We start from the raw sequence: 144,179 nt of genomic DNA on the forward strand, positions 1-144,179 counted from the left end.
TTCTACATTTCCTGCCATACAAAGCTTCATATGGAGGCATCCCAATGCTTGATTGGTAGCTATTGTTGTAAGCAAACTAAATCAAAGGCAAGTGTGTATCCCAACTACCCTCAAACTCAATCACACAAGCCCGTAGCATGTCCTCCAAGATCTGAATTACCCTCTCAGACTGGCCATCTGTCTGTGGGTGGAATGCAGTACTGAAGTTCAATCTAGTTCCTAGGGCTCTCTGAAGACTACCCCAAAATCTAGAAGTGAACCTAGGATCTCTGTCTGATACAATAGATACTGGCACTCCATGAAGTCTCACAATCTCATCAATGTACAACTTGGCCAATCTGTCCAAACTGTAGTCCATTCGGACTGGCAGAAAATGAGCAGACTTAGTCAGTCTATCGACAATGACCCATACTGCATCATGACTCTTCTGTGTCCGCGGAAGTCCCATTACAAAATCCATTGTTATTCTTTCCCATTTCCATTCTGGCACTGGTAGTGGATGTAACAACCCAGTTGGTACTTGATGCTCTGCCTTTACTTGCTGACAAGTCAGGCATTTGGATACAAACTCTGCCACATCTCTTTTTAAACCCATCCACCAGTAATGCTCCTTTAGCCCTCTATACATTTTTGTACCACCAGGGTGCATAGCAAAAGGAGACTCATGTGCTTCTTTCAAAATGACCTGCCTCAAATCAACATCATTAGGAACACATATTCTACCCTGGTGTAGCAGTAAACCATCATCTCTGATTGAGAACTCTGGTTTCTTGCCCTGTCTGACTTCTTCCAACAGCTTCTGATACCTTTCATCATTCTGAGCAGCCATTCTGATCTGATCAATCAAGACTGGCTGTACATGCCATGCAACTGCTGCCTGCCCATCATCATTAATCTCTAAACTGGCATGTAATGATCTCAACTCATGTACCAAAGACAAAGGAGTAACTTGTAGACTTGCCATAGTCTTGCGACTTAGGTTGTCAGCCACAACATTAGCTTTCCCTGGCTGATAGTCTATCAGACAATCATAGTCTTTTATCAACTCTAACCATCTCCTCTGTCTCAAATTCAACTCTTTCTGGGTGCCCAAATACTTCAAACTCTTATGATCTGTGTAGATGTAACATTTCTCCCCATACAAATAATGTCTCCAGATCTTAAGAGCAAACACAATGGCTGCAAGCTCCAAATCATGTGTTGGATAATTTCTCTCATGCGGTTTCAGCTGGCGTGATGCATAGGCAATGACATTTCGATCTTGCATCAACACACAACCTAACCCATTATGAGAAGTATCGCTGTAAACTGTATATTCTTTACCCGGTGTAGGTAAAGTCAGGACTGGAGCCTCAGTCAAACATCTCTTCAATTCATCAAAACTTTGCTGGCATTTGTCTGTCCACTGAAATTTCACATCCTTTCTATGCAGCTTGGTCAATGGAGATGCCAACATGGAGAATCCCTTCACAAATCGACGGTAATATCCAGCTAACCCCAGAAAACTGCGAATCTCTGTGACATTTCTGGGTGGCTTCCAATTAAGGATAGCTTCAATCTTGCTAGGATCTACCTTAATACCCTCTTATGATACTACGTGCCCCAAAAAGGATATCTACTTCAGCCAAAATTCACATTTCGACAATTTGGCGTATACCTGTTTCTCCCTCAAAGTCTGCAGTACAATCCGCAGATGTCTATCATGCTCTTCTGCATTCCTCGAATAAACCAATATATCATCGATAAATACCACAACAAACTGATCGAGGTATGGTCTGAAGATAGTGTTCATCAGATCCATAAAAGCAGCCGGAGCATTAGTTAACCCGAATGGCATGACCAAGAACTCATAATGGCCATAGCGGGTTTTGAAGGCAGTTTTAGAAATACTCTGCTCTTGTACTTTCAATGATAATAACTCGATCTCGTGTCAATTTTGGAGAACATACCGCACCTCAACTGATCAAACAAGTCGTCAATACGGGGTAATGGGTATCTGTTCTTTATTGTCACCTTATTCAACTGTCGATAGTCAATGCATAACCGGAGAGTGCCATCCTTCTTCTTTACAAATAATACTGGCGCTCCCCAAGGTGACACACTAGGGCGGATGATGTAACATCCTCCCGGTAGCAACTCCGTACATTCTACTGTTCCAGTGACCAGTGTCGGTCCGGACAGCTAGAACGTCCGGAAAAATATTTAAACTAAAGTGAAGAACCATAATTAACTCAAATACTAATAAGAAAAATTTAGTAAAAAAATTTTAGAAATGAAATACAACTAAGTCAAATGAGCCGGTGCCCAAGCGATGGGTAACCCAGAGGGAAGTTGCGGTTCTCGCAACGAGGAGCTATAGACTCGGGGGAAAAATTATAAAATAATTTTTGGGACTCCAGAGAAGGGTCATTGAGGTTCCTATGGCATTAGAATGCCAAGAAAATATTTAGAAAAATTTTTCAATCGGTACAGACAATTTTGACCCGTTAAGCCAAACGGAGGGCATTTTGGTCATTTCGCCTTCAGAGACAATTTTTGACCGACTTGTCCAGTTAAGTAAATAATTATTATGATCTAAAATATGAATAAATATTACTAAAAATTAAAGTGAAAATGAGTAGAGAAAAGAAGAAAAGAAAATGAAAGAAAAACCTAAATATGACATCACATGATGTCATTTGGAAGGCTTCCACCAATCACAACCCAACAAGCCAAATTAAAAGAGATAAAAACTAATTAAAAAGAGACAAAATGAAAGACCAAATCTGCACTCCCATCTTCATCCTTGGGCAGCCAAAATGTAGAGAAAGAGAGGAGAGGGTTTCCACCATAGTTCAAACTTCCAAGCTTGGAAACCTTGCTTATCTTGCACCAAAAACCCTAGATCCCTTCAATAAAAATTACCCCCACACCTTGTAGGAGTGTTTGGCAGCCAAGAAAAGCCAAGAAAGTGAAGGAATTGCTTGGGAAAACTCTGCTAAAAAAAAAAAGTTAGTGCTAACTCTTACATTTTTCTTTTTATTCCATGTTAGGAAGTTCAAGTGAATAAGAAATTGTTAAGAAATTGAATAAAACACTTATGTAGGAGTATGTATGAATGGTGGCAGCCAAGAGAGGGTTAGGGTATTGATGGTTTAATTGCAATTAAGTTGGTATATTAATGTCAATTAATGCATATATATGAATTGGAGTTTAATGGAGTTGAATTTTTTGAGTTTGTATGAGAATGAGATTTGATCAATTAGGGTTAGTATGAAAATTGGAGATATTGTGTTTAAATGATTAATGGACATTCTAGTGGTCAATTGGTGACCATTTAAGGCAAGTTAATCATAATTTGAAGTGAGTTAATGCATGGCAAAACTGAAATGGAAGGCTGCCCAATGAGTGCAGCAGGGTGACTGAAATTTCAGTCCACTTGGACTGCCATATCATTGGCTGTGTTGGTCCAATTGGTGTTTGGCCAATTGGACATGAAACTAGGCTTATAATGGCACATTTTTGCTGAAGAAACCATGCCCAAAAGACCAAAGCAAGAGGACCAAAAGTTGGCCCCAATCCGGACACCTTGCAACAGCACCTGCAGAAATGACCAAATGAACAGTAACTGTTCATTTGGCCATCACTCACTGTAGATATGGTCAATTGACCTGAAATTTTTACAGCAACAAGTTAAGACATAGACAAACAACTTTCATGAAAAAACCTACCCCAAATTATGACCAGAACCAAATCAAATCATTGAGCAAAGTGAAGTTTACTGTACTGAGATTTCCAGAATTTTCATTTGAGCAGTAATGTTTGGATGGCTATAACTCTCTCTAGAAAACTCGGATTTAGGCGATTCTTGAACCGATGGAAACCTAAGGCATAGTAGAACATTTCATATGAAGAAAGTTAGACCAAATTATGAACTTAACTTGGTCAAATTACTGACCAAAGTGGGACCAAAATCTGCCAAAACCCAAAATTTCAGCGAGAGCGATTGCGTGAGCAGAAACTTATTTTGGCCATAACTTGAGCTACAAAACTCCAAATGGAGTGATTCAAAAAAAGAAATTCAACTAGATAAGGAACATTTTCTATGAAGGAAGTTTTGTCAAATTCCAACAGTAAATCGACCAATGAAACAGTGCAACTTCGGAGCACCAAAACCGAAAATTGGCAATTTTGCCAAAATGACCTAAGCTTTGAGAAAGTGACCAAAACCAACAAGTTTTAAATGAAAAATGATAGTATGTTGGAAGTGCCAAAGTCAATGTACATATTTTCTATGCAAAAGTCAACATTTTAGTTGACTAATGAAGTGAATAGTGACATGAAAACTTGAAATAAGCTTGGAAATGGATTTGGTAATTGATTCCAACAAGTTTTAAATGCAAAATGTGGTACATCGGAAGTGTTAAAACCAATGCAACTATTTTCTATACAAAAGTCAACTTTTTGTTGATCAATGAAGTGAATAGTGACACCAAAACTTGAAATTCAAAAATTGTGAAACTTAAAAGTGCAAAATGCCCTAGTAGACCTAATGTGATTGGTTTGGATAGGTTGGCATGCCAATAGGGTATTGTTTTAGCAGTACTGCGAAAGGCTTTATGCCTGTATTCATGGCTTTATGCCCGTATTCATGGCTTTATACCCGTATTCATGGCTTTTATGCCCGATCATGTGATATCATGGCTTTTTAGCCATATTGACTGCATACGTGGTTGACGTTCTGCGTCCCATGGTATGACGGCCCGAGGCACCGCGGTGTCCAGTGCCAACGACCCGTTATCCAGTCCGGTCAATTTGTATAGGTTACTTGGGCATGGAAAAGTATAACTGTAATTGAACTGATTGTTAAAGAAAATACGAAAATTAAATATCAGGAATGATTATGATAGAATACAAAGAAACTCAAGATCATGAAGAAAATAATTAACAAAATGCATGAAGAAGTTAATATCATAAAATGTAATTAGCCCTCGACTAAACATTAAGTTGGTAATTATTCAGTTCTTATGAACACAATGGCTAAGAAATTATGATTTTTATTTGCATATTATATTTCTTGTATTATTGGCACCACTAAGCTTTATGCTTAGCGCGTCGCTTTTGCAACGCGTAGGTACTGAAGATTTGGACAGAGGGCCCAGTAGACCACAGATTCGGTAAGGCAGTTCACAGTTCTGCATAGTGTCCGTGTCACCTCAACTTCTGCAGTGCATTGGTAGGACACTAGGTGTCATTTTGGCATTTTGTAACTAAATTTTTATTTTCTCATATGTAATTGGATCTATGTAATGTATTTTGATGTTCATGTAAATAATGAAAGTTATGGTCATGATTGCAAATTTGAGCATTTATTTATTGTTTGTATATGAGTATTATGAGAAATGGATGGTTGAGAAATGAAAAGGTTGTTAAGAACTGAAATTGAAAAATGTTGAGATCTTGATAAATGGAGTTGAGATGATTGAATATGATCATAGGAAGTGTTTTTCACAGGTTCCGAAGAACGGTTTCCTCCATTTTTAGCCGGTATTCTGCCGGATTTTCTATAAAATTCTCGGAACCTCAAATAAATTATAATTTCGATAAATGGCTTAAATAAATTATATTTCACAAGTTATATTCAAAAGGAAGAATAAAAATGAATTAAGATAAAATAGAGTGCTCGGCACACTGAGTGGCATAACTTGCTCGGCTACACTGTAATCGGGTAAGGGGTGTCACATTTAGTGGTATCAGAGCACGGTTTAGGCGTTTCTGGACCTAGATAGATTGCATATCATGCATTGCATTCATAAGAGTCGTGGTGACACTATTGCAGATCTGTATTTCCTGTTTATTTTAGGTTAAGGTATGGAATAAGAGAGTGAAGAGACAATGAGATAGCGAATGGAGATGAGAAGGAGACTATATTTAAGATGAAAAATGATGAGTACATAACTGTTTGAGGATGAGATTGAGACTAAGGAGAAAGTGAAGTAGGATAACACGGAAAGGTGAAGAAATAAAGAGGTAGTAGCTCCTTGGCTATTTACACTGGGTAAATTTCGAGGACGAAATTTAAATTATAGGGGAAGAGTTGTAATATCCTCCCGGTAGCAACTCCGTACATTCTACTGTTCCAGTGACCAGTGTCGGTCCGAACAGCTAGAACGTCCGGAAAAATATTTAAACTAAAGTGAAGAACCATAATTAACTCAAATACTAATAAGAAAAATTTAGTAAAAAAATTTTAGAAATGAAATACAACTAAGTCAAATGAGCCGGTGCCCAAGCGATGGGTAACCCAGAGGGAAGTTGCGGTTCTCGCAACGAGGAGCCCTAGACTCAGGGGAAAAATTATAAAATAATTTTTGGGACTCCAGAGAAGGGTCATTGAGGTTCCTATGGCATTAGAATGCCAAGAAAATATTTAGAAAAATTTTTCAATCGGTACAGACAATTTTGACCCGTTAAGCCAAACGGAGGGCATTTTGGTCATTTCGCCTTCAGAGACAATTTTTGACCGACTTGCCCAGTTAAGTAAATAATTATTATGATCTAAAATATGAATAAATATTACTAAAAATTAAAGTGAAAATGAGTAGATAAAAGAAGAAAAGAAAATGAAAGAAAAACCTAAATATGACATCACATGATGTCATTTGGAAGGCTTTCACCAATCACAACCCAACAAGCCAAATTAAAAGAGATAAAAACTAATTAAAAAGAGACAAAATGAAAGACCAAATCTGCACTCCCATCTTCATCCTTGGGCAGCCAAAACGTAGAGAAAGAGAGGAGAGGGTTTCCACCATAGTTCAAACTTCCAAGCTTGGAAACCTTGCTTATCTTGCACCAAAAACCCTAGATCCCTTCAATAAAAATTACCCCCACACCTTGTAGGAGTGTTTGGCAGCCAAGAAAAGCCAAGAAAGTGAAGGAATTGCTTGGGAAAATTCTGCTAAAAAAAAAAGGTTAGTGCTAACTCTTACATTTTTCTTTTTATTCCATGTTAGGAAGTTCAAGTGAATAAGAAATTATTAAGAAATTGAATAAAACACTTATGTAGGAGTATGTATGAATGGTGGCAGCCAAGAGAGGGTTAGGGTATTGATGGTTTAATTGCAATTAAGTTGGTATATTAATGTCAATTAATGCATATATATGAATTGAAGTTTAATGGAGTTGAATTTTTTGAGTTTGTATGAGAATGAGATTTGATCAATTAGGGTTAGTATGAAAATTGGAGATATTGTGTTTAAATGATTAATGGACATTCTAGTGGTCAATTGGTGACCATTTAAGGCAAGTTAATCATAATTTGAAGTGAGTTAATGAATGGCAAAACTGAAATGGAAGGCTGCCCAATGAGTGCAGCAGGGTGACTGAAATTTCAGTCCACTTGGACTGCCATATCTTTGGCTGTGTTGGTCCAATTGGTGTTTGGCTAATTGGACATGAAACTAGGCTTATAATGGCACATTTTTGCTGAAGAAACCAAGCCCAAAAGACCAAAGCAAGAGGACCAAAAGTTGGCCCCAATCCGGACACCCTACAACAGCACCTGCAGAAATGACCAAATGAACAATAACTGTTCATTTGGCCATAACTCACTGTAGATATGGTCAATTGACCTGAAATTTTTACAGCAACAAGTTAAGACATAGACAAACAACTTTCATGAGAAACCTACCCCAAATTATGACCAGAACCAAATCAAATCATTGAGCAAAGTGAAGTTTACTGTACTGAGATTTCCAGAATTTTCATTTGAGCAGTAATGTTTGGATGGCTATAACTCTCTCTAGAAAACTCGGATTTAGGCGATTCTTGAACCGATGGAAACCTAAGGCATAGTAGAACATTTCATATGAAGAAAGTTAGACCAAATTATGAACTTAACTTGGTCAAATTACTGACCAAAGTTGGACCAAAATCTGCCAAAACCCAAAATTTCAGTAGGAACAGTGCACGTGAACAGTAAACTTATTTTGGCCATAACTTGAGCTACAAAACTCCAAATGGAGTGATTCAAAAAAAGAAATTCAACTAGATAAGGAACATTTTCTATGAAGGAAGTTTTGTCACATTCCAACAGTAAATCGACCAATGAAACAGTGCAACTTCGGAGCACCAAAACCGAAAATTGGCAATTTTGCCAAAATGACCTAAGCTTTGAGAAAGTGACCAAAACCAATAAGTTTTAAATGAAAAATGATAGTATGTTGGAAGTGCCAAAGTCAATGTACATATTTTCTATGCAAAAGTCAACATTTTAGTTGACTAATGAAGTGAATAGTGACATGAAAACTTGAAATAAGCTTGGAAATGGATTTGGTAATTGATTCCAACAAGTTTTAAATGCAAAATGTGGTATATCGGAAGTGTTAAAACCAATGCAACTATTTTCTATACAAAAGTCAACTTTTTGTTGATCAATGAAGTGAATAGTGACACCAAAACTTGAAATTCAAAAATTGTGAAACTTAAAAGTGCAAAATGCCCTAGTAGGCCTAATGTGATTGGTTTGGATAGGTTGGTATGCCAATAGGGTATTGTTTTAGCAGTACTGCGAAAGGCTTTATGCTTGTATTCATGGCTTTATGCCTGTATTCATGGCTTTATGCCTGTATTCATGGCTTTATGCCCGTATTCATGGCTTTTATGCCCGATCATGTGATATCATGGCTTTTTAGCCATACTGACTGCATACGTGGTTGACGTTTTGCGTCCCATGGTATGACGGCCCGAGACACCGCGGTGTCCAGTGCCAACGACCCGTTATCCAGTCCGGTCAATTTGTATAGGTTACTTGGGCATGGAAAAGTATAACTGTAATTGAACTGATTGTTAAAGAAAATACGAAAATTAAATATCAGAAATGATTATGATAGAATACAAAGAAACTCAAGATCATGAAGAAAATAATTAACAAAATGCATGAAGAAGTTAATATCATAAAACGTAATTAGCCCTCGACTAAACATTAAGTTGGTAATTATTCAGTTCTTATGAACACAATGGCTAAGAAATTATGATTTTTATTTGCATATTATATTTCTTGTATTATTGGCACCACTAAGCTTTATGCTTAGCGCGTCGCTTTTGCAACGCATAGGTACTGAAGATTTGGACAGAGGGCCCAGTAGACCACAGATTCGGTAAGGCAGTTCACAGTTCTGCATAGTGTCCGTGTCACCTCAACTTCTGCAGTGCATTGGTAGGATACTAGGTGTCATTTTGGCATTTTGTAACTAAATTTTTATTTTCTCATATGTAATTGGATCTATGTAATGTATTTTGATGTTCATGTAAATAATGAAAGTTATGGTCATGATTGCAAATTTGAGCATTTATTTATTGTTTGTATATGAGTATTATGAGAAATGGATGGTTGAGAAATGAAAAGTGTCGACACCATATTTTGGCCGATCCCCAAAATCAATAAAACTTTGAAACCGATCCCCGGTACTAAGTCTCCTTCGGATGGCTAATCACATTTCCGATCCCTCTTTGATAGGCTGTCACAATTCCGATCTCTCCCCGCGAAGAATTAAATCAAATTGTTAAGTTCTCGCATCAGTCAAAGCTCTACCAGTCTATCGCTCACCGATCTCTCAAACCCATTGTCGAAACTCAGGACCCGTCAAGTATATTCCTAATAAACGAAATGAACTGGCACTAGATCTTTTCTTACCAGTTTTATTGCCGATCTCCTTTTCGAAAGATTAAGAGCTAAGGTTTTGGTTCGGTTTAATGAGGATTCCGATCTTAAGTGTTCAAGTTAAATTTTCAATTTTAATCACGTCCCATTCAGCATTTCTTCCCCATCGATCTCATGCTTATTGTGCTTTCCGATCTCTTATACTTAGATTAATAATTGCATTTAGTTCTTGTTTCGCTATGCTCATACAATCAAATACTTAGGCAATTTAGAGATTTTCCAATCACATCCATTCATTGAACAAAAGAGACATCCCATTTCATTTCATTTTTTTGTACAAGCTATTCAGCTGGAGGGTCACCCCCAGCCTGATTTACATTTTGCTCACTCTCTCTCTCACCCTCGTCTTCCTCCTCACTGTCCTCATCATCACCTCTAGGAGCCAGGTCGGCCATCCAAGAGAAGTCCTCCTCTAGGTAACGCTTATGGAGTTCGGCCAAGAGGTCCTTGTGAGCATTCACATAGGCCCCGGCTATTCCCGTCACCATCTCTTCATCTTTCTCCTTAAGCTCCCCATCTTTCTCTTTAAGCTCCTCGATGAGTTGGGCGACCTGAGCAGCTTCGTTGGCCTGTAGTGCCTGGACTTCTCCGAGAACCCGATTCCTTTCAGCCAGAACAAGATTCAGTTCGGCCAGCCTGTCTTCATAAAACTTCGCCCGTCCCTCAACTTGAGATATATAATCCCAAGCGGATGAGAGTTGGGATCGGAGGGAAGCCACTTCCTGATTTTTCTTCCCGATCTCCTTACCCAGACGTTGAACCTTTTCCCAAACCATGGTCTGATTCACCAGGCACTCCACGTTCAGGCTCATGGATTGAGTCAAGATATCATCAAGGCTGTTCGAGGATAGCCTGTCCCGATCCTCCCGGAGGAAGATGGAAGACCCCAAGACTTGGGCAAAACCGGGGTTCTCCCGAACAGTCCGGTTATTCTTCAGGGACTCGATTAGCTTTTGAGCGCCACGAGAAGAGGTCCTCCCAGAAGATTGAGAAGGACCCCTTTCCGTGCTTGGAACAACTGGAAGAGCCGGAGGCTGCTCTTCCAATCTAGGAGGAGATCAGATAGCTTCAGCGGTCGGCAGATCCTAAGGTTGAGGCGGGTCCCCTTGTACTTCCCCAGGTTCATGACCAGGCGTTCGAAGCATTTCCGAACGCTTCATCTCCTTTATTTTCCGGGAGATCTCTTTGTCCTTCTTCCGCTTCCTAGAACCCTCACCACCCGCCATACCTGCACAAAGAAATGGTCAGTGAGATCGCTAAGGTCCTGAGAGCTGAGATATAGAAAATACCAATGCCGAGGTCAGAGAGCGGAAGTTCGCGGTCTTGGCCGGTGGCGATTGAATAGTCCAATGGTGCAACTCGCAATCACCGCATCCAAACAAGAATACTTTTGAGTGGCGGCCAGACTCTTCAGATCCATCACTATTAAGCTTTCCTCCTGGTTCAGGGTAATATGCTTCGGAAGCAAAGGCCCCTGGTACCACCAGCTACGGGGGAAGTCCTCAAAGCAGCTCGGATCTTTGCTCCTCAGAATGAAGAAACGGTTCTTCCAATTCTTAAGGGATGAGGCGGTCGGAAAAGAGCCGCAATGAGGCTTCGCCTGAAAGAACCAGTGTTCGTCATCCTTTCGGCGAGTTAGTCTGTGCAGCTCGGCGAACACCTTAGCCGTAGGTCTGATTCCCTTAGCTCGGCATAGACCTCGGAAGGCTACCAAGATCCGCCACGAGTTAGGGTGAATTTGAGCAATGCACGCTCGGTGAAGTTTTAGGACCTCCTTATAGAAGTCATCTAGAGGAACCAAGACCGGCCTTTAAGCGTTCTCGTACACCATAACCATGTCATTCTCTTCAAAGGAGTGATCGACACGAAGATCGCCGTGGCACTTGATTAGCTCGTACGAATCAGGCCGAATGTTGTATTCTTGGCTAAACGATTGCAGATCGGATTCTCGAAGAACCGACGGTAGCTCGTCTATAGGGAGAGTCTCCCTCCCTGAAACAGGTGCACGCCTTGATGGTATGATCCGCCCCCGAGCTGGAACGGAGACCCTAGGGGGTTCAGGTTGCGTGCTTGGCCCGACTACCTCTTCTTCATCGGACGACCATGAGAACTGAATGGAAGGAGGGCTCGCCGCTCTCTGACCTTTGACACCGCTCATTTTCAAAGGAAATAAAGAACTTAAACTAAAAAGAAGATCAAAGCCCTTACCGAAGTCTGATCGGCGTCGGAAGAACTTGGGAAAAATGAGAGAACTTCGAAGTTATGAGCAAGAGACTGAAAATGGAATGAGAGAGCAAATGGCTAACCCCCCCATCCCTATTTATACTAGTCCGAGCATTTAATGCTCACGAGGTTCCATGCAGTGCATCGGTTAACGGGATTCGCCAGCTGTTCTGACACGTCTTTCGAACATTCCGAGATCGGTTAATTAGAGATCGGCATGATAAGTTGAATATTTTGAACAAAGGATTAGTTAAGAGTCGTTCTGTTAGGACCCAGATCGGACAAATATATCAGAGGTCGAAAAATAATCAATAAGATAATAATTGGAGAAACAAGACTTTTATTTCCAAAAGATCGGATTACATCATTAGGGCGATCTCTAGGGATCGGATTACAATAAAGGTCTAACTACATCATTTGGGCGATCTCTAGAGATCTGATTACATTAACAGATTACATCATCTGGGCGATCTCTAAGGATCGGAATACATTGGAGATCTGATTATATCAAAAGGCTGATCTAAGGATTAGTTTGTAACTGATCCCAAGGATATTGCCGACCGGATGCTTCATCCGCTGTCGGAACACCCAATGTGGGAGGAAACCGCTGTCGGAACACTCAATGTGATGAGAAGCCGAATGAACTCAGTTGAGCGACTCCAGAGCGGTACAACCGAGGTCCGCAATACAGATCGGTCAAATCCAGTTCTCTCACCATCGTCAGTTAGGGTTATGCGATCACCGGGATCGTAAATTTTCAGTTGGTGGTTAAAGAAGCTCATCGGAAAGGGATCAAAAACCACAATCATGGCCGGAACTTCCACCGGAGCAGCTAGAACAGGGAAAATAAGAAAGGAAGAGAGGAAAATCAGATGAAGGAAATGTCTCTGTCAACTGGGGTATATATAGGGGAAAATGAGCATTTATTCTTTGAAGCGAGAAAAGCGGCGGCAACGCGGGAATCGAGGGGCAATTAATGCTTTGACCAGACCGGACCTAAGGAAGGGAAAGATCGGAATAATAGATCGGAAGATGGGAGACCAGCATGAAAGATCGGAAAGAACATGTGAAAGAGATCAGAAAGAGGAGGGATCGGAAGGCAAAAAGAATAAGACAAATCCCAAATAACCGTCGTCAGAATCAGAGCCGAGGTAGTTAAAGCGTTGCAGACGAGATCTCCACCACACGCCTAAGAATCGCCCGCAATCTTTGGACAGTGCGTGGTATGTCATGACAGTCCTGTACATCCCAATCTCCACCATTGATCCCACTTGTAAGGACAAACCCGGAACCCTTGGATCAAGAGAGAAGACGACAATACCAGCATCTTTCGCTCTTAGCCCTTAGATCGTTCCGGACAAGAAGATGCAGGACCGTCAGTTGAAAGAAGAAAAGGACAAGCGTTACGAAGAGTGATCTCAGCCATTCATTTTGATTCTCTTTAATTCCTGGACATCCGATCATGTCCTTCGAAATCTTGACCCTCCATCTCCCTCAAAATAAATCCTGACCCTCCACGGGGAGCGCCCGATTCCTATAAATACCTGCATGAAAAACTGTTCAAGGGACGGACGAACAAAAAAGAGAGGCTGTTATTATAGCGGAAGAACTCTGAAAACTTCATTCAGTTTGTTATTCCGCTACTTTGAAGTGTTGATTGGAAAAACTTTTGAAACTAGTTTTCTGAAGTGTTTCTTGAAAAGGATTCTGAATACTGGAACTCTACATTTCCAGTTTGTTCATTATCTGGTCACACCCTCACTTTCAGCCCTTTATCATCTCTGTTTTCATTCCCACTGTCTAAGCTAAACTTCATTCCACTCGGCTTTTATCTTAGTCTGATTATATTTTAGCTAAGCTCCCTTCACTTCCCGACGAACATCAGCTCTCAGGCTAATCAGTCCACTGTCTTATCTCTATTTGCCACCCCGTAGCTATTTCAGTAGATTTGGCTCCTCACAGGTAAGAGCTCATATTGCTGTTTTACTAAGTGTTTACATTTATTTTTCGCACTTTCTTTGTTCTCCTTACGTATGTGATTTTCTCCAAGTCCATTTTGTGCAAAAGGACCCAAAATAATGTTACTCTCGAGTTATCTCTTTAGTGATTAGTCCGTCATTTTATTAATCTTCGTCATTTCTGAATGCAAGTTTTTCTGGTTCCTAGTAGCATGTAAATGGTCAGGCAAGACGTAGGTAACTGCAACTTAGGGGTCTCTTTTAAAAGAGAGAACCTGAATAACGCGTCAGGAAGATAGCCAAACTATTAGGCTGACGTAAACAGCAATTCGACAAAGAGGTCATAAAGTGGAATAAAACCAAAATAAACAAAACAGAATATATCGGTCATTAATAGATATTGGTAAAATGAATACATGGAAGGTCGGTAAATCAAGTCTAGTTTTCCCCATCTAGCCAAAAGGTATCGAGAAGCCTTATCCCCAGCATCTTTGAATGCCAGAATCCTTAGCTTTAGGCTCTTATGTCATGTAGCTGAAATTAAAATCCGGGAGATCGGAAAAGTCCCTTTCAGGCTCCTGTTAATCTAAAAGAGATCGGAGGAGAGTTCTTATCCGGTCTCAACTCAAAATTTTAATAACTATTAAATAGAGATCGGAGGAGGGTTCTTATCCGGTCTCAACTCAAAATTTTAATAACTATTAAATAGAGATCGGAGGAGGGTTCTTATCCGGTCTCCACTCAAAGTTTTAATAAATAACCATTAAATAGAGATCGGAGGAGAGTTCTTATCCGGTCTCAACTCAAAATTTTAATAACTATTAAATAGAGATCGGAGGAGGGTTCTTATCCGGTCTCTACTCAAGGTTTTAATAAATAACCATTAAATAGAGATCGGAGGAGGGTTTTTATCCGATTCTCACACCAAATCTTAACCCGTACGCAAAATAATCTCAAAACTAAAAAAATTCGTAACGTCAATTCACTAAGGTTGTCTCATTTACTTGTGTATCTGGGTGATCCAAATTCAGTGAGAAATCAAATGTTCCTTTAGCCAAAAGGATTAACATTCCCATTCAAGCCCTCCTAACTAATTTATAAAGAACGCAAAATTAAATCTACTTACCCTTATTAAGGGACGAGGTGGGGTGCCTAACACCTTCCCCACCCGTTTACGGACCCCGAACCTAGAATCTCTGTTTTGAAGTGGTTTCATTTTTAATTTATCTTCCCAAATGGTTTTCTTTAGTTTCCCTCAAAACTAAGGTGGCGACTCCTCACTTTTCCCACTTCGGTGAGTGATCGTCCAGGCGACCGCAAAATCCCCTTGCGACAGCTTGGCGACTCCACTGGGGACTTAATCTTAACCCCGGTCTAGTGGTCCAAAAGTAGATTTAATTTTGTTAGATCAAATTATAGTTAGATGGGCTCATTCGGCGATGTTTTATACATTAATTATTATTGCTGCTAACTATTTTGTTTTGCCTGTTCTATTTCTCACAGTGCTCTTCATTTCAAAAAAGGGGAAAAAGGGAAAAATGGAAAAATAAAATCCCCCTGAATTGGGAAGAGGTAAAGGTGTCCCTTCACACACTGAGCACTCACACATTGTCCTCACACACTTTGGTCCTAACCCGGGCTTTCTTACCCTTTTAGGAAAATAGGAGGGGTCCATGTAGCGGTACCCGTGGGTTTTACCCCGTTAGTATCCGTGAAGGCTTCTGCTCAAATTGAAACTCGTTCTATTTACCGTGATACCCGTGGAATTTTCCCGACAATATCATGGGGGTAGAATGGGGCTCTACTATTTCTGATGAGGGCAATTTGGGAACCTGTGGCTTTTAGAAAATTAGATCCTGAGCTAAACTCTCACAATAGTTGAAAGCCATAGTAAACTACCTTATAAGATAGAACTATCCAGATAGGTAGCACTCACCCGGTATTAGGAGTCTCCCTACTATAGGACAAAAGGGGCATACTCACTCTTACCCTATTCTGCTTTAATTTCCTTTTGTTCATTTTTTTTTAGGGTAATCTTGAATCCTACTAGAACACCTACACATTTTCCTACTTTGATAAATGTGTACGTGTCACCCTGTCAACAGTAGGATTCAAAATTACCCTAATTTATCTTGCTAACGAATTTTCCCGCAGGCATTACCAAACCAAGAGTCTGTAAAAGGATAGGCATCATTTTTATCATGGCATCCTCGAGTCAGTCGGCAGAAAAGGTTCAGAATGCTAAACTTTGGTCCAAATCAGCTCATAGTCCGGTACCCTCGCAAAATGATGTTTCCAAGGCACATGCTAGCTTACTACCTTCATTAGATCTGAATAAAATAGAGGTCAGAATGAACGACCTCGAGGGTCTGTCTAATGGATGGAGGTCGCTTCCCGATCAGGTCAAGGCACGATTTGAAGAGAAGTACGGGAGGATTGCAACCTTAATGCGAGTCAAGGTCCAAATCCCGGCATTAAAAGCCATGTTGTCAGTTTGGAATTCTAAGTACGGGGTATTCTCTTTCAATGACATTGATACGGTTCCCACTATGGAAGAATATCAGGCATTGCTAGGGATTCCTTACTCATTGCAGAACCGGATCTACCTACACCTCGAACATAGGCAGACCTGGAAACGACTGGCACATATGTTGGGTACTCCCCCAGAAGAATTGAAGTCAAAAGAAACCGCCAAAGGAGACACGCATGGTTGGTATTGGACATATCTCCAGAAATGGTTAGATCAATGCCTCCGAGAGAAACAGTGGGATCAAGCTTCGGTAGCACTCGCCTTGGGAATCTATGGTCTGATTTTGTTCCCGAGACCATTGGGAATCATAACTTGCAACGCGGTGGAAGTGTTCTGGACAGTAGAAAGGCAGCAGATCAATCCAATACCGGCGATCCTTGCGGAGACTTTATTAACCCTTACCTACTGCAGACAACAGGGCAAAGGGTCCCTTAAGTGTTGTTCTCAACTGTTATACCTCTGGATTATCAGTCACATGTGTCCCGTGGAGACGAAGGGATTGACTTGGTACCTTGACCAGCCTCCCATCGAGAGAATGACCCGGTTAGTAATCAGTCTGAAAAATGAACAGCAGTGGTGGGAACGGATTTTGAGTTTCAATAGCCATGATTACTGTTGGAGGAAACCGTGGACGTCAGGCTAACCCGTTCTGATCGGTACAGGGGGTAATCAGTCGGTATCCCTAATTGGAGTAACCGGATACACAAGTTACACTCCGGCATTGGTAATGAGGTAGTTTGGCTCAACACAGTCCGTGATCAACATTGAAGAATACCACCAAGGTCACTTCTACCATGAGCTCAAGGAAGAGGAAGGGTTGAGAATGGCTCGCAAGTCTTGGGAAAACATTACTCTGATGGAGAGATCGCCAAAAGGCCCGAGTGCCTCGGGTGATTATCTCAAATGGAGAGCTAACAGGGACCGAGAACACTCTACTGTAGAATTCAAGGACAGCAACCCTCGCCAAAACGCCCTATTAGAGGAAGCTGATAATCGCCTGGTTGACTCGCTACAAAAGGCAAATACCGAGAACTCACAGCTGCAAGAACAAATGAAACAATTGGAGGACCAACAGCAGAAACTTAAGAGAAGGGTGAGAAGACTCAAGGAAGAGGCAAGAGCCGAAAGGATGGAGTTCGAAAAGCAAGAGGTGCAGTGGGAAAAGGAAAAAGACTCTCTTCAAGCTGAGGCCAAAGAAATAAAAGTGCAGAATAGTAAGCTTCAGGAAAAGATGAAATACCAAGAAATACTCATTGAAGAGTATAAGCAAGAAAACAAAAAGAAGAAGCTTGAGTTAAAAGAACAAGCACTACTCATCAACGATATCTTGAAAGAGTGTGCTAAAGAAAGGAAAGAGAAAGAAAAACAAGCTGCTCTCTATCAAGGACTGAAAGAGAACGTTGACCAGCTGGAAAAAACGATAGCACAGGGAAAACAAGAACTATTACCTGAATCCGAGTACGCTCTGAAAGCATTCGATCCTGCCAAGCAAGAAGAAAGGTTATATGAGTATCTCAGAAAATGTCATCTCATTATAAAGAACCTCCCAGAGCCTAGGCCGATGTAAAGAATATGGTGTACAAATTATTCAGTTAATGAAATGATTTTTGGACCATTGTTTAGTAAATTTGTGAATGAATAATATGACTCCCGTAGGAACTCCCTCGCTAGGGTTATGTGAAAAATTGAATGCGCTATATGGACAGGTATCATAAATGCGCATTCAATCCCGTCATTCACAGTCAGACTATCGGACGATGCCATGATAAAGTTGATGCGATTGTCCTTTTACAGATTTCAACCTGGCTCTCAATTGCCACTGTATCCTTCGTCCAGACCAGGACTTTTAGTTTCTTTGCAAAATTCAAAGTTCATTAAAAATTTTCTTTTTTTTACCCCTCACAGGAAATCAATATTGCTTCAAACAAGGCAAGTCTGACCAAGCACACGGTTCAACCTAAGCGAGTGTACTTAACAAGATCTCGAACAAGGAAGATAATGGAAAATCAGGAACAAGTACAGAACCTACAGGGGCAAGTCTCCGAGTTGAAAGATCAGCTTTCTGAAATTATGAGACTAATGAAGGAAATGTCTCAGAATAAACCTACTTCAGAGCCTAGCCCATCATTACCTCCTCCGCCTCCTACGACAAATGATCCTCATCAAGCTTCAACTTCTTTTACCTTTCAGTCTCCCATCCCGGACCCGACAATCACTGTCAATCCGGTTACCACAAATAATGACCTACCTTACTCTCATTACCCAACCATTCCAAACACCGACCCTTACCCTTCAAATTCAATCCCTCCAATTCACTTCACCCCTCATCTCCCAACTGGGGGAATATCCCAGGCAGTGGGAGGGGAAAATAAGTCAAAAGAAAGCGAGAAACTGTCTGCTCTAGAGGAAAGATTGAGAGCAATTGAAGGGCTAAATATGTATGGCTCTATGGATGTGGCATCACTTAGATTGGTTCCCGATGTGGTGGTACCTCCTAAATTCAAGGTCCCCGATTTTGACAAGTATACTGGGAATTCGGACCCTCGAATTCATTTGGCCACCTATATTGCCAAGATGTCCTCTATGACAGATGATGACAGATTGTTAATCCACTTCTTCCACGAGAGCCTCTCTGGAGCAGCCCTGAGGTGGTGCGTTCAGTTAGATAGGAGCAGACTACGCTCCTGGAAGGATTTAGCCGAGGCCTTTTTGAAGCAGTACAAATTTAACTGTGATGTGGCCCCCACAAGGAGGGATCTTCAGAATCTGGTGCAGAAAGACCGGGAAAGCTTCAAGGAGTATGCCCAAAGATGGAGAGAAAAGGCGGCAGAAGTCCACCCTCCGGTGACTGACAATGAGCTGTGCTCTTTATTTATTGAGACTTTGAAAGCTCCCTACTTCAACTTGATGATTGGGAACACTTCCAACAGTTTCTCTGACATCATCCAGACGGGTGAGAGAATTGAAGCCAACTTAAGAATGGGACGATCGCAGAGTCACCGAGAACCTCAGAAAGAAAGCGCCAATTTTGGCAAGAAAAAGGAGAGTGACGTGCATTCCATCACTCGTAATAATTACTCCCGATTTCCCCAAAATAACTACCGCCATATCCTCCTCTCATGGCCAAACCATCGCAAACATTCCACCTCCTCTCCCAAATTATCCACAACCGCGCCCACAATATGCCCCGCCTACAAATTTCCAACCAAGACCACCTCCTCCTCCCGTTCAACCAAGACCACCACAAAACAATCCAAGGCCCCCAAGAAACCCTGATCCACCTCTTCCCCTCCCACTCAGTGAAATATACCGATACCTTGTCGGTATAAACCAAATTGTACCAGTCCCCTTGGACCCAATCCAGCCGCCATATCCCAGGTGGTATGATGCCACTGCCCGTTGTGAGTATCATGGAGGAGCACAAGGGCACTCAACCGACAACTGCGGGGCACTCAGAGGGAGAGTGCACGCTTTAATCCGAAACAGGTGGTTGAAGATCAAGGGAAATGGTTCCCTCCCCAATGTTACCTCAAACCCACTGCCTAACCATAATACGGGCAGTGGTGTAAATATAATAGAGTCTAAGGGAGAAGAATCAACACCAGAAGTGGATAAGCTGGTTCCTTACTTTAAGGAGATTTTTGCTGTAGCAATGAGGGAAGGCTACCTTTGCCCTCAGGTAGCGGGATTCGAAGAGAGTACGGGGTGCCCTTACCATGGAGGGGCAGCTGACCATGAGCTGCAAGATTGTGAGGGGTTCAAACGGGAGGTCCAGAACTTACTATCCCTCAAAGTTCTGAGATATCAGACAAGGTCGAAGACGGAGGAGGAAGTGAACACCACCAGATTCAGCCAAACGGCTTCTACCTCCAAACCCAGAATCACCTTCTCACCTCCGGTAGCCTCACCGCCAGTAACGGTTATCCGAACTCCGCCTCAGCTCCCCGTCACCAATACTCACGCTGTCCCATGGAATTATAATTTCCAAGTTTTCACTCAGGGAGCGTCAAGCAGTACATCCACTCCTAATCCTGCCTCACCTCTGGCACCACCAAAACCATGTTTCGCTCCTCACGAGCATTTCAGAATGACTTATGCTGGACCTACCAGCGACATTACTCCCCAAACTAGTCCTCAGCCCGTTATCACAACAAAGCCCTCTCCACCTGAGCAAGAAGTCGAGTTTATAACTCGAAGTGGGAGGTGTTACGGGAACGAAGAAAGAGAGAGGAGGAAAGGGAAAGTAAAAATGGGAGAGTCATCAAGAAATACAGAAGAGGAGGTTGAGAAAGCAGGGGAAGTAGAGCCTGTTGAGCACAAAGAAGAAGAGGAACTGCTGCTCCAAATCATGAAACAGAGCGAGTATGATGTGGTGGAGCAGTTGAGAAAAACATCCGCCCGGATTTCACTGTTATCACTGATCCTGAGCTCGGAAGTCCACCGACAAGCCTTACAAAGAATCCTGGATCAAGCCTTTGTAAACCCCGACATTACTCCGGGGCAGTTTGAGAAGATAGTAGAACAAATCCAGGCATCCAGCTTTGTAGCCTTTTCTGAAGAGGAGGTAGACCCCGCAGGCTTAGGGCACAATAAAGCTCTACATGTAACTGTGAAGTGTAAGGGTTGTATAGTGGCCAAGGTCCTCATCGATAACGGATCAGCCCTCAATGTACTGCCTAGCGCTACCTTAGCCAGGCTGCCGGTCGACCAATCATATATACGTCAGAGTGCTATGGTGGTAAGAGCCTTTGACGGTACCAGGAGAGAGGTGCTGGGAGACATTGACTTGCCAATCCAAGTCGGTGCATGTACTTTCAACGTCACATTCCAGGTGATGAACATTGAGCCAGCTTACACTATGCTGTTGGGAAGGCCATGGATCCATTCTGCGAATGCTGTTCCTTCGACTTTGCACCAGAAGATCAAATACATTAAGGACGGCAAAATCATCACTGTAAGGGGCGAAGAAGCCATACTGGTCACCAAGCCGCAATCACTTCCTTATGTGGAAGCGGCCGAGGAATCGTTGGAGAGTTCTTTCCAGGCCCTTGAACTGCAAGATACCGGGAAGGAGGGGGCTATGGCTATGGTGGCCAAAGTGATGTCGAGGAACGGGTATCAAGAGGGGAAAGGCTTGGGTACCGCCTTGCAAGGAATCGTGGAACCCATACCGGCTATTCAGAAGGTAGGCCGTTGTGGTTTGGGATATGAGGAGGATGCCCTCGTGGATGGGCGGTTCTGGATGAGGAAAATACTTCGGGATCAGAGGTTTGACCAGGAGATGGGAAAGATGAAAATAGTCCCGAGAATTACAGAGATCTTCACTAAACCGGTTATTCAACATCCGGCAAATACAGAAGAATCACCCGATGATCCATCCATAGATGTCATCCAACTGGACTCCTTGTATGAGGCCCTAGTCTCGCCAGTGGCTGAGGGGCAGGAGCTGGACAACTGGACAACAGAGGATATCCCTGTACTCAATCTCGAGTAAAGTACCTTTGGTTATCAACACTTGATCATTTTGTCCATGGTGACAAGTGTAATACTGTAAATGGACCTTTCTTATGGCATTAATATTAATGAATTGATAGCGCATTTTAAATCCAATACTCTCTTTCTTTCCTTTTTAATTCCATCCTTATAACACGTTCTATTCTTTATTTATTCAGGACCATTCATCAATTAACACCTAATAATCCAATAGACTCAGAAATCCCTCTGGTTAATTTTGAAATCCCCATAACTGCCATTACTTCAAGTGATTCTGAGGAAGAACTTACACAAGAAGACAGTGAAAAGGATGAGCCCTCCCTCGTGCCTTGTGGAGACGAGACGCACACAATAAACTTGGGCACGGAAGAAGTAAAAAGGGAACTTAAGGTAGTGGAGAGTGAAGAATTGGGAGATATGATCAGTCTGCTTAAAGAATTCCTCGATGTATTTTCCTGGAGCTAGGATGATATGGTGGGTTTGGACCCTTAGATAGTAACGCACAAAATTCCCTTAATTCCAGGAACGATTCCGGTGAAGCAGAAACTAAGGAGAATGAATCCCGGCACACTGCTCAAGGTTCGGGATGAAGTCAAGAAACAGTATGACGCCGGGTTCTTGGAAGTGGTCAAATATCCCCAATGGGTGGCTAACGTCGTCCCGGTAATGAAGAAGGACGGGAGAGTCAGGGTGTGCGTTGACTACAGGGATCTTAATAAAGCTAGCTTGAAAGACGATTTCCCTCTCCCCCACATTGATGTGTTAGTTGACAATGCTGCGGGATTGGGCAGGTGTTCGTGTATTGATGGGGCATCAGGGTACAATCAGATCCCAATGGACGAAGAAGACAAGGATAAAACTGCTTTCATCACTCAATGGGGAGTATTCTGCTATCGGGTCATGCCCTTCGGGTTGAAGAATGCCGGGGCTACTTACCAGCGCGCAATGGTCACATTATTCCACGATATGATGCATAAAGAAGTAGAGGTATACGTGGATGATATGATCATCAAATCCAGGGGAGAAGAGAGCCACGTTCAGGTGATGAGGAGGGTATTCGAAAGGCTCAGGAAATACCACTTGAAGCTGAACCCTGCTAAATGCATATTCGGAGCTAGATCGGGGAAGTTGTTGGGATTCATAGTAAGCGAGAAAGGGATAGAAGTAGATCCAGACAAAGTCCGAGCTATTCAAGAAATGCCGTCCCCAAAAACAGAAAGGGAGGTGCGCAGTTTTCTGGGAAAGCTGAACTACATTTCGAGGTTTATTTCTAATCTCACTGCCAAAGCTGAGCCTATTTTCAGATTACTCCGGAAGAACAACTCTACTCAATGGGATTCAGTTTGTCAAGAGGCTTTTGAGAAAATCAAGCAGTATCTGTCAAATCCACCAGTATTGGTTCCACCTGTGGCGGGCAGGCCTTTGATCCTGTATATGGCAGTTCAGCAGAACTCGATGGGATGTGTTTTGGGACAACATGATGATACCGGCCGAAAAGAGAGGGCCATTTATTACCTGAGCAAGAAGTTCAATGATTGTGAGTCAAGGTACTCTTTCTTAGAAAAGACTTGCTGCGCGTTAGCCTGGACAGCAAATCGCCTCAAGCACTACATGTTGAATCACAAGACATGGCTCATCTCCAGGATGGATCCTATCAAGTATGTATTCGAAAGCCCATTCGTGCCAGGAAGGATAGCCAAGTGGCAGGTTATACTCTCCCAATACGACATAGTCTACGTGACCCGGAAAGCGGTGAAAGGTAGCGTGATCGCTGACCTCCTAGCGGAAAATCCTATCCAGGATTATGAAGCTCTGGATTTTGAATTCCCTGATGAGCATATTAATGAAGTAGACTGTGAAGAAGAGGGCCCAGCCGATGTATGGGAAATGTATTTCGACGGAGCTGTCAATTTGTCCGGTAATGGAATCGGAGCTGTACTGGTATCCCCGGACGGAAAACACTTCCCGATAGCTGTCAAGTTGAGATTTGACTGTACCAACAATGTCGCAGAGTATGAAGCTTGTGTAATGGGTCTACAAGCTGCTATCAAAATGAAAATCAGAAAGTTGGAGGTGTACGGAGACTCGGCTCTGATAATTTATCAAGTCAAGGGAGAATGGCAAACTAAGGATCCCAAGTTGATCCCATATCAGAAGTACTTACTGGAGCTGATTAAGGAATTCGAAGAAATCTCTTTCACTCATCTTAGCAGAGACAAGAATCAATTTGCTGATGCTTTAGCTACTCTAGCCGTTATGGCTCAAATGGAAGAAGGGCAGACAACTCAAGCATTGAGGGTTAAAGCAAGGGATGAACCAGCCTACTGCTTCATGATTGAAGAAGAGCCCGATGGAAAGCCTTGGTATCATGACATCCTGGTCTACTGTAGAACCAGAGAATTCCCCTCAGGGGCAAGCAAAAATGAAAAGAAGATGATTCGGAGATTAGCATTGGGATACTTCCCCAGTGGAGAAACCCTATACAAGAGGAGCTCCAACGGCGAATTATTGAGATGTGTAGATGCAAAAGAGGCAAAGAGAATCCTTTTTGAGACTCATGAGGGAAATTGTGCAACCCATGCCAATGGGCACATGATGGCCAAGCAAATCATGCGACGTGGGTATTTTTGGACCACAATAGAGAAGGATAGCATCGAGTATTTCCGGAAGTGCCATAAGTGTCAGATCTATGCCGATCCGATAAACGTCCCACCTCATAAGCTGTTCAACCTCGTCTCACCATGGCCTTTCGCAATGTGGGGCATCGATGTAATTGGTCCCATCAATCCCAAGGCATCCAATGGACATAGATTTATCCTAGTGGCCATCGACTATTTCTCCAAATGGGTCGAAGCAACGTCGTATGCTCACATCACGCAAAACACGTTTCTTAAATTCTTCAAAAGCAACATCATCTGCCGGCATGGCCTCCCGAATGAAATTGTCACTGATAATGCCAAGAACTTGAATGGTCCGAAGGTTCAGAAACTGTGTGATCAATACAGAATCCGACATCTCAACTCCTCCCCATACCGTCCCCAGATGAATGGAGCGGTGGAAGCCGCAAACAAAAATCTCAAGAGGATAATTCGGAAAATGACGGTCACATATAGGGATTGGCATAATATGCTCCCCTACGCTCTTCACGCATACTGGACTTCCGTGAGGACCTCAACCGGGGCAACTCCATACTCACTGGTCTACGGGATGGAAGCGATACCTATTGAGGTCGAAATTCCTTCCTTAAGGATTCTGAAGGAATCAGGAATTGATGAATCAGAATGGATCCAGTCAAGGTTGGATCAGTTAAACCTGCTGGACGAGAAAAGATTAACAGCAGCATGTCATGGGCAATTATACCAGAGGAGAATGGCTAGGGCATTTGATAAAGGTGTCAGCACACGCGAATTCCAACCCGGGGACCTAGTACTGAAGAAAGTGCTGCCGAACCAAAACGATCTCCGGGGCAAATGGTCACCAACCTATGAGGGACCCTATGTGGTTAAAAAGGCATTTTCTGGAGGAGCCTTGATCTTGACACACATGGACGGTGAAGAATTCCCGAGACCTGTGAATGCCGACACTGTCAAGAGGTACTATGCATAAAATGAGTGAAGGATGAAAACTCGAAAGGGCGTCCCAAAAAAAAAAAAAAAAAAAAAAAACTTGGGGTGAAAACCCGAAAGGGCGTCCCAAGAACCAAAGTGGAGAAATAAGGAAGGGGATATGAAACCGAGGATGGAGAGGAAACTGTCGTGGCATGAGGCTTCAGAGAACTTGAAATAATGGCAGTTAAAAGACTTTGAAACCAACTATAAGGAATATGTGAGATCTATCCTTGTACCCTTCCTTTTCCTTTGAAAGTCTATCCCTATTTTTCCTAAAGCCATAATAAAATTATACTTTATTCCTTCTGCTTTTGTCTTCCTGTTTACTCACTTTTTAAATACTATCCTTTCTCTTTGTTTAATACGCTATTGATTAGTTAAAATTTTTGCCATAAGATTTGAATTCGAAAATTGATAACCTCACGTACTTTACTATGAGATTTGCAGGGAATGGCCTTCAAAAAAAAAAAAAAAGAAAAAAGAAAAAACTAGGAGTGAAAACCCGAAAGGGCGCTTCTGGTCGAATGGACGAAAAGAAAGTAAAAACCCGCAAGGGCGCTTTCCGTAAAATAAGGAGAAAGTCTGGAACAGAAAAGGGGCATCTGAAGGAATGGGATCATGGGTCAAGTCTTGCAACTCCTCCTCCATTAATCATCGGCCTTCGATATCTTGTTAAGTACACTTCGTCAGGGAAAGAACTTCATGTGTCAGGGTTAGACTTGCTTTGTAAGTTGATTTTAATTTCATGCAATTTACATTTCTGTCATCAACCTCTAGTTCCTTGATCTAAGTTGATTTTAAATTCCTGCAATTTACATTTCTGTTATCAATCTCTGGTTCCTTGATCTAAGTTGATTTTAATTCCATGCAATTTAAATTTCCTGTCATCAATCTCTGGTTCCTTGATCTAAGTTGATTTTAATTTCCTGCAATTTAATTTTCCTGCTATCAACCTCTGGTTCCTTGATCTAAGTTGATTTTAATTTCTTGCAATTTACATTTCTGTTATCAACCTCTGGTTCCTTGATCTAAGTTGATTTTAATTTCCTGCTATCAACCTCTGGTTCCTTGATCTAAGTTGATTTTAATTTCTTGCAATTTACATTTCTGTTATCAACCTCTGGTTCCTTGATCTAAGTTGATTTTAATTTCATGCAATTTAAATTTCCTGTCATCAACCTCTGGTTCCTTGATCTAAGTTGATTTTAATTCCATGCAATTTAAATTTCCTGTCATCAACCTCTGGTTCCTTGATCTAAGTTGATTTTAATTTCATGCAATTTAAATTTCCTGTCATCAACCTCTGGTTCCTTGATCTAAGTTGATTTTAATTTCTTGCAATTTACATTTCTGTTATCAACCTCTGGTTCCTTGATCTAAGTTGATTTTAATTTCTTGCAATTTACATTTCTGTTATCAACCTCTGGTTCCTTGATCTAAGTTGATTTTAATTTCCTGCAATTTAATTTTCCTGCTATCAACCTCTGGTTCCTTGATCTAAGTTGATTTTAATTTCTTGCAATTTACATTTCTGTTATCAACCTCTGGTTCCTTGATCTAAGTTGATTTTAATTTCCTGCAATTTAAATTTTCTGTTATCAACCTCTGGTTCCTTGATCTAAGTTGATTTTAATTTCTTGCAATTTACATTTCTGTTATCAACCTCTGGTTCCTTGATCTAAGTTGATTTTAATGCAATTTAAATTTCCTGTTATCAACCTCTGGTTCCTTGATCTAAGTTGATTTTAATTTCTTGCAATTTACATTTCTGTTATCAACCTCTGGTTCCTTGATCTAAGTTGATTTTAATTTCCTGCAATTTAATTTTCCTGTTATCAACCTCTGGTTCCTTGATCTAAGTTGATTTTAATTTCTTGCAATTTACATTTCTGTTATCAACCTCTGGTTCCTTGATCTAAGTTGATCTTAATTTCCTGCAATTTAATTTTCCTATTATCAACCTCTGGTTCCTTGATCTAAGTTGATTTTAATTTCTTGCAATTTACATTTCTGTTATCAACCTCTGGTTCCTTGATCTAAGTTGATCTTAATTTCCTGCAATTTAATTTTCCTGCTATCAACTTCTGGTTTCTTGATCCAAGTTGGTTTTTAATTTTCTAAGTATTCCAACTTCCGTTGCCAATTTCTAGGTCGTTAACTTAGGTACACCTAATCGTCCAAAATATGAGTCTGAATCTTTACATAATTCCTACACGGAAATTTTTTTTTCCTTTAATAGAAATTATGTAAAGAGGGGCAGCTGTCGACACCATATTTTGGCCGATCCCCAAAATCAATAAAACTTTGAAACCGATCCCCGGTACTAAGTCTCCTTCGGACGGCTAATCACATTTCCGATCCCTCTTTGATAGGCTGTCACAATTCCGATCTCTCCCCGCGAAGAATTAAATCAAATTGTTAAGTTCTCGCATCAGTCAAAGCTCTACCAGTCTATCGCTCACCGATCTCTCAAACACATTGTCGAAACTCAGGACCCGTCAAGTATATTCCTAATAAACGAAATGAACTGGCACTAGATCTTTTCTTACCAGTTTTATTGCCAATCTCCTTTTCGAAAGATTAAGAGCTAAGGTTTTGGTTCGGTTTAATGAGGATTCCGATCTTAAGTGTTCAAGTTAAATTTTCAATTTTAATCAAGTCCCATTCAGCATTTCTTCCCCACCGATCTCATGCTTATTGTGCTTTCCGATCTCTTATACTTAGATTAATAATTGCATTTAGTTCTTGTTTCGCTATGCTCATACAATCAAATACTTAGGCAATTCAGAGATTTTCCAATCACATCCATTCATTGAACAAAAGAGACATCCCATTTCATTTCATTTTTTTGTACAAGCTATTCAGCTGGAGGGTCACCCCCAGCCTGATTTACATTTTGCTCACTCTCTCTCTCACCCTCGGCTTCCTCCTCACTGTCCTCATCATCACCCACAGGAGCCAGGTCGGCCATCCAAGAGAAGTCCTCCTCTGGGTAACGCTTCTGGAGTTTGGCCAAGAGGTCCTTGTGAGCATTCACATAGGCCCCGGCTATTCCCGTCACCATCTCTTCATCTTTCTCCTTAAGCTCCCCGTCTTTCTCTTTAAGCTCCTCGATGAGTTGGGCGACCTGAGCAGCTTTGTTGGCCTGTAGCGCCTGGACTTCTCCGAGAACCCGATTCCTTTCAGCCAGAACAAGATTCAGTTCGGCCAGCCTGTCTTCATAAAACTTCGCCCGTCCCTCAACTTGAGATATATAATCCCGAGCGGATGAGAGTTGGGATCGGAGGGAAGCCACTTCCTGATTTTTCTTCCCGATCTCCTTACCTGCACGAACCTTTTCCCAAACCATGGTCTGATTCACCAGGCACTCCACGTTCAGGCTCATGGATTGAGTCAAGATATCATCAAGGCTGTTCGAGGATAGCCTGTCCCGATCCTCCTGGAGGAAGATGGAAGACCCCAAGACTTGGGCAAAACCGGGGTTCTCCCGAACAGTCCGGTTATTCTTCAGGGACTCGATTAGCTTTTGAGCGCCACGAGAAGAGGTCCTCCCAGAAGATTGAGAAGGACCCCTTTCCGTGCTTGGAACAACTGGAAGAGCCAGAGGCTGCTCTTCCAATCTAGGAGGAGATCGGACAGCTTCAGCGGTCGGCAGATCCGAAGGTTGAGGCGGGTCCCCTTGTACTTCCCCAGGTTCATGACCAGGCGTTCGAAGCATTTCCGAACGCTTCATCTCCTTTATTTTTCGGGAGATCTCTTTGTCCTTCTTCCGCTTCCTAGAACCCTCACCACCCGCCATACCTGCACAAAGAAAAGGTCAGTGAGATCGCTAAGGTCCTGAGAGCTGAGATATAGAAAATACTAATGCCGAGGTCAGAGAGCGGAAGTTCGCGGTTTTGGCGGTGGCGATTGAATAGTACAATGGTGTAACTCGTAAGTCACAGCATCTAAACAAGAATACTTTTGAGTGGCGGCCTGACTCTTCAGATCCATCACTATTAAGCTTTCCTCCTGGTTCAGGGTAATATGCTTCGGAAGCAAAGGCCCCAGTACCACCTACTGAGGAAGTCCTCAAAGCGGCTCGGATCTTTGCTCCTCGGAATGAAGAAAGCAGTTCTTCCAATTCTTAAGGGATGAGGGCAGATCGGAAAAGAGCCCGCAATGAGGCTTCGCCTGAAAGAACCAGTGTTCGTCATCCTTTCGGCGAGTTAGTCTGTGCAGTTCGGCGAACACCTTAGCCGTAGGTCTGATTCCCTTAGCTCGGCATAGACCTCGGAAGGCTACCAAGATCCGCCACGAGTTAGGGTGAATTTGAGCAATGCACGCTCGGTGAAGTTTTAGGACCTCCTTATAGAAGTCATCTAGAGGGAACCGAAGACCGGCCTTTAACTGTTCCTCGTACACCATAACCATGTCATTCTCTTCAAAGGAGTGATCGACACGAAGATCGCCGTGGCACTTGATTAGCTCGTACGAATCAGGCCGAATGTTGTATTCTTGGCTAAACGATTGCAGATCGGATTCTCGAAGAACCGACGGTAGCTCGTCTATAGGGAGAGTCTCCTTCCCTGAAACAGGTGCACGCCTTGATGGTATGATCCGCCCCCGAGCTGGAACGGAGACCCTAGGGGGTTCAGGTTGCGTGCTTGGCCCGACTACCTCTTCTTCATCGGACGACCATGAGAACTGAATGGAAGGAGGGCTCGCCGCTCTCTGACCTTCGACACCGCTCATTTTCAAAGGAAATAAAGAACTTAAACTAAAAAGAAGATCAAAGCCCTTACCGGAGTCTGATCGGCGTCGGAAGAACTTGGGAAAAATGAGAGAACTTCGAAGTTGTGAGCAAGAGACTGAAAATGGAATGAGAGAGCAAATGGCTAACCCCCCCATCCCTATTTATACTAGTCCGAGCATTTAATGCTCACGAGGTTCCATGCAGTGCATCGGTTAACGGGATTCGCCAGCTGTTCTGACACATCTCTCGAACATTCCGAGATCGGTTAATTGGAGATCGGCATGATAAGTTGAATATTTTGAACAAAGGATTAGTTAAGAGTCGTTCTGTTAGGACCCAGATCGGACAAATATATCAGAGGTCGAAAAATAATCAATAAGATAATAATTGGAGAAACAAGACTTTTATTTCCAAAAGATCGGATTACATCATTAGGGCAATCTCTAGGGATCGGATTACAATAAAGGTCTAACTACATCATTTGGGCGATCTCTAGAGATCTGATTACATTGACAGATTACATCATCTGGGCGATCTCTAAGGATCGGAATACATTGGAGATCTGATTATATCAAAAGGCTGATCAAAGGATCAGTTTGTAACTGATCCCAAGGATATTGCCGACCGGATGCTTCATCCGCTGTCGGAACACCCAATGTGGGAGGAAACCGCTGTCGAAACACTCAATGTGATGAGAAGCCGAATGAACTCAGTTGAGCGACTCGAGAGCGGTACAACAGAGGTCCGCAATACAGATCGGTCAAATCCAGTTCTCTCACCATCGTCAGTTAGGGTTATGCGATCACCGGTATCATAAATTTTCAGCCGGTGGTTAAAGAAGCTCATCGGAAAGGGATCAAAAACCACAATCATGGCCGGAACTTCCACCGGAGCAGCTAGAACAGGGAAAATAAGAAAGGAAGAGAGGAAAATCAGATGAAGGAAATGTCTATGTCAACTGGGGTATGTATAGGGGAAAATGAGCATTTATTGCTGAGCAGAAAACGAAGCGAACGCTTCGGGAATCGAGGGGCAATTAATGCTTTGACCAGACCGGACCTAAGGAAGGGAAAGATCGGAATAATAGATCGGAAGATGGGAGACCAGCATGAAAGATCGGAAAGAACATGTGAAAGAGATCAGAAAGAGGAGGGATCGGAAGGCAAAAAGAATAAGACAAATCCCAAATAACCGCCGCCGAATCGAGCCGAGGTAGTTAAAGCGTTGCAGAGATCTCCACCGCACGCCTAAGAATCGCCCGCACATCTTGACAGTGCCGTGGTATGTCATGTGATCCTGTACATCCCAATCTCCACCGTTGATCCCACTTGTAAGGACAAACCCGGAACCCTTGGATCAAGAGAGAAGACGACAATACCAGCATCTTTCGCTCTTAGCCCTTAGATCGTTCCGGACAAGAAGATCTGGGACCGTCAGATTGAAAGAAGAAAAGGACAAACGTTCTGAAGAGGGATCTCAGCCATTCATTTTGATTCTCTTTAATTCCTGGACATCCGATCATGTCCTTCGAAATCTTGACCCTCCATCTCCCTCAAAAAAAAACCTGACCCTCCACGGGGAGCGCCCGATTCCTATAAATACCTGCATGAAAAACTGTTCAAGGGACGGACGGACAAAAAAGAGAGGCTGTTATTATAGCGGAAGAACTCTGAAAACTTCATTCAGTTTGTTATTCCGCTACTTTGAAGTGTTGATTGGAAAAACTTTTGAAACTAGTTTTCTGAAGTGTTTCTTGAAAAGGATTCTGAATACTGGAACTCTACATTTCCAGTTTGTTCATTATCTGGTCACACCCTCACTTTCAGCCCTTTATCATCTCTGTTTTCATTCCCACTGTCTAAGCTAAACTTCATTCCACTCGGCTTTTATCTTAATCTGATTATATTTTAGCTAAGCTCCCTTCACTTCCCGACGAACATCAGCTCTCAGGCTAATCAGTCCACTGTCTTATCTCTATTTGCCACCCCGTAGCTATTTCAGTAGATTTGGCTCCTCACAGGTAAGAGCTCATATTGCTGTTTTACTAAGTGTTTACATTTATTTTTCGCACTTTCTTTGTTCTTCTTACGTATGTGATTTTCTCCAAGTCCATTTTGTGCAAAAGGACCCAAAATAATGTTACTCTCGAGTTATCTCTTTAGTGATTAGTCTGTCATTTTATTAATCTTCGTCATTTCTGAATGCAAGTTTTTCTGGTTCCTAGTAGCGTGTAAATGGTCAGGCAAGACGTAGGTAACTGCAACTTAGGGGTCTCTTTTAAAAAGAGAGAACCTGAATAACGCGTCAGGAAGATAGCCAAATTATTAGGCTGACGTAAACAGCAATTCGACAAAGAGGTCATAAAGTGGAATAAAACCAAAATAAACAAAACAGAATATATCGGTCATTAATAGTTATTGGTAAAATGAATACATGGAAGGTCGGTAAATCAAGTCTAGTTTTCCCCATCTAGCCAAAAGGTATCGAGAAGTCTTATCCCCAGCATCTTTGAATGCCAGAATCCTTAGCCTTAGGCTCTTATGTCATGTAGCTGAAATTAAAATCCGGGAGATCGGAAAAGTCCCTTTCAGGCTCCTGTTAATCTAAAAGAGATCGGAGGAGAGTTCTTATCCGGTCTCAACTCAAAATTTTAATAAATATTAAATAGAGATCGGAGGAGGGTTCTTATCCGGTCTCAACTCAAAATTTTAATAACTATTAAATAGAGATCGGAGGAGGGTTCTTATCCGGTCTCCACTCAAAGTTTTAATAAATAACCATTAAACAGAGATCGGAGGAGAGTTCTTATCCGGTCTCAACTCAAAATTTTAATAACTATTAAATAGAGATCGGAGGAGGGTTCTTATCCGGTCTCTACTCAAGGTTTTAATAAATAACCATTAAATAGAGATCGGAGGAGGTTTTTATCCGATTCTCACACCAAATCTTAACGTGCATAAAATAATCTCAAAACTAAAAAAATTAAACGTCAATTCACTAAGGTTGTCTCATTTACTTGTGTATCTGGGTGATCCAAATTCGATGAGAAATCAAATGTTCCTTTAGCCAAAAGGATTAACATTCCCATTCAAGCCCTCCTAACTAATTTATAAAGAGCATAAAATTAAATCTACTTACCCTTATTAAAGGGCGAGGTGGGGTGCCTAACACCTTCCCCACCCGTTCTGGACCCGAACCTAGAATCTCTGTTTTGAAGTGGTTTCATTTTTAATTTATCTTCCCAAATGGTTTTCTTTAGTTTCCCTCAAAACTAAGGTGGCGACTCCTCACTTTTCCCACTTCGGTGAGTGATCGTCCAGGCGACCGCAAAATCCCCTTGCGACAAAAAGGTTGTTAAGAACTGAAATTGAAAAATGTTGAGATCTTGATAAATGGAGTTGAGATGATTGAATATGATCATAGGAAGTGTTTTTCACAGGTTCCGAAGAACGGTTTCCTCCATTTTTAGCCGGTATTCTGTCGGATTTTCTATAAAATTCTCGGAACCTCAAATAAATTATAATTTCGATAAATGGCTTAAATAAATTATATTTCACAAGTTATATTCAAAAGGAAGAATAAAAATGAATTAAGATAAAATAGAGTGCTCGGCACACTGAGTGGCATAACTTGCTCGGCTATACTGTAATCGAGTAAGGGGTGTCACAGATGAAGCCCTTATCAAGCAACTCTTGCAACTGCACTTTCAATTCTTTTAGTTCTGCTGGTGCCATTCTGTATGGTGTTATGGAGACAAGGTCCACACCAGGCATAACATCAATCTCAAACTACACCTCTCTTTCTGGAGGTAATCCTGGCAATTCATCAGGAAACACATCCGGAAAGTCACATACAGTAGGGATGTCCCTTAGTGCTGGACTCCCCACTTGGGTGTCTATCACATGTGCCAAATACATCTCACACCCTTTCCTAATCATTTTTCTGGCCAGTGCAGCTGAAATGATGTTTGATGGCAGTAAATGCCTCTCCCTGTGTATTACCACATCACCGTATAAAGGGAGACCAAAAGTGACTGTCTTCAGTCTACAGTCAATCATGGCATGATGCCTGGCTAACCAATCCATGCCCAAGACAATGTCATAATCTCTGAAGGGCATTTCAATTAAATCAGATAGAAAAGTGTGTCCTTGGATCACCAAAGGACAATCTCTATATAGCCTATTTACCCTGACCTCCTGGCCTAATGGACTAGTTACTAGCACATCATAGTCCATTGGTACACACTGAATAGCAGTAGAACACATCACACTAGCACTAACATACGAATGTGTGGAGCCAGGATCAAATAACACATACACATCTTGGTCAAGGATGGAGAAAATACCAGCTACAACATCTGATGTTTTAGCCTCTTCCCTCTGACGCATGGTATACACTCTGACTGGTGCGCCACTAGGTACTGGCTGGTTAATAGTGCTTTGACTTCCAGGGGTGTTACCAGGACCCCTACCTCTGCCTCTGCCTCTGCCTCTAACAGCTGACTGTGACCCTCTGGGTGCAGAGATTTGAGTTGATTCTTCAGGTGTGGCAAAAGATCCAGACCGGTGCGGACTAGTGCAATCCTTAGCGAAATGTCCGCTTCCTCCACAATTAAAGCATGCACTAGTAGCCTTGAAACAAACCCCACCATGAGTTCTACCACACGTTTCACACTGCTGGACCGATAGAGATCCTCGAGGAGCTTGTTGGGTCGGCTGACCAGATCGAGGTGGTCTTTGGCCAGAAAATCTGCCTCTGCCTCTACGGGAGCTAGATCCCCCAAACTGTTTCCTCTTCCCAGAACCACTTCCAGATGCTTGTTCAGTAGTCTTTTCAGGTTTCTCTTTCTCTTGTGAACCCTTCTTCACTGCCCCTTCGGATTCTATCCTTTCTAATTCCAAGGCTTGTGAGATCAATTCAGTAAAATTCTAATGTCTGAAACCCACAACTTGCATTCTCAAATTCTGCCTTAGCCCAGACTCAAACCTCTTGCATCTATCTCTGGGGTTGGAGACTAAGCTTCCAGCATAGTGGCTTAGTCTTGAAAAATCTCTTTCATATTCTGCTATGGTTCTGTTCCCTTGTTTCAGACTCAGGAATTCTTGTAGTTTCATATCCACATATGCATCGGGGACCCATTTCTGTCGGAACTCCCTCAAGAAGTCTGACCAGGTTAACACAGGTGGCTCCACCAGGCTGTGGGGGATGGTCTTCCACCATTCATAGGCATCCCCTTGTAATAAGGAAACAGAATATTCGAACTTCATCTCTTCTGTGCACTGTAGCTTTCTAAAAACCCGTTCCATTCTTTCCAACCATTGTTCTGCTTTCAGTGGATCCATAGTGCCTTTAAACTCAGTGGCCCCAAATTTCATCAACTTTTCATATTGCCGAGTTGAGGGCTGTGGTTGTGCTGCAGGTACTGGTATTTGAGCTTGGGGTGGCACATTACCCGCCATTTGCTGAAGGAATGCAGCCATCTGCTGTACAAATTGAGCAGGAAACTGTGGTGCTGGAGCAGGAGCTGGAGTGGCTGACCCACTCACGTTACGAGTCTTTGGGGCTTCCCCTTGAACCTCAGCCTCAACAGATTGTTCTTCGGAATGATCTCCTTCTTCCATTCCGTTTTCTCAAATTTTCTACTTCCTGAGATCAAACACAAGGAGGTTGGCCTCCATTAGTGCATATTCATGATGTAAATATGTCATATGTATCAATTAAAGACACTTGAGCAGTTGTACTTGTCAAATAAATGTTCATAAACATAGTCAAAATTTATTGAAAAACCATGCTCTGATACCACTAAAACATGTCACACCTTACCCCTCCGTAAGGCATAACATGATCCCGTAGAATACTTAATGAACTATCGAACTTCACCTACCGATAACTCATTAATTACCCTACAAGGGATTTTAAAACAATTTTCTTACATTTTGGAAGTGGTGAGCATTTTAGTGAGAATTAAAAACCATTTATTCAAAGCTTAAGGACTAGTAAAAATTTTTATCCATTTAAATTTTGCCACAAATTTTATAAAAATTTTGACAGAGTTCCCTCTGTATTTTGAGAAACCAGTTCTTTAAAGACATGTAAAAAAGCACTTCCAAAATATTTCACAACTCCCAATCTCCAATAAAACTCAAATCAACCCAATTCAAATCACTTCAAGGCAATTTCCACAATTTAATCAAATTTGGCCATCACAAAATTTTTAATACTTCATTAACAAGGCATAAAGCAGAAAATTCATATTTACAAATATTAATTTTATAGAAGCAAACCCAAAATAATATTATTACAATTTATTTACAACTGCTCAATTTACATTGATACTTATGACATTACAATATTTACATCAAAATAACCATAAGGGTATAAAACAATACCCGTACAAAAGGGATCAAGAAGTTCTTGTCAATCCATGACTCACTCTTTGCTTTCTCCTTGCTCTTATCTGCAACAGTAAATTAAACTATCGCTGAGTATAAACATACTCAGTGGTGCACAATAAAAATTTAAAATGCGATACATAAATTATTTATTGATGAAACATAATTTGAATACTTCACAATCACATTTCACAAATATCAAAGCTCATAACAACTCATTTTGTCAAATAATATATTAAACACAGTTTAGTCAAACAATTTCATGAACACAGTGTTGCCAAAATCATACACAGCTTAAGCCATGACACAAAATTTCCGATCAATGCCGTGTTGTACACCACGACAAAGCAATCTACAACCCCATTAATCGAAATCAATGAGGGAGGTGGCTAGCTAGCTAATGAGTACTCATCCGATCTACAACCTCAACTGGCAAGCCAGAGAGGGAGGAAAATAAACGATCTCAACCTCATAAATGGAGGAGGAATAATAAGTAACTGTCATGCTAAGTGTGAATCAAAAATCCATTTCAAACATTTCATTCAAATATTGCATACAAAAATCAAATCAATTTCCAAAGTTACAATTTGATCACAAGGTGGCAACACAAAAGTTCATAAATTCATAATGCGTACTAAATCAATTTTTCAAGGATAAAATGCTTAAATAGGGTTTATTGTGCACAAACCTCAAGCGAGTCGTCCCTTAGCCTCGACTCGGTTCCTCGAGTTCCTTCTCGATATTCTTTTCAACTGAAACACACAATTTTACAATGTTTCAGTACTAGAACTTAACATAAATTCAAAAATAAATTTCACTTCATTTTAACTAGCTCTATTGCGTTAAATTCGACGTTCTCGAAGTTTTTGTGTTTCGGGTTACTATTCACTGCACTATTCAAGTCAAATTGTTGACTTTTTAAGGCTTAATAGGTATGGGAACTCCAACTTCACCCACATATCACATTTTGGTCATTAAACTTGTTGGTTTTGGTCATTTTCTCAAAGCTTAGGTCATTTTGGCAAAATTGCCAATTTTCGATTTTGGTGCTCCGAAGTTGCACTGTTCCATTGGTCGATCTACTATTGGATTTTGACAAAACTTCCTTCATAGAAAATGTTCCTTATTGTCTTAAGTATATTCTCATTTTTGGATCACCTCAATCGGAGTTTTGTAGCTCAAGTTATGGCCAAAATAAGTTTACTGTTCACGTACACTGTTCATACTGGTATTTTGGGTTTTGGCAGATTTTGATCCAACTTTGTTCAGTAATTTGATCAAGTTAAGTTCATAATTTGATCTAACTTTCTTCATATGAAATGTTCTACTATGTCTTAGGTTTCCATCGGTTCAAGAATCGCCTAAATCCGAGTTTCCTAGAGAGAGTTATAGCCATCCAAACATTACTGCTCACATGAAAATCTGCAGAGTTGCAGGTTTGGTAACTCAACTTTGCTCAATAATTTGAATGGGTTAATGGCATAATTTGGGGTGATGTTCTTCATGAAAGTTTTAGATCTATATCTCCTCTAACCTCTGGCCAAATTTCAGGTCAATTTGACCTGTCTAACTCGAGTTATGACCAAATGAACAGTTACTGTTCATTTGGTCAGTTTGGTGCAGTGGCAGCCTGCTCTCATTTCACTTTGGTCAATTGTTTCACCAAGTTTTAGTCAGTTTTTGGCCATGGTTCCTTAATAAAAATTGTGCTATTTTATGTCTATTTTCATCCCCAATTGGAGGCATATCAATTGGACTTGTAAAATTTGAGTTTTGGTCCTTCAAAGTGGGTTTGGTCATGCTGCGAGTAGCATGACCATTTACCTCCGAATTTAACTTAGTTTCCTATCATTCCCACACAAGTTATTTGGTCATAATTGACCATTATTTCACTTCACAATAGGTCTTACATGCCATTTATGCATTTTTCCAAAATTTGGTTCACAAACCCTAGCATTCAAAATCCTAACTCATCAATTTCACTACTTTGTTGCAATTAATCACACTTAATGGTTTTAATACTAATCATTCAACTAAGGAAGGTTTCTAAACTCATTCAAATGTATCATATTCATGCAAATCACACTCCTCTCAAGCTGCCCGAAAATTCAGTTTGGTTCTTCCCCCATTTTCATTTCATTTAAATCAAGTTCTAAGCTCATTTCAACCACTAGTTATGCATGTAAATGGAAAAATAAGGAGTTTGATATGCTAACCTCACTTAAAGCTTCAAATCACTATCTTTAACTCCTCTTTCTTCTTGAAATCCTCTTCTCAAGTTGAGATCACAAGTTCTAGTGAGGTATTTAAGGGAGTTATGTTGATTAAGTGGAGAGAATCAAGCTTAATTGTAAGTTTAAGGAAGAAAATTTCATAGAGATGAGAGGGAGAAGGTGGGCGGCAACCAAGGGAAGAAGAAGACCTTTTTGTTTCTTTTTTTTTTCTTTTCCTTTATCTAATTTAATTTATGGAAGACCACAAAAAAAATCCCAATTAAATAATTCAATTTATTAATTTAGTTATGGCATCATGCATGATGTCATAACTTTTGACTTTTTCAGTTTCATCTCTTTTTCTTTTTTTTTTCTATTAGTTCTTTAATTTAATTCTCGATTCCGAAATTTTCTTTTCTCTGATTTTATTGGACAGTTAGGTCAAGAGTCAGCTCTCGGGGTCAATTGACCAAATTGCCCCTCGCCGGTTCATCCCGGTTTGCAAATAATCCAATATTTCTTCCGGCTCCCTGACCTAATTATTTGACTGGCTTAACAGTTCTTTTTCGTGATTTTCTCTTTTCCAATGTGTTCATAAGGGTCCTAAGGACCGCAGCGTTACTTTTTACGATTTCGAAATTTGAGTTTAAAACGACTTCGTAGTCATTCCCGAGGAGGTTACTCATCGCTGTGACTCTCGGCTCGTTTAACCTCTTATGTTCTGTTTTTCTTATTTATAGTTAACTAATTAAACATTACAAATAATTTGTGTTTATGGCTTCTCAAGTTGTCTTAAGTGTGGCTCTAATCTCCTTAATTGTCCGGACCGACACCGGTCACCGGAACAATGAAATATACCAGGCTATACCAATAGGGGTGTTACATAATTGAACTAAGTTAATTATGTACATGTGTAAAGATTTCTAACATGCAAATTTATTTTACAATTACCAAGTATTAAATTAAATTTATTTTATATACCAATATTAGTTTAATTTACAAAGTATTTATTTAAATTAACTACATGCAAAAGTCAGTTAAATTAAAAACAAAGTTAATTTTAATTTACCAAATAAAAATCCTATTATTACTACAATTTCATGCCAATGGTTATTCGAGGAGTTTAGCGCTACTTACCTGTTAGTAAATGCAGTTGCCATGAGGGCAACCTACCCTTAAAAAATGGTCTTCTCTTATAGTATGACAATGATATACCTGGCTTACTCCCGTTTAGCTCCACATAAACTTCACGCAAATGCTCTCTTTGGTACTTACCTTAGGGCTACTTACTAATTTTATTTGTAATAAAAAAAATAAAGAAAATAAAAAAAATAAGAAAATACTAATAACAATTCACATTGGATTCAAACTCTAATCTCCTAAAGGGGTTAAATTCCTAATCAACTACAACTATCTAATGGTCTAAGTCTTCTAACATGATCCAAATATAAAAAAATATAAAAATATAAAAATATAAAAAAATATATCAAATATCAATTAAAACCCAAGAACACACAAGAACATACATAACTATATAATTCTCAGATTCTGACAGATTGATAGTAGTAAGAAATTTGATTTTTGAAAAATAGTTAGACACACCTAAAAGTCATGAAAAATTACAGCAGATAGCCAAAACATCATAAAATTTATAAACCAAACAAAAGCCTAGCCGAATGGTCTACACAAATCGTAACTTTTTCTAGTAACAGAATCGCACTACTTTTTTGTAAAATTCATAACTCACCAACCATAATAGATATGAATGCAAAACTAATTGAAAAAGATTCACAAGATTCCAAACTTAATTTTAGATACCAGATTTATACAAAAATATTAAGAAATAAAAGAGATATGGGCTCCACAAGTCGGGTTTCCTGTAAATCGAATTTTACAGGAACCCTAATTTCAAATAGCCATAACTTATAAAATGCAAAAGCTTTTTCAGTGATTCTTGAGCCTAAAATTAATAGAATTTCGTGAAGAATAGGAATATAATTTTCCTAAAATTTTTACATATTCAGAAAATAATAAAAAATAATAAAAACATGAGAGACCGAAAACTGAATATGTGCAGAGTTGTTTATCCCTTCAAATTAAACATGATTACATGATCTTTATGAACATACAAGATAAATTAAAAACAAGGAACATATAATTAAACATTACATGGCATAGATCTTGAAAAGAAAATAAAAGAATTAACCTTTAGGAAATATCACTATAAAGAAAGAATAACTAAAAGAATTTTAGCTAATCCTCTCTTTAATTTTTTTTTTCCTTTTTTTTTTTATCTTCTCCTCCACCTTCCTCTTCTTTTTTTTTTTTTTTCAGTAGGGTATTTATAGGGTTTTGGGAGAGAGGTGTGATAGGGTTTGGAGTCCTAACGTGATAAAGTTCAGATAGCTTAAACAATTAGGATTGTAGAATTTAGGTAAGACTGAAATATGGATGATGTGTTTCAACCAATGGGAAGAGAAGAAAAATGGAAGGCACCAATAGGGAGTGAGGAAGAGGTGTAGTAGGATTTGAAGTCATAGTGTGATAAGGTTTAGATAACTTAAACAACTGGGATTGAGGAATTTGGGTGAGACTAATTAAACTTAATTAGGTACATTTAAAAATTACTCATATTAAATTTAAACAAAAAAAAAATTCTATTTAAATTTAATTAAATTCGCTTAAAAATATATATTATTATTTTTTTTCAAATCATGCCACAGAATTAATAATTTAACTCCATGCATCCAATTACATCTTACAGTCATATAATTTTTCATCATCGAGTTTTCCACAGCCTCAATGCACATACTCATCACAAAATAAGGGTCTACAACAACAAGCCACCAAATAAATCTTAAGATTTTGCCATTTTACATTATTATGCTTAACTAAGGTTTAGTGCTCTGGCCAGCAATGGTTTTGAAAACAAAACAAAATTATATATATATTTAATCTCTCTCTCCGTTCTAAAAGATAAAGTTTTTTTAACATAGTTAGAAAAATATAATTAATAATTTTTTCCCTAATATAAGCATTGTTTAGTTTGGGGTAAGTAGATTAAGGGTCTGTTTGGTTTAACTGTTGAATACGACTGATAGCTGTTAGCTGATAATTGTTATTGTTAGTTGATAGCTGATAACTGATAGCTGTTTTATGTTAATTGTTTGGTAAAATTATATTTAGTTGTTGCTGTTGATATGTGAAATAACTAATAAGGGTATACATCATATAATTTATTTAATTTTTAAATAAATATAAAATTATAAATTTATTACATTATATTATTTATTTTATTATTAAATTAAATATATAATTATTAAATTAATATATTATATTATTTAAATAAATATATAATTATTAATCTATTATATTATATCATTTATTTTATTATTGAAATAAGAAAATAATTATTTTTTAAGATAATTAAATAATTTTAAAAATATAGATAAAATAATAAAATAATTATTATTATTGTTAATAGAAAAATTTATAATTAATTTTAAGTTTTTAGATATAAATAAATATTTTATATTTTATGTTATTAATAAAAAATATTTTAACAAAGTTAAAATTGTTAATTAAAATGTTAAACTTACAAATAAAAAATAAAAACATTAATAATATTAATTTTTAATTTAAATAAAAAAAGGTAATATGATCAAAATAAAAAATAAAAACAAATCAGCTGTCAGCTGATCTGATGAAAACAGCTCTAAAAATAGAGCTGATACAAAATGCAACTATTGGTATCATATCAGTTGTCCATCAGCTATCAGTTTTATTTTTTTAAGCTTACCAAACACTATAATTTACCTGTTTGAGTGTCCATCAGCTATCAACTGCACCCAACAGGTAAACCAAACACCCCTAAAAAAGTAAAAATTTATGGGAAATGTAAAAACCATTCTTGTTTGGATTGCATTATGAAGTTAACTTTTTTTTCTTAAGTATAATGTAATTTATCAATTTATTATTTAATTTATTATACTTTAAATTATATTATGGGTATAATTTTCTTTTATGATTTAAGAGTAAATTTATTTAATTAATTTATATACCAAACACATTTATATCATATTTATAATGAAGTAAGTTAAGTGAAAGTATACTTGTCATAAAGCATATTTACAGAAAGTAGAGTATTTTATATAAAGTAACTTATTTATTAAATTATTTTAAAAATTAATAAAATTTATTTTTTAATGCCTTAATAAATTAATTAATAAATAAATTATTTAAAAAATTTCTATAGTTTCAAATAAATAAAAAATAAAAATAAGTCAGATTTTGGGGCAAAGATAATATAAAAGGTATAGAATTCGTTAATATTTTGGATTAGAGACTGATTTCCCTAATAAATAGATAAAAAAAACTTTTCTAATTCTTTTCAGACCTTTCAAGTTTTCTGATTCTTTTCAGGTCTTTGAAGTTTTCTCATTTTATTTATTGCCTTTATTTTCCAAGATAAGATGTGCCCCTGTTCCCATAGCATTTTTTCTACCTTTTCATCTCATTGGTTCCTTTTCTTTTTACTATAATAATAGAAGACACAATTGTCATCAGTGGAGCAACTTCATAGAGAAGTAGAAGAAAGAGAATAGCTCATCCAAAGAGAAAACAGGCGAATTATAATAACAATGAGCGAGAAAATATTTGAACAGTACGTGATGTTGTAGATCAACAGAAGCTCGTTGCTGATAGTTACAGCTTCAGACTGTGACCACAGCAGTAACAGGGATCAAACTAAAACTAGACTCCATCCTGTTGGAATCAATCTATATTTCTTGTTCAGGTGAGTGCAACATGTTCAATTTGTATCCTTTAGGATGTTCAACATGTTCAATCTGCTACAAACAGCATTTTTTCGAATGTATGGTGGTGGTTTTTTTTTTTTTTGGCTATAATTGTTGGTTTTTCCTCTCAAACTCTGTTGCTTTTGAATTTCCCTTGTTATTTATTTATGACGATCGTCTTATAATTTAGAAATAATTATTTTTGTGGGGATTACGAGGGCTCAGAGCCCTGATTCAATTTCCATTCTTGCTTGATCATCGCATGTATTACTTTTTTTATGTTTTTTTTTAAATAACGTTGAAGAGATATAGTAATTAGAAGTGTTTGAAAATTGGAGGTTCGATCAGAAAACTATGAGCAAGAGAAGTAATTCAATGAGTGGTCACTTGTCTAAACGAAGTTCCTTGGAGAACGAATTCACTTGTTAGTTGTTACCTGTGAGGCTAAAAACCATCTTGTTTCTGATATTCTGATATTGAAAGGCTTGGCATGAGTAGAAACATTTCCAATTCAAAAATTGTATTTTAACTTTTAGGCATTCAGATGATCTGTTGTGTGATAAAGTGCTCATCTTCTGTCGTCTGAACCTCATAATGAATAGGATTTTTGTGCATTATTTTACATGCCTTCCCCCAAGTTAATAAAACTGATAGTGAAAAGTTGTTATTTTAAGGATTAGACTCAATAATTTCACCCAAATTTTTGGTTCAAGTGCATCAAGTGTTCCAATGGCTGGTTTATCAAGTAATCCAGCTTTTACTAGTAGCTCAACTCCTGCCATCTCTCAGTCTACTTCTGCATCTATTTTCGGTGCCTCAAGTTCTCCAGCATTTGGTGCATCAACTTCTTCAATATTTGGTTCATCAAGTAATCCAGCACTCACTAGTAGCTCAACTCCTGCTATCTCTCAGTCTACTTCTGCATCTATTTTCGGTGCCTCAAGTTCTCCAGCATTTGGTGCATCAAGTTCTTCAATATTTGGTTCATCAAGTGCTTCCATGTTTACTTTTAGCTCAACTCCTGCACTCTCTCATTCTACTTCTGAATCTGCTTTCGGGGCCTCAAGTTCTCCAGCATTTGGTACATCAAGTGCTCCCACATTTACCTTTAGCTCAACTCCTGCTCTGTCTCAGTCTACTTCGGCATCTGCTTTTGGGGTCTCAAGTTCTTCAGCATTTGGTGGACCAAGTACTTCACGGTTTGGCGCATCAAGTGCTCCAATGTTTGGTTCAGCAAGCACTCCTGTATACGCTTTAAGCTCAAATACCGCTCTCTGTCAGTCTACCGTTGAAGCCTCAACTTTTCCAGGATCTGGTGGATCACGTGCTTCAGGGTTTGGTGCATCAAGTGCTCCATCGATTGCTTCATCGAGTATTCCCGCATTTACTTTAAGCACAACTGTTGCCCTCTGTCAGTCTACTTTTGGAGCCTCAAGTACTCCAGGATTTGGTGGATCAAGCACCCCAGCATTTGCTACCTCAAGCACTCCAGCACTTGCTACCTCAAGCACTCCAGCACTCACTTTTGGCTCAATTCCTGCCTTCAGTCATTCTGCTTCTGCATCTGCTTTTGGTGCCTCAAGTGCTCCAGGGTTTAACACATCAAATGTTCCTGTTTTTGTTTCATCAAGTACTCCAGCATTTAATTTTAGCTCAACTTCTGGCCTATGTCAAACTACTTCTACGTCTACTTTTGGAGCATCAAGCGCCCCAACATTTGCTGCCTCAACCACTCCAGTGTTTACTTGTAGCCCGATTCCTGCCCCCTCTCTGGCTACTTCAGTATCAGCTTTTGGGGCTCCAGCATTTGGTTGTCCAAGTGCTACAGGTTTCAGTGCATCAAGTGCTGCAGCATTTGGCGGCTTCAATGCCATTGCATCTGGATCTACTAATTCAAATACCTTTCCTTTTGGCTCTTCATTTGCCACTCCAATTGCCACTTCAACAAGTTTTGGGGGTTCTAGTCTATCTGCTTCTACACTGGGTAGCTCCAACATATTTGGACCTGCTCCAGATGGTTCTGACAAGCAAAGGTTCCCGTTTGGTAAGTATTTTCCATGATCATTTGTGGAAATGCAAATTCTTAAATTCTAATGTTTTGATTGCTGTCCGGATTAGTAGGAGCTTCAGTAATTAATTGATTCAGACTTTTCTGTCAAACTATGGTGCAGGGACCCAGACAATGACAGGAGTATTTGGACAGAATGGTTTTGGACCTTCAATTTTTGCTGGAAAACATAGAGGAACTAGAATAGCAGCTTACACTGAAACAGAAGAAGAGTTTACCGACAATCCTGTTGGTGAGAAGCTTATGTCTATAACAGCCATGCCTGTCTACAAAGACAAAAGTTTAGAAGAATTAAGATGGGAGGACTACCAATTGGTGCATAAAGGTATGCTTTACAGCTAGTTGACTCCGCATAAAGGTATGCTTCATCACGAGTTGACTCTGCCTTTCTGTCAACTAGGGAACACTCTGATAAGGCTTCGATCTTCTTAGTATTTTTCAATTGCAATTGGCAAAATTTGTTTCTCAATACTTCATGATATATGAATACATTCTTGGATTGTAAGGGTTTTACAAGCTGTATTATAATGATTGCTTTCTTAAATAAATGCTTTGACTTGCAGACCGCTATGGAAATGATCAATCTGCCAGTGGGTTTACATTTGGTGTTTCTACCTGCAACCCTACAAGCTTTGGAGCAACATCTACATTTCACTCTCGTCCATTACCAGCATCTTCTTCTTTGCTCTGCTCATTACCGTCTGGCTCATTATCGTCCCAGAATCACACCACGCGATTTGTACACACAACATCATGTCCTACCAGCACATTATCTTCCCTGAATGTACCAAATATCCAATTACTCCTACAACCTCAATTCGTAGCACCCTCTTTCCAGCTGACAAATGCAGTGGCTGGACTGAGTATTTCATCTGTGCATGTTATTACCCCTCAGTCACACACATTGTGTATACCTTTTGCACCTGCATTTGGGCAACTGGTGTTTACAAGCCTGCCAACGCAGTGTCCAAGCAACGTAATTTGTTATGGGCACAGCATCGTAAGTATCTCAGAATTTTATTGTGGTTACATGAAATACATTTTCTATGATAATCCATCGGCTTTCATATATCGTTGGGATTGGAGTTTGAATAAATGCTGCTTCCTTCTTGTGCTTGTAGCCTTGTCTCCTGGCTTTTCCTCAGCCTATATGTGCGTTCTCTGTTGGCAACTTTGCTCAGTCACCACCATCAGGTACCTTGAAGAAAATTTTACTGTTTTCTCAACCTGCTTTTGGAGTTTGGACTGAACGTTTTATTTCGTGCATTGGTTTTTGGACATCGACAGGGACAGAAGGGAGCAGTTGAAGCTTTTTCTGCGCGGTATTTGTGGTCAAATTTGTCAGCTGTTGCAAAGTAACCCATTTGACTAGGCACTCATCTGCTATGCTTTTTGACGAATTTCAAGGATTATCGAAAATTTATCATCGTAGAAGAGTTCCTGTCATAATCTAAGAACCCCTTTGTTATTGTTTCAAACTTCTATAGTACTTACAGTTTCTGCAAATGGAAATCACAAACTGAAGAAATATGGACAGACTTGCAGACTCCCACCATACAATTTCTAACTGCAAATCAAACCAGCCTAATAGTTTGTCGCTGAAAGTTATACCCTGTTTGGATCAAGGATTCCATGGTTTCATAAGACATGATGTGGTTTCTTTATTTGGGCAGAATGTTCTTGAAAAATTGTGGTTTTAAGTTGTAAAATGATGATTTCTTAACCATTCAAACTGCTAATTTGATGAGTTGGGATGATTTGAAGATCTTGTATTTCTATTTTAGATCTTGTATTTTTATTTTATCATTGCATTATTTATAAAATTTTAATTATATTACATTTCAATTAAATTAAGTAAAATATATTTATAAGACGTATTTAAGTAATTAATTAAAAAAATAAAATCTCTTTAATTAATATTATTATTATAACATTATTTATAAATAAATATTTCATTTAAATAATTTATATAAAAAATAATAAAAGATATTTCAATATTTTTTATATTTATTTTATTATATAATTATATCATCCAATAAAATAAAATAAAAAATATTAAACCATTAGATACTATATAAACCATTTTTAAAAAGAAGTTGTGAACTCAATTCAAACACAAACGTGGTGTTAAAGATCGTGTAAAATGATGTTGATACGTTAAGGTTTCTGTCAGATGGCAGAAGAATGATTTGGTGAATAATTTGTCCATTAAATGCCGTTCAACAGAAGACAAATGGGTCATTTTCTCTTTTTTTTTTTTCCCTTTAAGAAATGGGTTATTTTCTCTGCTAATCATTAACATCATTCTCTACGGTGATGATTTTTTTTTTTTTTTTTAAATGAAGAATTACATTAGTTTTCCTTTAAGGCTAACGTTACAGCAGCCCGAACCACACAGTACTTTATTTTTAAACATGGAATTGGTAATAAAATTAGAATCATTGGGAATTCAAAAAATATGAACATGCATCTCACTAAAATTGGTCAGTGCAATGGGTGCACAAACAAGCTAAATTGCCAATTTTACTATAGATTTACAGATTCAACTAGAAGAGGAATTGATCAAAGTTTGGAAGAAAAAAATTAAGAAAAAAAAAATACTAGGAAGTTCAAAAGAAAAAATTGGTACCAGTATATCATTTGTTTGACAAGGTAACTCTTACAACCAGCTGAAACCGACTTATCCCCAAACTGCAACTTCCCCCTATAAAACATAGCTCCTAGCATGAATACAACAGTATTTTCATGCCACCGCATGACGTATGTGATGCTACAAAGGTGGCGTTTACATGCAAGATTATTTTGGCATTTGTTACAACTCCAAGTCAGTCTCCATGTATAAATCCAGTGTATCTCGCTAAAACCTAGACGTCTGAGCTCGTGAGAACCAACTTGGTCATTCCCAAGGCGACAATCAAGTTTCAAACTGTTGAATTCACTGTTTATGTCACAAGACAAAATCCAAGCTCACTTGACATTTCTCAATTGGCCACAATAATCAACCTGCAGGCCAAACAATGTATCTTTCACACAGTCACTTGCAACAAGAGCACAAAATGATTGTCACCTTCAATTACAGGCCAATATGGTATACTTTCCCAGATTGCTTAGGAAGCTGCAATTTCATAAAGCTGCAAAGGTGGATTCCAAGGGGAACTTCCTGGGGAGGGTAATCAATCTGAAGCATCTGCAAGAGCTTCAAGCATATTTATGACATCAGTCGTGTCATCCAAATAGTACTTGGCTTTGCTTGGTTTTTGTCCAACAGTACAGGCAAAAACTGATGTACTTGAGGAAAGAACACCGCTTGTTATTGCATTGCCAAAGATCTCAAACATGTCTTCATCTGATCTGTCATCACCGACACACAATACAAAGTCAGCCTGCCTTCCACTTTCAGCCATTGATGTAAAGATCTTTTCTGCAACACAACCTTTACTGATTCCCTGAAAAATGAAAAATCAAAGTCAGAAACCAGCATCAGATACTAGACAAATGGTATATGCATTTCCAAGCACTCAAAATTATGTAGTTACCATAAACACATATGCAATAATTGGTCAACAATTGTCTTCTTCTAGTTCAAGCCACACTGAAGTAGTTGATACAGCACCTATTAAATGATCTAACTCTAAGAAAGAATCAATCTTCAATTTTATCTTATGATATTTATATGATCCAAGCATGAGTTATTACAGTTTCGTTGACTCATTATTCAAAACAAAATTGAAACAATTTCATAGGAAATCATGAATTTATATATATTTTTTTTAATGGCATAATCAGCAGAGTTGCTTCAGAAAAGAAATTCTAAAATCACTTAGCCATGGTTAAGAGAGAAGTCAGATATTCTAAGAAAGTATTGTTTGTGAGGGGTAGAGGCATGCATTCCCATTGAGACTGTCACCAAAAAAAAAAAAAAAAAAAAAATACAAATCAAACCCCCAGTAAATGATTCTACAAATTTAAAATTTAAAGCCATCTGAAATACAGAAAAAAGAGAGGTTCAGGAGGGGGGCTGGTGGGATCTTCAAATTTCGTTTGGTTAACTTGGTTGTTCATGCATGAATTGGCAAAGATTTTCGTGCCACATTCAAGTGCTTCTCAATTCTGAAATACAGCATATCGAAATCTGTGCTTGTGTCCCTACCAAGCCCTTTACCACCTTAATTAGTGCCCATTCATTTGACGAAAAAGTGATGAGATCAACAGTATATAGTTAGCATTACATAAAACAGAATATACAGTAGTTTGCAAAAGCAAATTTTTTGCTTTCATGGTATTGAAACAATAACTAGGTAGTATCATTGGTAAAACATTCACAGTCTATTTTGACAGAAGGGCGAAATTTGAAAGCAAAGCAGAGATTTGTACCTGTGGCTTTACTTCTACAATAAACTGACCACTTTTCACAGCAACAGGCTCATTTGCTAGCACGCTTTCTAAATGATCCAACATCTCCTTGGCCTGGCTGGCTCCAAAACCTGGATCAGCATCCCTATGATGCCAGACTAGGGCACTCTCCTTGGTCTCAATAGAAGAGCCATCTGTTGATTCTGTATACAACTTCATGACAGGCTCAGCTATTTGAATCCATCCGAAATCACTACTCTGTCCACAAGTCTCCCAGTGCTCGTCAACAGACCATCTGGCACAACATGATATTTAGATAAAAGTGCAGAGTTAGAGAAAGTATGAAGTGAGGGAACAGAATATCAGACCTCATGAAAAAGCCATGTTCAGCAGCAATTCCAAGCTTCTTGCAAGGAGAGAACCACTTGCCTAAACTTTCCCTACCTCTACCACTTACAATGAAAACAGTGTTCTTCACATCACCACACAGAGCATTTATGATAGATATGACCTCTTGACTTGGGGTCTTGTTGATGGATGTTTGGGGCATTATAGTTCCATCATAGTCCAACAATATAGCCCTGTTTTTGGACCTTAAATATGCAGAGACAATAGCATCAATAGATAACTTTCTGAAATTAGGATCAAGAGCGACAACTCTGAAACCAAAGCTCAAGCCAATCCCCCAACAAAGCCTTCTAAAATGGTCTCTGCAACACCTTTCCATATCTTGGAAGAAGCTTCTTGACCAGTATGCCACATCGTGTGTGCTGACATACCTGTAATGTTTCTCATGGCGCAATTGCTTCTCAGAATCAGACATTGAAATTGCCTCATTCATTGCCTCTGCAGTTGCTTCAATGTTCCAGGGATTGACCCGAATTGCACCACTGAGTGAAGGAGAACATCCAATGAACTCTGATACAACCAGCATGCTCTTTCTGGGCCCACTGGATTCAGAACTAGATTCTGGCCCAGAAACGCCCTGTCTGCAAACAATGTACTCATAAGGAGTAAGATTCATCCCATCCCTCACAGCTGCCACTACAACACACTCTGCAATTGTATAGTAAGCAGCTCTTTCACTAAGTGAAACAGGCTTATCAATGAACACAACTGGTTCATAGCCAGGTTGACCAAAAGTTTCATTAATTCTCTTGCAGCTTGCTTGTATTTCAGCCTGTATCTCCTCAAGATCTTTCCCTTTTCCTCTAGCAGGATTAGCAATCTGTACCAAAACTGCCCTCCCCTGCCACTTCGGATGCTGCTTCAGCATCTGTTCCATAGCCAAAAGCTTCAAATTCACACCTTTAAATATGTCCATATCATCAACACCAAGCAGAACAGTCCTTCCTTCAAACTGCTGTTTAAGCTCTCCCACCCTCCATTCCTTATCTGCAAGTTTCAAAACTGATTCGATCTGACCCATGTGAATTCCCACTGGCATGATCTTTATTCCAACAGTCCTGCCATAATACTCCAACCCAATATAACCTCTCTTTGATTGATACTCCAAACCCAGCATTCGACTGCAACAAGAGAGAAAATGACGAGCATAATCAAAAGTGTGAAAGCCAATAAGATCTGAATTCAATAGAGCCTTAAGGATCTCTTCCCTCACAGGTAACGTCCTATATATTTCAGATGAAGGAAATGGACTATGAAGAAAGAACCCCATTCTCAATCTATTAAACCTTCTTCTCAAAAATGTGGGCAGGACCATCAAATGATAATCATGAATCCAAACATAGTCATCCTCTGGGTTTATAACCTCAATCACTCTTTGTGAAAATATCTTATTTGCTGCCACATATGCCTCCCACAGAGACCGATCAAACCGTCCACCGTGATTAACTGAAAAGGGAAGCATGTAATGAAAAAGAGGCCACAGATGTTGCTTACAAAAGCCGTGATAGAACTTGGACAAAATATCAGGAGGCAAAAATGCTGGGACACACTTAAACCTATCCAATAAAAGCTGTGAGACATCATCTTGTTCGCTCAAATCAACTTCAACCCGCAAGGAACCAACGTATATAACCTCCATATCTTCTGGCAAACCATCTTTCAATTGCAATAACAACGAGTCCTCATCCCAGCTAAAACTCCATCCTTTATTATCTGGTCTGCGCTTGGCTTTCACTGGTAGCTGATTGGCTACGATGATTATACGGTCCTGAACTACTGAAGAGGGTACATCAGAGGACACGCTATTGGCCTGATCATCATCGAGCTCAGAAATGACCCCAGGAACGGTCATCACACGAGGCAACCGCTTCTTTTCACGGGGTTGACTCAGTACCGGAAAGTTACCGGTGGCTAGATCTAAGAGATTGGTATACGATCTAGACATCATCTTCGCTCTCTTCTTTTGAAAACCCTTTACAACTCACAGAATCTATCACAAGATCTCAAGCTTATAAACAAAACCGGAAATTGGTTCTCTCAGAAAATACTTTAATTGGGCAGGATCTGAAATAAGTATGAAAATAAATATCATCATTACACAGAAAGCAATTCAAAATCACACAATCAATGAATACATATAATTAAATATTATAACCTTCAGTCAAAGAGATCCAAATATAGACAATGATCTATGCAAACCCTTTAACAAGAAAAATAAAATAAATTCACATTAAAAAGAATAAAAATCAAGAGCGATAAAGACTAAATTAATAGAGTTGTGATATATGACATCAAATGTAACAGAGGGAAACAAAGTATTGAAAACTAACCTCAGTTTTGAAACGAAGAAAGTTTGTTTCTTTCCCTTTTTTGGATCTGAAATCGAATAAAAAAAATTTGTAATTTTATCTACACAACAAAGAAATCTAGGGTTTGGTTTGGTCCTCCATTTCTGAAGAGGCATTTACAATCCCTCTCTCTCTCTCTCTCTCTCTCTCTCACAATGTAATGCTTTCCCTTTATTTTTCCTCTTCGAATTTTTTTATTTTTAATATTGAAGAGGATAAGATCGGCCAGTAGACTACCCAGTAATGCCAGCTGGCAGTTTTGAGTTTCTAGTGTCACGCGCCCTTACTTCCCTGTGCTAACGCACACGCTCACGTGTCAAGAGAATAACATTAAAAAGGACAAGTTTCTGATGATCAGGTGGATCAGGCCCCACACGTCACTGCGCATTCATTTAACAAAAATATCACGTGTTTTCTTTGTTTCTCACGATTAATGCCGACCATCACCATGAAAATTAGTATATTATAAAAGTCATTTTCCTTTTTATTTTTATTTTAAATTCAATTTATTTCACCTTTTAATGATAAAAATTGTGTTTTTTTTATTTATTTTAATTAATAAGATTCGATCAAGGAATTTGAGAAAAATGTTTAACATATTCGATTAGATGGTGTAATTATTAAATTAAATTATTAATTAATATAAATTTTATATATTTTACATGATGAAATTCATATTAATTAATAGTTTAGGTATTATTTTGTTTTGTGAAAATTATTTTTACATAAAAAATATTTTTATATAAAAGAAAATAAATAGAACATGAAGAAGGAAGGAATAATAGATGAGTAAGAATAGAGTAAAATTATAAATAAAAAGAGAGAGGGAGAGAGAGATATAAAAAAATTAAAAAAAAAAAAAAAGCATGAAATTAGCATATCCTTTTTTACGTTATTATTGTGGTCCAGAGAGTAGATGAATATACCCACCACCTAGGGTGGGGCCAGAAGCAGTTCTCGCTCACGGTGTGGCCACGTGGATAAGGAAAAGGTTTTGCGGATAAGGCATAATAAAAACAAGAGATGACCTGGCACGAGCGATGGCGTCAGCAATGACTCAAACGCGCAGCACGTGGATGGACACGGTGCGCTCCAAAGTGTGGGCAATGGGGAATTGGTTCTTGTTAGTTGGTGGTGGTGGCTGCCATGTGCAAATTTCTGGTTGGGCGGGGATGTCATTTTCGTCCCTACTGCCTACTAGGCTTTAAACAACGCTGCCACGGCAATAATATGCGGAGATTTTGAGGGTTTCCTTTTTTTTTTTTTTTTGGGAAATTTATATTATAAGCATTAAAAATAATGCTCTTTATTAATATAAAAATTCATTTATTTTTTTTAAATTAATAAAAATTTTAATAAAATAAAGAAATTGATTAGAAGGAGAAAAAGAATGGATAGGCCAATTGAGATAAAAACGTGTAAAATTGGGAAATTGAATGAGGGGTTATAATGCTGATGTTGAAAAATGTTTAAGGTGATATGGAATAAAAGTGACATGACAACGCCTACATGCGGAGATGCTGTCCGAGCAGCGAAGACAACACACAGAAATTATTGTGCATTTTGGGGGCTTATTGGTCCCCCCTTTCCCAACTCCCAGCACTGTTTTGGTCCTCAACAGCCAAGGTTTGCCATTAAAATTGGCTACCAAACACTCTTCTTGTAAATGCCATTGCTATTTATTGGCGCCAAATTTTGAAACTAAATAGCCCACACATCTCCTTCATTGCTCCTTTTCATTTTTCATGTTTTTCTTTTCTCTCTCTTTCATTGGTTAAGAGGATATTTAATTAACCTATTGAGTATAATTGATAATTGATAGACATTCAAATAAGTGAATTTCAAATTTTTCTCTCTCTTTTATTGGTTAAGAGGGTATTTAATTAACCTATTGAGTATAATTGATAGACATTCAAATAAGTGAATTAGAATATTTGATAAACTTAAAAAAATAAAATTGATAGCCGATGGATAACTGATATGGTACCATCAGCTATATTAGCTCTATTTTTAGAGTTATTTTTCATCAACTGATAGATGATTTGATTTTATTTTTTATTTTGATTATATTATCTTTTTTCATTTAATTTGAAAATTAATATTATTAATATTTTTATATTTTTCATTTATAATTTTAATATCTTAATTAACGTATTTCAATTTTACTAAAATATTTTTATTAATAACATAAAAATATAAAATATTTATTTACATCTAAAAACTTAAAATTAATTATAAGCTTTTTCTTTATCAATCATAATAATTATTTTATTATTTTATCTTTAAAGTTATTTAATTATTTTTTTAAAGAATTTAATTATTTTCTTATTTCAATAATAAAATAAATAATATAATATAATAAATTAATAATTATATATTTATTTTAATAATATAATAAATGATATAATATATTATTTTAATAATTATATATTTAATTTAATAATAAAATAAATAATATAATAAAATAAATTTGTAATTTTATATTTATTTCAATAATAAAATAAATTGTATGATATATACCATTATTTATCATTTTACATATCAACAGTAACAGTTAAACTTAATTTTACCAAACACTTAACATAAATCAGTTATCATCAACTACCAGCTATCAGCTAATAGTAACAACTATCAGTTAACAGTTATTAGCTATATTCAACAATTAAATCAAACAGGCCCTAAGACTATTGCCTGCTAATTTAGGCAATCCCATGCATGACACTATGCCAATAATAATTTTGGTTAGTATGTCAAAAATTATCAAGAAGTATTATTATAAAAACTCCCTAGATTACCCATATGTTGTGTGTTCCTGAATTCTTGATGAAAGAATAATAAACCTTGGATTGTTCAATATGATCAAGAAAGGCACCATTGGTGAATCTGCAGGAAAAGTATAAAATTTGAATACTTCATTTATGGGGAAAGGAAAACAATGGATCACTAGACTACCATCTTCAAGCGCACAAAATAAGAAACAGATAATGGCTCAATGCAAAACCAACATGGCTATTCGTGAGATTCATTCTGTTGAGGCAATGAGTATAGAATAGGTTTTGAAGCGTGATGAATCACTATCTTTAGGGTATTAATTGCCCTCACTAAATTGTTGCAAGGTTATGGCAATATACCTACAGGATACAACAAAGCCTGAAATCTGCATACAGCAACTCCTAAAGATTTCCCTTAAGAACTATTTATACGAACCAAATTTAGAGGACTAGAAGAGAAGAAGAAGAAGAAGAAATAGAAGTAGTATATTTCTGAATTAAAAGCTCATCCATATTTATAGATGATGAAAGGTCATGGTACCTATTCTAGACAAACATATCTGTCTATTTCTAACAGATATAATTATTTATTTGAATCGATATATCCTCTAACGAATATGATTATATTAATTTATTAAAAAATATATCTTCCAACAGTTATAGCTGTTTGTGTGTAATATACATGTCTATTTATTAACAGATATATCTACTTATTAACAAACACATTTGTTTGTAATTTATTTACGAGAATTAAAATAAGATAATTATTTTATTTTACACACATACGTATCAAATATCACAACAGAATAATATATATTTATTTAAATATATATATATATATATATATATATATATATATATATATATATATATATATATATATATATATATATATTTCACTTCTTCCTTTTTATGTATTTTAACAATGTGGGAATTCTTTCTCTCTCTATTATCTAACATATACGCTATTTATAACAATTCTCTCCTTAACTTGTATTGTTAGATTCCATTGTTTCATGCATAATGAATAGTATCTTTTGATTTAAACTTTTCCTTAATGTAAACATTTTAAAGTTTTAAAGAAATCATGGTGGCATTAGTTTAAACTTAGATTCCTATTAAATAGAATTGGAAATACTACACAAATGAACCAATTAGTTCGAATTAAAAGTTTATCAAAATTTTAGCACGAATATGACTTTGTGCTACCTCCTGTTTTCATAAACATTTATAAAAGTTATTCTCACTTTTTGTTGAAGCAGCACCACTTCCTATGTTCATATAGGTGCAGTTTCATTTGTAATAATATTAAATTTCATTAAGAGTATAAATACTCATCTTCATTCCATTAACTTAGTACATTAAATACTTAATTATAACATTTACTAATGACTTGTTGTTACCCTTTAAACTTTATTTAGTAATAATACTATAAAGTAGGGTTCCTGTCACTAGTAAATTTAATGGAATATTCTAAATCTTAATCCAGCACATGTATTTATGATCATAACTCTTGATAGCTCTTTTATTAAAGGATCTGCTAAATTATTACATGATTTAACATAAACATGGTAATAACACTATCGGAGACTAATTGTCTCTTATATTCATGTTTATCATAATGTAAAAAAATAGATGGCATCGGTTGTGGCCACAACTTAATATTTGATAAATAAGTTTCTCAGCCATTTTATTTCTTTACATGCAGTTGCCAAAGCTATAAACTCAGATTCCATTGTAAAATGAGCTATACAAGTTTATTTCTTTGATGCCCAAGAGCTAACACCTTCATCCAAGATAAACACTCAGCCGAAGGTTGACTTATTATCCTTAGTACTAGTTATCCAACTGGCATTTATATAACCCTAGAATCTCTACCATATTTATTTCACTAGTCTACTATAGATAATTCACAATCTAGATATGTACCTTATTTGTAAAAATAAATTGCTCTACAACTTGTTTAAAATGAGAGTCTCTAAAAATTAAGAAACAAGCCAAACTTGTACATACAAAAATATACACTCATTTATCCTTTTGTTACTCCTTACAAATGACTTGTAAAGCTTTTATATTTACTACTCAAAGTATATCAACATTTTTGCTAACAAATTCATCTTTTCATGAATATAACTATTAAGAAGAATTGCATTTCTTCATTTAGTTATATCTTTTAGCCAATAGACACAAATCTTTATATGTATACAGCTCTTTATATGATTTTAGCACAATTTAAAATTCATCACAGAACAATCCATAGTTTAGTTCTTTTTAAATTTGCAAAAAACGCTTGAAATTTCTTTCCAAGGTTCGACACTATGTTTGCTAGCATATCTTATGTGGCGTGGGGGTCATGTGCCATTAGGTGAAAGATTATCTACAAGAATTGCATAAGGTGCACTAGGTAATGCCTAGACAAGATGGTAGAGTCACATCGGTTTCACTTAAGAACTACTTCCTTAGACAGCATTTTCTAGAAATGAAATTTATACAATCATAATAGAATCAAGTCTACTGGTAAGCACCGTCTTCCCATACCACTACCACGGCACTAAGGATTTATGCCACAAAGGCATAGATAGACAGGAGTAGTCACCCGAATAATTATTGGACACATTCATTATTTATTTTGAGGGACATCTAATTAAGGCATCAATTTTCGATAGAGTCATGGATGGTAACTTAATTCTTGCAGAGATTCCACAATCGTCATCACAATAGACCAATGTCTATGTTCGGGATAGTTTAGGCAGATTCCTCCAGGATAACAGGCAAAACAGAATTCTAGACAATAAATTTTAGAATTCTCCTAAGAATAAATTAAAGAAAAATAATATTGATTGCGGGTAAAAATGAAGAGAAGAGAAGAGATAAAAGAGAAAAGTTAATAGATTTATATTCCAAATTGTTTTTTATAAAGCATTTGTACCTCTTCGAACATATGTAAAAATTAAGAGAAGAGAAGAGATAAAAGAGAAAAGTTATTAGATTTATATTCCAAATTGCTTTTTATAAAGCATTTGTACCTCTTTGAACATATGTAGAAATGAAGAGAAGAGAAGAGATAAAAGAGAAAAGTTAATAGATTTATATTCCAAATTGCTTTTTATAAAGCATTTGTACCTCTTCGAACATATAGAACAGTTGTCACGACCCAACCTATGGGCCGGACCGGCACTAGGACCTGGGCCAGCTTAAAGCCCCCGAGGCCCGTTGTAAGCCTAACTATTCACTTAACCCAACTCTAAGGCCCATTTGGGCTTAATTTTAAGAAATCAACCGGACAGAGTCCGGCCATAAAATGGACCTACCAACGGGGAGTTTTTGACTCACCCGACCTGTAAACACAGTAAATACTCAATTGGGGAGCTCAACTCACCCTCTACATACTCATCAGCATAAAAATAAATGGGAGCTCAGCTCCCTCATCTAATCCATCAAACATGCATAGAATATTAAGTTTACAGGTCCAAAGTAATAATTTAGTTTACAGACCCACATCAAATAAACATTTCTAACACATGCGAAAATTCTGAGATTTAACAAGTTTATACAAACATTAATAATCGATCTGCGAGGAAGAAAGCAGGTTAACCTCAAAAATATTCTCCTATGGCCTGAAAAAATATTGAACAGGAGTGAGCGTTCGACTCAGAGAGTAAAATATCAATTTTAACCATAATTTCTATAACTATCTAAAACTAATGCACCCTGTAGAGTGAAATGCAATACCAGCAATAATATCACATCATAACATCAAAAAGGTAATTTGGAGCACTCACACACCCAGTAGTATCAATCATAATATATGGGAGCTGATCCCCTATACAGCTCTCTTAAATCCAACCTGGTGCCAGCGAAGAACTCAAGCCGGACTTTCGCTTAATAAACCAAATCGGGGTCCCAGCGAAGAACTCAAGCCGTGTCTACCCCGAAGGACCGGGTCCCAGCGAAGATCTCAAGCCGTGTCTACCCCTCCTATCCATAGTCCACACCACATCACACGCACGCCAACGCACGCACACTGCTCCAAATTACCACAACAACATACATGGCACTTTCACAGTTATGAATGCAACATAAATCGTGCCTAAAGTTTATCTACATAGATATATGCATATAAGTGATGCATGGGCATGCTTGAACATATAATAATAGTAAAATTATAATTAAAATTAATATTTTACTCACAGACTTGACAACGGTCACTGTGGCGGCTGGGCGGAGGAAGAAGGCTGTCCCGGCTCACCTGACAATTACATTATAATTATTTAATACAAATGACTCAATACAATCAAGAAAAGACCAAATACGTCCTAAGTCGTGCCGAAAATCCGGCAGAGTCTCCCCTATACTTGGGACCTACCCAACCTGCAAAATGGCTCAAAACACACTTCTATATTCACAATCCATATATCCACAACTCAATCACATCACACAGCCCCTCCTGGGCCCATCAAATCAGTCATCCATCACAATATGTAAAATTTCAATTTAGTCATTATAATTGATCATTTTTGCAAAACTTACCCAAACAAGCTCTAAAAATTCTAAAACTTTGCCCCGCGGTCCTTAGCAATATTACTAGGCTATTGCAAAAATAATAATAATTTTCTGAGCTACCACGAATATTTTATGAATTTTTTAATCCTATTTAAGCACTAGAAAATTACGAAAAAGCAAGGTTCGGGTTTACTTTTGCCGATTCCGACTTCGGGAACGCGCTCGGGACGTCTGACAATGGGGGGTAGCCAAAACCTCGGTCCAATTCGGAGACTTTTCCGGTAACGAGTCTGTCTGGCCGGAAATTCACAAACTTAGTCAACTGTCTAATTTTCGCTAATTGAGGATACCTACATGAAGCCCACAACACGGGGGTTAGTAAATAAATTTTTCAGAATTTTCTAAGCTCATTTAATGCTCGGAAAAATACTGCGAAGTTCCGTGAGACCCACCGAAAAACGGTGTCAGAAAATTTTAAAATTTATATCCCCGCGAAGCTCTCGACGAGTGGAGCGCTCTGGTACTCCCGGTTTTCTCGTGGGGTTCATGGTTTGCGAGAAATCTAGCCTGAAAGTCAAAATGGGCTAAAACTTCCCGAGCAAAAATTGGACAAACCGCTTGATGGATTTCGGTGTTCTTGGTGTCTATGGAAAGCTCTCGACGAGTAGATGAGTTTAGATACAAGACCCGATCCGATTGGTGACCGGATCGGCCGAATTTTGGCCGGGAAGTCGAAAAGTCGCGCGCGCAAGGGAGGAGCGTTCGCGCGCGTTTTTCGGCCGTTTGGGGCTGCGGCCGGTGGGCTGGGACGGCTGGGAGTCTGCGCTGGCGAGCTGGGGAGGCAGGGGAGGTGGCGGCGCGGCAAGGGGAGGAGGGAGGAGAGAGAAAAGAGAGAGAGAAGGGGAGGAGGTCGGACGCGCGCGGGAGGAAGAAGGAAGAAAAAGAAAAGGCTGGTCCGATTCGATCGGTCCGATCCGGTCCGGTCCGGTTCGATTCGATCGTTCCGATTCAGGATACAAAATTTTGAATTTTTACTCTGCCTCGGGACCGAAAACGAGATCCAAAAATTTCGAAAAAATTCCAGAAAACTCAGAAAAATTCGTAGATTCCAAATATATTTTTAATTTTACCACGTGGTCTTTAAATTAATTTTTAAAAATCATCAAAGTTTATATTTTCGAAAAATCAAACCCGATTTTCAAAATCCGAAAAAATCTCAAAAAAATTTTCTAAAATTTAAATAAAATTAAAATACCAATAATGCTCATAAAATAATAAAATTTAAAATCTTGGGGTGTTACAACAGTTCACTTTATTTATTAGAATAATTATATATATTCACTTATACCTTTTATAATAGATATAATAGTTTACTTTGTATTTCTCAGAATAATTACATTTATTCGATTATACCTCTTACAACAAATACAAACGTTTATTTTATATCTCTTAGAATAATTATATTTGTTTACTTATACCTCTTAGAAGAGATTTAATTATTAATAATAATAAGTTAGTTTTGATGCATTTTAATGAACAGACATAACTCTTTCAATTATGCGATAACTTTTCATATCACTAACTATTTCTAACAATATCCTCTTCTTTGTTAGTGATAAACACAATCAACACGAATTAAGATTTATGCATATAAAATGTGTCTTTCAACTTATGCATATAAATTTTATTAACTTCTTTAACACATTTACCGTGAGCTTTAGCATCATATTATAGCCTTATATTTTTTTCTAATTATAAGCATGTCATCAATATGAGACAAATTATCACATAAAAAACTTTTTCAATGTGCAAGTGGTTCTGAATCTGTTTAAGAAAAAAGTTTTATGTAGTATGTAAAATTTTTTCCCATAAACATTCAAACTAGGAGTAACTTTTGCTATTATTCCTCTTATTTGCAATGACTTAGGAACCACCACTTCCAAATTCTTAAGTTTTGAAACAAGAATATATAACTCGTGGAAGGATATGTTACTTATCGATAATAGACACATTATTAACTATTTGAAATTCAAAAATATTTTATTATAAGAAATTTATTCACACCTTTTTTTTTTGTATTATATTTGAACTCCAGCAAATTCTAAATTTCCTTTGGAGACTTTATAGAAGTAAATAGATCATATAATCTATCTGACAAGTTGTTGAGAATATGACCTCTGCACAATAATTCATCTTCTTCACTTTTTTTTATCTGCTTTCGCCTTTTCAGTGAATATAATTTGTTCCTTCAAAACGATTCAGTTTTATGAACTCTTAATTCATCGCAGGAATAGTCTTCGACTCTGTTGTGATTAATACCTTAAAATTGTTAAGGCAGTGAGTATAGAAAAGACTTTGAGGCGTGATAAATCACTATTTTTAACATATTAATTATCCCAACTAGATTGCTATAAGGTTATGGCAATATATCTCTAGGATACAATAAAGCATGAAATCTGTAGACAACAACTCCTGAAGATTTTCCTTAAGAACTATTTATACGAACCAAATTAAGAGAGACTAGAAGAAAAGTAGAAGAAATAGAAGTAATATATTTCTAAATTGAAAACTCATCCATATTTATAGATGATGAAAAATCATGGCACCTATTCTAAGCAAACATATCTGTCTATTTCTAACAGATATGACTGTTTATTTAAATCGGTATATCCTCTAACAGATGTGATTATATTTGTTTATCTTCTAATAGTTATAACTGTTTATGTGTAATAGATATGTCTATTTATTAACAGACACATCTACTTGTTAACAAACACATCTGTTCGTAATTTATTTACGAGAATTAAAATAAGATAATTATTTTATTTCACACACATACGTGTCAAGTGCCATAACAGAATTATATATATATATATATATATATATATATATATATATATATATATATATATATATATATATATATATATATATATATATATTACTTATTCCTTTTTATGTATTTTAACAATGTGGAAATTTTTTCTCTCTCTATTATCTAACATACAAGCTATTTATAACACATTTAATGAAAATTTATATTATTAATTCATTCTAATAATAATCTTTCTCCCCCTTGTAGTTTTAATTCACTGATCTATCTATAGCATTGACATGATGTCCTCAGAGAAGGATAAAATTTCGGTAGAATTGGATTTGGCCATCCGAGTCATCGGAAAGTGGAAAGAAACATATGCATGAGCATGGCCAACGATCTCCCTGCACAGGTCTGCGTATCTCTTCTATTTTATGTATGATTTTATAGAGTTTAATGGAATGGAATTTTCAGTGAAGCGTTTTATTCACACTCAATTAAACATGCACTTGCTTAATCTACTAGCAGGAATTTATGTACAGCCTCTAAAAATTAGGTTCTCTTTCTATTTGAACTTGCAGTTTTCAACACAAATAGGATCAGAAGCACAGGCCCTTTTCAAGGTCTTAATAATGGTTTGCCTAATCTATGTCCGTGGTGCAGCATTTGCAGTCAACCGCATTGTTAATGATTTAATTTCTGATGCATGGAAATGAATTTTTAGTTTACTTCAAAATGTTAACTAATACTTGGGATTGGCTTTCTGGATATATTATCATTCTTCTTGTTAATTATTTGCATTTTCTTTTTGGGTTTAAATGTAACTCGTAAATGACCAAATACCATGTATTCTTATTTGAACAAGTGCTAAAATTGTGTTAATATTGCAGTCTTTAAAAGAAAATCAGCCAGATGAAGATTTCCTGACGTAGAGTATGGTAGTTGTTCATGTCACAGCAGGCACTCAACCATAGTTAATCCTTTTTTCTTTTCTATTCTTTTGAGTTGGGGAATTGAGGAGTAGAGATTCAAACCTGAATCAAACAGGTGAGTGATATACTGAACTAAGCAAGGCTAGCATCGTAGAGTTATTGAATAGACATGCTCTTAGTTTTGCACAGACTAATGTATTGATTTAAGATCAAATATATAAAAAGTTTGTCAATTCATTCTTATTCTGGTGTGATAGATTATTGCAGAATGAACATAAAAAATTCGACGGTTGCGAGCAACTCTGGATTTCATTGGAACGGACTGTTGCCCGTTTATGTGCATACCTCTCCTTCACTCTCGAGAAGGCCTTTCTACTTCCTCGTGAAAATGCAGAGAAAAGGATTCTCATTTTCCTTCCTATTAACTATGGAATATCTGCAAGTACCGCTTCGCCCTTTTGTCATTACATGTTGTACATTCTCTCATTTTACATCTCGGAACAAGAAAAACCATAGCTTACAAAAATATATTTCATGATTTTCTGAATTTTTCCGAAATTACACTTACTCGCTCTATTTGTTACCTTTCACTTGGTTGCTTGCATCTCTCTTATTTGCATGCGGATCACAGGGAACGTTATATCTGTCAGTAGATAGAGATAGCAAGGTCAAGTAGCTATGGATCAAGTTTTTGTAGGCACTCAATTCAATTGAATCTTATTAAAACAAGTTTAGATAGCATATAATTAAATTTGAAATGAATTTAAATTTAAAATTTAATATTTGTGATGAATTCAAATTTTACATGTTAAATATTTATTATTCAAATTTTTTTTATATAAATACTTAAATAAATATAAATTATATATTTTTATAATAATATTTATAAATTTTTATATATTTTATTTTATATAAAATATAATTAAAATATTTTATAAAATTATTCAATTTTTAGAATAAAAATTATTCATAAAAATAATTTTTTATATAAATTTTTAATTAAAAAAATATAACATAAAATAAATTGGCATAATTTTAGAATAATAATTTAGATATTTGAAAATAAATTTTAAGTAAATTTGAAATAAATTTAAATTTTAAAAATATTAATTATGATTAGATAAAGCAATTTTTTCAATCCATTGTTATTCTTAATATCCTAGATGCTGTTGCAGTATTGTATGCAAACATGGAATTTCTATAGTACGCAGTTGACGGTAATTTGTTTTCAAACATGGAATTTGTCATATTTGGAATCATTGGGAATTCAAAAAATTTGAACTAAGAAATATGACAGTACAATTGTTCAGTCAATGGATGCAAACACAAACTAAATTGCCAATTTTAGTATAGATTTACAGATTCAACTAGAAAAGGAATTGATCAAAGTTTAAAAAGAAATTAAAGGAAAAAAAATTCTCAAGTTTAAAAGAAAAAATTAGTACCAGTATATCATTTGCTTGACAGGGTAACTTACAACCAGCTGAAACCGGCTTATGCTTGCACCCCAACCTTCAACTTCCCACCATCTGAATTACTTCCAGGCAAGAATACAACTTCATTTTCATGCCGCCACATGATATAAGTGATGCTACAAAGGTGGCGTTTACATGCAAGTTTATTTTGGTATTTGTTACAACCCCAAGTCAGTCTCCATGTATAAATCCAGTGTATCTCGCTAACCCCTCTTAGCTCGTGAGAACAATTTGGTCATTCCCAAGGCGACAATCAAGTTTCAAACTGTTGAATTCACTGTTTATGTCACAAGACAAAATCCAAGCTCACTTAACATTTCTCAATTGGCCACAATAATCAACCTGCAGGCCAAACAATGTACCTTCCACAGTCACTTGCAACAAGAGCACAAAATGATTGTCACCTTCAATTACAGGCCAGTATGGTATACTTCCCAGATTGCTTAGGAAGCTGCAATTTCATTAAGCTGCAAAGGTTGATTCCAAGGGGAACTTCCTGGAGAGGGTGCTGAATCTGAAGCATCTGCAAGAGCTTCAAGCATGTTTATGACATCAGTTGTGTCATCCAAATAGTACTTGGCTTTGCTTGGTTTTTGTCCAACAGTACAGGCAAAAACTGATGTACTTGAGGAAAGAACACCGCTTGTTATTGCATTGCCAATGATCTCAAACATGTCCTCATCTGATCTGTCATCACCAACGCACAATACAAAATCGGCCTGCCTTCCACTTTCAGCCATTGATGTAAAGATCTTTTCTGCAACGCAACCTTTACTGATTCCCTGAAAAATGGAAAACAAAAGTCAAAAACCAGAATCAGATACTTGACAAGTGGTATATGGATTTCCCAGCAGTAGTATGTAGTTACCATAAACACCCTATCCAAAAAGTGGTCAACGATTGTCTACTTCTGGTTCAAGCCACATTGAAATAGTTGATAAACCACCCTATGAATGATCTAAGGCTAAGAGAAAATAAATCTTCAATGTTATCTTATGATATTTATATGATACATGCATGAATTATTACAATTAACTTGACTCAATATTCAAAACAAAATTGAAACAATTTCAGAGGAAATCATGCATTTATTTTTATTTTTTTTATTACATTGTCGGCGGAGTTGCTTCTAAAAAATAAAATTTTGAACCATTTCACATTAACAGTCAATTTTTCATTTGGTTAACTTAGTTGTTCACGCATGAATTGGCAAAATTTTCCATGCCACATTTAAGTGCTTAGCAATTCTGAAATGCAGCAAATCGAAATCTGTGCTTGTGTCCCTCCCAAAGCCCTTACCACCTGAATTTGTGCCCATAAACAACTCCATTCATTTGACCAAAAAAGTTATGAGATCAGCAGTAAATAAGTTAGCATTACATAAAATAGAATATAAAGCAGTCTGCAAAAGCAAATTTATTGCCTTCATGGTATTGAAACCAGAACTAGGCAGTATCATCAGCAAACATTGACAGGTACAGTCTATTTTGACAGAGTGTGAAATTTGAATGCAGAGCAAAGATATGTACCTGTGGCTTTACTTCCACAATAAACTGACCACTTTTCACAGCAACAGGCTCATTTGCTAGCACGCTTTCTAAATGATCCAACATCTCCTTGGCCTGGCTGGCTCCAAAACCTGGATCAGCATCCCTATGATGCCAGACTAGGGCACTCTCCTTGGTCTCAATAGAAGAGCCATCTGTTGATTCTGTATACAACTTCATGACAGGCTCAGCTATTTGAATCCATCCGAAATCACTACTCTGTCCACAAGTCTCCCAGTGCTCGTCGACAGACCATCTGGCACAACATGATATTTAGATAAAAGTGCAAAGTTAGAGAAAGTATGAAGTGAGGGAAGAGAATATCATACCTCATGAAAAAGCCATGTTCAGCAGCAATTCCAAGCTTCTTGCAAGGAGAGAACCACTTGCCTAAACTTTCCCTTCCTCTACCACTTACAATAAAAATAGTGTTCTTCACATCACTACACAGAGCATTTATGATAGATATGACCTCTTGACTTGGGGTCCTGTTGATGGATGTTTGAGGCATTATAGTTCCATCATAGTCCAACAATATAGCCCTGTTTTTGGACCTTAAATATGCAGAGACAATTGCATCGATAGATAACTTTCTGAAATTAGGATCAAGAGCGACAACTCTGAAACCAAAGCTCAAGCCAATCCCCCAACAATGCCTTCTAAAATGGTCTCTGCAACACCTTTCCATATCTTGGAAGAAGCTTCGTGACCAGTATGCCACATCGTGTGTGCTGACATACCTGTAATGTTTCTCATGGCGCAATTGCTTCTCAGAATCAGACATTGAAATTGCCTCATTCATTGCCTCTGCAGTTGCTTCAATGTTCCAGGGATTGACCCGAATTGCACCACTGAGCGAAGGAGAACATCCAATGAACTCTGATACAACCAGCATGCTCTTTTTGGGTCCACTGGATTCAGAACTATTCTCTGGCCCAAAGACGCCCTGTCTGCATACGATGTACTCATAAGGAGTAAGATTCATCCCATCCCTCACAGCTGCCACTACAACACACTCTGCAATCGTATAGTACGCAGCTCTTTCACTAAGGGATATGGGCCTATCAATGAACACAACTGGTTCATATCCAGGTTGACCAAAAGTTTCGTTAATTCTCTTGCAGCTTGCCTGTATTTCAGCCTGTATCTCCTCAAGATCTTTCCCTTTTCCTCTAGCAGGATTAGCAATCTGTACTAAAACTGCCCTCCCCTGCCACTTTGGATGCTGCTTCAGCATCTGTTCCATAGCCAAAAGCTTCAAATTCACACCTTTAAATATGTCCATATCATCAACACCAAGCAAAACAGTTTTTCCTTCAAACTGCTGTTTTAGCTCTCCTACTCTCCATTCCTTATCTGCAAGTTTCAAAACTGACTCGATCTGACCCATGTGAATTCCCACTGGCATGATCTTTATTCCAATGGTCCTGCCATAATACTCCAACCCAATATAACCTCTCTTTGATTGATACTCCAAGCCCAACATTCGACTGCAACAAGAGAGAAAATGACGAGCATAATCAAAAGTGTGAAAGCCAATAAGATCTGAATTCAATAGAGCCTTAAGGATCTCTTCCCTTACGGGTAAGGTCCTATATATTTCAGATGAAGGAAATGGACTATGGAGAAAGAACCCCATTCTCAATCTATTAAACCTTCTTCTCAAAAATGTGGGCAGGACCATCAAATGATAGTCATGAATCCAGACATAGTCATCCTCTGGGTTTATAACCTCAATCACTCTTTGTGAAAATATCTTATTTGCCGCCACATATGCTTCCCACAGAGACCGATCAAACCGTCCACCGTGATTAACTGAAAAGGGAAGCATATAATGAAAAAGAGGCCACAGATGTTGCTTACAAAACCCATGATAGAACTTGGACAAAATATCAGGGGGCAAAAATGCTGGGACACACTTAAACCTATCCAATAAAAGCTGTGAGACATCATCTTGTTCGCTCAAATCAACTTCAACCCGCAAGGAACCAACGTATATAACCTCCATATCATCTGGCAGACCATCTTTCAATTGCAATAACAACGAGTCCTCATCCCAGCTAAAACTCCATCCTTTATTATCTGGTCTGCGCTTGGCTTTCACCGGTAGCTGATTGGCTACGATGATTATTCGGTCCTGAACCACTGAAGAGGGTACATCAGAGGACACGCTATTGGCCTGATCATCATCAAGCTCAGAAATGTCCCCAGGAACGGTCATTACGCGAGGCAACCGCTTCTTTTCACGGGGTTGACCCAGTACCGGAAAGTTACCAGAGGCTAGATCCAAGAGATTGGTATACGATCTAGACATCATTTTCACGCTCTTCTTTTGAAAACCCTTTACAATTCACAGAATCTATCACAAGATCTCAAACTTATAAACAGAATCGGAGATTGAGCAGGATCTGAAGTAAGTATGAAAATATATATATCATCACACAGAAAGCAATTCTAAAGCGCACAATCAATGAATGCTTCCAACTAAGTTAAAGAAATCCAAATATAGATACACGCAAACCCTTTAACAAGGGAGAAAAAAAAAAAAAAAGAAGATAAATTCACATAAAAAAAAGAAAAAAAAGAAGAGCGATAAATACTAAATTAATGGAGTTTAACGTATGACATAAAATGTAACAGAAATAAACAAAGTATTGAAAACTAACCTCAGTTTTGAAACGAAGAAAGTTTGTATCTTTCCCTCTTTTGGATCCGAAATCGAATAAAAAAAATTGTAATTTTATCTGCACAAGAAAGAAATCTAGGGTTTGGTTTGGTCCCTCTCCATTTCTGAAGAGACATTTACAATCTCTACCTCCCTTTATTTTCCTCTTCCAAAAAAAAAAAAAACATTTTTTTTAATATTGAAGAGGATAAGATCGGCCGGTAGATTACCCAGTAAAGCCAGCTGGCATTGTTGAGTTTTTAGTGCACGCGCCTTTTCTCTGCACTGCTAACTTACAGGCATACTTGTCAAGAGAAAAACAAGGACACGTTTCTGAGATCAGGTCCCACACGTCGTTGCACATCCATTCAACAAAAAGGTCACATGTTTCTTTGTAGTTTCGTGACAATTAATGGGAACCAATCATGTTTTGTTCGTACCAACGTTAGACCTTTTGTCTTCAACAATCCATCACCAAGAAATAATGAAATTTATTTTCCCTTTTCTTTTTATTTTAAATTAAATTTATTTCACCTTTTAAAGACAAAATTTGTTTTTTTTTTTAATTATAATCAGGAAGATTCCGTCAAGGAATTTGAGGAAAATGCTTAACATATTCTATAGACGTTGTAATTTAAATAATTATTGCAGAATAAAATTCACAATTTTAATGGTGGCGGACTGCTCAGGATTTCACTCCATTAGTTGCCTATTCTCATTTTCCTTCGTATTGACTACGAAATGTCTGCAGGATTGCTTTGTCAGGTTTCTCATGTTCTTTATTCTCTCATTTTTTACGTCTTGGAATAAGAAAACCCATAGCCTTCAAAAACCATATTTCTTGATTTTCTCCATTTTTCTGAACTTAGAAATTACTCTATCTATTTGTTAATCTTCACTTAGTTTCTTGCATTTCTCTCTTAATTGGATGCAGATTATAGGAAACGTTATATCTAAATCTAGTTTCCTGCAATACTGTGTCTCTTTCTTTCTTCGTTTCTGCTGCTTCGCTAAAATATGTTATTATCATTCCTCTAGGAATGAAAATGCTCGATGCCATCCCAAATTACAAGTCTGAAAAGCAAAATACACCCATAAGTAATCAGAGCAAAGAAATTTAGGACAAAGAAAGCATCGAAAAAAGAAGTTGAGGATGTGTTAAAAGATTTTATGCAGATAAACACTGTGCAAGTGTGTTGCAAAATAATTGGAAAAATGGCCCATGCAGGTCTCGAACCTGCGACCTTCGCGTTATTAGCACGACGCTCTAACCAACTGAGCTAATAGGCCAGTTGTTTATTTAGTATATATTATATTAACATAAATTTGATGGACCAAAAATGCATAACTGAAGATAGACCTTCAACCTTTCACTAAGTCAATATATTCAAATATCTATCAAATGTCCCCTTGAAAATATTTGAATTTAAGATTTAATAAATTCAGATATCTATCAATTGAAGAGCAAAAAAGAATATTTTCTTTTATAATATTTAAAATTTATCAATAAAATCTAAATAAATTTTAAAAGGCTTATAATTAGATGGATTTATTTGATTTGCTTACTAAAAGTTACTTTTTATGATAATACTAAAAAAAAAATTAATGATTTTTATTTGCTGTTTGAGATCTCATAGAGTTTATTATAAAAATTTCATTTTGAAACTTTTTCTTTATTAATTAATTAGTTGGTATTTATTTTTTATTTGAATTAAGATCTTCTACTAAAACTAATTAATAATAAAATAATAATTTTGTTATTTTTATTTATTAAAAACAATAAATAATTATTAACATATTATAAATAATGAGCTAAATAATTATGTCATTTATATTTGTAGATGAAAATTTTTCTTATTTATGACAAATATTCATACAAAATTAATGTTAAATGTAATTTTTGTCATTGCTTGCTTTTTAAATAAAACAAATATAATATATAATAATAAATAATTATCAACAGTCAATTATTTATTACTTGTAATAATTACTAATTATCAACTGTTAAATCAAATGAATATCTTTAATTTATTACTCAATTTGATTTTAAATCCAAAAATTAAGCTTATCTAGATTGAAATAAAATGTACTAATATTATATAAATAAATAAAAACTTTCTTGCCTGGTGCAATTCTCTTAGGCTTATTTGAAATAAATCATTTATAATACAGGAATTTAAAGAAGTTCTTATATAATCATACGTGATTTTATTTTTTAAATAAAAATTTTGTAAAATAAAAAAAATAAATTTTTTTATTCTAAATATGAAAATTAACTAAAAAGAAATTAATTGAGTTAAATTTTCACAAAATTTTACATTTCAAATAAAGGGTGATAGATAAAAATCAACCGAATCCTATGTTATATATATTTTCTCTATTCTCTTTTGTAAATTTTCAAAAAGTTATTGATATTCATTAATTGAGGGAGGTCACTTAATCTATGCTAAAAGTCAACATAAATAAATATAGGTCACAATTGTAGCAATTGCATACACTTTCCTCTTTTCAGATTCCAAATTCTTCCTTGTTTATTTAATATTTAACAATTAAAAATATTTTTTATTTAATTTTAATTCGCACATTAACAATCTTAATAAGGTTGTAAAGCACTTATTAATTACAATTATTATTTTTACACGTATCAGAAATATAGTAGTATCTAGTTCTTCATTAAAGTTAGGAGGTTGTACTTACCAACCATTAAGCTCTATATCATTGCGAGTTCTGAGTATTCTTATATACAAAAATAGTCTTATATGTTATTATCCTTTATGTTAGTTTTATAAAATATAATTATGGACGCGGCTGGATATATTTATAATTATGTGAAAACGATCTTAATCTTGTAATATAATTTTATATTAAAAAGAAAAAGAAAAATCCTTGTAATGGTATGTATATAAAGGCCACCACCCTAGTCACCTTGCCTTGCCATCACCTGATCAGACTCCTGAATATAGTAGTAACCCTGAACCAGTAGCCAATATTTAGAAACTAAAGCTACGTAATATTAGATATCATCGTTGCATTCAATCCAAAAATTTCTTTCTTCTGCAGTATCTTGGCAATTTCGGTCTTTATATTATTCGTGTTCATGGCGGATACCATCTCTGCAGCTCGCATATTCTACTCTCCGTTCACGTCTAGGGTTGTATTAAGCCCCAGTTATCAAGGTGGAGAAGCATTTCACGCTACACTTACAGTAGATGGGGCAGCTGCATCCCCTGTAGTACTCAACGGTAGGAAGATCATCCCCCCTTCGACACCAAGTAATAGACCTGTACTTAAGCATAATTTTCATGAGTTATCTTCAGTGCCAAGCCATGGAGTTGGTCATTGATCACATGTTAATTTATATATATACCTTTGTTTATATATATGTATCTATACATATGGGCCGCTGTATTTTATTTATGTAATAAGTCGACTTTTTCTTTCATGGGCTCATTGTTGATGATCGTTTTGTTTCTTTCTTCATAACTGTTGAATACTCGAGTATCATTTTCTTCAAGAAAGGAAATTAGCTTATGTGAAAACCCCTTTTCACAAAAGAAATGCAAAATGTCTTTAATGGTAAAGGAGTTTTTTTTTTTTCCTCCTTAATGTGATCACTAGTTTCTTCTATTTTTCTAAAATATTCTTTTTTTTTCTTAAATTGTAAACGTAGGATATTATTTTTTATCATTACAGTACTCTACCTATCACTCAAAGAGAAAATTTTTTATCTAAATTTAATTCATCATAGATTTAAAATATGAGATTTATGTATTTAAAAGATAATTTTTAAAAATTATAATTATAAAAATTTTAAATTTTCAAGAACTAATTAATCAAGTATGACAAAGAATTAGTTGGATTTGTGGGTGGAACAGAGTACGTGGGTATATGCTTGGAAGGTGGAAGCATTAATCTTGTGGAGTATATTTTGGCTAAGTTTAAAAATTGGCTAACCAAATCAATAAATGCAAGGTCGAAACCGTGTCAACTTTGTCTTCAACCGGAAATTAAAAAAGTTGGCTTCCGATGAAATTTCTTTTTTCCTTAGTAATTAATTAAATTATTATATATTCATGAAGCACTAATTATTTCATTCTGTTTGTTATTAGGGTCAGTTGCAGTGGGTGACGATTTCGCTAGAGGTAGACGGGGGCAAGTACCGGTTCAGATTTGAAATTAGATCCGAACCGGTCAAAAAAATCAAACAATTCAGGAATGAATCGCTTTTTTTTTTACTTAAAATTTTTTTAAAAAATCATTAATTTTGAATCAAAATGAATTAAAATCGAAATTAAAACCAAGATTTTGGGATTCACGATTTTGATTCCAAACTTATTTGAGTTGAAATCAACCCGATAACCGGGTCTAGGCCAGAAATATATATGAAGTATTGTTTTAGCTCCTGAAAATAAGTCGTGGCTATGTCATTGGCTGCAATAGACCAATTAGAATTAATTAGAGACACGAGTGGAAGTTTTGGGGTGAAAAAGTGACACACGTGTGGTCGTACCTCGATAGTCAAACTGTCAAAGATTTGAGGTAGGCTGCTCGTATGATGTCTTTGACTAATGTTTTCAATCTTTTCACATGCATGACAAAATTACGCAACCCTCATTTAGGTTTTTTAAATGTAGTTAAGAAATAGATATGAAAAAGTCATGGGATAGTCTGTGATGAGTATTTTTCTCATAATGCATGTAAAAAATTAATTAGAATTTAAATTTTAATACTATTTATTTCTTTTAAAAATTTATAAAATATTAAAAAAAAAATCCCATTCATAGTAACCTTGACCAAATATTAGACTATCTTTTTGTTTTTTCCCCAATTGGAGGGGGGAAAATCTGGACACAAGATCTCCTCTTTAGTGAAAAGATGTTGCCATTAATTAATTCTCAATTAAGTCATAATATTAATTATATTTTAAAGAAAAGTAATTTCGACATTCCATTTTGTGACGATCCGACTCGGGAAATCGGTCTGATGAGGGCGAGGAGTGGCATAAGAGAGTAAACATCTGACAGGCTTTTAGGATGGCGAAGCTACCTAGGGTAGTGAAATGCGGGGCACATGAATGAATTGAATCATACATTGAAATGGGGGAAACTAATCACTAGAGGTACAATTGCTTGAAAAGTTAGAAGAAATCCGGGGTTAAGCGTGTTCGCTTGAGAGAAATCTTAGATGGGTGACCTCCTATAAAGTTCTTCATTTCACCTATGGGACGGGACGAAACTGTGAGGCTCAGAATGGGGTGGGCCAAAGCATCCTCTAGTAGTTGGAACAGGGCGTTACACATTTGAAGAAGGAAAAAAAAGATTGGTGTTGAAAAGTATGGTTTAATGAAGAGTAGTGAGGTTAGTGAGTGATATGGTGGACAAAGAGAGGAGGAATGGGCATAGGAACACGAACACATGTGCAAATAATGCTTGATTTAGTTTGTTGAGGGCTTTTCTGTGTAGCAACGGGCCGTTTGTGGAGCCCTTGTGTTGCCTTAAACAAAGGAAACTTTTGGTTGCAACTTTTATGATCTGTTGTTTCCTAAGTTTTTCATCTTGTCCCCCATTGATTATTTAATATTTATATCTATCTGATCAGTGATCACTACGCTTTCAAATCATTTAATTAAAAGGGTTTAAAGATAGTACTCCTATTGCATCTTAACCTCGAAACAAGACTGCATGCATCAATGCTATGTGTCTAATACAATTGGTTTGGCCTGTTCAATGTGATGAACATAACTTGGTTGAGAGTTTTTGTCATTTGTACTTATTGTGAAGATTAAAGATTGACTATGAATAAGCTTTATTTGTTTGGCTCAATGAATTATTAATTAATGAAAGTTGAAGGTTAAATAATGAAAATTAATCTTGATTTAAAATGTTCCATGTAGTGCTAAATTTTGTTGCAATATTAATAATTTCGCCATTTTAATACATAAAGAAAAAAGGCAAGAGAAAGGAAAGAATGGAAGGGAATGAAAAGTGTGTTGAATTTCTCTGAAATACTCATGAAGTGATGGGGTTACATGAGTTAAAAGTCAAAGTCTAGTACACGGGCGGCAACCTTTCAAAGAAAAGTTGGAGCAATTAGTAAAGAGACGCTTTCCTAGTGATCTTAGAAATCAGAACTAAAGAAATTAAGCCTCATGTGTATACTCTTGAAGCCGTGTCAAAGTTGATGATATGATGGTGATGATGCATGTCTTCAGGGAGACAACTTTATTGCCGGAAATTATGCATCATCTTGTTATATATTATATGATATTTATTAATAATCCGTATGTGCAGAATCTAAAATTCTTGACTCTGCACAACAAATCCTCGCATAGATTTGTATTGCCATGGATTTGAAGATTTCATTTATGTATAGGATCTGGGTTAATTCTTGACTTCATCAATATTTAGAGTTTCTTAGTTTATTAATTCATTATAACATATATATTTTCACAAAAGTAACAGACAGTTTGGCTTGTGATGGATGGAGACGCAATTATAGCCTTTTTTTTGGGGGGGCTTTTTCTCTTTTCTTTGGAGAAATGCCGAGGGGCATGCCATTTCTTGACAAGTAGACCCCTAAACCAACCATTTCCAATCCACCTCCATCATTTTATGTTTTCTGCTTTCCAAGTTTTCTCTGTTTCTATTGGGTTAGAGGCTCTTGGAGAAAAAGAAAAGGAAAGATCTGAAAGTACATTGCCATGCTAAGAAATACTTGCGGACAGACCTCTGAATATATCATTTATTATCAATCTTTATATTTGTGTCTATAGACCAGAAAAATTAAAAGAAATTTTACAGTCTCACAAGACTCTAATCAACTGCTTAAAAAAAAAAAAAAGTCTCATCGATGTAAAGGGATACATGCAAATCAATACCTTGTAAGAAAAAGCAAATTAATGAAAGAGAATTAAAGCCTTAGTATCTATACACTTATGTATACATTTAACCCACCAGGAAAAAAAAGAACTAAAAAATTATTAAAACTCTAGCGACAAAAGCAGGTAGTGTATTTCATTAATATGGAAACTTGGGAGTGAGAGTCTTAATGGCCAACACCAGGGCTTGGAACAGACTGTAGAATCCGATCGATGCTAGCGAGATGCCTCTGGAAGAGCTGCTCATTATCTAATGTGGCATGACCCTTATTGCTTGGAGAAGAAGATGGAACTGTACCCTTTGGAAGGGCACTGAAAAACAAGCTCTCAAACAGAGAAGGGACAGTAATTCTTACCTCTTTTTTATTGTACTCCTCTGTATCAGTCATCAACAGCTTCCTGCCCTCAATATTTGACAAAAATGCAGCGAAGGGTACCAAGAAAATGAGCGCCAGGACAGTAGAACGAGCCATAGATGTTGCAGAAAGGTTGAAAAGAGAGAAAATGGTATCTGGGTTTTGTTGTTGAAGCCTAGCTGAAGCAGAGAAAATGTAAAAGGGGATGGCTTTATTAATTGAAGTGTATTTTTGTTGTGTTTCTTTTGGAGGGTTGGTGTGGCTTTATAGACAAGCAAATGGAAGTTTAGGGTGAGAAAATTTCATGTGTGCCGCGTTACGAGGGGAGAGAGAGTGCTTGGGTATGAACATAGCGTCGGCCAAGTCAAAGATTTGAAGAGAGAGAAGAGTGAGAGGGTCACGTCAGTGAGTGTTGAGGTTTTTTTGTGAGTTTTTTTGTGAGTTTTAGCGTCGGCCAAGTCAAAGATTTGAAGAGAGAGAAGAGAGAAAGAGAGAGAGTCGTGTTAGTGAGTGCTATGGGTTTTTCGTGGGTTTTCTTTCTCGTAATTTGCAAGAAATTGAGAGTAGAAACGCCGTGTGGAATCAAGGCGTTCGGCAAGCGAGAGAGTAAGAGAAGTCGCCGGCCACCGTTATCCGGTGAATCACATGCACCGACAAAGATCCCATCTCCTAATTACCATAATTAAACTACAATTAATTTTTGTTGGTGGACAAAAACAGGTAGAAATTGGTATATACGTACATAAAGTCTATTAATTTAGATATAAATCATTTAATATTGTGAATTTATAAATAAATTATAAAAAAATTTATTTATTTTAAGTAGATTTTATTAAAGCCAATTTGAAATTGAGATTGAATTAATTTTGGATTTATTAAATCTAGGCCTAGGATAATTAATGGGTTCACAGTTTCAAATTAATTCGGTAATCGCCATCCCAGAATTGAACTCTGTCCCTTCAAAATTAAAATTAAATTACCATAACTCCTGTTAAATTGAAATCGAAATCTAAATAGAATTGAAATCATAAAGACAATGGGTGCAGATCTTCCTCTCGACGGATCAGAGGCAGCCAGTGGCTGGCCTTAATTCCAAGCACCCGCATATCTTAATCAGGTAGGGTTCCGCTTTAATGGAAGCAGAAGACGGATGCCTTTTTGGGCAAAATTAAAAAATATTCCATGCGTTTAGCTGTAAAGCATCTTATAGGTCAATACTGCAACACGGAAATTAGAAGAGTCAAATTAAACTATGAGAACGTTTCAGAAATGAAGCAGTCGGCATTTGTCATCATCTATATGCAACTGAACTGATCAAACAACAAAAAAAAGGAGATATATACACAATCATATACATGTATACTAATTAACTGGAATCATGATTATGAATTTATGATGTATGAAAACCAAATATTAAGTATATAATTTAATGAAAAGTCCAACATCGCCGGCCGGTGAGTGATCACAGTAGACAATTATGTGGTTTCCTGAAACCCGTAGGCAAGAGGCAATAGCAAAATACACCTAAACCTACTAACTGTCTAAGGCCTTGAAATAACTTTGCAATTATTGAGGAATATAATTTGGCAAATTATATAGTCCACTAATCATTTTGGCAACCGTTTTTAAGATAGTGTTTAGTATTTTAGTTATATTTTTTTTTTATACTGTTTAGTGGTATAATATTTATATTAGTATTTAGAGATTGAGAAAGCATTTTGATTATGATTAACATGATTATATTATTATTTTTATATTTAATAGCTAATTTAATAACTATTTTTATCAATACTTCTCCTTAACATATAAACAGTTAACCATTAACAATTAATTATTAATAGCTAACTGTTAGTAAAATAATTGATAATTACTACAATAATTAACAATTAATATTAGCGAACATGGCCATAAAAAAAGATAGTTGTTCTTTGAATTTAGAAATGTAGAACTTACAGTTTCGTAAGTGAGGGTGTATATATGTATATGGGAGTATATAATAATTTATCAAATAATTAATTATGTGTGTATTTTAATTAATTAATAATTTGAGGTTTGTTTTGCTTAACCATGCAATTATATAAACATGGATTAATTGGAGCTATTATTATGGGGGTATTTAGTTCACCTGTTAGGTGTAGTTGATAGATACTCAAACAGATGAGTTAGAGTGTTTGTTAGGTTTAAAAAAATAAAGCTGATAGCTGATGGTTAATTGATATGGTACCCATCAGCTGCAGTTTATATCAGCTATATTTTTGAACTGTTTCTTATCAGCTGATAAATTATTTTATTTTATTTTTTATTTTAATCATATCATTCTTTTTTTTTATTTAACCCAAAAATTAATATTATTAATACTTTTATATTTTTTATTTATAATTTTAACATTTTAATTAATACATTTTAATTTTATTAAAATTATTTATTTTAATAACATAATAAATGATATAATATATTTATTTAATAATAAAATAAATAATATAATATAATAAATTTATAATTTTATATTTGCTTTAATAATAAAATAAATTATATAATATATATATTTATTAGTCATTTTACATTTTAACGGTAACAATTAAATATAATTTTATTAAATATTTAATATAAATCAATTATCATCAACTATCAAGTAATAATTATCAGCTGTATTCAATAGTTAAACCAAACAAATCTTGTATAGAAAGACTTAGCATCCAAAAGTCAATTAGATTATTAATTATGGAGAATATGTGTGCATGCGCGTTAACTCGAAGTGCTATTAATTAGAAGAATATTTATATATTTATATTAATTTGTTATTATTATTTGAATTGACTTGACGCATGATCATTTTTATATGTATTATTTTATTATAAAGAAAATACTACTTGACATAAAATAAATATATTCCGCGAATGCATAATTTCAATTAATATATGAAATGATTTAATTATGTAAGTAATAAACCAAGGTAAATAGAAAAAGTTTTATTAGTTAATTAGAAGGTGTTTGGTTGGATACTTATTTTTAATCTTTGATTTAAAATGTTTTTTTTTTAATTTTTAAGTTAATTTAAAAATAAATAATTTATTACACAATAAAATTATTTAAAGTCAACTTTTAAATAGTTTAAGTGTTTAATTAAAAAATATTTAAAAAAAAACTTAATTTATTAAAATGATTAAAAAGGATATATATTGAGTATTGTGATTATTAAAATAAGATTGTGTTGATATTTAAAAATTATTAAGATAATATATTTGTTTATTTAATAAAAAATAATTTTAAAATAAGTCATAAGAAGGATTTTATATATGATTTTTTTACTTATTTTAGGTAGTTTTTTAATTTATAAATAAAACCAAATACAAAATTATTTTATTTTTGATTTTCTACTTATAAGTAAATTTAATTAGGACTAAATATTCGATTCAAGCTAAATCTAATCGAAGCAAATCATTAAAACTGAATTAACTGAATTACTATATTTTAGAAATTGAACCAAACCGAAATGAATGAAAAATGAAATTGAATCAAACTGTTCTATTTCGATTTAGTTTGAACCAATCTATTTTGAGTTTTGATGGGTTTTTTAATTTAGACTTGATTTTTAAATTATTTGTATGACTTTGACATTGATTTGAACATAATAATTATTAATCAATGAAATTAAACAATTTATATATATATATAATTAAATATAATTCATAAATTCCCTATAAAAATAATCAATTTAAAAATTAATAAAGCAATTTGATTCGATTAGCTTCAATTGATTTTTTTCTCTCTAAAACCGAATTAAACCAAAGTAATATAAAATTGAACCGAACCCAATTATCTTAAAAATCAAACTAAATTATAGAATTAAAGTGGTTCGATTCAATTTATTCGATTCAAATTGAATAATACTCACCTCTAAATGTAACTAACTTATAAGTTAAAACAAGCACCATTTAAGTCGCTAAAATCAATTATACACTCTAATTAGCAACATCTTAATTAAAAAAAAATAGATGTACAAACTAATAGAGAAATAAGTGGGAATTAAAAAAAATATATCATAGAGAAAATTGTCCCATGCTACACGTGTATGTATGGTCACACACGTGTCATACTTGTTTGAGCTCCAAATATGATTTTATTTTCTATAGAGAAAGTCAATTATTTGATTATAAATATTATAAATAAAGAGGAATTGAGCTTAAGTCTTTCAAATTCAATGCATGCAATTCCATGACTTTTTTTTAACGACTCTTCCTTCACTTCACATGATAAAAGCAAAGCAACGGTCGACAATTTTGACTGAAAACACAGCAATCGCCAACACGATGTAGATAATGTATACATAAATTTCCCACAGGGACATGCAGAGAGCGGAAGGTGATCACCGTGTGCGTGCCCTGTCGGTATGAAATATTAAAAAACTAAAGGGAATTAAGTAAACAACACTGCTGCTAGGCAAATTAGTCTGCAAAACCCCCTTGAATTCTTCATTGATGTCAACAACTCAGGTGTTTTCGTTTCGACAAGATTTATCTCTTGCCGCTACCTTTGAAAAACCAGAGACGCAATCGCTTCAACAGCCATTCATTTCATTGGTATGTGCACGCTAGCCTTGAATTACATCATCTGCTCATTTATTTCATATAAAACCTTGGACTTTTGCCTCCTAAAATCCTTAGTCTAATTTCTACTCCGAACTATAGGCTTACAATGTGTGTGATTAATTACAAAATATTTGAATGAAATGGTTTGGGCGGAATGTGAAGACTCCTTTTTTTGGGTAAAAAAAAAAAAAAATTAGACGGAATAAAAATAAAAAACTACAACCAGCCCATAGCCCCATAAGAAAAACTACAATCCTAGAGGCCTATGGGCTCTGGATGGAGACAAATGAAAATTCATTATCTTAAGGAAGCCCACGAATGGTTTGAGTCCAGTCCATCAGGCAAAAGTCATTGCTTTTCATCATCTTCCGGTTGACGATGGGAATTATGAGCAGAGTTCAACAGATCGAATTTTTACGGGAATTAAATTCGCTCAATTCAAATAAAATAAATTTAATATTTTATAATTAATTTTAAAATAAATTTAAATTTTAAAAATAATATATATAACGAATTAAAATTAAAATTAAATATTATATATTGCCTATTAATTATTTAAATCAATTTATATAAATATTTAATTAAATATAAAATATATATTTTTATAATAATATTTATAAATTTTTATATATTTTATTTTATATAAAATATTAATTAAAATATATAAAATTAAATAAATTTAAATTTTTTTAATAATAATAAATAAATTTAAAATTATTTAAATAATTAAAAATAAATTTAAATTGAATTTAAATTTTAATAATATTAATTAAATTTATATTCAAATAATTTGATTTTCACGAGTACTTAGCCAAGCTGTGTGGTCTGTATTCAGCCCTGCAAAACAAATATCAACTTCAACTACATACTTCCATAAACCATGTGACAGTATGATCTTTTTCTTTCTCTGCGTTCCTGTCAGTGCCCATTGATAAATTAATCGCAGAGGTGACATGGAGTGCTGTTATTCCTTCAAACTGCCATCTCCATACCCTTCTTTAATCCTTAACCTTCAGGTGTGATAGTAAGCGAGTGTCTGCGTGTTTCTCTCCTACCATATTCTTTTTCTTGATCACTGGTGGTTGATACGTCTGTACGTTTATCCTCTGAACCTGTTTCTGATAACTTCTTTTTCAAGTGGGTGATTCTTGTTTAAAGCTGAAATTTGGGTTTCTTATTTAATTTCAGTTTGTAATTCCTTTTTTGCTTGCATGTATGGATACCGAGTGGAAAATTATGCTTACTGTAATTTGGTATTCAGTGATTGCTGTACCCCTCTTTTAGACAAGTTGTTGCTGAAATTTATGTTATTTAGGATTAGTCCAATTGCCTTGAAATCACTTGTCCATGTTTTCAATGTGAAGTTTGTATCCATATGAAGATGATTCTTAAATTGCGAACCATTTGATCCCAAAATCTGCCATCTTTTTCCCTTTCTTGAAATTGAAAGCTGATAGCTTTGTCTGACATTTAGCTTTTCAGCTGAAATTGCTGCACAAGCAGTATAGAAGTTATTTGTTTCGTCTGTTCTAGTTCTGATTCAGACGAGTATTATTTTCACTTTATAACTTAATCAACTACCACTGCTGCAGGGTTCTTCATCACCTGTTGGTAGCAGATTTTCCAAAAACTCTATTCATCCTCATTTGCTATCCTCTCCACTTCCTAAACCATTTCTTCACAGTAATGATTGACTACAGTATCAACAAAAATAGCTTTTTTCACTTTGAAGACATATAGAGGCTCCATGTTAGCAGAAGCTGGAAGGCAAGGTTGGGACTTTGGCAGGTTTTTTAAAACATTATATTTCTTCAATGGACCTCCATCCCCTGCTAAGGTTTGACATAGTTTTGGTTGGAATTTTTATCTCATCATATCAGCTAATCTTTTAAATTTTCAACTGGAACTTACTATCTGTTAAGTTCTTTGAGTTTCTAGTTGAAAAACTATCCAGTCAATCATCTAGTGAGCCAAAAAGCGTGATGGACAGTCCTGGCATTGTCCTGGTAGTTGGAGCTACTGGTGGTTTTGGCAAAAGAGTAGTTGACATCTTAAAGAAGAAAGGACAGCAAGTCCGAGTACTTGCATGTGCTCTTGCCGAAAAATTTATAAGTAGAAAGGAGAAGAGTCTGCTCACTTTTTCTTCCTCTTATTTTTGTTTCATATCAAAAATTTCTCAGGTCAGAAATGAAGAGAAGGCAAGAATGATGTTGGGCTCAGATATTGACTTGGTGAGCTGGCAGCCGTTGTAAATTAGCATGGTGATGAATTCAATGCTTGCAATTATTACATGTTACTTTTCAGTTTTGTAGTTGATAAAGCTTGCAGTCTTATCCATCTTATTGCTTTAGAATATGGTCTTTGGCTATGTGCTTAATGGTCTGAAAGGATATGAAGCGCGAGTTTAGACGTGTTGTTTTCAAACAATTTTATGTTATCTGAGGTGGCAATCTGAATCTGATAAAAGATGAAATTACTGATGTTCAACCTTCGGGTGAAACTGAAATTTGAGTATCAGGCAAAGCATGTAAACATCTGCAAAGGTGTAGCTTATTTGCTTTTTCTTGTATTTTCTTTTAAGGAAATAGTCACTTGGATTAAGCATTTGGTGGCAGCAGCATCAAATCACGATTTTATAAAATTTTCTGCATTATGTTTATTGGATAAATGTTCATTTCATGTCGAAGACATTGTGGATAGGATATTTCTTTTTCTCTTGTAGTGGTGGAAGATGATTGGTTCATTAATTTGGCTTACTTCATGTCAAAATTTTTCCACCATATAATTGCAAAATCTAATCCTGTTTCAGTTTCATGCTTCTAACTGGTCACTTCTCTTTCCTTTTGCACTTATCAGATAGTTGAAGATATCACTAAGGAAGACACATTGGTCCCTGAGTACTTCAAAGGGGTGAGGAAAGTTATTAATGCTGCTTCTGTTATTGTTGGTCCCAAGGAAGGTGATACTCCAGAAAGGGCGAAATACAGCCAAGTATGGTTGCAAACATCATTTACATGAATGTTCATAGTTGTGTGCTTGTCATCATAGAACTGGGCTATCATCATGAATATCTACCAAAATTTACATTTTCCAATTTTGGTGTCCCTTTGTCACCATTTTAAGTTTTTATTTCTTTCTACATTAGTTGCCTAACTTTCAATTACTATGTGCAGGGAATCAAATTCTTTGAACCAGAGGTACAGAAATGATTATCTATCTTGTGTGTGTTTTTGTTAAATTCATCTTCCCTGTTAAGTTAATTTGAAAACTTCATTTGCTTTTCCCATTTTTGTTGGAAGCATCAAATATTTTCGTTGTCGATATGTGGGGCTTTGTTTGATTTATGAAAGCAGATTAGAGGGGATTCACCTGAAATGGTGGAGTATGTTGGGATGAAGAATTTGATTAACGCTGTAAAGGGGAATGTTGGACTTTGAAGTGGGAAATTGCTATTTGAATGTGAAGGTATTATCTGTAATTGCATTAGCTAGTATTTTATGCTAACATGCTTACGATTATATAAACAACAAAAAGAATGAGTGCTCAGAAAATTATTTTGGCAAAACATTTATCCAACACATTGTTGGATTAGTTGATATGACTTGGCCCTGATCCCATGAACCTCAGTGCTCAACTGAATAATTTGAGAATTGTATTTTTTGTTCGCAGCCAATAGTTTTTGTTCTATACTTTTCCCCTATTCAGTAAGTACTATGATACTCTGAATCCGTGAACAAAAAAAGTGGATATCTTCTGCCTATTTTAATATTTACTGAAATGCAATATAACATGTTTTAAGCTTCAAATGAGATTCTTTATCCAACTTGCATGTTGCAGGCAATAGTTTCAGAGATTTACCTTGGGGTGCTTTAGATGATGTTGTGACGGGAGGCATTAGTGAAAATAATTTTCAAATTGACACAACTTGGAAAGGGGGGGGGGGGGAGGGTGGGTGTGGTGGTGTTGGGGGTGGACCAACTGGGATTTTCATAGGTTGGTTTCATTTAGACTCAGTTGCCTGGGTGGTTTCAGTAGTCAAATGTACTTTCTGTTTATGTCCTTTTCTTTTGCATGTTTGTACCTTGTCTGGTGTTGTTTCCACTGCAAATAATGGTGCCTTCACTAGCATCAGAACTAGGGTAATCTGCAGCATTTTAGTTTGATTTCTCACTTTTCTTTTGCAAAGACATGGTTTGTTTGCTGTTTGTCAACAGCTTTACTTTTTCGTTACCCATACTTTGATCGATGATTCTATCAGGCCAAATAGAAAATGATTGTATGTTAACGCCTTCTTTTAATTAAATTACTGAGTAGCATAGCATTTAAAATGGTTCCATTAAGCCTTTCTTCTGAATCTCATTTATATGTTTTCTGTTGTGTTGTGCCAGTTTTGACCGTTTAGAGCAGTAAGATTAAATACCATCTCCATATTTCCTAACCATATACAGAGCCTGTTATTAGTTTGGCTAATGGGGCTATAATTTATGGTCCAAGGACGTGCCTTTGTATTCCTTGTCTTGCACTTCATGTCATTAAATCTTTGTTCTTCATGATTTTGAAATTTGGTAGTGGTGGCCTGATTTTGACAAATCAAACTCTTTTAGAGTAGTTAGCTGATTTTCATGATATTGGAATAGAAAGTCCTGTGCTTAAACCACTAGACCTGCCAATTTCACATATAAAACTTATTATTACATGCGGTGGAGTGGAACTTATATAATGTTGGATGTAGTAAAAAACAAGTAATTTAAGTTGGAGCAATAATAGAAATTTTAGAAATTAGCCTTAACTGCCTATAAAAGTTACAAATGTTAGAAGTTTTGGTTCTATGAGGCACAACCTCTGCCAAGCAATGTCATTCTGCATTTTCAATTTTTCAGCGGTACTGATGATTCTTTTAAAATGATAACTTCAGCAGAAAATGGTGACGGATGTATTGCTTTATTAGTGATGGAATGGAATGTTTTGCTTTAACTTAGCAAGTCTTATGTAATATTGTAAATTTACATTAATATCTTTCCAGAATTTTTCAACGCCTGAGGACCTTTCTGCGTATGATGGTTTGGAACTAAGCCTTAAAGGTGATGATTGTTGGTATAAACTTATTGTTCGTACTAGCCGTGATTGGGACGCTGCTGGTTATACAGCAAGCTTCGACACTGTTGAATGATGGCAATCAGTAAGTCAGATCCCGACTTCCTTTTGATTGCTTTGTTAAAGAAATATGTTCTCAATTGGAACGACTTTTTCCAGATACGCTTGCCATTTTCTTCTTTGAGGCCAATTTTTTGAGCTCGGACTGTATCAGATGCTCCTCCATTTGATCAAAGCAATATTGTATCATTGCAGGCATGTTATATCTGCTGAGGATTATTTATTTTCTGCTTCATTAGCTTCTTACTTTTTGGTCAATTAACCAAATATATTTTCAGCTCATGTTCAGCAAGTTTGAGTATGATGGGAAACTGAATCCAACTTTTTTGGAGGGTCCATTTGAGCTTCCCTTATCAAGTATAAGGGCCTTCACAAATGATCCTATAACTCCCAAGTTTAACATTTGTTTTGTTTGTTTCTTTTTTAATGTCTTGAATTTAGTGATCTGCTGAAATTTTTTAATTTGGGTTTTGTCCATCGTAGGTTTGTACATGTGAGCTCTGCAGGAGTAACTAGACCAGAAAGGCCTGGCCTCAATTCCAGTAAACAACCTCCTGCTGTATGCTTGAACAAGGAATTGGGTTTTATCCTAACTTTTAGGTTGAATGTTGGTTGTTATCTATGTATAAGCTGTTTGTGTCAGTGTAAATTCCGTTACCTCAACGAAGCCTAGTAGTTTAATAATATATTATTTGGAACTCATTGCTGCTTATGAAGTTGCGGGACTTCTGAATCTGACTTGTTCACTGAACCACATATTGTTAATACATGGTTCATGAGGTCAAACCATGAACTCAATTGATGGATTTGTAAAAAGAAGGGCAGAAGGTTGAAGTTTAATGGAAAAGATGGAAAGAAGATTCTAAATATTTGATATGTTAGCTTTTGAAGAAAAGACTAATAGGAATATGAACTCTTAAATTTACAGGGACTGCATAAAAAATGGAAAAAATAAAGACATCTTGGAACTCAAAGTAAAGAGAGAGGAATACCAATAACATGTTATGTGCACATGCAGAATACAAACTCACATGGAGATCATGATCTAGCTGATTGCTGTTTTCCGACAATATTTGGTTGGATGAATTTATTCAGTTCTTTGTTGGCTATTGACATCCCGTTGCTGCTGAATTTATGTGTGCTTATGTATGGTGAGGGATGGCTATGAATGATCCAAATTCAGGCTGACTGAGCTAATAGACTAGGAAGTAGGAAAGTGATTTTGCATCTATCATCAACACCTCAGGCCACAGCAAGTCCAGCGAAAATAATTTCCCTCTTTATTTCAACCATCTGGCTAGAATTTGAAACTTCAGTGTTTGGAACTATCTCAAATTTTTTTGGAAACTTATTAGCTTTAGCCTTTATGACAGGGAGAAGATTTGATACGTGAAAGTGGCATGCCATATGCAATTGTAAGGCCTTGTGTATTAACTGAGGAGCCTGCTGGTGCAGATCTCATTTTTGACCAAGGAGACAATATAACGGTATAGCACTAATATGAAAGTTTAACTTTTCTTTTTTTGTTTATACTTGTTTAGATATGGCACAAACTTTTATAGGATTATATTAGGTGGTTCAGCTGAATATTCTTTGTTGGCTGGGAGGGAGTTGCACTCTGAAATTCATTGAGGACAAGTGATTGGTGTTGCCTCTGTTATCTTTAACCATTTTTGTGAGTAAAATATCAAGGGAAGAGGTTGCTCGGATTTGTGTTGCTGCTATGGAAAGCCTGTATGCATAGCACAAGACATTTGAGGTTCCAACTGTTCTAGTTTTGAGCTAAAAATCTTTTCCTTTAGAGGTTTTAGTTTGGGACAATCTTATGAATGTATGCTTCTTTTGCAGGTTAAAAGTGTGATTCCTTTCAGTGAACCATTTATAGTGGTTACAGGGAATATTTTAAAACTTTGAAAAATGGTATTACAGGGAAAGAATACCTAAAACGAAGTCCTGTTCCAGTCTAATTCCCATAGACAAAAGGTGCGCTTTTATTATTAGCTCTGTTAGTGATAGATTTGATGATCACATTATCAAATTTCATTTACATATATAGGATTCAACAAAAAGAAGCAGAACTACTGCCTAATATTCCAAATAAGGACATCCTTACCAGGAAATGACAAAGAACATAATATATTGTAAGTTTACTGACTACAAACTGTGAAAGAATAGGATGAATTTTGGCTCTGTTTGTGTACTGAACGTCTGATTTACAATAAAAGTGGGTATTTGAACTACTACTGGTTATAGTTTAGAAGATTTTCTGTTCAATATCATTAATATTTCCCTGAAATTATGCTAAAATTTGTACGTACTTGTAGGCATATTTCTACTTTTATGCTTGTTTTGAGTTGGTAGGTTGACTGCATATGGTTTGATGAACTGGAGAAAATCATGGGTGAAAGCAATGTATTGCTGATCAGTAAATAAAGTGGACTATGGAAAGGAATTCAATTTTTTGTATAAAGACTTTCATCACAGCTTCACTTATTATACAGCAATTACCACAATGAGTTTCATAATCTATTTTGTTCTTGCAGATCATACCCCTACAATTACAAAATGATGAAGCAGAGGTTTCTTGGGAATCATTGGGCGGGCTAGCAAGAAAAGAGATACCAAGAAAGTTGAAACAATTAGGGATTAATGTTGGAGTGAGTGTGTAGAAAAATCTTGTCTTCATAAACTATTCAGGAAAATAACCACACAAAAGCACATCTTTTGTATATTCCAAGCTGTATATAAACCAAATTTCTTGTCTCATTTCATCTGATAATTTGAAATCGTGAATATATCATCTCAATTCCATGAATTACATTGATTTCTGTGCATTAGAATGAAAGAGAGAAGAAGAGAATTTTTCAGATATTGAATTAGAAATGACGAGGCATGGAAATCGCGAATTATATTGATGAGAGAACAGGTGCTTCAGATGATTCAGGACCAGCCTCATGCTTTGTATGTATTCTTGTCTAGACGGCCAATGTTAATTACTTTTCCTATGTACAATGCTGTGTTCTGTGAGCATATATTTTGGAAGAAAATGGATGTGACAAAGGTAAAAAAAGGTAAAAACAAAGGAAAAACAGACAACGACACAAGATGGAGCATCTCTGATACAAACAGTGTTGTTTGGAGCATCTGCAAACCTATTACTATCAAGGTTTCGATTTCACTGTAGAATTCCATATGCAGAAAAAAACAACAGTAAATTTTTTAAGTTAGACGAGAAAGAGAGAGAAGAAAGGGACAAAGGGTGCTGAATCCCTCTATCTACTGATCAATGTTTCCCAGAAGAATCTTTTTTTTTTTTTCTCCAAATGTAATAAAGGTAAGAAAAACTTTTAACATAGCAAGCCCTTTTCTAATTCAATATTATTTAGGAACGAGATGAACTCAGAAAACTCTTCGATTACTAAACTATATCTATATAATTGTTTATTTTATATATATATATATTCTGAGTTTGGACAAAATTATATCTATGTTAGGTTGGAGATATATAATATGGATCATAATAATATTGCAGATCTTTTTAGGTGCATCGATTTACGTCAGCCTGTTATACCCATTGCATGCAAAGGTTTCCGTCCTTGGACCCACGAGTACGTATTTGCATGAGCTGTGATTTTGGAGTTTCTGTCAAGTTTCTCAACCTGGATTTGCTTGCACGTGATATTCACGTGAGAGACGGCTCCTCTCATACCAGCTACAAACCTATTCAAGCTTAGAATCAAACTAACACGAGACTAAAATCGAATCAGATTAGAGCTTTACAAGTCCACTGTATTTATGACATTATGGCTTGTAGTAAGCTTATGCATTTGATATTTAAAATTAAGTTGAACCAATTTGTCATTTTGCCTTTGCATTTAATTCCCTCTTTGGAACTTTCCCTTGTTTGGGTTTCTGCAGTTGTTGAATGGAAGTGAACTGATGTGCCCAAATGGCCAAATTCAAGTAGTTTCTTCACATATTTAAATAATTTCTGTTAACTTTAATTAGATTTGATTTCATGTGTGTATTCTTGATAAATTATGAAGTATACTAAATGAGACACTGTGCAAGCTACCTTTTTCCTTCTTTTTCTTTTCTTTACTTAACTTTAAAATAAAAATCTTTTGGAAAAAAAGAGTTTGAGAATTAATTAATTAGCCCTGAATATAATATTGCATCACTTTCATTGGAAACTGAATAGGAGTATCCCATTAAAAGTGAAAAAGGACAGGACAATATGAGATCATAAATGGTTGAAGGCTTAGGCTTTGCAACAAATGCAGAGAAATTGAATAAAATTTAAAGAAGGGAAAACAGTGAGGGTTTAGCTATGAATTAAGGAGATATTAAGTTCAAAAAGGGTAAGAAAAATGAGAGATATTTTCATATCTATCTCTCTCTGTCTCTATTTGCTTCCAAGAAAATTAATGAAACAGTAGTAAAAAGAGAAACAAGAATTTAGCAGAGAGCAGCATACATTACAGAAAGCTTTATGTCTTCTACTAGGTCGACGTTCATCCAAAACATTTCTAAGTTTTTCAAGCATTCCTTCTTCTGTGAATATCCGATCTGGGGAGATCAAGAAAGCACTTCTTCTAATGGGAGGAGACCACAATCCACTTTGCTCATAATCAAAATCAAATTCACTCACATCAAAGAATTTCTTGAGAAGTCTATCCGACACAGACTTGGACACCATCTGAATCTTTTGAGGAGAGGACTCAGGCAAAGGCAATGAAGGAGAGGAAGATGAAAATTGTTCAGAGGTAGACATTTTCAAAACTCAATAAAGAAAAAACAAGATAATAGAAGAAAGTATGTTTGAGAAGAGAAGGAGGCAACATTTTTAGAGGCAATGAAAGTGAAGGTGGGAACTGTGACAAAGACGTTTATGGCTGTATGCAATCATAGAGAGGTCATGAGCTAGCATAACTAAAAGTGTTCTTTTAAATATTAGATTCTAAGTGTAGAGAGAAGAAGGTGACAATTTTTTTTATTCATATATTTTTTTTATTATCTATATGTGTGAGAGTACTTTGTTTGATGGACACAAGGCACATATTCTTTTGGTGGACACTATTGCAAATCATTCTTGCTTAGGGGACTTCTAATACATGGTTGCTGTCCAAGATTCCCATGGTGGTTGCAACTATTACAGGACAAAGAGAATTTTTAGTAACCTAAGACTAGGACTTAGGTCAATTGCTTGCAAGGTCATGACTAGTTAAGCAACAAGAAAAAATAATAGTAATAATAATAATAATAAATCGTGCAATGGTAATAATAATTCAAAGCACAAAATGCAATCATTTCTTCACATGTTAATATGAATTTCATGGATTAACCATCATATATAACCTATGGTAAATCATGATAATCAAAGTAAAGTCAAAGGGAAAATGTATCCAAGAACTTCAAATGATAACAATCAATTTATGGTAATTTGTGGTTAACATTCTCCTAAAAAAAAGTAGTGACTAATATCTAAAATAAAATGATTAATGGAGAGACGCATAGATGGGCTTGGGCTTGAAACGAGATGTTGGACAAGCCCATTAAGCGAGGCCTTACAAAATTTATATATTGTTGATGGAGCCACAACCAAAGATGCATACGAGGATGATCCATTGCCCAATTCCAGGTTTCGGCCAATTTAAAAATATACCATAATGTACAAGGTCCATTCTTGAAAAAAGGACCTAGTGAAAGGGAAAAAAACTCATATTCAAGCCCTCACATTTTGGTATTTTTATTATTAAGTTCTTTGTGGAAGTTTATTTTTAGTAAAGTCTTTCAATTTTTGTTTTTTGACGCATTAAAAGCTTTTTTAATGTCACAAATGGGATAAGAATGCACATTGACATAGTAATTACTGTCATCATCGATGATAATATTAATCGTTAACTGTTAGTTGTTTTAGTAGCTATCAATTATTTTATTAACTATTAACCGCTAGATATTAACAGTTATATTAGTTGTTAAATAAAATAATAATATAGTCTTGTTGACTCTAATCAAAATTATCCCTTCACCTCTAAAGGTTAGGAATGGTAGTTTTTAATGAACTACTTTATCAATTTTCAAACATTAGTATAAATATTATACTACCAAATAATATAAATAAAATAAATAGTAGTCAAAATACTAAACACTGCTTTAAAAATTATTGCCGAATAGTGTTTATGAGTGAGATATTAACTCCCCAAATCCATAAAAAGTAAAATCAAACTTTTTTTTTCATAAAAATTCAAATTCTGCTCCAAGTTTAGTCATCTTTTATCTCACACTAATAATTTACTCCAAAGTCTATTATAAGACTTACATACTGTTTAAAAATTAATCATCTATAATTTTATTAGTTTGAGAGTTGCTAAGACTCATTTAGCACTCTCTAGTTGAGAGTTTGACTCTTATCAATAATTTTTTTAGTGAATGATTTGTAAATTTCAATATAATCTCTTAAAGAGGTTAATGATGTACCATAATCTTAGAATGATAAAGCCTCTCCTCAATTAAACTTTTACTAAATGAAAAAGATTGATCATCTTCGTACCTTCTCCAAGGCTAATAAAAGCAAAGGCTCACTAGCAAAAACACAAAAAATCCAAGGATTTAAGAATGGATTTTTCTACAAAATAAGTGAAATATACGCTATTTATTGCATTATGGTAAAAATCTTGATCATTTATTTCAAACGAAGTGAATTAGGCATTAAACATAAAGCTAGTAACTTAATGTTAAATGGTGAGAAACCAAGGTTGAGAAATCAAACTAGCTTGGAAGGAAATACCATTTTTTCCCCTTGATTTTGTTGGTGGATTTTAACTAGCCAATTAATCAAGGATCGCACACGATGAGAAAAGCTAATTACACTTCTTCAAAGACATAAATACCCTTACATTAAAGCCATCCGTGAGAGTTATATTATGTTAATTAACCTGATTTGCTCAAGGACATTGTGGTCATTTAAATCTCCTTCTAAAGGATCAGACGTTCCCTTTCTCCAATTTTCTTTTCTGGAGTACGGACAGGAGTCTCACCCATTTCCAGTTCACCTCCAGAGCTTTCAAAAGCACACATAAGCTTTTAGATTTGAAGGATTGATTTTTTTTTTTGAAGAAATACAAGACCCAATTCCTTTCTTTGAAGCAAAGCAAGCGAAGAAGTGATGGCAGGGTACAGAGCTGAAGATGATTACGATTACCTCTTCAAGGTGGTGCTGATCGGTGACTCTGGTGTGGGCAAGTCAAATCTGCTCTCCAGGTTCACTCGGAACGAATTTAGCTTGGAATCTAAGTCCACTATTGGAGTCGAGTTCGCTACTCGCAGCTTGAACGTCGATGGCAAAGTCATCAAGGCCCAGATTTGGGATACTGCTGGCCAAGAGAGGTCTGTGTTCTCGTGTTTATTTTGCTTATGTATTTGTGGATTTTGTGATCTGGGGTTTTCCATTGGTTTCTGAAGGTGCTGCGTTTTTTTCTTTTTTTTTTTTTTTCAAGTTTATGGTGGTTTTGTTGATCTCCGTGCTTCTTCTATTTTTGGAAGGCGACCTGTTTTTTTTTTTTTTGGATATTTTATGTGTTTGACACAGATTTCTGCTTTTGTGATCTGGGTTTTTCATACATAAGAGGTTCCGTATCTTAAATAAGCTTTCTACTAGTTCCTGGAAGTGAAAACCGAGGAAAAGAGAAGGGAAAACTGAAGTAAATTGGATGTTGAATGTTTTGTGTTAATGTTGGTATTTGAGATTTGTCTATTATTTAGGTTCGCTTTGCTTTTATAGCAGTGATCTTGGTTTTAGGAAGTTTTGGATTTAGATATGCGATGGAGATCCGTAGATCTTGACTGTTTACAGCTTCTATATGCAGTTTGTATGTTTAAATTGCCCGTTGTATGAGTAGTTCGACATTGAGTTGGGAGTGAAGAGAAAGTATTCAAGTTTTTCCTTTGGGTTAGTTCAATCTTTGGTAATTGTTGAGGGAAAGGAAGGGCATCATCATTGTGCTGCCCATGCACTGAATCCGTTAGTAACTATTTGTGAATCATACATACTGTAAAATCAGGATTACCCTTTAGTTTAACCTATACATTGGTGGCCGGAGAAATGCCAAGGCATTTTAGATTCATAGATTTGATTTGGACTGATTGATGGTGGAATTTCTGAATTTGATTTTGGGTCATGCTCAAGGAGTTTTCTGTCACTTTGCTCCTAAAATTATTGTGAAAAGTAGGATACAGTTAGGCTTCCCAAGAAATATGTAGTTGTGCAAATCCTGTAGTTTTTTCCCACATTTTTTTTAAACGGAAGGGGGAGGAGGAGAGGGGGAGGTAGTGGATATTGGGATTTGAATTCTTTACCTCTTGTAATATGATGGTAAGCCCTTGACCGTTGGACTATGGTTCCAATGCTTAAATTAACAACATTATCATTAGCTTGTCCTTCATTTTCCTTCTGTCCTACCCCCAACCTCTCCCCTCTTTCTCTCTAAAAATGTACTTAACAACATATACCATATAATGTGTAAATTATAATATGTAAATTAGCAATGGGTAGTAATAATAAACCATAAAGCTGGGGAGAATCATTTATGTCCTGATCCCTACTCCAATTGCTGATGTGTATGTATGTTAAATCACGTTATGATGGAGTAAACCATATGCTTTATTGACAATTTGATGCGCTAGGTCCTGCATAGTAATCAGCAACCAGTAGAATGGTGGTGCTTTTTTATTAATCTCATCTCATCCTCCAATACATATTACTTTTTATCTCTGATTGAAATTAATCTATGTAGATAACCAATACAAATTAATTTATCGGTTAAAATTCCTTTTCTCTTTATCAGTTTTATTAATATTTTATTTTCATTATGCGGGCTTAAATTTAATAATTTTATGGCGTACCTCTGACAGTCATAAGAATAACTTTATCTTTCACTTTTTAGAACGTATTCCTCTACATCGGATTGAAATTTCAACCCATCACTTTTGACATAAATGTAATTTCATTGCCCCAAGGAGTTATTCATGCTCTTGAGTGCTAGTATGGATTTTTTTTTTTTTTTTTTTGTGTGATGATCATTGTAGGCATCTTTACTTTTAGATGAAAACCTAGGTTTAAGAGTGCAGTGATTCTAGGGTACCCGGAGTTCACATGCCTCTCATTCTCATGTTTCAGCTGCGAAACAAAACCAACTTCATTTGTTTTCGAAGCCCTTCCCACTGGAAGATGCCAGCTGGTTTGCTGGTAGACTGGTGGAGATGAAACTTGTGATCTTGGTTCAAGATTCTGTAGGATATTTAGCACCATTTTTGTATTCCAAGTTCCAACTACTCTTCTAACTAGCAGATAGTAAATAACTGATGCTGTTTAAGATGCAGAGTGCAGGCTGAGTTCATGTACCTCTCATTCTCATGCTTCAACTGCAAAACAAAACCAACTTCATTTGTTTTCAAAACCCTTCCCACTGGAAGATGCCAGCTGCTTTGCTGGTACAGACTGGTGGACATGAAACTTATGATCTTGGTTCAAGATTCTGTAGGATACTCAGCATGATTTTTGTATTCCAAGTTCCAGCTACTCTTCTAACTAGCAGATAGTAAATAACTGATACTGTTTAAGATGCAGAGCAAAGTCCTTCCTGCCTTCTTACATCTTGAAGTTTGTTTCAAGCCTACCATCGCCATTCTTGACCTTTATTATTTCTAGGAATTTGTGTATCCCACAAATTACAATCTAGGAATGTCTTTGCTTTCTGAAGCATGTCCATGGCCAGCATACATGTGATGCCTTTGTGCAATACGTTATTGATAGCAAAGGCAAAAGTGAAGGTGTTTTCTTGCTTTGCATGTGTAATCAGAGGGTATTGACTATTGATGTAATGGTTGTAATAATATTGTAGTGATGCAAATCTACTCAAGATCTAGATATAAAGCATGTGTTCAACTGTGTTGTTCTCGTGGTTATGGCAACTTAACAAGAGTATAGTAGAATGGAAGTTTTACAATAGTTGTGATAATGGGCTGGATCACCCTCCTGGATGTGTGTTTGTTGAAGGAACAAAAAAGGTCCTAGCTTATTACCCCAAAAAAAAAGTAGTCTGAGCTGGTTTCAAGGTTCCCTTTCTTACTAGTGTGGATTGTTGAGTTTTGAGAATTGGATGTTGCGTCTACCTATCCCATCAACTTTGCAGCACATTCAAGATTGGTGATATCTTTATATTGGATGCAATATTGGTTGTAATAATATTTTAGTAATGCAAATGCACTCAAGATCTAGATATAAAGCATTTGTTCAATTGTGTTGTTCTGGTGGTAATGGCATCTTAACAAGAGTTTAGTAGAATGGAAGTGTTACAATACTTGTGATAATAGTTATGGTAATGGGCTGTATCACCCTCTTGGATGTGTGTTCTTTGAGGAAAAAAAAAGGTCCTTGCTTATTACCCTAAAAAAAAAAAAATCTGAGCTGGTTTCAAGGTTCCCTTTTTACTAGTGTGGGATTATTGAGTTTTGAGAATTGGATGTTGAGTCTACCTATCCATATCAACTTTGCAGCTCATGCAAGATTGGTGATATCTTCATATTTGAGGTTGTAGCTGTCTCTTCAGTCTCTCATGGTTCTGCTTTTTCCTTTGCTTTTCATTATTTTGAGTATGTAAACATTGATGTCTGGAATTAAATGCAGGAAAATCTCATGGGACGCTTTCCTTTTTTCATTTAGAAGTTATGTGAGAAAAAGTGAGCTAGAAAATCTTGCAAATATCCATACAATTGCCTGTAAAATCCATGTTCGTTTTGCATGTTCTAAATTTCCTAGGGTTGTAAAGTAGAAGGTGAAGGGTTTTGCTGCCCTGCCTTAGTTTTACGCATCTTCAAGTGGTTAATTAAAAGAAATCCCTGGGCTGTAAAGTTAAACACCAAACCACCACCACCACCACCACCACCTCCCCCCGCCCCCTGCCCAACAAAACCCCCCGGGGTGCGGCAGGGCCCTTCTCTTTCTTTTTTCCTATGCCCCTCTCTGAAAGAGCAACAATCTCTGTTTCATCCTAGACTTGGTATTCTATTCATCTGAAAACCTTTTCATTCCTCTGATAATGTCTTTATTCTGTGCATTAGATTTTAAGAAACATTATGAAGTCTATTCTCATAATTTTTGGGAGCAGGATTACATGATAATGATTGGTTATTCAACTTCTAATCTCTAGAGGTCTGTCAAGATATTTATTCATACCAATATAACTTAAACTTTTTATTTGTTCTTTCTGGTATAAATATGTTGCTGACATGTCAATGTTGATGCCAAAATGTGCATGTCAGAACTTTCCTGGTAGTTTATTGGAAATGATATTTGATGTGTAATCAGGGCAGGGTTTATTTTATTTGAAATAAGCATGTGATTTTTATTACTTAAATATGGACACGAGCTCATACTTTCTTTTCAATGATATGCATAATTCAAGTGCATCTTTTACGTATTGTTGGATTATTTCAAGCGTAATTGTATATGATTCTGTTATCACAATTATTGTGCTGTTTGCGAAGCCCAAAAATTTGTTTGGTTAAGTATGGTTAGTGGGTTCTCAGCAAAATTACATCAACTCACTAGGTAAGGCATGTGAACCTGGCACAACTTGACCAAACGTTAATAGATGTTGCATGGTAATTTGAATGCTTTGTAGGTATCAATTTACATGAAAAAGCTGTCAATTTGCTGCTTTCATGGGATATGATCTTGTTGATAATTTGATATTGCAATTCCCATCTTAATTGTGGGACTCTTAGGTGTGCACCATTCAAGCTGCAGTAATTGGATTGTTTTTAGATGCCAAATCAGTTTAGTTGCTCGATTTCTTCATAGAATTTTTCTTAAGATCCCACATTGATTTGGGATAGGGGTAATGTGCCCCTTGTATGGCCTTAGGCACTCCTCCTCCCTTAAGCTAGCTTTTAGGGGTGAGTTAGGCCTGACCCATTTTTTTAAGATGATATCAGAGCCTCTTCAACCAATATTTGGGCCTCCCATAAGTATTTCACACTCCAGGTGTTTGGTCCTAAGCGTAACGGGGTTGTATTATGATCCCACATTGGTTTGGGATATGGGTAATGTGCCCCCTTATATAGCATTAGGCACTCCTCCCCCCTTGGGGTGAGTTAGGTCCAGCCCATTTTGTTAAGAATTTTTAGAGTTCTGTTATATGTAATGTTGTTCTGTTTTCTGTCACCATATGCTCAAATTCTATCAATCACCCAATGGCTTCTCTTCTACTTCTCATTGTTATTTTGAACTTATCTTTTGTATTTTATAGGTACCGTGCCATAACTAGTGCTTACTACAGAGGAGCAGTGGGTGCACTACTTGTGTATGATGTCACACGACACTCAACGTTTGAAAATGTTGAAAGGTGGCTAAGGGAATTGAGGGACCATACTGATCCCAATATTGTGGTCATGCTCATTGGTAATAAATCAGATCTTCGCCACCTTGTTGCCGTCTCAACTGAAGATGGGAAATCCTTTGCAGAGAGAGAGTCCCTCTACTTCATGGAAACTTCTGCTCTGGAAGCAACTAATGTGGACAATGCATTTGCTGAAGTGCTTACTCAGATCTACCGTATTGTAAGCAAGAAGGCTATGGAAACTGGTGATGAAGGTGCCGCTTCAACTGTTCCATCGAAAGGAGAGAAAATCGACGTTAGTAAAGATGTTTCTGCTATGAAGAGAGTAGGGTGCTGCTCAAGCTAGGAGTTTAGTCTGAATTCAATTGTTACATAGGATGGCGCTGGTTTGTTTTTGCACCATCTGTTTTAATGTACACCATTATTATGTAAAATTTTCTCAAAGATTCCCACAGTAGGAGAGCTGGGGATTGATTTTTACTTTGATTTTCTTCAGAGCCTTTCGTTCGACTGTTATTTCTAGCTGACTGAGAGCTTAATTAGGAACAAGGTATTACGCTGCTGCTTTTAAAATGGTTCTGAGTGAAGTTCGAACCTGCTGCGTTAAGCTATCTATTTAGTTGTATTAATTCATGTTTGTAATCACATTTTCCTGCATTAGTTCATAGGTAATTGAATTAAATTACACTATTGCTTTTGAAAATTTGCTTCTGTCTCATTCTCTGAAGCTATCATTCATTTTATAGGAGTAGTTGTCTTTGAGGTCTCTAACTCTATTAGAATGGACTGTCTATATTAAAATGATTTAGACTATTTTGATTAGATAAGCCCAAGTTCAAATCCATTTCAATGGCAGATGCTGATCTGTTTATTAATTCACATTACTGAATTTCTAATAATATATACATAATTCAAATTAACATAAACATCTCCAACGAGAAACGAATCAATCATAAAAGGGAAACAAGAAACTTGTTGCTTAGAGTTTGCAGGTTGCTGGTTAATCTTTTATCTCTAAGCTGGCTTTAAAGCTTGTTGGGTTTAGGCGTTAGTTGACAGCTAGAAGTTGATGATAGTTGATTTATGCTAAGTATTTAGTAAAATCATGCTTAATTATTATTATTGATATGTAAAATGTCTAATAAGGATATATATATCATATAATTTATTTTATTATTGAAATAAAAATAAAATTATAAATTTATTATATTATATTATTTATTTTATTGTTAAATTAAATATATAATTTTTAATTTAGTGTATTATATCATTTATTATATTATTAAAGTAAATATATAATTATTAATTTATTATATTATATTACTTATTTAATTATTAAAATAAGAAAATAATTAAATTTTTTAAAAATAATTAAATAACTTTAAAATTGTAATTATCAAATAATAAAGTAATTATTATTGTTATAAAAAAAACTTGTTGCTAATACTAAGTTTTTAGATGTAAAAAATATATTTTTCATAATAAATAAGTACTTATATCTTATGTTATTAATAACAAAGTTTTTTTTTTAATTTATCAACGCTCTAATTCACTTATTTTATTATTTATCAACTATCAGTTGCACTCAAAAGATAAATCAAATACCTTTAATTTGTTTAAATCACACTTATCCCAATGCCATGCTTTGGATTGGGAAGGAATTGACTATTTCTCTTTTAATTAAGCATATTAACCATTGTAACTAGAAAAAAAAAGCATATTAACCGTTCATTAACAAACGTTATGGTGACCTTGCTGATGACGTTGTGCCATGCACATGTTATATATTTAATGTGGGATTGAATAATCAATTATTAATTAAGCAAAAGCCCTAATAGAAATTTAAAACTTCATAAGCATCCTTAAAAACTTAAATTTTACCATTTAAATTTGTTTAAATAACGCCAAATATTCAAATTTATTTTAATTCAATTCTTTTAATTTTAGATCATTTTGATTAAATTTTATTTAAAATTAAAATTAAAAAAGAGGAGTGTGCCCGACATATTATAAATAATAAAAAAAAAATCTTTTTCCCTTCTTTCTCTCTTTCCACTCTCTCTCTTCTCTCCGCAACTTGTTCATCTCCATTTGTGAAAAAAGCAGACTTGAATTCATTTGTGACCAGAATGCTAAATTAGAATTTCAGGAAGAGAAAATCAAAAAGGCCATTTATGGGAAGATGAAAGCTACCCGGCTGATCTTCAAATAATAGAGTAAAATTAGAGCAGTTGGAAGATGCGTGCATGATGCCTATCAGATAATTGATTCAGTCGCCATGAGATCGAGTTGTTCATGCTCACCAAGACCAATTGTATGGTTCCTCTTACTGTGCATCACCTGGTTTGCTGTTCAATTTCTATAGTTTCACGTCCACATAAAAGAGAAGATTCAGGCAACAGAACATCTTGACCAAGCTGACCTTTGCATAATATAATATTCTGAAAAGATAAATAAATTCACTGACATCGTTGTATCATGAGCTATCAAAGAAATAAAACCAGCTTACCTTCATGACTTGGAATCAAATTAGAAATGTTGTGTGAGAGATCCAATGTACAACTCCCTTGCTCTGTTACAGGACCATGGCTGAATAACGCAAAGCTTGACATTGAGGATACAGGTCATGTTAAATTATTCTAAAGCGTATTTTATTATTATTATTGTTGTTGTTATCCCTATCAAGTAGTTACTAAGTAGTTATCTAAATAAGAGATAGGTAGTTATCAATTTCTGTTATTTTGTATCAGACTTGTATCAGTTACTTTGTTCTAATTCTTCTATTGAATAAATATTTTTCTAGGCTCTTCTTCTATTTTTGATTTATAATCTGGGCAGTATTTAGTTCTATTTTTTACAGGTCATGGTGCCTTCTATGGGATTGCACCATGTCTTTGGTATGTTTTCTTTTCAAATATTATCTGCCTATATTTTTCCTTCTGTTGGGTCTTCCCTGAACTAGAATTCGTCTTCCCTGAACTAGAATTTAAGTCAACATTAGTAGTGTTCTGATACATTCTTTGCACTTACTCTACAAACAGGATACTCTGAAACGTGTTGTAAAGGGGTTGTTGGTACCATATTGGCAGCATCTACTCCTTACACCCGCTTCCTCATGTATGGCGTTGACTATGCCATTGTCAACCTTAGCATGCCACATGTTGATTTGTAGGTGCAGGATTTCCTACTACACGAGACACCCTGCATTGTGGCTGAAAAATTGGTGGAGTATGCCTATAAGCTCGAGTATTCTCTGGGGAGATATGTTCTATACAATACTCATGCTTGGACAGAGATCAGTCATTGGCTAACCGAACGAGCAAGGCAGAAGAGATTGTTGAAGACTTGACACCATAGATGACAATAGTGGCAGTGATATTGCTTGTCAAGTTTGTGGATCTCATGATAGAGGAGAGGCTATGCTGATATACAACGATGAAAATGGTTATATTGGTTGTAGTAGAGGTATGAATATAGACTGTTGTGATCCTTTAGAAAATATTCCAGTTCCAAAGTTGATGTCCTAATTCATTCCAGGTGTATTTTTCACAAATGGATGATGAACCAAGAGAGAGAGAGTGAAAAGAGACAAAGGAAAGAAAAAGGTAATTCTTTTTTAATTATTTTATGATGTGCCAGGTGTGAAACACGTGTTTAGTTTAAAAAATATAACATGCAACACCACTTCAATAGAGGACACACTCCCCTGTTTTTAAATTTTAAATATGGATTAAATTTAAATAAATTTTCAGAATTCGATGAATTGATTTAAAATTAAAAAAATTAAATTAACATGCTAAAAATTTAAATTTTTGGCTTCATTTAGCATTTAAATTTTAATGCAAGAATACTAATACTTATTTTATAAAATATAATAACAACATATAATTAACGGAAAAAATAATTATTACTTTACTATTTAATTAAGCATTTAATTAATTTTATATTCTTTTAGCTTTAATATAATTTTTGTATTGACTATTAAATAGTGTCTGATTAAATTTATGTGCAACTCAATTGGTCATTTTCCTAAATAACCTCAAGGGCACACTGTCAGACTTGATCTATGCATGTCTGATATATAGGTGCAAATTGAATTTTAGGGTTCATAGTTTAATATTTCTTGTTGGTCTCACATCTAACTATGATCCCGTTTGGGTTGAAATTTAGAGATAAAAAAGCTTTTATATATATATATATATATATATATATATATGGATGCAACTTGTGGAATATTAAGTATTAATCAGCTATTTAAGCTTACAATTAATTATTAAATCACCTAAAAGTCAAAACTTGGTGGCAGTTTGATTTGAAATTGTGGTTTTGGGAAGCCAATCAATTGAATCTCCTCGTGCCCAAATCATACGATCCAAGTTCTGAGCTATATATCAAAAAGTTGTTTCCACGTGCATCACATTAATGATTAATCCAATTGCATCACACTCCAACGCTTTATACAGGAATTTACCCCATTCCAGGGCACACAAACTAATGCTCAAGCGAAACCAGCCTTTTCCAACTACATGCATTATGCATACAAATATGCTAGACCCGAAAGGATTTCTTTTGAGTTAAGTCTAAACTTTAAAGAGTTTGAATGATTCGAATTAATTCATAATTAAAATGATGTGTTAATTTGAATAATTTGAGAACATCTTTTGATACCTTCTAATTTCTAAAGAGAGAACTTTTCTCTATTTTTTTGAGTGGGTTTCTAATTCATTGAGCCACAATCTTTTTGAGACCTTTCTCTGCTCTTTTCGGGAAGAAAAATGTTCTTCTCTTTTTTGAAAAGTGGGTTAGTGCCTTCCCACCTCTAAGTTGGGATGATTAGAGATTCCTTTTTTTATTTTTTTTTATTTTTTTATTTTGGTTGCAGATCTGTTATGCTTAAGGAGAGAGGTGTTTATTAACGATCTAAGCAATGATAGGCGACTTGCATGAGGCGTGTTGTGTTTTGTGCTCTATCTTGATAGCAGTGAAGGATGTTATCTCTAGGATCCTAATGTTGTTCTTGATTAATGGTGGTTGACCCCTAAGACTATAAGAGAGTGCAACGCTATTGAGTTCTGCCATGCTTCATCTTCTTGGAAATGCTGATGTTACATTTGAGTTTCGACTTCTTGAGGTTTCGGCATTTGGCTTGAAAAGAGGGACTTGAGTTGCTAGCTTGGGGAAGACTCTCTCACTCATACCTGGTTTACAATTGAAGTAGCTTTTGGTCTTTGCTCTTCCAAATGATGCTGCAACTTCATCAAAAGTTGGAGGAGAACGGCAATGTGTTAGGTGAACTTGCCTATCTTTGCACTTTGGATCGAACAAACCTACTTGCCTAGCCTGTAGGGTTTACAATTTGTGAGCCTCTAGGCCTCTAAATCTAATTTTCTTTTCAAATCTCTATGGCCTTGGGCCTTGTACTGCAAATTTTTTTTGGGAAAAAAAAACCATCAACCCGAGCTGTTCGGTACCTCTATTGACTACGATAATAATATGTCTTTTCAGGCAGGAAGCTGGAAGCACGCAACAACATGATTTTATGCTAAATTAGTTGCATGAGTAGCTAGCAGCCAAACCCAATCCCTGGCTGCTCTACAAGTTGTAGTACATTATTAGTTTCCTAGTGAAAAGCACCTCAATTTGTGGCTGTTTCTACACACACGTTTTCTACATAAGAAATATCAAAAGCCACTTGCCTTATAATTTCAATTCTATCCATTTTCCATCAACCCTAAACAAAAATATCAGACAACTACTTGTGTGCATTATTGGTGACAAAAAGGTTAGGTGTTTTTCATTGACTATATAATAAAGATGTTTAATGCACTCCCATTTCTTACAATAATTAATGTTGAATAAGGACAAGAATTAATTTCATATATAGCTGCCTTGATATCAACTAAAAATCATAAATGTAATTGTTAGTGTTACAGTAATTTTCTTTTTTTTTTTTTTATACATGAAATTGAAATTATATCCATTCTGAGACGGCAAATGCATCATAATTACAACAGGATCGCGACAGACTTCAGAATTGGACTTTTATTCACTTACTACACTGAAATCAAGGAAAATGGAAACTAAAAACAAGAATTAAATTAACAAGAAAAGAAAAACAGAGTAGTAAATTAGGAGAAGATGAAGAAGAAGAAGAAGAAGAAAATTAATTTCTATTTTGTTATCTTGTGGTGCATTATACGCCCACCTATGAATTTTATAACCCGCGTGATGACAATGTAAAGTGTCAGCAGATCTGGACCTGTGGGCCCACTCCACGGTGGTGCCTGAACACAGCCGAGCATTCCGGCAGCTCACCCAGATCGGCGAACAGAGATTCATCCTCTTCTCTCATAGGGAAAAACATCGCCGCGTCAGCCTCCGCCGTGCTCCTCTCATCCGCAAAAATGGGGCTCTCGAGGATGGTGGAAGAGGTGGTTTCCATTTCTCCAAACCAGCTAAACTCATCTCTACTAATAAGTGAGTCATCTCCAAGATCAGTGAACTTTTCCTCAGGTTCAGGTTCAGGTTCGGGTTCTGGGTTTTCAGGTTGGGTGGGTGTGGAGATTTCGGACTTGACTGTGTTGAGTTTGGTGGAGGCGTTACCTTGGTGGTGGTGATGGTGCTGGGTCTTTGAAGGAGGTGGCCAAGGGTGGTTGTGTTCGCAAGAGTAGGTGACCACTAGCATTGAAGGGTCCACACGGCTCCTCTCTACCTGTTTTCTGGCAGGGCAGCCCTTTGAACTGCTACACCTGTAGTATCCTCTGCAAACAACAAAAAATTCAGATCCGAAACTGTCTGATCAGTGTCCGTATTTGTTCTACCCATGTTTCAGACAAGAAACGTGTTGCTATTACCCATTACAATAATCCAATTCTTCAGAACTTTCTACGTTAACATACGTTCTTGAAGAAAATGAAAAACATTGATTTTGAAGGAGAAGGATATTATATATAGATACCTGGGGTAAGGGGAGCCCTTGATGGGTTTCTGGCCATACTTTCTCCAAGCCCAAGAATCAGATGGTGGAGGGGCAGTCTCACCTTTGAGCCGTGACCCTTCTACGTCCTTGATTGGCACCGAGATTACTCTCTTTTGAATCGCCCGTTTGCTGATAAATCCAAGGTACAAATTTTACAAGCAAATCCTATCAAAAAGATGCTATAACTTACAGCAGCAAATACAAAGGTATGATTCTTAATTTACTATATTCTATGATCTATAATTGCGGACAAAAAATTATAATGGAACATACCATCTTTTCAGGGAGGAAGTAGAAGTCTTCATGTCGTTGAGCAAGTTAAAAGGAGGTGAGTCAGGACCACTTTCTGTATTGTCGTTCTCTTCTTGCTTAGTGATTAATGGGTTGGTGTTGAACTTGCCGTCCATTAATTTATTTGTAATATGGGGTGTCCAAGAACCAAATAAAGCTGCTAATCTTCTGGTGGGATGAGTCTTGAGTCTTGACCACCCTTGCCGGCGGAGATGATGATTAAAGGGAAGAAGAAGAAGAGTAGGGAGGGTGATAGAGAAAGAGAGAGAGGGTTAGGTTGGTGATGTGAGAATGAGAAGAAATGGGGGAGAAGGTGAAGAAAGAGAGGGGTGGCCCTTTAAAATATTGGCCGCCATGTTGACAGACTAGCTTTTGTTAATTGTTTATAGATCGGGGACGTGCAAGGTAATGTGAATATAATCCTCTAAACTTAAATAACATAAAAAAAATAAATTAAATAAATTTATTTCCAATTTGAAAAGGACTTCATCAATTTTATATTCTTGATTATTTCAAGCCCACTGATTGGGGTTCCCATATTTAAATCTTAAGTACAGTTCATTTCAGCCTATATAATACCATCTCCCCCATTTGTCTTTTTGGCTTAGGGTTTTCCTTAATTATTACTATCCAAATTAATATACAATTTATCATGATTAAATCCCCATTAAATAATTATTCTACCTCTAAATACAAAATATATATTCCCTCTCTTTAATCAAGGATAAGTATTGACCTTAGTGCACATGATCTTTTGCTTCTCTAAGGGAGAAAGAGATATGCTACTGATACTGGTAATTAACAAGGTTATTTATTTCCTCAATTATAAAATTAATTAATTGATTATATATATATATAGTGTGTAGGATTCTAATAAATAATTATAGTATTATGCTAGTTTCTTTGTTGATGATCTCGTCAAATTTGGCCTTGATTTTTCCTTGGTTCAATGGCACTTTAAAGATTTTACTCTACCTTTGATAATTATTTTTCTATTTTAATTATGGAGAGAAGTCAAATGCATTGCAACCTATCCTAATCTTCCAGATGTTAGTTAAACTGGTTTACTCATGTGGTTATGAAAAATATTTTCCAATAATTTGGGTTCTGTCTTATTACTTCAAATTCATATTCCATTGTCATCTTAGAATAATGTGAAATTAAGCACAACTTCTTTGCATGAAATTTGTCAGAAAATGTGAAGATTTGGTTCTTTTTCCCATAAGTGGATTGAAAACCTAACAAAAGAACTACTTGATGAAATGTCCATTTTTTTTTTTTAATTAAAGTTGATGCACAGAATAAATGTAATTATGTATGTATTATATAATCATTTTAATACATCTTATTATGCTAAATATATATAATAATTAATGAAGCAATGAAAGAAAAAAAAATTATTGGATAAAATTTATGTCATGGTCTAATTAGTTGATTAAGGATAATCTAATTGGTCTTTAAAATATAAAGAATGAAGAGATCTTGAGTTTAAATATCTTTATTTATCTTTTTTTTATTATTCACCGCTATATAGTCTATCAATTATTATTCAGTCCATTATAATTCACTGACTATAAAAATTGGTTTGATTATGAGTTGAGAAAGTATATAAATATTAGATAAAATGGCAAAAAATTCTTGAAATATAAGGGTTGATGAATTGTAGATAAGTTTGAACAAGTCAGAGTTTGGTGGTTGTGTGTCTATCAAAAAAGGAATTCATTCAATTGAATAATAAAGATTTTATATAATGATATGCGTGAAGTAATGTGACTATGACAATTTCTCTACTACTAACTGTGGATGGCTTTTCATTAATATCAAAGCTACTTATAATAATAATAATAATAATAATAATAATAATAATAATAATAAATTAATTGTTCCCATCTCTGTCTTCCATCAACCACGGCAATTTTCGTGCTCTTCTCTCTCTCTCTCTATATATATATATATATTATTATGATCCCTTATCTACATATCCTTGCAGCAGCAGCTACATTCAATTTACATTATGCAAGGAACAGAAACTTCCTCGTGGCAGCTTCCCTGTTCCAAAATTTATTTCTAGTAAATTAAATTATTTCAACGGGACATGATGATTATTATTGATTAATTTTCTTATTATATATATTGGCAGCCCCAATGAAATATGTAGTTCACATGTTGTCTTTATTTATACAATATATAGGTAGTGCTTGAAGAATTGAAAAAAAAAAAAATACCCATTTTACTGAAAATTTTTCTTTATTAATATAATTAATTTCCATCCCTATAATCAACTCCCACGAATTTCTGTCTCACAAATTAAGGAAATTAATTAAATTTCTAGAAGAATTCTCTTTTTTTCTTCCCCTTCCTCTCTTATTTAATGACACACACATGAATGATTGATGACTAATAACATTCACATTAAGATTAATTATATATAAAAATTCTTTTTGTCCTACTAGCTATACTTCGTTGGTAAGGAATTGTGGAATATCTGAACTTTCAAATTAATTAAACCAGCTGGTTTTTGCTCAAGAATTTGCATTTATCAAATTTGTCTTTTTGTTTTATTTCTTTTGATAATCAATTAACATTGCAAACTAATTAATTAGTTTTCCTGCAATTAAAATGTTAATTATATATATATATATGTATATATATATCTATGCAGCTTACGGGGAATTAAAAAGATATATAATATTTAATTAATTTTTAATATTTACATAAAAAACTTAAAAAAAAATAGAATATATAATAAAAAAAATTAAATTATTAATCCTTTAAAATTCCACATAGGTTATGAATAACGGAGTATGGAATATAAAATTTAACATATTTTGATAAAATTATTATAATTTTATTAAAATGTGTGTATTTTCTCTATCCCGTGTTTATGTGTTTTTAACCAACTTAATTAAAAAAATATAAAAATTTATTTAATTTGTAATTGAAATTATACTCACAATGAAAAGATTTATATTTAGTAGTTGGGTCCAATTAATACTTTAGAATTTTTTTTATTTATTAAATGTAGAACACATGTGCATAATTAGTAATAAAAATGAATCATTGTTAAAATTATAATAATTTTAATGAAATTTTTATTTTTATATAATTCATATTCACACACATTCAATAAGTAATATGAGATTTCAAAAGACTAATCCAGGAATGGATGAACCTTTCTCATTTTTATGCTATATATATATATATATATATATTAAGAAAAGAAAAAAGAATAAGTCGGTGGTGCAAGTTTAATATGAATTATGAGTCGCTTTACAACTCTGAATATTTCCCTTGTATAAAAAATGAAATCTTTCATTTCTTTATCGGATGGGTCACATCATAGACTTAAAATATGGTAATGGACGGTCAAGATGATTTCGACATTTTAGACTTACCTTATTTTTTCTTCATGATATTTTTGATGCATGGGACCACTTCTTAATTAATCATCTGCTTTCAGTTAATGACTTAAAATTATCCACATACTTTATGTAATTATCGCCCTTTAACAATCTCAATTCTTCTGTCGACAATTACAATGTTCCCATGGCATGGTTCATTGCCACCACAATTTTCCCCCACTTTAATTATGTAATAATTAAAAATTGATAATTAAATTAGGCCCAATTATGGCCTAATATATTTCATTCACAGGGAAAAATATTTGGGTTTCTACTTTCTAGACAATCACGATCCCAGTGGTAGGTTGTCCATGTTCAATCAAATTTATGGCCTAATATATTCATTCATATGGAAAAATATTTGGGTTTCTACTTTCTAGACAATCACGATCCCAGTGGTAGGTTGTCCATGTTTAATCAAATTTATGGCCTAATAGCACTTGACAAAAATTTCTATTCAGCGTTTATCCATTACAAACCTTACTAACATAAGCCTTTTTCTAGAAGAATTACATCATACATCACAAATACAATTTAGTGATAAGTTGTAATTATTCTTTAGATCAGAGTATATGTAATCCCTCTTTGGTATATTCCTATTTCTGTTTCATCAATATTTCTTCATTATGATATGGGCACATGGTGTGGGAGTTGATGATACAAGAAATAATGCAACTACGAGTAAAAGAACAAATGGGAAATTCAGTTCTTTTCTTTTTTAAAAGAAAGTGACAACAGGAGATGCTTCTGCAACAGAACAATGTCTTCAAACAACTTGATCACTTGGAGTCTCATTAGTTAAGTACTACAGGAACATATATGCTTCTGTCTGCTCCTTCTACATGCCTTTCTATAGCCTCAACAACAGCTTGAGTAACATCTTTCACATCTAGACCACGTTCTTCTTCAGCTATAACAATGGCTTCCATGGAAAAGTAGAACTTGCGTGACACCCTAGCATGCAACACAATTAGGCCCATCTCTTCACAGACCTCTAGTATTGGAATCAGATTATCTCCTCCCTTCTGGGAAATCACCTTTACCAGAAATCCTTTCCCAACTTTGTCTACCTTCACCTATATATACAATAATGAAAATTGTTATGCTTTATTCTTTATAAAGAAAGATAGCTAGAAGTGGAAAACAATTGAAATTATGAGTGAGAGAGAGTAGACACAGACCTTGGGTAAGTATTGGACCTGCTTCACCAGGCTCAAGTATTCTCTTTTGATTGCATCTAAGTTAGAAAGTTCTCTTTTGATTGCTTCCAACTTGAGTTTGAGCTTGTAAATATAGAGAATAGCATCTGCAATAATAGAGCTTCTTTTCACCTTCATGAACAACAAAAGAAAGAATCAGTATTAAATTGGAAGAACATGCTTCTAATGAAGCAAATTAAACAATGGATGAGTTTGCATTTATTACAGATTTGGAGCAGGTGAGTGTTCTTAGAATGTGAAGCTTTCTGCGCAATGAAATTCTTCTTTGCAGCCTAGACACCATCTCTTCTGCCTCTCTCTCTCTCTCTTTCTCTGTTTGTTTATTAAATGCTCAAGTGAGACTATGAGACAGCAACTTGGCTGGCCTTTATAGCATAGGAATGGGAGAGGCTGATTGAGGTATGTATTGGGATCTCGACTTGCCAAAGCTCACATCCTCTTGTCTCACATGAAATTGGGAACTGAATCATGAAAAGAAAAGGGGTAAAAAAAACAACACCTAGCTATTATTCCATTCCTAATGAATGAATAGGGTGTGAAAGGCGTAGGGTGCTGATGGGTCCTAAACAAGCAAGAAATGCCAAAACAAAGGAAAAAAAGGAGGCGTAGCATTAAAGCAGAGCAAGTGATGAGAGTTGGATAACGTAGTTGTCGTATTGGTTGTTGAGTTATGGTGTGGGAATGGAAATGAAAGGGGTTTAAAAAGTTGATGATAACAGACGACAGAGTATCAGTGATATTTTTGAGTCAGTGAATGGAGCATTTGCAGTTGCAGAGAGAGGGTTCACGGGCCTTTCGTTTGGTTTCTGTCCGTCTCCCATCTTTTGCTAGTGGCAGTAGCCCGTAGGTCACATGTTCTGACACTTAAAAATAAAAATTACAAATCAGTGTTTTACTCTTCATATGCCAATGCCATTTCTTCACTAGAAGCCTTTCAACTTGAGACAAATCCAGCTGCCCTGCTTTCAATTCTTTTTAGTTTTTACCTTCTTCTTCCTACAACCTTTTTCAGATTCATACATTTTCTCTTGTCATTTTCCCACAAATGTACCTAACATTGTTTCTTCAGACAAAAAGTTCACTGAGATGAAATTGCTCAAGACCCTTTAGCAAGCAAAATGGAGAGAAGAAAATGATAGCAAAACGGTGGATGGGTGTTGTGTTTTCATTCCCATTTGAGAACAAGAAATCAAAGCACAAATAGAGAATTGCACAACCTTATATCATGAGACAAGATTTGCCCATTTCTCAAATTTTCTCATTCTTCTCATGCATAATTGTAAGTTGCGAGAACATCTATACATGTAGGGTTCCCAGCAGGCCGGTCCGGTTTGAATTGAAGATTTTCTGTTTCAATTTTCATTCGATTTAGTTTGAATCAATTCAATATATTTTTTTTCTAATACCAGTCGAACCGAATTGATGAACAATTTGATTTTTATCATAAATCATGTGAGGCTTATTTTTTAAATTGTAAGACACTCACATTTTTACAAAAGAATGTGAAATATTATATAATTTACTAAAAATATATACACTACATTTTTTTTAATCAATCAATACCAATACCAAAACAAATTAACAAAAATAAGTGGGCTGCTGGCCGCATATAGTGAGTGGGCTGAAATGGGTCCTTTTACAAATGTGCTTATTAGCAGTTTGTAGAGCCCAAGTCCATCAATTTAAACATTAATTTGATATGTGGCTGTGTTGCCCATGACCCTTGGTAACGGTGGCCATGGTTCAGAAACCGCTGATTACAATTTCTAAACTGTCAGTTTAGGTTCAATAAAATCATGAACCTAAACCAAACAGTCAGAGAATGGTTTGAAAGATGGTTCCTGAACTGTCGGTTCCGGTTTGAGCCCCGATTTAAAATGGTTTGAAGGGCGGTTCGAAAAAAAATGGTACAAGATAGTTTGGAGGACGGTTTGAAAGTGGTTTAGGGATGGTTTAAGGGTAGCTTAGACAAAAAAAAATTAGAGAAAAATTTTATTGATTCAAAATTTAAGTTATATTTGTAAAAATATTTTAATTTTTCTTAGAAATCTTTCAGTCAAAATAAAATAAGAAAAAAAAATAATTTATCTTTAAGAAAAATTTAATAAATAAAGATTTGAACCTGATTAAAAAATTAGAGATGAAATTAATTTTTTTTAAAGAACTTAGTAAAAAGTGTATGAAATTAATTTTGCCTAAATATTCCTTTGAGATTTAGAGGAATAAAAATTTCTAGTTCTATTACTTGTCTTTTTTTAAAAATTATATAATAATTGATAATTAAAAAGTATAAAAGAGAAAAAAAATTAAAATAGAGGGTATTGGAAATTTTATTGAGGATTTAAAGTAATAACAAAGTAATTGAGATATTATTGAAAATTTCAAATTTCAGTAAGTATATAAAATAATAAAGTAGGAAAATTGAGAGAGTATTGGAAATTAAAATGAGTGTAGAAAATAATTATTTAGAGAATTTGAGAAAAATTGAAAAAATATTAAGAATTGAAGAAAATGCAAAGAATAATTGTGTAGAAAATTAATGATATATATAAATGAATTAGGAGTGACGTGACATATTTATTGAATTTTTTTTTATATTTAAATCGCTGATTGAATCCGGTTTGAAATGGTCGGTTCAATCCGATTCGGAACCGCCGGTTCACGGTTCTTAAAAAATATGAACCTGAACCAAACCGCAGAAGGATGATTTCGGTTCGGTTCGGTTCGAAACCGGTTCCAGTTTTGACCGATTTTGGTCCGATTTTGACCGAATCGGTTCTGATTCGGTTCCGGTTCAAAATCGGACCGTTGATGTGGCTCAACTGCAAGTGCACGGGTCGTACAAGTAATACAGTAAAGATATCGTTCCCACGAAGAGTTGAGTTAATGATTGAATTTTTGATATAAAAGTTGACTAAATCGAAGTATTTTTGAAATTAAAGTAATGAATTGATGGGTATTGAGAATGTGAAATCTATATGTGCAAAATTAATATTCTATTCATCAATGTATTAATTAAACTAAAATTGCATCAAATTGAAATAAGCAAGTTCAAATATGGCAAGATTCTAAAATGGCAAGCAATTAAATTCAATTGAAAATTAGCAATAATAAAAAGGCGATTCCGGAGTTCGGGATTTCATATTCGAGCTATTTTGGGATTTTAAATTGGTTATCCAATTTTATGAAACTTATGGGTTTTAAGGAGATTAATTCTTAAATCCTTTGAATTTGCTTTCGAGTGAGACAAAGAGTGCCTTAATCAATCTAATCCTACTTTCGTGGAGTTAGAATTAATTAAGACCCATTAAGTTCTTTAATTAATCTGTGAATCATCTTAATCCTTAGCCTATTTCTAGGTCTAAGTTAATTAAGTCCAATTTCTTGATTATCTATCACAAGGCCTTCTCCTTTCGGTGCTTCAACCATGGATTAAGAACATTACTTAATGGGATCCTACACTAAGCATGTCATTAAGCACACAAGAAATGAATAAAACTCATTAAGACCACAAAATATGGATTACCCAATCAAAATCCACAAAATATCTCAAATATTACAACCCTTACTCCAGAATCAAAGGTAAAACTACTCACTATCCATAATGCTTACAAGATATATTGAGTTTAAATGGAAATAAAGCTTTAATCTAAGCTAAGGAATAAGAAATTAAACACTAGAAATATAGAAAAATGTAAGGAAAGAAAGAAATCTGCAAATCTTGGTTGAAAATGGTGTGGAAGGTGAAAGTGACTCTTCAAATTCTGCCTCTCCTCTCCTTTCCTTTTCTGCTCCTTGTCTCCTCCCCTTTCTAAAATGGGAAATGAGACTATTTATAGCATTTTCTGACATGGAGCCCTAAAACGGTGTGTTCTAGGAGGAATTTTCTGAGGGAATCTTCTGCCAGCTCATTAATCAAACCTTTATGGGACTGCATAAGTGGGTGCATAAGTTATGCGATCCCTTATGCGCTGGGTTCTGGTTCACTTATGCAAAACTGCATGACTTGGTGCATAGGTTATGCACAATTCCGTGAGAGTGCATAAGGGAGGCGTGAATGTGCATAAGCTATGAAGTCTCCTTATGCACATTTCGGCAGGTATTGGAACAGTGATTTTTCTCCTTATGCAGATCTGCATAGCTTATGCGGCAAGTTATGCACAATTTGTTCAATGCATATTTCAGCTTGAAAACTTATTTTTGACATCTTTGGCTGTAGAAGTCACTCCTCAATGGCAAAATTTCTCTTCAGTCCTTCAAAAACACCATTTTTCCTACAAAACAAAGTAAAAATTACAAATTAATCCAAAATTGACAATTATGAAAAAAAACCTACTAAATAACTAATGAAATTAGTTAAAAATAACTAATAATAAAATAAAATGGCTATGAAATTAGACCTAAATGACTATGCAAAATATATGCATCAAATACCCCCAAACTCAAGCTTTTGCTTGTCCTCAAGCAAACTTTAAAATGTGACGCAAAAAATTTTTAGGGGTGCCTTATCCAAAGAGCTATGAAAATCACCTATTAAAGTAACTTAACACACCTTCAGCCATGCCAGCAACCCATATACCCATCCTTCAAAATGCAAAGAATCTAATGCTTATCCAAGCTTTCACCGCTTAGCCATCAAGTCAATTATCATTCAAAATCCCCAAACCAATCAATCAAAAGAGAGAGTCATGCTCAAAAGGAATTCTAGGACAATCAATAGTCAAAGTGTCTCTCTATGGAATGATGGAATTGAATGAATAGTTTTCCAATCCCATAGGCAAATTCCCTACTCCCATCTCCACTAATGTAGCAAGTACTATCAAGAGATCAAATGTCTTTTTAGGGATGTAATGGGGCCATGGGGTTCAAAATGAGGCTAAGAAGAAAGATGGGTAAAAAGGATTCAAAGCATGAGAATATTTTCAATCTTGACAACATAAGGTACACTTCTTATTTTATTATATTTTTTTTCTTTTTCTCTATTTTTTTTGTATATGGAGGAGAGAAATACACAATGAGAATTGTCAAGTGCTAGCATAGTTTACAAAACACATAAAAATGGAGGGACATTTTGATACTTTAGACTTGTATTTTGCATTTTCTTTTGATGCTTGTCCCTAAAATTTGCCACCCCCAAACTCATTTCTTTTAATACTTTGGGTGGATTTCTTTCATTTTGAATGACAATAGTGAAAAGCATATATATACTAGCACTTTTTACAAGGTGACAAGCATTTCTTTTCCCTTTTATTGTATTTTTTTCTCCTTTTTTTTTATATATATATGTACCTAATGTTGTAAATAATTATTCTCATGAAAAGGGTTGGAGTGTTTGGTTCATTGGCTAGGTAACAATAAGGATGTCAAGAAAAAATTAGGGATAAAAAGGCTCAAAGGGGTTTGCAAGGGTAAATTTTAATTGGGAAAAAGGGCCAAAGGTTTAAAATGAGAAGGTTTAAATCAAAGAATGCCTAATCATTTCTCTTTTCAAGTACAAGTTGGTATTTTGCCTTGAAAGGTTTAGAAAATTTGTTCTAGGATTGGTGAGACATCATTTGACTACCTTATATCCAATAATTCCCTCTAAACACTTCCATCTCCAAATGACTAGTTGGGTGGCTTTTTGGCTAAGAAGATATAGGCAAGAGATAGACACTTCAAAACCTTGCACCTCTTAGGAAACTTTCAATCCACAAACCCAACTAAAGGGTGAGTCAAATCACTCTCATTGGCAAATTTTCAAAACTCAAGGGATTTGGGAAAAGATTTTAATGCATGATGTATGATTCCTAAAAATGAGTAATGCATTAACTAAATGGAGGAAATCTATTTGTCTATTTGTGTGCAATGTGTACAATTCTAAATTGTGTAAAATGTGTGTGTAAATGTGTAATGTATATGTATGTAAGGATGTATATGTAAAATATTTACAATATATGTAAATGGAATGGGATGGGATGCTCTATACTCGAAATGTGAAAAATGAAGCAAAAATCAAAATGCACCCCCAAACTCAAAATTAGACATTGTCCTCAATGTCTCAAGCAATGTAATATCAAAACTCAAAGCAAAGGGAATAACCAGGATTAGTGAAAATTAAGAGCAAAAAGAAAGAGTTACACAGTATGGAGCAGAGGAGAATTCAAGATATAAAGGGATGCATAAGAAGTCGCATGAGGTTATGCAAAGTAAAGTGCTGTCCAGAACATGTGCATAAGTAGGGTGCATAAGCCATGCGGTTCTGCATGAGTGGTAATAAGGGCTGCACAGGCTATGCAGGACATTTGCATAAGGGGATTACAGCCTGTGCAGTTCTGCATAAGTGGCATAAAAGGGTTGCACAGGCTATGCAAAATATTTGCATAAGGAAATTCATAGCCTGTGCAGTGTATACAAAAGCTGCTGCATGATGATTAGCAAGGGGAAATGTACAACCAGCAGTAGAAGCATTGAAATGTATACAGAGTATGGGCAAATATGTACAAAAGGGCAATAAGTGCAATGAAAATCAAAGAAAACTAATGTAATAGCTATCCAATAAAACTTCAAGAAAAACAGAATTTACAAACTAATTCAAAACAAACAAACATAATTCAAAACAAACTATAAATGTTTGAACATATTTACGAAGGAAAAGTCCTACAAGTTTGAACAAAAGTAAAACAAAAACTAATCTAGTTCTATTATTTTGCCCTTGTCCAAGGATGTTGCTAAGGGGCTGGTAGCTGCTGGTTGCTGTCGAAATGATGGTGCTGGAGGAGGTGATGGAGGTGGAGGTGGCATTCCCAGAAAGATCATGAGTTGCTTCACCATCTCCTTCAATTCTTTTTTCTTGTCCCTGGTTTCCATGACAAGGTCAAAGAGTTGATCATGACGATCCTTGAGTGTATCAAGACCAGTGTCAAGCTTCCTATCCACAAAGTATATATCATCACTAAGCCTTTCAAGATAGGTGAATAAGGCTTTAGTGTTGAATGCAGGAGGGGCTGTGGATGAGGAAGGTTCAGCTGTAGGAGGTGTGGGTGAAAGCAGCTCTGGGGTCTCTGTGCGAGAGGGTGGGGTAGGTTCAGAGAGTCTTGGACCGATGGGAAAGGTTGGGCTTCTGGTTGTGCAATGGGCTCAGTTTCTGCTGCAGGTTGTGCAATATCAGAATGTGGCAAACTGAACCCTGTTTTAGATAGGTGTGCAGCATCAAAATATAAGGTGTCCACAAGTGCTAGTATTGGGTGCTCTTCAGGGTTAAAACCAAAATGTTTGGCTATGACAGTTATGAGCCCACCCAAGACAATGTCACCTATGGATTTTGTGGCAATATGCAACACATGCTCACAAAAGAAATAACCGGGAGAGACTTTGACCTTGTGGAAAGCACACCATAACATGAATAATTCAGATTTCCCCACAGCACCAGAACTAGTCCCTCTGCCCAAAATAGTGCTAGTAATCAGTCTATGAATGAACCTAAGTGCAGGGTCAAGTATTTGAGAGGTTTTTGATCTGCCAGCAGAAAAAGTCTGAGGTTGGTTTGTGATGATTCTCCAGAATTGTGCAGCATTCCAAATACCCTTATTTGCTACGTCTACCCCAGTATATGGCACTCTAAATAGCCCATCCATTGCAAAATCAAGAATGATATGAAATTGATCCAATGATAACTCTCTATTTTGCCCCAAACATCTAAATTTCATAGTTGGCTTAAAATCTACATCATGTAATTTTAGGTTGGCAGAGAATGAGGAAATAAATTCCAATACTAAGGCTGGGTAAACAATTTCTTGCTTGTGCACAAATTCCATCCAACCCATACTATCAAGGTAAGCAACCACATTGTCAAATAAACCAAGTGACTGGAGAGAGTCCACAGAAATATACCTAGTGGGTTGCACCTTTCTTTCCTTAAGTCTCTTAAAGGCTGCCTTTTGAACTGCATCAGGAAGAGGTCAAGGGAGTTTTGAAACCAATGAGACTGCTGACATTTGCTTTTTGCTGGAAGAGGGTGATTTGGCTTGTGTGGAGGCTGAGGTTTTGGGGTTTTTGGGTGGTGGTTCTGAAAATGGGGTGGGTGGTTCTTTGCGTTTGGATAGAGGAGGGGCAGAGGACATTGGTCGCACAGATTTCGACCTAACTTTCCACTTATAGGTGGTTGTGGGAGGTGGTGGGGGTGTCGCTTGTGGAGGGGAATCGGGATTGGGAGGTATCGTTGACAATGGCGAGACCTTGAGAGGAGAAGCTGGACGGGAATGGGGAGGCGACTCCATTGCCGATGGAGAAGATGGAAGAGGTGAGGGGAAAAGAAAATATGCACGAAGAGATTAGGGTTTAGGCGGCGGAAATAGGTGTGGAGAAGAAGGGAAGGAGGAAAATTTCGGGAGAAATGGAGGGGAGTGGACGGTCGGGAACAGAAAATACGGGAGGCGGAAGAAATGGGTGCCGACGGGAGTTTTGGATTAGGTTGTGTAAGACTGCATAAGTGAAAAGTGAGTGTGCATAACTTATGCACCCTACTTATGTATGTCTCGGCTTGTTTTGGACTTCAAAGAAATAGCTCATGCACAAGTGCATAAGTCATGCACTGTCCTTATGCACTGTTCGGCAAGTTTTGACCTTCAGGGAGAGTGGTCATGCGGAAGTGCATAAGCTATGCACTCTCCTCATGCACCTCTCGGAAGATTTTAGTGTTTGGAAAATGTGGTCATGCAGGTGTGCATAAGCTATGCACTCTGCTTATGCATGTCTCGGCAACTTTTGGAATTTTTGGGGTGGTGGTCATGCAGGTGTGCATAAGCTATGCACTCTGCTTATGCATGTTTCGGTGGGTTCTGATTTTTGTGGAAAGTGGTTATGCAGAAGTGCATAGGTCATGCACTCTGCTTATGCACCCCTCGGCAAGTTTGGAATTTTTGGGTTTCTGGTTATGCAGAAGTGCATAAGTCATGCACTCTGCTTATGCACCCCTCGGCAGGTTTGGAGATTCAGAATTTTTGGTCATGCAGAAGTGCATAAGTTATGCACTCTGCTTATGCAGACTTCGGCAGAGAGAGAAAATGAAGAATTTGAAGTTATGCAAATGTGCATAAGTCATGCACTCTGCTTATGCAGGTTTCGAAAGATATGAATTTGAGAAAATTAGGCTATGCAGAGTTGCATAAGCTATGCACTCTCCTTATGCACTTGCAATAAAGGTGAAAAATGGCAAGAATTGTGGTTATGCAGGATTGCATAAGCTATGCAGTTGCTTATGCACAATTCAATAAGATTAAGATTGCAATGGAACAAGAATTGCAAGTGTGAAAAATACCCTAGAATGAGGAAATATAATTCTATGAAGCATAAACCATGAGAAATTTTCACCAAAAACACATCGATATATACAAAGTTCATCAAAAATGCATCACACAATCATGTAGAAATGGATCCTACATAAAAGACCTTTGAGAACCATGCCATTTTGACTCAAATTCTGCAAATCAACATTTAGCACATTAAAACTCAATAAAATTTGCATAAAGTTGTATCTATTCACAAATGATGAAATGAACTCTCCAAGTTTTGCCAAGAAAATGCAGCATACTTACCTTGAATCCCACAACCCAAATAAGCTCAAAATTGCAAAAATGACTCACTTACCACCATATTAACATTATAAGCACAAATATTAAAAAGTTACACACCCAACCTCACCAAGAACTAAAGTAATCTGCTGCAGACACCCTCTTTGCTGCAGAATGTCATTTTTTTGCTCTGCATAAACCAGGTAGCAACCCAAGGACATAATCCATCTGCTGCAGGCCTTTCCTTGCTGCAGATTTCATTTTTCCTCTACATAAACCAGATAGCAGCTCCTGCACAGGTTATGCAGCAAAAAAAACAATCAGTTTTTGGGGGAGTCTAAAGGACAAAATTTTCAAGTTAAGAATCACTCCCCAGCAGTTCACCAACCTTCCTCCATTGAAATACATCTACAAGGGACAAGATTCATCAATGTCAAAAATTGAATTTGGGGAGATTCAAGATAAAAAAAAAAAGCAATGAAAATGAAAGTAAATCAGCAAAATAAAAATAAAAGGACTTGGGATGCCTCCCAAGAGGGCTAATTTATAGTCCTTAGCTGGACTCTTCATGAATTTCACTGAAAAAGAAGTGAGGGATTGGAGAGCTTGTAACAGCTTGCTCCCTTTATCGGGTCTCCAGTTATGTAATGTTTCAATCTATGCCCATTGACTTTAAAATTCCCAGATTTTTCACTCCAAATTTCAATTGCTCCATAAGGGAAAACCTTAGAAACTCTATATGGACCAGTCCACCTTGATTTAAGTTTTCCAGGGAACAATTTCAATCTTGAGTTGAACAATAAAACTGAATCACCTTCTTTGAATTCCTTTTTCCTAAGATGCTTATCATGCCATACTTTGGTTCTTTCTTTGTAAATACGGGCACTTTCATAAGCATCCATCCTGAGTTCTTCAAGCTCATTAAGTTGCAATAGTCTTTTCTCTCCAGCTTGCTTAAGATTAAAATTCAAGGTCTGAATGGCCCAATATGCTCTATGTTCTAGCTCCACAGGTAAATGACAAGACTTACCATACACCAACCTAAAGGGAGTAGTTCCTATAGGGGTTTTGTAAGCTGTCTTATATGCTTGAGCTCATCTAGTTTGATAGACCAATCTTTCCGAGAATTGTTCACTGTTTTCTCCAAAATATGCTTGAGCTCTCTGTTAGAAATTTCAACTTGTCCTGAAGTTTGAGGGTGGTATGGGGTAGCTATCTTATGCACTACACCATACTTCCTCATTAAGCTCTCAAATTGCTTATTACAAAAATGGGAACCCCCATCACTAATTACAGCCCTAAGGGCTCCAAATTTGCTCAAGACAAATTTCTTCAAGAATTTCACTACCACTCTAGCATCATTAGTTGGAGTTGCAATAGCTTCCACCCACTTTGACACATAGTCGACTCCAACTAGAATGTATTTATTACCAAATGAAGGAGGAAATGGCCCCATAAAATCTATTCCCCAGACATCAAATAATTCTACTTCAAGAATACCATTTACGGGCATTTGATCTCTTTTTGACAAATTTCCACTCCTTTGGCATTTATCACATTCTAACACAAATTTCTTCACATCCTTAAAAAGATTTGGCCAAAAGAAACCAGCTTGCAAAATTTTACTAGCTGTTTTAGAGATTCCAAAATGTCCTCCATAATCAGAAGCATGGCAATGATGCATAATACTCCGTGTCTCCTCATCAGGAATACATCTTCTAATTAAACCATCACAGCATCTCCTAAAGAGTAAAGGATCATCCAATCTATAAAATTTCACCTTATGCAAAAACTTTTTCTTTTGTTGCCATGTCATTCCTAGAGGTAAGACTCCACAAGATAGATAATTCACAAAGTCTGCATACCAAGGTAATTTAGCAACAAGAGAGAAAAGTTGTTCATCCAAGAAAAACTCATCAATAGGGATTTCATCCAATTCTTCATCATCCAATTTTAACCTACTAAGATTATCTGCAACTACATTTTCAGCTCCCTTCTTATCTCTAATCTCCAAATCAAACTCTTGTAGCATCAGAATCCACCTAATGAGCCTAGGTTTAGCCTCCTTTTTACGGAGCAAATACCTAATGGCTGCATGATCTGAAAATATAACCACCTTTGAGTCAATAATGTAAGGTCTGAACTTTTCCAATGCAAAGACAATTGCTAGAAATTCCTTTTTAGTTGTTGCATAATTTGTTTGAGCCTCATCCAGTGTTCTACTAGCATAATAAATAGCATAAGCCTTTGTGTCCTTTCTTTGACCAAGAACAGCCCCAATTGCATAGTTGCTAGCATCACACATAATTTCAAAAGGTAGGCTCCAATCAGGTGGTTGCATGATTGGTGTAGTGATAAGAGCTTGCTTCAACCTGCAAATGGCATCCAAACACTCTTGGTCAAATACAAATGGTGTGTCATGACTTAACAAATTAGACAAAGATTTAGCTATTTTAGAAAAATCCTTAATAAAGCGTCTGTAGAACCCAGCATGTCCTAGAAAACTTCGAATTCCTTTGACATTAGTAGGAGGAGCCATCTTCTCTATCACTTCAACTTTGGCTTTATCAACCTCTATTCCTCTGTTGGACACCAAATGTCCAAGCACTATCCCTTCCTGAACCATGAAATGACACTTCTCCCAATTTAACACAAGGTCAGTATCTGCACATCTCTGCAAAACTTTAGAAAGGTTAGCCAAGCATATATCAAATGAAGATCCATAAACAGAAAAATCGTCCATAAAAACCTCCATTATGTCTTCAATGAAATCTGAGAAGATTGCCATCATGCACCTTTGAAAAGTGGCTGGTGCATTACACAACCCAAATGGCATCCTTCTATAAGCAAAGGTTCCATATGGACAAGTGAAAGTGGTTTTCTCTTGATCATTTGGATGGATAGGGATTTGAAAAAAACCTGAGTATCCATCTAAATAGCAAAAGTAAGAATGCCTAGCCAATCTTTCTAACATCTGATCAATGAAGGGAAGTGGAAAATGATCTTTTCTAGTGGCAACATTTAGTTTTCTGTAATCTATGCACATTCTCCAACTAGTCACTGTTCTAATGGGAATTAATTCATTATTTTCATTTTTGACAACTGTCATTCCACCCTTTTTTGGGACAACATGTACTGGGCTCACCCAAGTACTGTCTGAGATGGGATATATGATCCCTGCATCAAGCAACTTCAAAATTTCCTTTTTAACAACTTCTTTCATATTTGGGTTCAACCTCCTGTGATGTTCAATAGATGGCTTACAATTTTCTTCCAAAATAATTCTATGCATGCAAAAGTGCGAGCTTATTCCCTTAATGTCATCTATGGTATATCCTAAGACTTTCCTAAATTGTCTCAACACTCTTAACAACTTATCAGCCTCTAGTGTACTCAAGTTTGCATTTACAATTACTGGATAAGTGTTATTAGTGCCAAGAAATTCATACTTGAGCTGAGAAGGAAGTTGCTTAAGTTCTACCTTAGGTGCATCTTCTTCCTTGAATGATGATTGCTTAGATTCTACTTTTTCCTTTTTGTGTGAGTTGAAAGACTGGAGCAGAAATGAATGGTGGACTTCCCTCTAGATTTTGAGCATATGCAGCCACATGAGGGTTGTCATAGTCTATGCCTCCTCCATGAACCAAACAATTTTCAAGTGGATCTTCCGGATATCTTTTTCTGAAGTGTTCTTTAACCAGCTCATCAATGATATCAACTCTCAAGCAAGTATCAGTTTCAGAATGAAGCTTCTTCATAGTGTTATTAATATTGAAAACCAATTGCTCTTCACCAACTCTAAGAGTCAATTTTTCTCCTTTCACGTCAATCAAAGCACCAGCTGTAGCCAGGAAAGGCCTTCCCAAGATAATTGGAATATTAGAATCCTCCTCCATGTCCAAGATGACAAAGTCAACAGGTATATAGAACTTTCCAACCTTCAAAGACACATTTTCCAAAATCCCTTCAAGATACTTGATTGATCTATCAGCTAACTGAAGAGAAATATGGGTTGGCTTTAGATCTCCCATATTGAGCTTCTCATAAATTGAGAGGGGCATGAGGCTAACACTAGCCCCTAAATCACATAAGGCTTTTGTAGAACATGATTCCCCAATGTGGCATGGAATTGAAAAACTCCCTGGATCCTTGAGCTTTGGAGAAAGTTTCCTTTGGAGGATAGCACTACATTCTTCTGTCAAAGCTACAGTCTCATGGTCTTCAAGTTTCCTCTTGTTTGAGAGAATTTCTTTCAAGAATTTGGCATAAGAGGGCATTTGTGAAAGAGCATCAACAAACGGCACATTTATGTAAAGCTTCTTCAAAACCTCTAAGAACTTCCCAAATTGCTTATCAAGCTTGGCTTTTTGAAATCTTTGTGGAAAAGGAAGTTGTGGCTTGTAGGGCTTAGGAGGTATATACTTCTCTTCCTTCTCTTCAATTTTCTCTTTACATTTTTCTGCACTCTCTTGTTTTTCACTTTCTTATTTTGCACCCTCATCAGTTTCTTTCTCATTTTCTCTCTTCTCGCTATTTTCACTTTTCTCATTATTTACAACTTTCCCACTTCTTAAAGTAATAGCTTGACACTGCTCTCTTGGGTTTTCTGGTTGACTTGGTAGTTTTCCAAAAGACTTGGTACTTGAGGAAGATGCTTGTTGTGCAATCTGATTTTTCAGCATTCTGTTATGTGTTTGCATCTGTTCCAGCCTTGCTTTCATCTCTTTCATCTCCTCATCATGCTTATTTTGGTTAGCAAGAATCTGTTGTAATAAAGCTTCAGTGGTGGAACTTTGTTCTTGCTGTTTTGGTGGAGGATTCATATTTTTCTGCTGAAAATTAGGCAATGGTTGCCTATTTTGTTGATATGGAATTCCTTGTTGCTGTTGTGGTTGAAAATTCTGATTTGAGACTTGATTTTGCTGATTTCCCCATGAAAAGTTGGGATGATTCCTCCAAGTTGGATTATAAGTTTGAGAATAAGGATTCCCCATTTGCTTGTTTCCATAATTACCAACATATGCTGCTTGCTCTCCATAGTCTACTCCACAGCTGGTAGATCCCTCTGCATAAGCCACTTGTTGTGAACTTCCAGATGATGATGATGAACTAACCAACATACTCAAATCTTCCATCTTCTTAGCAAGGACATTTGTAAGTGCATCGAACTTTGCATTAATCATGTTGAACGGATCAAGATCATACATTCCAGCAACTTGCCTTTTTTGAGTTGGAGCTGGTCCTCTTGGACTACTCCAAAGATGAGTATTCTTTGCAATTTTCTCCAATAGCTCATAAGCTTCATCTTCATGCTTTATAATAAATTCTCCTCCTGTTTGAGCATCAATTATCCCTCTGATTGCAGGAGTAACATTTGTGTAAAAATTCTGGTTTATCATCCATTTCGAAATGGCATGATGTGGGTATTGTCTCTCTAATTCCTTCCATCTCATCCATGACTCATAGAGAGTTTCATCTTCTCTTGGTCTGAAAGCTGTCATTTGATTCCTCAATTCTTGAGTTTTTCCAGGTGGAAAATATTGTGCAAGAAATGCATCGGTGAGTTGCTCCCAATTTGTGATGGAGTTGTGAGGTAAAGAATCAAGCCAATCCAATGCTCTATCTTTCAAAGAGAATGGGAATAACTTCAATTTTGCTGCATCATCAGACACTCCAGGTTGTTTTTGCATGTCACAAATCATAGCAAACTTCTTCAGATGTGTGTGTGGATTTTTAGAAGGATGTCCTCCAAATTGAGAATTCTGAATCATTTGAAGAACTCCAAAATCCATCTTGTAACTATTTGCATCAATTCTTGGTCTTGCTATGCTCTCTCTCAAGTCATCAAAACGAGGAAAAGCATGATCCATCATACTTCTCCTAGGCCCATTAGCATTAACAACTTCTTCACCTTGGGCTACATTTTCATTGTTTTGATCATTTCCAGCATTAACACCAATTCTCATTCTTTCATCAGCCATGACTTCTTCTAATTCAGTTTCTCTCAAGGCTTCTTTTTTTTTTCTGGTTTCTTTCTTGTTGGCCTTACAAAATTTCTCAATTTCAGGATCAAACAATAAGGATGTGTCACTTGTGCTTCTAGCTCTTCTCATAAAAGATTAAAAGTACCTGAAAAAGAACAAACAAACACAAAATGAAAATATAATAAAATAAAACTAAAAACAACTAAAATAATCAAGAATTCAATCTTAAACAAACAACTCCCCGGCAACGGCGCCAAAAACTTGATGTGGCCCAACCGCAAGTGCACGGGTCGTACAAATGTCTGAGAAAGATATCGTTCCCACGAGAAGTTGAGTTAATGATTGAATTTTTGATATAAAAGTTGACTAAATCGAAGTATTTTTGAAATTAAAGTAATGAATTGATGGGTATTGAGAATGTGAAATCTATATGTGCAAAATTAATATTCTATTCATCAATGTATTAATTAAACTAAAATTGCATCAAATTGAAATAAGCAAGTTCAAATATGACAAGATTCTAAAATGGCAAGCAATTAAATTCAATTGAAAATTAGCAATAATAAAAAGGCGATTCCGGAGTTCGGGATTTCATATTTGAGCTATTTTGGGATTTTAAATTGGTTATCCAATTTTATGAAACTTATGGGTTTTAAGGAGATTAATTCTTAAATCCTTTGAATTCCCTTTCGAGTGAGACAAAGAGTGCCTTAATCAATCTAATCCTACTTTCGTGGAGTTAGAATTAATTAAGACCCATTAAGTTCTTTAATTAATCTGTGAATCCTCTTAATCCTTAGCCTATTTCTAGGTCTAAGTTAATTAAGTCCAATTTCTTGATTATCTATCACAAGGCCTTCTCCTTTCGGTGCTTCAACCATGGATTAAGAACATTACTTAATGGGATCCTACACTAAGCATGTCATTAAGCACACAAGAAATGAATAAAACTCATTAAGACCACAAAATATGGATTACCCAATCAAAATCCACAAAATATCTCAAATATTACAACCCTTACTCCAGAATCAAAGGTAAAACTACTCACTATCCATAATGCTTACAAGATATATTGAGTTTAAATGGAAATAAAGCTTTAATCTAAGCTAAGGAATAAAAAATTAAACACTAGAAATATAGAAAAATGTAAGGAAAGAAAGAAATCTGCAAATCTTGGTTGAAAATGGTGTGGAAGGTGAAAGTGACTCTTCAAATTCTGCCTTTTCTCTCCTTTCCTTTTCTGCTCCTTGTCTCCTCCCCTTTCTAAAATGGGAAATGAGACTATTTATAGCATTTTCTGACATGGAGCCCTAAAATGGTGTGTTCTAGGAGGAATTTTCTGAGGGAATCTTCTGCCAGCTCATTAATGAAACCTTTATGGGACTGCATAAGTGGACTGCATAAGTTATGCAGTCCCTTATGCGATTTTACTGGTTCTAGTTCACTTATGCAAAACTGCATGACTTGGTGCATAGGTTATGCACAATTCCGTGAGAGTGCATAAGGGAGGCGTGAATGTGCATAAGCTATGCAGTCTCCTTATGCACATTTCGGCAGGTATTGGAACAGTTATTTTTCTCCTTATGCAGATTTGCATAGCTTATGCGGCAAGTTATGCATAATTTGTTCAATGCATATTTCAGCTTGAAAACTTGTTTTTGACATCTTTGGCTGTAGAAGTCACTCCTCAATGGCAAAATTTCTCTTCAGTCCTTCAAAAACACCATTTTTCCTACAAAATAAAGTAAAAATTACAAATTAATCCAAAATTGACAATTATGAAAAAAAACCTACTAAATAACTAATGAAATTAGCTAAAAATAACTAATAATAAAATAAAATGGCTATGAAATTAGACCTAAATGACTATGCAAAATATATGCATCAACCGTGGCCACCCCTAACCCTTGGTGTTGGTGGCGTTGAGAAAAAAAAAATAATAATAATAATAGATTGCATAGTGTATAGTGTAGACATAATAAAAATGCCGAAAGTTTTTGAAATTTTATAATTTTGAAAAAAAAAAATGAAAAAAATTTCAGTATAATTGATGATATTCATATATACCAGTGGAATAAAGGTATGAAGAAAGACATCCGTCACATCACAAGCATTGTTCCATCGGATATGCTACTTCCGAATCAGTATAAATGCAATGTCTCTTGTCCATCTATCTGCAACTTATTCTGGTGCGGCTGCATTACAGGGCAAAATCTCCATTGGTAGGCAGCCACCCACTTAGACATATGCATTAGTTCTTATAGTGTGCTCTCTGCCAAAGGAGATTTGCTTTGCAATTCTTGATCAGCACCCTCAACATGGATTATAAATATGGTAGCAGAACTTTTTGCTATCGACCTGCAGGTGCCAGTGCAGATTATAATTTGTCTAATCATTTTGCACTTATTATAGATGTGGTTTATTCAATATATAAATGCCCCTTTGCATTCTGTGTCTCTCTAATTATGTGATTAAATAGTATCTTAGATGTAATATTATGGCCTTAATATTTTTAGTACTGTAATTACTCTTCTTTACAAGCACATACTTATGTAACATATCAAGCAGCCAACAGGCAAAATCTTACCAAGTTACTGATCATAGATTCAGAGACAATTTCCTTTGTTTAATATTTCGAAAATTTTTTAAAGGAGAAGGAGATTGTTAATATTTAAATTTTTAATATCCTATATTATAAAATAATTAGCATTTGACCACTGAGCTCTATATGTATATTGGCTCAATGGCGCACTAGCCTTAATTAAGGTTATAACCTGATAGGAGAAGCGCTATTAAAACGGGATCAGAAATTAATCCTATTTATCAACAATAAATAAATAAAATTTCATTGGTTGGTGAGAGATCGAGCAAGTAGTATTGAAGAAAAATTTCTGGGCATATCTCCACTGGTAGTGACCAGTTACAGAATTGCACAAGTACTGTGTACATATAAATATGCATGTCTTATATTGACTGCCAGCCAATGCAGATTCTGCCCAGTAATGCAGCTACACCTCAAGTCTCCGACTATATTTATACCATTCTAACAATGCATATCCAATGGAACAATGCCTTTGTTGCTCTCCGCAGGTTTATTTCCTATCCTGCAGGCTACAGTTACTCCCTTTAACAGTAATTAATCTTGTTCCTTTTACTGTTTAAAGGCTACTTACAGATTAATTAAAAACCATGTTCTTATGTGCATGTATATGCCCACAGGAAAATTTGTATTTTAGACATTTGGTCCATGCATGAAGGATTTCCTCTCCAGAAAAATATAATTTTTAGCTGCATCGAGTTTCTGCATAGAAAAAATCAACTTGGTGGTCCAATCGCTGGCTTTTGAAGGGCATGAACGGGCTAGAGGGCGTTCAAGAATCAAGAAGAAAATGTGGATCGAACCTGCTGCGTATCTCTCATTGTAAAAGTACGTTGTTCCTTTCTTTCTTTTTCATTTTTGAATTTTAATAATGATGTCCATTATTAGGATTTTATTCCAAAAAGTTATCCATTTTAATATGTTGCTTGAGCCAAGAATTATAAATAACGTATCTCCCTCTTGTCTTCATTCAGAATGTTTCAACTTTAACCTATACATATAAAGTCCTCCAAAAAAAATAAAGGAAATTGCTTTTTTATAGTTAAACTTAAATCTACGGAGAAGTAGTCTTAGAACTAGAGATGAGGAGAAAATTAAAATGGATTTAAGGCTTCTAATTGTACCTTCACTAGGATAATATACCCTTTTATCTTTCTGCCTCTGGCAAAAATTTTTTGCGCAAGTGGGTGCATTATGTAGGGAATAAAGTGCTAAAGAAAAGCCCTGAACCACGCTAGCCCGAAAGGCATTGTCCCAAAGCATATGCTTCCTCTCTGGGATGGTTTAAATATCAACAAGTCTCCAGGCTATCGTTGCGCTATCGACTGCTTGATTGTATTTGCAGTTTCATTACAGGGCAAACGTCTCATTGGCAGGCAGCCACTCATTAGACTTGCCATTAGTTTCCTAGTGTGCCTTTTTCCAAAGGAGATTTGCCCAGAAATTTTCCTGCATTTGCTTTGCAAATTAAGGACATGCATGCCATGCATTCATCCCCATTGTGTTGAGAATACTGTTGTTAGTTTTGGCTCCTATTAAAACTTGAAGTACTCTAATTAATCATAATAATAAACTAGGATGACTAATTAATCTGGAAATGCTTGGTTAAATGAGGAAGTTTTAGTAGAATTCTTAATCATGGGCAGACTGCATGCATGGTTTTCTTGATCAATGCATGGCATATATATATTCTAACCTGATGATAGATAAATAAGGGACGTTGATTTAAATTAATGAAGTAAGACACCTTATTTGTACCTGAACATCTATATAGAAATTAGATTGAATAAGGATCATTTTTGCCATATTATGAACAGCCCAATTGCCCTCCCTTTTGATGAAAAGGAAAGAGCAAGGCAAAAAGGTAGAAAGAAGACTAGCAATATCAGTCATTACTGTGTCCACTTCAGAGGAGCATAAAGAATGCCCAGCAGCAGCAGCAGCATCAATAATAATTTTAGAATCTGCTTCGAAAATGTACTCCGCGTGCACAAATAATTGACCTTGGAATCCAATTGATGGCTCTTGGAAGCATGAAGAGGAGGCTAAATCTACAGGATAATGATATCCCTATTCAGAACATGCATGCTACGTATCTTCTATTCAAAGCCTCTTCCACAGCTACAGCCAGCCTTTAAGGGATTTATCAAACATATATACTGTATTTTCTCAATTAACGGCTGTTATATAAATTTGTGTTGGATTTCACCGTAAACTCCATCGCTAAGATGGAGTTTCACTTAACTTATGAAAATTACCTTAGGATGTGGAGCTCCATTACTGAAATGGAGGGTTTCTCTTAACTTATAAAAATTTAACTCGTATTAGATATGTGGCTAAAGAGGATATTTTGATAAAATATTTGATCAAATTAAGTGTAAGCCTTCTCTCAAGCTCTGGTCACCGTGATCAAGATCAATTGATTGCACGCAAGCGATCAACGACATGAACTGGATGATGCATACTCTAAAATGTACCCAACCCAAGGGAAGCCATCCTTGAAATCTAGGTCACCGAGGCAGAGGGGCGGGAGAAATGTGTTGAAGAGAATTCCTCATATCAAATTTCTTTAGATGCATCTCATCAAATCCTCTGCTCTCTCTTTGCTTCTGCCTTGTTTGTGGGTAATGTGAGTCTTCAATTGCTCACTAAAGTGCCAAGCCATTATTCAAAGAGGTAGGGGTGGCAATTTGAGACACCACCCATGAATACGACACGAACACGATACAAAAATATAGGATTTGGATTAGACTTATTCGTGTCGACCCATTTATGAAACGATTATAATTGTGTTGTGTGACAGGTTCACCCGCTAACCCGACTTAACACGTTGACCTATTACTCACTAACCCATTTGACCTGCTATAAATCATGAACCCACTTATATAGCACTTATATAGCGTGTTAAATGGGTTAAGTTGTGTCAAACCGTATTAAATGGGTTACTTCTTATTAAATGGGTCATGTCGTGTTAAATACACCTAATACAATTTAATATTAATCATGTAACCCGTATAACAGAAGGTCGTGTTCGTGATTAAATTTTTGACACAATTTGTTAATCGTGTCGTGTTCGTGTCGATCTTAATCTTATTCGTGTCCTATGTTGACATCACACAAACACGACCAATCAACCCAAATTGCCACCCCTACAAAGAGGTTTGAGGTTAGTGTCTGTTACCGATTCTGTTTTTGTTAGTTTAATTTTACTCTATCAAGGGAGAGACGACTTGTATGATATTAAAGTGCTGCTTAATTTTATGAAAACATGAATTTTAGTTGGTAATTTCAATTCAATTGCAATTTATTGATTGTATGCTAAGTAAGAATTACTGTGTGCAGAGTTAACAGTGCACATTGAAGCAACTGTTGGGGAAAAACAAGGGTGTCTCAAATTGATAATCTGTGTAAAAATCAAATCTGAAAAATTTCCAGCAACAAATACAGGTACTAATAACTCTACCAACCAAAAATTAGAATCCGCTGTCTGTCACACCTAGTTCCGTCACTACTTGCTAGTCCTATGATCAAAGTCCAAACCAGGTTATAGGATAGTTTTTAAATGTCAATAAATATTTGATCCAGTAGTTCATTGGTCAGATATCTATTTTTAGAGCACGCATTCACAAATTTAACCGCTTCCCCCCTCCATATACCAAAATACAATTTTAATATTTTTTGTTGGAGGGTTGTATTTTTAACAATTACGAGAGTTTTCATTTGTGAGATTTGAATTTAGCCCCCAATGCCTTACCCCATCAGACCCAGGTGTTCAAAGTTTTAGAGCTTTGACAATTCACAGATGTGAAAGGTCAAATTTTAAAAACAATTGCTGCTTCATATGTTGGGTGCATCTTTCCAGGGGTCCATGTGGTGGCTTTTGACAGCCATGAAGGTGAACTATTGCCGGTAGAAGATAAAGTTATGAAGAACATGGTCCGTTTTTCCTGCCTTGAAGTATCTTTCGTGGCAGGACTACTCCCTTTTTCTTTTTCTTTTCCGCATTTTCTTTATAATTTCAGTGTATAATAAAAGCAAAGTTTATAAAGAGAGATTCTCTGTGAAAACTACTCTGATTCATAGTATGTGGTTTGTTAGAGCTGTAAGAGTTTCCTTAGAGACTCAAAAGTCAAAGATATTTTGTATGTTAACTTTAGTTAGTATAATGTTTGGTGTAAAGGAGTGATAATGCATAATTTATGGAGTAAATTCTGAAAAGTAATTCTGCAGTAGGTATGGCTCATGTACTGCTTTTGTAATGTGTCTCCTATACAAGGAGCTTTATGTTAATGAAAGTGATTGAGTGCATATGTTCTATTCCAGAAAAACTTATGTTCAGTTCTCTCATTTTTATGCTATGAAATTCAACAAATGGTATCAGAGCTTAAATCTTAAGGGCTGTGAGGTTTGAAAAAAAAAAAAAATCTTGTGAGTTTGAGTGTTAAACACTAAGTGTGAGTGAAAATGTCTGGTTTTTCTTCCATAGCACCTCCTTCTTTCAATGGAGACAACTATCCAGTTTGGGTAGTGAAGATGAGATCTTTTCTGAAAGCAATGAATTTGTGGGAATCTGTAGAATCAGATGCAGATCCAACTCCTCTTGGAAGTGATCCCACTTTGGCACAGATCAAGAAGTATGAGGAAGATAAAGCAAAGAAACATAAGGCTCTCACCTGTATCCATTCAGCAATGACAGATGCTACCTTTTCCAGAATTATGGCCTGTGAAACAGCAAAGGAAGCTTGGGATAAGTTGAAAGAAGAGTTTGAAGGGAGTGATAGAGTAAAATCAGTCAAGCTCCTCACTTTAAAAAGAGAATTTGAGATGCTTAAAATGAAGGAGTCTGAATCTGTTAAAGATTACTCAACAAAGTTGATGGATTTAGTTAATCAGATGAGACTTTATGATGAAGAGCTCACTGATCAAAAGGTAGTTGAGAAAATTATGATCAGTGTTCCAGATAAATTTGAAGCTAAAATAGCAGCTATTGAGGAGTCTTGTGACTTGAAAAAGCTCACCATAGCTGAATTGATTAGCAAGCTTCAGGCACAAGAGCAGAGAGCTTCAATAAGAGTTGAAGGTGTCACTGAAGGTGCTTTTCAAGCAAAAACTAATGGAAAGCAGCCCAATGTTGGATCTAAGGACAAGAAGAAAGCTTTTAATGATAAAGATGGGAAAGGAAAAGCTCCAGAGGGTTCCAGCTCTAAAGACACAAATAAGAGAGGGAAATTTCCACCATGTCCAGTATGCAAAAGGACAAACCACCTTGAAAGGGATTGTTGGTTCAAGGATAAAGGAAAAATACAGTGCAGATTTTGTAAGAAGCATGGTCATATAGAGAAATTCTGCAGGCTTAAGCAGAATCAGTCACAACAACAAGCTTTCCAGCAAGCAAACTTTACTGAGGAGACTCAACAACATCATGATCACTTATTTGTGGCTTCACATGCTGCAAATGCATCTTCAAAGCAGCTATGGTTGGTAGATAGTGGATGTACAAGTCATATGGCCAAAGATGCAGATCTTTTTACTGTTCTTGATAGATCAATTAAAACAAAAGTGAAGCTTGGAAATGGAGCAATTGTGGAGGCTCAAGGCAAGGGTACTGTGGCTATTCAAACCAGGAAAGGTACAAAGCAAATTTCAGATGTTCTTTTTATTCCTGTTTTGGATCAGAACTTGTTGAGTGTGGCTCAAATGTTAAACAAAGGCTATTCATTATCTTTTAGAGATAATTTCTGCATTATATATGATGCTAATGATGTTGAGATAGTAAGGATTAAAATGGTGGATAATAGTTTTCTTCTAAATTGTGCCTCTGTTAATGATCATGCTTATGTTTCAAAAATTGATGAATCAGTGCTTTGGCATAAAAGATATGGACATTTCAATATGAGATCTTTAAGGTTTATGCAGTCACATGGTATGGTTAGGGAAATGTCAGAAATACATGTTATTGATGATCTTTGTGAAAGTTGTGAGTTGGGGAAGCAACACAGAAAGGCATTTCCTGTTAATCAAGCTTGGAGAGCCAAAAATAAATTAGAATTGGTTCACACTGATTTATGTGGACCAATGAGGACTGCATCCTTAAGCCAGAATTTGTATTTCTTGCTCTTCATAGATGATTTTACAAGAATGACTTGGGTCTATTTCTTAACCAATAAGTCCCAAGTGTTCTCAATCTTCAAGAAATTCAAAAAACTGGTTGAAAACCAAAGTGGAAGCAAGATCAAGACACTAAGATCTGATAATGGGAAGGAGTACACTTCACATGAGTTTAATAAATTCTGTGAAGAGGCTGGAATCCATCATCAATTGACTGTAAGTTATACTCCTGAGCAAAATGGTGTTTCTGAGAGGAAGAACAGGACGGTTATGGAAATGGCAAGGTGTATGTTGATTGAAAATAGGCTTCCTTCGATGTTTTGAAATGAGCAGGTGTATACTGTTGTGTATTTGTTAAATAGGCTTTCTACCAAATCAATTTCAGGCATGACTCCTATTGAAGCCTGGTTGGGTATCAAACCTTCTGCAAAGCATCTAAGAATATTTGGTTCTCTATGTTATGTTCATGTACCATCTGTAAATAGAGGGAAGTTGGATGATAAAGCAATAAAGGGCATTTTTCTTGGTTATGCTACACAAAGTAAAGGCTACAGGGTTTATAATCTTGAAACCAAGAAAATCATTGTGAGCAGAGATGTAGAAGTGGATGAATCCACCTACTGGAGTTGGGATAAATGGGAGCCTCAGAAGAAATTTAATATGGTACATCCTGTGATAGATTTGAATGGGAATTCAGGTGTTGGTTCTAGTTCAAATGCCCAAAATTCAATTGAAGACTCTACACTTGATGTTGACTCCACAATAGATTCTTCAATTTTGAAAACTAAGTCTCTTGCTGAAGTATATGAGAGATGTAATCTTGTAGTTGTTGATCCAACAAGTTATGAAGAAGCTTCCCAGCATGAAGAGTGGAAACAAGCAATGCAAGAAGAAATAGAAATGATTGATAAAAATGACACATGGGAATTAACAAGTAAGCCTAAAGATAAAGATGTTATTGGAGTAAAGTGGGTGTATAGGACCAAGTTAAATCCTGATGGTTCTATTTACAAACACAAAGCTAGACTAGTGGTGAAAGGGTATGCACAGATTGCAGGAGTAGATTATGGAGATACCTTCTCACCTGTGGCTAGGCATGACACTATCAAGCTTCTCATTGCTATGGCAGCTCAATTGGGTTGGAAAGTGTATCATCTTGATATAAAATCTGCATTTCTGAATGGTTTATTGCAGGAGGAGATTTATGTTCAACAACCAGAGGGCTTTGAAGTTTCTGGCAGTGAAGGCAAGGTCTACAGACTTAAGAAAGCACTTTATGGGTTGAAACAAGCCCCAAGGGCTTGGTACAGCAGAATTGATTCACATTTAATCAAACAAGGCTTTCAAAAAAGTCTCAATGAAGCCACACTATATGTCAAATGGTGTGAAAATGGAAAGCAACTGCTAGTTTCTTTGTATGTTGATGATCTGTTAGTGACTGGCAATGATTCAGATATGTTGCAGCAATTTAAAAAAGAAATGGAGCAGCAATTTGAAATGTCAGACTTGGGATTGATGAAATACTTTCTCGGAATGGAAATATACCAATGCTCTACTGGTATTTTCATTTCTCAAAGAAGGTATGCTTTGGATGTCCTTAAGAAATTTAAAATGGACCAAAGCAAATCTGTGGCTACTCCTCTGGTGCAAAATGTGAAATTAATAAGGAATGATGGTGAAAAAAAATGTGTTGCATCAGTTTACAGAAGTTTAGTGGGGAGTTTGTTGTATTTAACAACCACAAGGCCAGATTTGATGTTCTCAGCAAGTCTCTTGTCCAGATTCATGAATACTCCAAGCCAATCTCACCTTGGGGCAGCTAAGAGAGTCTTGAGATACTTAAAAGGCACAGCAGATTATGGAATATGGTTAAAAAAAAAAAAAGGAAGCAAAGTTGGAAGGGTATTCTGATAGTGATTGGGCAAGTTGCGAAGATGATTCTAAAAGCACTTCAGGATATGTTTTCTCATTTGGATCAGGAGTGTTTTGCTGGAATTCAAGGAAGCAAGAGGTTGTGGCCCAATCCACTGCTGAAGCCAAGCCAATCTCACCTTGGGGCAGCTAAGAGAGTCTTGAGATACTTAAAAGGCACAGCAGATTATGGAATATGGTTTAAAAAAAAAGAAGAAGCAAAGTTGGAAGGGTATTCTGATAGTGATTGGGCAGGCTGTGTAGATGATTCTAAAAGCACTTCAGGATATGTTTTCTCATTTGGATCAGGAGTGTTTTGCTGGAATTCAAGGAAGCAAGAGGTTGTGGCCCAATCCACCGCTAAAGCTAAATACATTTCAGCTGCTATTGCTGCAAATCAAGCCATTTGGCTTCGAAAAATGCTGAAGGATTTGGGACAAGAACAAAGTGATCCTATTGTGTTATGGTGTGATAGCAAATCAGCTATTGCAATTGCAAGTAATCCAGTGCAACATGGTAGAACAAAGCATATTAATGTGAAGTTTCACTCCATCAAAGAAGCAAAAAAAGAACAATGAAATTAAGATGATGCATTGTAGGTTTGAAGAACAGCTAGCAGGCATTATGACCAAGCCTCTACCAAGAGCAAGATTTGAAATTCTCAGACAAATACTTGGTGTCTCAAAGAAAACTCTTAAGGAGGAGTGTTAGAGCTGTAAGAGTTTCCTTAGAGACTCAAAAGTCAAAGATATTTTGTATGTTAACTTTAGTTAGTATAATGTTTGGTGTAAAGGAGTGATAATGCATAATTTATGGAGTAAATTCTGAAAAGTAATTCTGCAGTAGGTATGGCTCATGTACTGCTTTTGTAATGTGTCTCCTATACAAGGAGCTTTATGTTAATGAAAGTGATTGAGTGCATATGTTCTATTCCAGAAAAACTTATGTTCAGTTCTCTCATTTTTATGCTATGAAATTCAACATGGTTGACAGAAGTGAATTGTGCTCCGTATTGTATTTTGACTATACAAAGTTGCTATGATAGACCTCCTTTCTGGTTGCAATAGTAAAATTATTGAGGATTTTATTTAGAAAGCTATTGACATTAATATGTTGCATAAACAACACCTAGAATCAAAACAAATATTATAAGCCTTATAAATCTTATTTAGAACACTTCCGACCTTAATTGCAGTCCAATCTTCATTTGGAATTCCCCTTTAGCTAGACGTTTATGTGGAAGTGAGTTCAACTTTAGGGAATAAAGTGCCGGAAAAGTCTTCAGCCGCAAAATGAAGGCATTGTTCCATGGTATATGCTTCCTCTAGGATGGCATAAATAACAAGCTTCTAAGCCATGATTCTGTGACTTGAGTTGCAGTTGCATTGCAGGGCAAAACCTCCATTGGCATGGACCCACACTAAGATTTGCTATAGTGTGCTCCTTTCCAAAGGAGATTTGCCCGGCAATACTTCTGCAGTTTGGCTTGTCAGAGTGGAAATGCTGTCTTCAATTGCTTTTTAAGGTGCCATCACATTTTTTTATGAAGACAGATTGATTTCATTGCATGATTCTGTCTATGATATTGATTGGTAAATAGAACTTGTGGCATTATGTACACATCATTTCAGTCCAATTATATATATATATATATACAGCTAGCACTGAAAGCACTCATCACAATCACATTACACTGCACGAGGTTAAACAATTTTATTTTCTACTCTGGCAATTTAAAGAATGTTTCGTGTGCTATGTAGTGGATGAATGTTATTTAAGTTTTCTAGAATCCCCAAAACTGGTTTTGCCTCTGTTCATCTTTATATTTTTTTAATCATTTGTCTTTACATAGCAAGGCCTAGAGTGATTTACTGAAAACATTTTTTCTGCTATCTACATGTTGTTTCTTGTTGAAGTAGAACAGTGTATCTCCAATGCACAACGGCCCCTGCTTTGCAAGGGTTGGTGGAGATAATTGCACACAAGAAATTTGTTCCATGCCACATAACTGTCAGCTATTTGGTCCAGCTACATGTTGATAGATTTAGTGAAAGCAAGAAATACTTCATTTGCAGTTTAACACCTAGAATCTAGAGCATGCAGTGGATGATTGATCAAGCTGAAAGTTTACCTGCAAGGAATGGGATTCTATCTCAAATATTCATCATTTTATCATTTTCTGTATGTCTTAAGCACATAGTTTTCTAGTGTGATTGCAAAGAACAATGCTTAACTCTTGTCTGCTTCTGCCATTTTATCAAACTAAAGGTTTGCCTTGTGAATAACTTTTTTCATGGCTGGTATAGTCCATGATAACATTGAAAAATTCCCTTGCATGATTAATATATTGTTGTTTTATTTTATATTTTACATTTCAAGACAGTTGTTCTATTCCTCATTTTGCTATCAATTTTTTAATAACATATATAGGTTTATAAAACTTGTACATTTGTATAAAAGGCATAAGAATTTATAGGGGTAAATTATTCAGATGGTATCTCAACCTAGAGGTATGTAATAGTAAGGTACTTCAATTTCAATTTGTAACCTAAAACCTCCTGATCTTTAATTTAAGTAACATAAAACCCCTTATAATCTTTAATAATATGTTTATAGGTTATTTATATTGGTGTATCATTTATCAAGTTAAAAAAAATAATATTTTCATGAATCGGTAGTTTTGGGTAAATATGTTTTGAGTTGTTGAAGCATCCTTTTGTGCAAATTGGGTTGTTGAAACTATGAGTGGAGAGAGAATAATTAAAATTCTTTTTCTAGATAAGTGTCAAATTAATAAAGAGAATTTTTTTTTTATTCTAACAAGGCACGTTAGCAAAAATAACATAGAAATCAGCTACTAAATGTTATAAGGGGTTTTATGTTATTTAAGTTAAAGGTCATGAGGTTTTTAGATTTTATGTTACTTAAATTAAAAATCAGAGGTTTTATGTAACAAATTAAAGTTTAGGTACCTCACTGTTATATACTCCTAAGTTGAGGTACTATTTATATAATTCACCCGAATTTATAGTTCATGCATGGAGGTCTTGCAAGATCGTGTTCCATCTTTTTAAGTTACAATATCATGAACTTTTATCTTTAATTTCATTTATGAACCTTTTATATTCTTTTGATGCAAGCAGTGACAAATATCATTCAACAATCTAGGGTAATTCATCGCAATTACAATGACAATCCTTTCTGCTTTTTAGCTAATTTTTTTTGCAAGGGATAGAGAAGAACCAAGCAAGGAAGTTTTAAAAAACCATTGCCTATTTTATGCTCATCATTATAGGGTTAATCAGAACGATGACAGATTGTGAATTGCACATTCATTTTGTTGATTAATTCATTATCAAGGATTTGATGGCAACTTTCCTTTGGCAAGGAACCCAGCTTTAGTGGTAAAAGAAAATATGCCAATGAAATGAAGCTGTGAATCTGGATGATAATTAAAGTGGTGGGGTAAAATGCAAAAAGGAGAAGGTACTTGGGTGGTCTATCATCAATTATGCCTCTAAGAATCCACACAGACAGGGCATGCAAGAAAAATCTTGGGTTGGCAGGTGCAGATGAGGTCACTAGCAAGAGATGAATTTGGGTTGTGCTTAGGAGGGTTCCTAAAGCTTAAGTTGAAACATCAGAACGTGAAGTGATCACCATGAGTAAATGAAAACATGTTTTCCCAGCGGCAGTCGTGTAAAGTTTGCTAGCGAGGCTGCTGATGTATCCCTTGTTTATACTGGTTTTGGATTTTAACCTTGCATTCCTTCTCAATACTTCCTATTTCCCAACATTCTTGTGGCCTATTATTTTTGAACAATGTATTTAGAATTTTCTCAGGGCCCTGAGCCATATATGTAATCAGATTCTTCCATTCCTTAAATTAATTACTGTAAATGTTAATCACAATTTTTATTTTTTTTTAATGGTTGCTATTAGAGGATTGTACTTATTTTTCTATACAGGACATATTTGTTATTTCATGTTTAATTGTTGTTATTTTCCATTTTAATTTAGGAGATTTCTTCTTTTGTTATCATAGAGCATTATTATATATTTCAATGTTTACTGTAAGATAAATATAATTAAATGAAAATCATATGATCAGTAGAGTATTTTTTTCATATATGCAAGCGGTTCATTTTAACACATAATCTAGTATTTTTAAAATTTATCCGTTGGTTTCAGGGCTTAAACCCATAATTTTTTTTAATATATATTTTTGCAACACAATTTGTCTGCAGCCTCAGTATTGATCGTGCAAGTTGGCTACATAGCAGCATGTTGCAAAGATTAGAACTATTCTGTTGGCAATTTATTATACTCACTGACTAATATTGCTCGGCGAAAATAGTTCAGCCTCGTCATGTTCTCTATGATGACTCAAATATGCGTCGCTAAATAGTCGCTTATGAACAAAACATACAGTACTTGTCTAGATTTCCTTTTTATTGACGTTCTGTAGTATGTTACAATTGTTAGTCCTGACTGTTCACGCATTCTGCGGCACATTGCTTGCTTCACTAACTCATTTGGCAACGGTAGTAGGTAAGTAAAGAAACAGCCATACCCAAGTATGGTGCAAGTATGGGCTATTTTAACTAAAGAAAGCATTCTTTCCATATAAAAGGAAGAGAGTGCTACTGCTGGAAATAGTGAGAGTTGCTGCTGGAAATAGAGAGAGCAGCAGGGAGACTTTGAGAGAGCTGAAAAGAGAGTTTTAGAGAGTTAAGAAAATGAGGAAGAAAAAAAAATGATTAAATGTGTATATGTAAATCTTCTGTTTTACTAATGAATTTATGTTTTTCTTTCTCTCCTATTGTTCTAGCATAAATCTGTTCTTAGTTTTTTTTCCTTCAAATCCAACAAATGGTATCAAAACTTTTTGATCTTGAGGACCTGTTAGAGTTTGTTCTTGTCCAGAATAAGATGGCAGCAGTTACACAATTAAGCAAGCCCAGGACAGCCTGCAGGAGGAAGGTTGTTCCAAGGAGAAGAAATTTTGTTTTAAAGAAAGAAACTTTGCTGGTGAGATAGTGCACCAGAAAAAGAAGAACAATGGTGAGCAAGTGTACTCAAAAGAAGGAAAAAATGGTGAGAAAGTGCATCAGAAAGAAGATGAGTATCGTGGTGAGAAAGTGCACCAGAAAATCAATCAAGAACTATTGGAGAAAGGGCTCCATGAAAGGGTTTGAGAGATGTGCTCCACCAACAAACAAACGTGGAAAGAAGTGCTCCATCAAAGCAAAAGAACATCATCAAACTTGGAGAGAAGTGCTCCAAAACAACCAAACAGGTCAAAAATCTGAAGATGCTTGAAGACTTGATTGAATTCACAGCTCCAACAAAGATCTCATCAAGGAGGAGTGTTGGAGTTGATGAGATTTAGTAGGTAAAAATATATGTGTACTAGTAAAGAAACAGCCATATCCAAGTATGGTGCAAGTATGGGCTATGTTAACTAAAGAAAGCATTCTTTCCATATAAAATGAAGAGAGTGTTGCTGCTGGAAATAGAGAGAGCAGAGAGACATTGAGAGAGCTGGAAAGAGAGTTTTAGAGAGTTAAGGAAATGAGGAAGAAAAGGAAGAAAAAAATCTTTGTATATGTTATATGTAAATCCTCTGTTTTACTAATGAATTTATGTTTTTCTTTCTCTCCTATTGTTCTAGCATAAATCTGCTCTTAGTTTTTCTTCCTTCAAATCCAACACAGTCGCACAATTTGCATCACCAAAAGTTTTTTTTTCTTTCCTTCTTTTTTTGTGTGCGCGCGCTTAATCTGTTGGCTGAATAACTGACAGGATTCTTCCTCATGATTTGGTTCTCCCTTATTGTTGAGTTTCTGAGAATTTAGTAAAACGATATCTCCTGAGCCAAGCTTTGGACATGCTCCAAACTGCAAAGTTTTCTAAAACTTCCATCTAGCTAGGGTTAGCCTATTTAAACTCATATGTATCTGTGACATGCCTGCGGGTGAGATATCCTGGAAATATATCTGCTTCAAGTTTTCTCATTCTCTTGACCGATCACTGCCTGTGAACTTTGATTATAACACCAGCCTGTAAGCAAAGAGCACAACATTTATATATGCATATATATTGTCATCAGGGTAAAAAATGGAAAGACGGCACCTTGGGCTGTTGAATATGGCATGCATTACGAGACGATGTGCAATTTGTAGTGTAGTTGAATAACAGGGCAATTCTCCTTTGGCAGTAAACAGTTCTAGCATACTGGTTAATAGCAGAACACCATATTCCTGCCAAAGGAGAATTGCACTGATATTCTTCACTACCCTCTAGGAGTAGGACATGGATCCTGTTCAGCTTCCTCCTGCACCCCGCAAATTTCCAGGACTTGAATTGCCAATTTAATACATGCATGATTCGCACATTAACATGGATATTCGAGCAATGAAATGAATTGGATTTATCCTGCGGATCATTCCCCCAGAGCTTGTTCTTCCACTAATTCTGTACTGTTTCCATCTTGGTCCCCCTTCTTCAGATAAGGCTATATGCATGAAACGTAGCTACATGCATGATCCCCCTTCTCCAGATAAGGCTATGTTACTTTTCTCATGCATTGGTATGTGGCTATATGGATGACATGCACACATCTATATACAATTAACATGTATATGAATAATTGAACGTACAAAGAAGGAAAATCAGATTTCTTTGAACGTGTTTGTGAAGCTAATAAATCAACCCATTTCCTAGTTATATCATGATTTTATGAAGCATCTGTTTAGACTGTAATGATACAAAGACTAGACAGCATTCACTTTAATTTAATTTATATGCAAATATGGATGAAATTAAAGTGCATTTGCTCGAGATCAATCAAGAATGGCCACAATTTACAAAGCATAGATTTATCTAGCATTCTAGCCATAGATTATGAATTTATGATGATATCAATCATGTATACGTACTTTTGAGCTTTGCTATTTTGATTCCCATCTTCAAAAGATCATGATTAAGCCATCTTATAATGCTTTTGAACTTTGCTAATATGCACGATATATATTGCCTTTTAAAAAGTCAGGACCACAAATCTGGAACCATATGTCAAGAACTTCTCCTTGTCATCTCATTCAGTGACCTTTAATTCTCTATTTAACACAATTTATATGCATTTCTGGAAGGCATAACCAAAAAAATTAAAAGACAACTGTCGGTTTTTTGAAGGAAGGAGATAAGGATATAAAAGCAT

The 144,179-nt window shown here is 35.9% G+C and overlaps 8 protein-coding genes and 2 non-coding genes across 23 annotated transcripts; 4 read left to right on the plus strand and 6 right to left on the minus strand.

Moving 5' to 3' along the window:
- Nucleotides 1-43,357: 43,357 nt before the first annotated feature.
- LOC110649577 (nuclear pore complex protein NUP98B) lies at nucleotides 43,358-47,484 on the plus strand. Of its 4 annotated transcripts, none has more exons than XM_021804193.2 (6): nucleotides 43,358-43,650; nucleotides 44,326-45,695; nucleotides 45,823-46,044; nucleotides 46,283-46,719; nucleotides 46,841-46,913; nucleotides 47,007-47,484. In XM_021804193.2, exons 2-6 carry the CDS (start codon nucleotides 44,381-44,383, stop codon nucleotides 47,024-47,026), a joined length of 2,067 nt encoding a protein of 688 aa, XP_021659885.2. In that variant the 5' UTR covers nucleotides 43,358-43,650; nucleotides 44,326-44,380; the 3' UTR covers nucleotides 47,027-47,484. The 4 variants fall into 4 exon arrangements, with proteins under 4 accessions (XP_021659885.2, XP_021659894.2, XP_021659902.2 ...); XM_021804202.2 differs by having other exon boundaries at nucleotides 44,332-45,695; XM_021804210.2 differs by having other exon boundaries at nucleotides 44,365-45,695.
- A 728-nt stretch (nucleotides 47,485-48,212) lies between these two features.
- On the minus strand, nucleotides 48,213-52,998 carry LOC110649593 (probable alpha,alpha-trehalose-phosphate synthase [UDP-forming] 7). Of its 2 annotated transcripts, XM_021804230.2 has the most exons (5): nucleotides 52,811-52,998; nucleotides 52,636-52,680; nucleotides 50,441-52,544; nucleotides 50,094-50,367; nucleotides 48,213-49,165 (listed from the first exon to the last, which is right to left on the minus strand). In XM_021804230.2, the coding sequence occupies exons 3-5, from the start codon at nucleotides 52,426-52,428 to the stop codon at nucleotides 48,893-48,895; spliced, it is 2,535 nt and encodes an 844-aa protein (XP_021659922.2). In that variant the 5' UTR covers nucleotides 52,429-52,544; nucleotides 52,636-52,680; nucleotides 52,811-52,998; the 3' UTR covers nucleotides 48,213-48,892. The 2 variants fall into 2 exon arrangements, with proteins under 2 accessions (XP_021659922.2, XP_021659915.2); XM_021804223.2 differs by lacking the exon at nucleotides 52,636-52,680.
- A 12,110-nt stretch (nucleotides 52,999-65,108) lies between these two features.
- Nucleotides 65,109-69,715, minus strand: LOC110649603 (probable alpha,alpha-trehalose-phosphate synthase [UDP-forming] 7). Of its 3 annotated transcripts, none has more exons than XM_021804251.2 (4): nucleotides 69,538-69,715; nucleotides 67,201-69,230; nucleotides 66,854-67,127; nucleotides 65,109-66,106 (listed from the first exon to the last, which is right to left on the minus strand). In XM_021804251.2, the coding sequence occupies exons 2-4, from the start codon at nucleotides 69,186-69,188 to the stop codon at nucleotides 65,768-65,770; spliced, it is 2,601 nt and encodes an 866-aa protein (XP_021659943.2). In that variant the 5' UTR covers nucleotides 69,189-69,230; nucleotides 69,538-69,715; the 3' UTR covers nucleotides 65,109-65,767. The 3 variants fall into 3 exon arrangements, with proteins under 3 accessions (XP_021659943.2, XP_021659932.2, XP_057996407.1); XM_021804240.2 differs by having other exon boundaries at nucleotides 67,201-69,279; nucleotides 69,538-69,709; XM_058140424.1 differs by having other exon boundaries at nucleotides 67,201-69,393; nucleotides 69,538-69,709.
- Nucleotides 69,716-70,752: 1,037 nt separating this feature from the next.
- On the minus strand, nucleotides 70,753-70,826 carry TRNAI-AAU (transfer RNA isoleucine (anticodon AAU)). Its single transcript has one exon. It is a non-coding gene; the product is annotated as a tRNA-Ile (tRNA).
- A 5,424-nt stretch (nucleotides 70,827-76,250) lies between these two features.
- On the minus strand, nucleotides 76,251-77,020 carry LOC131176051 (precursor of CEP14-like). Its single transcript, XM_058141154.1, has one exon. It carries the CDS (start codon nucleotides 76,884-76,886, stop codon nucleotides 76,581-76,583), a length of 306 nt encoding a protein of 101 aa, XP_057997137.1. The 5' UTR covers nucleotides 76,887-77,020; the 3' UTR covers nucleotides 76,251-76,580.
- A 5,272-nt stretch (nucleotides 77,021-82,292) lies between these two features.
- LOC110649611 (uncharacterized) lies at nucleotides 82,293-90,296 on the plus strand. 8 transcript variants are annotated; one of them, XM_058140411.1, is made up of 7 exons: nucleotides 82,294-82,451; nucleotides 82,951-83,589; nucleotides 84,215-84,349; nucleotides 84,532-84,555; nucleotides 86,382-86,537; nucleotides 86,612-87,999; nucleotides 88,086-88,274. In XM_058140411.1, exons 2-5 carry the CDS (start codon nucleotides 83,341-83,343, stop codon nucleotides 86,526-86,528), a joined length of 555 nt encoding a protein of 184 aa, XP_057996394.1. In that variant the 5' UTR covers nucleotides 82,294-82,451; nucleotides 82,951-83,340; the 3' UTR covers nucleotides 86,529-86,537; nucleotides 86,612-87,999; nucleotides 88,086-88,274. The 8 variants fall into 8 exon arrangements, 3 of the variants coding, with proteins under 3 accessions (XP_057996396.1, XP_057996394.1, XP_057996395.1); XR_009145997.1 differs by lacking the exons at nucleotides 82,294-82,451; nucleotides 82,951-83,589; nucleotides 84,215-84,349; nucleotides 84,532-84,555 and adding exons at nucleotides 88,361-88,495; nucleotides 88,569-88,653; nucleotides 89,056-89,846; nucleotides 90,045-90,295 and having other exon boundaries at nucleotides 85,313-86,537; nucleotides 88,086-88,271; XM_058140413.1 differs by lacking the exons at nucleotides 86,612-87,999; nucleotides 88,086-88,274 and adding an exon at nucleotides 84,658-84,823 and having other exon boundaries at nucleotides 82,293-82,451; nucleotides 86,382-86,465.
- Nucleotides 90,297-93,480: 3,184 nt separating this feature from the next.
- LOC110649651 (ras-related protein RABA1d) lies at nucleotides 93,481-99,616 on the plus strand. The gene is made up of 2 exons (XM_021804319.2): nucleotides 93,481-93,901; nucleotides 98,824-99,616. Exons 1-2 carry the CDS (start codon nucleotides 93,681-93,683, stop codon nucleotides 99,257-99,259), a joined length of 657 nt encoding a protein of 218 aa, XP_021660011.1. The 5' UTR covers nucleotides 93,481-93,680; the 3' UTR covers nucleotides 99,260-99,616.
- A 5,324-nt stretch (nucleotides 99,617-104,940) lies between these two features.
- LOC110649660 (probable WRKY transcription factor 65) lies at nucleotides 104,941-106,579 on the minus strand. The gene is made up of 3 exons (XM_021804330.2): nucleotides 106,166-106,579; nucleotides 105,872-106,021; nucleotides 104,941-105,674 (listed from the first exon to the last, which is right to left on the minus strand). The coding sequence occupies exons 1-3, from the start codon at nucleotides 106,297-106,299 to the stop codon at nucleotides 105,158-105,160; spliced, it is 801 nt and encodes a 266-aa protein (XP_021660022.1). The 5' UTR covers nucleotides 106,300-106,579; the 3' UTR covers nucleotides 104,941-105,157.
- Nucleotides 106,580-110,142: 3,563 nt separating this feature from the next.
- On the minus strand, nucleotides 110,143-111,360 carry LOC110653104 (uncharacterized). The gene is made up of 3 exons (XM_058141061.1): nucleotides 111,010-111,360; nucleotides 110,766-110,915; nucleotides 110,143-110,660 (listed from the first exon to the last, which is right to left on the minus strand). The coding sequence occupies exons 1-3, from the start codon at nucleotides 111,085-111,087 to the stop codon at nucleotides 110,379-110,381; spliced, it is 510 nt and encodes a 169-aa protein (XP_057997044.1). The 5' UTR covers nucleotides 111,088-111,360; the 3' UTR covers nucleotides 110,143-110,378.
- Nucleotides 111,361-125,764: 14,404 nt separating this feature from the next.
- LOC131176149 (small nucleolar RNA R71) lies at nucleotides 125,765-125,871 on the plus strand. The gene has a single exon (XR_009146274.1). It is a non-coding gene; the product is annotated as a small nucleolar RNA R71 (small nucleolar RNA).
- The last annotated feature ends 18,308 nt before the right edge of the window (nucleotides 125,872-144,179 follow it).

This window comes from Hevea brasiliensis, chromosome 18, assembly GCF_030052815.1.
Source record: "Hevea brasiliensis isolate MT/VB/25A 57/8 chromosome 18, ASM3005281v1, whole genome shotgun sequence".
Lineage (NCBI taxonomy): Eukaryota > Viridiplantae > Streptophyta > Magnoliopsida > Malpighiales > Euphorbiaceae > Hevea > Hevea brasiliensis.

Excerpts from the sequence above, each read along its gene's own strand:
- LOC110649577 (XM_021804193.2), top strand. The coding sequence starts at position 44,381 with ATGGCTGGTTTATCAAGTAATCCAGCTTTTACTAGTAGCTCAACTCCT. Across the intron at positions 45,696-45,822 it reads CAAGCAAAGGTTCCCGTTTG|GGACCCAGACAATGACAGGA; the intron begins GTAAGTATTTTC and ends ACTATGGTGCAG. Across the intron at positions 46,045-46,282 it reads CTACCAATTGGTGCATAAAG|ACCGCTATGGAAATGATCAA; the intron begins GTATGCTTTACA and ends TTTGACTTGCAG.
- LOC110649593 (XM_021804223.2), bottom strand. The coding sequence starts at position 52,428 with ATGATGTCTAGATCGTATACCAATCTCTTAGATCTAGCCACCGGTAAC. Across the intron at positions 50,368-50,440 it reads GAACATGGCTTTTTCATGAG|ATGGTCTGTTGACGAGCACT; the intron begins GTCTGATATTCT and ends ATGTTGTGCCAG. Across the intron at positions 49,166-50,093 it reads TTGTAGAAGTAAAGCCACAG|GGAATCAGTAAAGGTTGTGT; the intron begins GTACAAATCTCT and ends TTCATTTTTCAG.
- LOC110649603 (XM_021804251.2), bottom strand. The coding sequence starts at position 69,188 with ATGATGTCTAGATCGTATACCAATCTCTTGGATCTAGCCTCTGGTAAC. Across the intron at positions 67,128-67,200 it reads GAACATGGCTTTTTCATGAG|ATGGTCTGTCGACGAGCACT; the intron begins GTATGATATTCT and ends ATGTTGTGCCAG. Across the intron at positions 66,107-66,853 it reads TTGTGGAAGTAAAGCCACAG|GGAATCAGTAAAGGTTGCGT; the intron begins GTACATATCTTT and ends TCCATTTTTCAG.
- LOC131176051 (XM_058141154.1), bottom strand. The coding sequence starts at position 76,886 with ATGGCTCGTTCTACTGTCCTGGCGCTCATTTTCTTGGTACCCTTCGCT.
- LOC110649611 (XM_058140411.1), top strand. The coding sequence starts at position 83,341 with ATGGACAGTCCTGGCATTGTCCTGGTAGTTGGAGCTACTGGTGGTTTT. Across the intron at positions 83,590-84,214 it reads TGGGCTCAGATATTGACTTG|ATAGTTGAAGATATCACTAA; the intron begins GTGAGCTGGCAG and ends TGCACTTATCAG. Across the intron at positions 84,350-84,531 it reads AAAGGGCGAAATACAGCCAA|GGAATCAAATTCTTTGAACC; the intron begins GTATGGTTGCAA and ends TACTATGTGCAG.
- LOC110649651 (XM_021804319.2), top strand. The coding sequence starts at position 93,681 with ATGGCAGGGTACAGAGCTGAAGATGATTACGATTACCTCTTCAAGGTG. Across the intron at positions 93,902-98,823 it reads GATACTGCTGGCCAAGAGAG|GTACCGTGCCATAACTAGTG; the intron begins GTCTGTGTTCTC and ends TGTATTTTATAG.
- LOC110649660 (XM_021804330.2), bottom strand. The coding sequence starts at position 106,299 with ATGGACGGCAAGTTCAACACCAACCCATTAATCACTAAGCAAGAAGAG. Across the intron at positions 106,022-106,165 it reads ACTTCCTCCCTGAAAAGATG|CAAACGGGCGATTCAAAAGA; the intron begins GTATGTTCCATT and ends TGGATTTATCAG. Across the intron at positions 105,675-105,871 it reads AAGGGCTCCCCTTACCCCAG|AGGATACTACAGGTGTAGCA; the intron begins GTATCTATATAT and ends TGTTGTTTGCAG.
- LOC110653104 (XM_058141061.1), bottom strand. The coding sequence starts at position 111,087 with ATGGTGTCTAGGCTGCAAAGAAGAATTTCATTGCGCAGAAAGCTTCAC. Across the intron at positions 110,916-111,009 it reads CACTCACCTGCTCCAAATCT|GTGAAAAGAAGCTCTATTAT; the intron begins GTAATAAATGCA and ends TTGTTCATGAAG. Across the intron at positions 110,661-110,765 it reads AGGTCCAATACTTACCCAAG|GTGAAGGTAGACAAAGTTGG; the intron begins GTCTGTGTCTAC and ends TTGTATATATAG.